The sequence below is a fragment of the Andrena cerasifolii genome, chromosome 10 (genome assembly GCF_050908995.1).
Source record: "Andrena cerasifolii isolate SP2316 chromosome 10, iyAndCera1_principal, whole genome shotgun sequence".
NCBI classification, from domain to species: domain Eukaryota; kingdom Metazoa; phylum Arthropoda; class Insecta; order Hymenoptera; family Andrenidae; genus Andrena; species Andrena cerasifolii.
In genome coordinates, this window is record NC_135127.1 from 7,912,012 (window position 1) to 8,022,931 (window position 110,920).

At 48.3% G+C, this 110,920-nt stretch overlaps 1 protein-coding gene across 2 annotated transcripts; it reads left to right on the forward strand.

The window, feature by feature from the left end:
- The first annotated feature begins 48,903 nt into the window (after window positions 1–48,903).
- Window positions 48,904–91,450, forward strand: LOC143373866 (organic cation transporter protein). Of its 2 annotated transcripts, XM_076821485.1 has the most exons (5): window positions 88,308–88,437; window positions 88,507–88,949; window positions 89,081–89,266; window positions 89,383–89,920; window positions 90,152–91,450. In XM_076821485.1, exons 1-5 carry the CDS (start codon window positions 88,411–88,413, stop codon window positions 90,455–90,457), a joined length of 1,500 nt encoding a protein of 499 aa, XP_076677600.1. In that variant the 5' UTR covers window positions 88,308–88,410; the 3' UTR covers window positions 90,458–91,450. The 2 variants fall into 2 exon arrangements, 1 of the variants encoding a protein (XP_076677600.1); XR_013086550.1 differs by lacking the exons at window positions 88,308–88,437; window positions 88,507–88,949; window positions 89,081–89,266; window positions 89,383–89,920 and adding an exon at window positions 48,904–49,029 and having other exon boundaries at window positions 90,152–90,282.
- Window positions 91,451–110,920: the final 19,470 nt, after the last annotated feature.

Here is a 110,920-nt window from a genome sequence, read left to right on the forward strand (position 1 = left end):
GAATGGTAACACTATAGTACCTATTGAATTTAATTTTTGGTTCTTACCGTGTTTTCTACAAGTTCTCTTGAATTATTTCCACCAACGAGCTGAATGAAACTTCTTCGTTCCACACTCCTTGTTTCTTCCAACAATGTAGCGCGTCATCACTAATCCCCTGATGCTCCTCGTCAACTGATCTGCCGGCAAAAACACCTAGCGCAACAATACCAGTTCCACCTCTTCCGATAAGGACACCTCGGTCTGGAGCCAAGGCTCCGCCGTTCGGCTGGTCAAGCGAGAAAGGAGAAGAACGGAGAAGACGGAGTGGCACGGCGAGGGGCACTGCACACGGGGCCCCGTGTGCGAGGAGGGTGGGGGTCGTCGAGGGCCGCGAGTTCAGAACTGCTAATTATGTAAATTGCCGGTGTTGCAAATTACCCTCACAGTTTGCGTTCATTCTGCACACAATCCACACGGTCCCTGCACACCTCGCGCCGGAATCCATCCACTCGGATACTGTTACTTCCTTCGAGAAAGAGACGGCTGACCAGGGGGGAGGGGGCAGAGGAGGGAAAGGGGACGAGAAGGAGACGGAAACAGAGAGAGGATCCACGGCCCCTCGGGATGGAACGAGATCCTCGCCTCCCGGTACCCCTGCCATGCAGGTCGTCCGTCATAACCGGTACTCAACGACGCCAGAGTACCTGGGTACACTGTTTAGCAGCATGAAAACCATGGCTGATGGATATTTCCATTGCTGTCCAGCCACGATGACACTGGCTCGTTGATGGGGGGCCACTGCTGGGGAATCGATGAGCCGCGACTCGCTGATGACTTGCACGATCGATTCCAAGGCTGTCCGATGGCTAGGTGTTGCGGGATTATTAGATGATCGACTGGCTACGATATACAAAGGAATTGTTGGCTCTGCACCGATTTTACCCGGGCGGTAGAAGGTGGAGGATCCCGCATCTTGTATGATAGCCTTCCACCATCCATTGCAACCAATTCCAGCTATCCACTGTCACCAATATTCTCCGTCTACCTAGCCCAGAGAGCTGTTCGTGTAGACACTTAATAGGTAGCTAATAGAAGACTCCTCTGTAAAGTTTACGAGACGAACGCACACCGACATCCACTCTGCGTCACTAACTCTATTTTGGAAGTCTGCTAGAACTGTTGAGGAACGGTGGAAACCGGTTGGAACCATGAGCCCATTACGGAACTCATCGTGAAGTCGATATGATTGAGTAGACTATACCGTATCATTACCTCCGTTTCGCAGCGTGGAATTCTCGATGCAACGAGACTCGTAGAAACGCGTTTGGCGCCGCTGGCGGCGAGAGAAGTCGCATGCACTCCTGAGAGGATCGATATTGTTTAATAACTCAGTGGCTGCTTCCAAGTGGAACTCGGTACTTTAAAATACGTTTTCTTTGTGGACGCTTTCCATGAATCACGAAAATTTCCCCCCACGAGCTTCAGTAGCCACCAGTTTCTTATTACAAGGGGCTCTTTGTTGCAAGAGGTATAATGAAAATCTTATATCATCTGTCAGGATGATAGCTTATACTGCTCATAGGGTGCCTTGTGATCATGTTTTGAACTTCAAACTGCTCCTAGATATCAAGTGTATATCAATTCATTGCGCCTCTTGCATCAAAGTGCCTCAACTCCCTCTATTCGATATTCAGCTCGTTCCGTCGCCCAAGTACGACGGAAGCCTCTCCTTCATTGTGATTCAAATAAAGCCCGGAGCAACGTTTAGGCACACGAAACTGTGTTCCCTGGCCCGTGAGGGAACGCACGTAAATTAGGGAGGATAAGTGGATGCAGAGGAGAATGAAGAAGTTCGGGCACGCCATGTCTCTGTTCCTCTGCCTTCCTCTTTCAGGCCCAGGAAGGTTCAGGTTCAGGAAGTGCTTGATGCGCGGGTAATTGACGATTCCGCGTCCCTTTGGCCGAAGAAGCGGCTTAATGCCAGCGTCCGCGAGTGTTCCTCTTGACTGGCGAGGTAATCCGAACGGAATCTCTCTCTCTCCCTCTCTCTCCCTATCTCCCTTTTCTCTCCTTCTCTCTCGCGGCCCTAAAAGTGTTACGTGCCGCGTTTTCACGTGCCACGGCCGCTTATTCACCGTGGACGATCGTAATTAGATTGAACGGGGACGAAGCCGCTCCGCGATACCGCTAATGGCCGCTAACGGCGGAACGAGCACGACATCCCGCCTGTAATTCCAATAACTTCAACCCCCCTGGGACGCGAGAAGCACGTTTCGTGCAGAGCCGTCAGAACTGATACATTTGTGACATTCGAATGATTCTTGAATCAAATGATCCTGAATCTCAAGTGGCAAGCGATCGCACTCTTTGCGATGATCTTTCAGATCGATCTCTCGCATTAGCTCGTATCAACTTTGCCCCTTCAAGGCGGACAATGCTTCGATGCTTTCCGTTTTAAAAAATACTGAGTGTCGAGTCGTTCACTCCTCAAACATTCCCTCCACTATCACCGCGCACCTTTGCCAATATCATGGACCATTTGAAGTGCTGCTAAAGCCACTCGCCAGGTGTCGAGCTACCAAAGCCGCGAGTTGAAAAAAATCCGCGAACAAGGGGCCCCCAGTTTAAACACGCGCCCCGATAAAGTGGGCCGCATGCACACGAACAAATCGTTTAATCCGAGAGCCGGTGCCCGATCGAGGTAATGACGGCCATAAACTGCGGCCCACGGAATGGAGAGAGAAAGAGAGAGGAGGGCAAGGTTCTCTCGGACCGGAGCAGAATTGGGCCTGACAGGCGAAATGGGCCCCATGGTCCTGGGCCACGTATACCTGCGCCCTCTCTCTCTGCCGCTTCGTTTCCTTTTTCCTCTGCCTCTCGCTTCGTTTCCCTTTCTCCCGTTCCTCCGCGGACGTGCAACTCGGATGCCACAAGCCTGGGATCCCAGATGGAGAGGATCCGGTTCCAGGAATCGGGCGTGTAAAACATCGGTTAAAGCCGTGCTTTCCGAGCCTGAATCGATGGGAAAACAATGGACCGACAGGTCCTAAAGTGTCTGACAAATGTTCCACGCGTGTTGCGGTATACACGCTCTTGGCCGTTGGTCCTCTATGCCGGGGCTCGCGAATCTCTGATGCTTTCTGGAAAATCCTTGGTCGATCCTGGAACTTCCAAGCTGGAAGAGCTAAGGGCCATTGCCTTCTTCCTTCCACTGATATTGCGTTGTGCGAAAGTGAACCACGAAGCTCTCGTGTAATTAGCGACAGATGTAACGCAGACTTAGCTCGGATCAAGATCGGGCAAATTCCTTGTACCACGGGGTGTACTATGACCACCCCAACAGGGATCGTGGAAGGAAAGAATCTTGCCAGAGGCGGGACACACGATCCACGATCGCCATCGACGCGTTATTTCCGACTGGTCCAGCTAATAAGTCACCGTCTGACTTAGAGCCTGTGTTTGCATTTGAATAACACGCGAGCGGACACGGCCTTTTTCCACGAATATGTGTGCCACGAAATAAATCCACGCGATGGCGAAGGAGAGACGGGTCCCCGGACCACCGCGATCCCTAGCTAACGACGCTCGTAAAGTCCGAATTAAAGTTGGATTAAGCCGATTCACCGATCGATCGATCTTCGTTTTCCCCCCCGTGTCCCTGGACTTTCTCCTTTTTCCAGCCGCGGGCGATCGTAAAACGATTCGCGCCGCTCACGGTCGCTGGAAGCGTTTCCCTCTCGGAGAGGCGGCTTCGATTCCCAAGGATTAAAAGATGACGCGAAGGTGCGAAGACACACCTCGCTGTAATTTCCACGCGTCTACTCGAGAGCCCACGGTCGACGCGTACGCTCCCTTCTTTCGCCGTCGAGGAACCGACTGTCGGCTGGGAAGTGTCTGCTCCGAACGCTGCATTCCCGGCGAGGAGGAGCACCTATCGCTCGCCAATTAAGCCGATAGGCGAGGCGAATTCTAGGCGAGCTGATCTCCCGAGGCCTGATCGCGACTTTTCACGCGGCTCCGCGCTCATCGCGTTTCCAGGAAGCCACCGCCGGGGTAATCAGGATCCTCGGAATCCAGAGGCACGGGGGTCAAGCGATTCGCTCCTCGGTTCCGAGTCACCGTGGAATCGGGTATCGTTCACGGTACGCTGGGCAACGCCGAGGAAGACGTTAAGCAACGATATGATTAGAGGAGGCGAGAAGCTCTCGCGTACAGGGGCAGCGCAGGGCGCAGGGAGACGGATCGATCGGCGAATCTTAAACGCCGTGGAAATCGCGGAGTACTGCAATTTTCCCTGGACGCTTCCTGCGTTGGAGCGCGAGAACGCTCGGATGCAGATTCCCCCATTGCACAGTGGTCTGCAGGGTGGCCAAAATTCAATTTACTAATAATAGTCTTTTTTATTAATAATTTACGATGAATAGTCGAATTATATGATAGAAAATGAATTTTCATTGGAAAAAATCGATATAAAGGTGGTTTTAATTTTCGCTATAAATTTGATTCCGCCATCTTGAATTTTGCATTTTTGGTGTCAGATTCGTTATCAGTGACCTCAAAAACCCTTGATCACCAAGTTTGAGAAAAATTAGAATTTTGGCCGCTAAAAGTAGGTATGCAGACCACTGTGGCGCCTCCTCCCGCGAAATCGCTCGCCAGGTTTATTGATTCACGGGAGGAGAGGAAAAAAATTGAGCACGGCTAAAAGAAGCGTTAACCTCCTCCCTTTCCTCGCACCGTTCAACTCTAGGGGGCTCGAGGAGTAATCCAAGCTATCTGAAACAGTAATCGAGCCCCCGAGGAAGATGCTGCCACTATCGCGGCTTGTTGCCAAAATCAGAGTGCCAGATTGGTGATACACGTGGCCACGGGCATGATCGCCCCGGTCGAGGGCCCGAGCTAGCCCGAAAACACAAATTCGCGTGTCCCCCATCTAATACCATAAATCTGTCATCCGGCCGCGGGGGGAACAAGCTCGTTTGACTCGCGTTCGCGCGCGCCCCCTTTGTCGGTGTGTGGAACGCGACGGAATTCGCAATTTAGGCCTGTTCCCCGGTTCGCTGGAGGAATCAGTCCAATCGGCGGGCCCTCTCCTCCCCTGCTTTGGAACTGCGGTCGAAGAGGCCGAGGAGAGAGAGAGAGAGAGTGAGAGAGAGAGAGACAGAGAGAGAGAGAGAGAGACAGACAGAGAGAGAAAGAGAGAGAGAGAGAGAGAGAGAGAGAGAGAGAGAGAGAGAGAGAGAGAGAGAGAAAGAGAGAGGGAAGGATAACTAAAATAATTCCTCGCGGCCCGTGTACGCATGACTCTCCGCGCGGACAACTCACAAGGTGTTTCGCTCGGAGCCGTGGAAATGTCCGGATACGGGGCCCCGGACCGATCTTACTCCTCGTTTGCCGGGGCCCTCCTCGCCCTCCCTATTCCCTCGGATACACCCCCGACAATATTGTAAACAAAATGGTACCAGTATTTCATTGGTAACCCGACACCCCTTCGTTGAACCCACACGCATCGCCTTCACCCGCCTCCTCGTGTTCCCCTGCCCTCCCAACAATTCTTCTTTTTCGTCGTTGCAGCGCTCCGAGGCCCGCCAGCAGTCCCTCCGCTCCGAGGCTTTTGATTGTCGGTTGCTGGGGTTGATTGCGAGGGGGACGGGGAGTGTTTGAAGGAGGTTCGAGGGAGTCGCAGAGGGATCACCCACGGGTGGGTTCGATGTTTCGGCGTTGGTCAGTTTGTGTTTTAAGGAATTGGGTCCGGGGAGGCTGCTCGCGAGCGTTGGAACTGGTTCCGAGGGGCCCAGTTGCGGCGATATATGGCGGGCTCGAGGACGGGGAGCCTCGTGCAGTTCGGTTCTATGAAGTAGTTCTAATGATCCGAGGGGAACCGAGGGAAACATAGAGATTCTGAATGTCTGCTCGACTATCGTGATAAGTTTGAGGCTTCATCGCCAACTTGACCCTTCATCACCCGCTTATTACGTCTAATCCCCGGTGCCTCGACACACCATTCAATCTCGCCCTCATCGATCATCTCCGTAACGCGAGACGCGGAGTCACGGCAAGCCGAGTACACGAACGCGCACTCGTTCCCGACAGCCCTAATTACCCCCCTTTCCTGGCCGAAGAAAAAAGACACCCCAGCACGAGAGGCCCCTTTAATAACCGCGAGTAACAGCAATAAACCGATCCCGGCTCCCTGAAAGCGTCCAATCCGGCGGACAATCAGTGCCGCGCCGGCCTCGCGTTATTTCCCTTAAAAAGCCATTTCGGAGGGAGACAGGGATAGGCGGTGCACCGAGGGAGAAAGCGGAGAGCGTTGCTCCCGCGGGAACGTTGTGGCAGCACTCGTAGAAATGCAAATCGGAGGGAAATCGACGGTGGAAGAGGTTAGCTGGGCAAACATGTGGTTAGGTGGCCGAGGTTGGCCCAGGTTATGATAGGTTCGCGTGGCTGGGCCACATTAGACAGATCCGCGGATCGAGATCTCGAATCGTAGAAATACCCTTCTCCCTGGATGATACTCGGTTATTAAGCGCGTTACACTCTGATCCACGCTTTCCTTTCCCGTGCTTTCCAGCGTATACACGTACGTAGGTATTCGGCGTCGTTGCAGCGAGGATCCTCGGTGACCCGTTCCGCATCCCGTATCCCTCTGGTGCGCGTCGAGGGATCGTTTTCATCGTATAATTCCGCTGACTCGATTCTACGATTCCTCGAAAATTACAGGACACCTTTGATTCCTGTCCCTTTTCCCGTCGATCGTTTAAGTCACTTCTTCGTACATCTTCTGGGAACAGATTCCTGACGATTCCTAGTTAAACCGGAGGAATGTTGAGATCGAGGTCATAATCCAACGTTCTCGTGTATCTCCGCTCGCCTGGAATAAGTGCAGCAGTTTCGTAGCTTCCGGAGTCGCGGACGATCCCAGCCGAATCCCTCGCGTTCCCCTCGCGGAGAACAATCGCCAGGAGGAATTCCGCGAGTTTCACCGCCGCCCGGAATCGACATTCGTCCGACGGCATTACGGCCCACCGGTTTTCGCGCGCGAACCAGCCAGCCCGAGCGGACCGAGGCGCAATAAAAATACTTGCACCCGGCTGCTGACCGAAGGGCGCCGCAGCTGATGGACTTTTAGCTGACGGTGACGTCTGCGGGTACCGATCATTCCCGCGAATTTACATACACACGGCGTGGCGTGCACTAAAGCCGTTTATGGTCACGCATAAAACGCGAGTTACTGCGAAGCGACGCGGACATAATTGAAAGCTGTATCGTCGGCTAATGGACGCGTAACGAGGCCTCTTTCTAATTGGGTCGGGAACGGTCGACTAGTCTGGGGTGGGAAAATTGTTTTAAACTTTCAGCTGGTGTCCCGAGAAACTGAATGGTTTACTGGGGTTCTTGTCGACGAATACTAATTTAGGTTTGCTTTACAGAATTCTGAAAAGTGTTTCAATTTCTGACACATTTATTCGCGAAACAGGTACTTGAAGGAGCAGTAGAAATGAGATTCAAAACTCGTTTCCGAGAGGTATAATGTAAACCAAATTCCTTGTAGAAAATTTCTATCGCGCAGCAAGTTGATCATTGATTTCCACATTCCAAAGCCAGACTTCTCGGGATTCCAAGCGAACCAATTCCAGTTCCCCGTACGCTTCAGGCCACATACTTTGATACTTGAGAGAGGTTTCCTCGTTTACGGTAGAGTAGCCATTGGCTTGACGTAAATTTCCTGGAAGCCTGGTCAAATTAATTGCTCATAACCCAGATCCACCTCGGACGTAAATCCCCAAGTAAATCCAGTTAATAATCAAAGCTGCCTAATAAAGCTGACCAAGCTATCAATTGTTTCAGGTCCTGGTTGCCATCTCGGGGATACCGAAAGTCTTCTAAACACCGAGCCAATATACCAGCTCCAGTCTTGGCTCTCAACCTCCATATCGGTATGTGCAAACCAAATACAGAAAACAGAAAACGGTAAACCGAGTGCTCTCCGCGGGAGAAATGAGAGCGTATCGAGGCAAGGATCAAAGAGTCCCTCAGCAATGCTGAAGTCCTCCCTCTGCCCACTCTTTCCTCCGCGATCTCGGCATCGCGAGTGTTCTACGTAACCCGAGCTCGGCCATAATTGCCCCGTGCGACTATTCATTAAACTGATTGCACCTTATCCCGCCTGAAACCGCGATCCTCCGTTCCGAATCGTTCCGGTGAAGTTATCGCAGCGGTTTCCACGCAAAATCGGCCGATTCTCGGTCAGCGACCATAATCGATCGTATGCACACGCTAGCCGCGCCTCTCGCGCATCGATTTAATGCCGAACACGGGGGCAGGATTTTTACGGGACACCCATTGATTCAGGGATCGCGTTCGTGTGGATCGGGGGATCGAGAATCCTCGATCCCATCGCCCGAGATGTTATTACCGCGAGCCAGAGAAAATTCCGCTTCTTTTTCTTCCCGAGGCTGGGAGTGCGCGAGCGAAGCTTTTCGCGAGTTCTTTTTTCGTTTATCTTTATTGGAGAACTCGGCGCAAGCTGCTGTCTGCGAAGATAATTTGTAATTCTTCGTCTTCGATATCTCTGTTACTTGGCCGGCGATCGATATCATCGATCACGAAGGAACTATTTAATTCCCACTGAAAAGGGAGCAACGGGACATTAAAACATCCCGATCCACATCAAACTTCACCGTCCGAGTGGAATCGAGCTTTTCTCCAGCGACTTCTGACCGGATACTAAACTAAACGCGCGTCCGATCGCTCGATAATGGACGCGTGGAAGTATTCGACGAGGGTACGTGACCGTGCATACGTATGTATCCGATCGTGTTTTATCGTGAATGCTTGCTCCCAGCCAATACGTCTGGATCGAGCGCGTTATAATCGTAACGACATTGTGGCTATCGTTCTTCTATCGCGAGCTATGGACATCACGGACCGTACTCCGCAATGCCCTATCCACGAAGATCCACGATCTACAAGCGCACCATTGAACTAATCATTCCTTCACCACGATACATGTACACTTGAGGACCTTGCAGAAAGGGCGGTACAGCTCCATTTGTGACAGTTTTTTTTCAGTTACGACGTGTAATATATATAAAAAAATTCTGCAAATTTTGAATCTGCACCCACAACTGTTTTGCCCAGTACGAATGCTCCAGTTTTGAAAAATTCGCCAAAAATAGAAATAAAAACATATCAACTCAATAACTACTACTTATTCTGTGAAAATATGTATTTTTCAATTAGTGACAAGCAATAACTTTATAAACAGTTTTTTTCTAAATTATTCAAAGTTGGTAAAGATGGAGCTGCACTCTTCTTGCTACAAGCTCCACAATTATTCCTTTCAATGCATCATCTTCGAATCTTCTATCAAGCTCTATCAAATTCCATCGAGCACAAGAAATTAATTACATAACAAAAGCACAGAAATCGACCACCACGGATATCCAGCTCTCCAAAATCTCTGCCACTCATTTCAACCAAAGATTTCCAAACAGCCGCGCCAGAAACGTGTGGGTGTATCGCGCGAGCCACGGTCCACAGACCTGTGCACATTTCCACGGACCAGCACACGCTCGCGGTGCTTTCCGTCGGGCATCTACAAGCCGTCCTAGAAGATATACTCGCTACCATTAACATTATTATGTGAGCGTAGCGCTCGTCAGTGGGGATAAGTGAACGCGGTCGGCTTATTAAATTGCCGGTGTAACATTACGATTTACAGGGCAATAAGAGAGTTATCCGACCAGTGGCTCGCGAGCGGGTACACGCGTGTTAAGCGTTGCGTGTCTTGCCGCTATAGGGTGTTCAGCGTGTCGCGACGCTCGGGATCCCCCTCCATCGAGCAATCTTATTTCCATCATTAGGGGCGCGACCATTCGGGTAATGTAACCCGATAGTCGGCGAGCCAGTATCGGCGAATTAATTGCGATTGATGGGGTTGCCCTTCGATAACCAGAGGGTGGTAAGAATGAGCGAAGGGAATAGAGGCGTCCTTCGCTGCGCTGTTTTACTATCTAAAGAGCAGTCACTGCTGGAGGAATAGATAATAGGTAAGAGGACGTGGGACTCGATAAGAGAAGTGCTTCCAAAATGGCGAGAGTGTGCTTCCCTCGTGTGCGAATGCGTCGAGGGATGGAGCGCGAATGGAAACGGGCCCCGTCGAGTCTGTCGGTGGAAAAAAGGGGAATAAAAGGGCGAAGATTCAGTGGTGGGGCCCCTCGAGGTTGCAGTGACTGCGAGGAGCTCGTCTAAAAGGAGTCCTAGGCGGGTTATCGGTCGGCAGAGGCCGAACAACGTAGCAATTATCAGCCATTCCTCGCAAATAGCTGATGGTTAGTGATAATTATCTGCCGAGAACGCCACGCCATTCGGGCAGCATCGCGTACCAACGATCTATATACCGGGTGCCTAGAGCGAAAGCGGATCCTCGTCTCTGCTGGCCCTTCTCCGCTCCCTCCGCTGTTCTCGTCTCACTCGAAATTGGCAGTAACGTTATGATAATTCCTGTTCTTCGACGAGCAGAGGAGGACAGGGTTCAGTTCCGTGGAACTCGGATTGGATGCTGCTCAGCGTTGAAGCTCGAGGGGAGGGTTTCTCGGCGCTTCGGAGCCGTGATTAGGCGTTTGCTTTGGGTGAGAAATACTGGGATTATGTATCGAGTCCGGGGCACTGCGAAGCGTATTGAAATAAAGTGCTCGCCCCCCCCTTTTTCAATGGAATAACGAGCCAGTCGATAAGGCTGACAATAACTTGTGATTTCAAGAGATCAGCAACTGTTGCCAGCGGAAGCGTTAAGCCACTCAGTACGGTGTTTAGAACTTCATTAGAATCCTGAAATTGATGCGATCTTCCCGTCATTACCCCTTACCCTCGGGCCGCAGGATCGTTATGCGCGTGCAGAGGAGCTTCAGGCGTGCAATTTGTAAAAGTCGCAATTTGTATTCTAAAACTCTTCTGAAACGAACGCTCCGCCGTGGTCAATGTACCTATCATACAAAGAGATCGCGACCGGAGCCACTAAAAAATTGCGAAACGGGCACAGCAGCTCACCCAAGGTGGGATCTGCATGGTCGTTGCCGCAGCAACGAATACGCGCCGGGCAACAGTGTGTTAAGTACTGGCATTAGGGTAATAAGCGTGTAAAGGGACCGCCGACGGCCTAGCAGCGTCTTAGTCGAGTTGCACAGAAGTAGACGCTGGCGCACACCCGCTGCGATCTCTTCCTTGTTCGTCCTTGTTTCGCGAGAGCCATCTCACATTTTATAATTCCACCCTCCGAGAACAGTTGATCGTGGATAGGTACACGGAGGAAAGCAGTTTTCCTCTTCCAGACTTCTGTAGCTTTGAACTACTTTCCTAATCCAAAGATCTTGCATTCATCCTCAAATCGAGATCTCCTCTTATTCACCCCTTCTATATTCATCCATATTCATCCTGCATACCCATAACATACCTTGATCATACGCTTCGATTCCCTCCGGATCGCGAGCAGGGCAAAGTACCCGCAGAAATCTTCACAGGGATATCGATAATCATCATGGACAACGTCTCGAGATCCCTGTCGCGACAGATTCGTGTGAACGAAGCTGTATGGCTCCTCGAGGGGGATAGAGGCTCCGCTGAAAGCGCAGATACGATCTGACCGACCAAATTGTTTCGGATTGTTGGTTAATTGGGAGCTCGTTTTGGTCCTGCAGCTCCAGCAGGAGGTGGAGGAACGGAACGCGGAGCCGGGGAACAAGGGGGCAGGGCGGAAAGAGGAAACGCCGGTCTGCAAATGCCTCGCCCACCAACCCCGTGGTGAACCAATAATCGAAGCTCGATATAGCGATGCAACCTCGTGTTATCCAATCGTGGACCACGTTTCCAACGCAATTGACATGCTCCCGCGAGCTCGGCGGATCGAGGGGGCGTTCGGGGGTGGCTGCGAACGCCGTGTGTACGGACCTAACGCTTACACATGGAGGAGGAAAAAAAACGAGCATCGGGGGAGAGGAGCGCAGTGTTCCCTATAAATCTTTCGCAAATACTGTCGTTTTTATCTGCCTGGGGAAAAATATCGTCGGGGATGGGTCTGTGTTTGATCAATTTTTCTCCCTTTTTTTTCGTACTTCGTGTTTGGTAGTGGTTGTCGGTGATTTTTGAATTTATTTCGCGCGAGTTTGGCGTGGGGGGTTGTTGATGACTGGGAATTTTGTTATTTATAAATGAAACAGGGGGGTGGTTTTCTACATCGTGCTGAGGGGGTGAAATGGAACCTACACTTCATCAATATTATCTTATTCTTCTGAAACGCGTCATGGCACCATTAAATCTGGCAACGATACAGAGTGGGGAAATTTCGCGATTTTATGGCCAAAGCTCGTATAGACTCGCAAATGTTTATGTTCATGTGACGTTAGACCGATCGCAAAGAATTAATCCAGATTTTCAAGTTATTAATTGCTAATAGTTGCTAATCTTGTAATTATATGCATTTTTTAAAAACACTCTGTTTGATTGTTTGTATTATGTATGTTTGTTTGTCGTCAGAAGCGATAACCCTTCTGCTATGCCCTGCTGCACTGTTACAGAGGCATGCTCTAACAAAGAAAAAAGTGCATAAATCTAAATAATAAAAAAAAATTATAATTTAGTTTCTCATATATTAGAACGTAAAAGTGCCGAATTTTATATATTAAAAATAAGTTTTGACGTTTTGACCACGAAACTGGATATATTTCTTCAATTGACATTTGTATTAAATTTGTAAAATTAAAAAAAATTTCATTTCTGTAGTTTTGGCCATAAAATCGCAAAATTTCCCCACTGTGCGATACTTTGAAAAAAGATAAATAAAATAAACAAGATTCCTGTCCGCTCGGACTGGACGTGCAAGCGAGCCTGTTCCTTCGAAAAGGAGGCGCACCAGGACTCAGGAGCGTGGTCGGGTCGCGCGAACGGTGCATCGTGCACGCGTGGGAGATAAAGTGCAACGAGGCGAATGCAGGGCACGGGCGTTTGCCGCGGCGATCGGCCACAACCGTTACATTGTAATGAGGGTTTGTCACGCGTCATTGGCCACGGGCTCGCGATGTATTATTTAGCAGCGCCCAGCTGCGCGCCGACTCGCCCGCTGCAATCAATTCCTATATCGGCCTAATTACCATTAATAATGAATCCGCCCAGACGTTATTAATGGATCAATTATCGGTTTATCTAAATCCCGCGGGGTCCCGTTTCCTGCGCCCGTGTCGCCCCTCGATCGTCCTCTCGAGATTTCGTGGATCTCTCGCCGCGCTCTTTTATTCGAGGGGCGGAGGAGGCTAGGACGAACGACAGCGGAGCACGCGAATCCTTTCTTCGAATCGGATCGGACGATTCTATCGCGGGACGACACGAAAATCGTGGAGCTAATTGCCGCTTCCGATAAAATTTAGACACGAAGGGTAGGCAAGGGGTAGTTTCTGCGTCGCCCATAATTGCTCGCGTTTCGCGACGCTTGCTCGCTCCATTTGTAAACGAACATTCATTTTCACGTTAGTGCCATTTAATGGCGCGATCGTATCGCGGTGGACTATAGAGATCGTGGGAATAATTGAGCATTAGATGTCGCAGATTTTAATGAAACTCACGCGAAAGCCAGTCGCTACGGGTATGTTCTCGTGTTTGCACCGAGTGGTTAACATTCTGCTGCTGTTTGTCCCTGTTTCAACGAGTACATATTTATTCTCGTGTCAGCTTCTGTTAATCGTGGCATCTTGCTCTATCGATCGACGTGCAAATCGTGGAAGTTGTGTGGCAATGTCTGATTTCCTTTGAAAACGCTGCTAACTTTGGAATCGCTCTTTCGAAACTCGTTCCTGAAGATTCCCTATCCGCAAATCGTACGTACCTACTGTATCTCCACTGCTATCAGCCCCGGAGTCCAGGAATCCTCTTTCCATGAACCTCGAGCACTTTAGAATCCTCTCGGTGCTAGCTCCCAGCAATTAAGTAGCAAACTGGCCCCGAGATCCGTCTCACAGATCACAGTCACATCCATTTCTGCCTGCCATCGAGTAGCTATCCCCCAGCTTATCATTTACCATCCTGCCCGGCAATCATCTGCCCGTTTACCAGTCGTTCGACTGTCGCTGGCTCGTCATCAACGACGAGATAATTGACCGCGAGCGGTTATTTCATTACTCGGCCTGGAAGCTGGCGCGACAAGCCTGTACGATTAAACAGAAACCAGGATAACGCTGCTGTGACAACATAAATTATCCATCCAACCAACTATCCCCTTGTTTTTTTACACACTCCAGAATCCGCTGCTCTGTTCTCGGACTTCTGTGGCGCTGAAAAATCAGGACGTTATCACGATCATCAGCCTATAGGTATAGATGATCGTCGACGCTTCGTAGATTTGCTCGTTAGCTCGCCAACAGATAGTAGGTGCCTACAAGCTCGAAGAGGGGATGGATAAATGGCGAGCGTGGTACGGGGCAAATGATATCATTATCGGTATTAATACACGGTTCGTTCGTCGCAATTTGTTGCTCCTCGATCTTGATGGGCCGTCAACGACGGTACCGTTCGAGACGTGACACGCAACGCCCGGGATCTTCTTTTTTCCGAAACGTAGCCGCGTGCTGATAGTAGTCGCGGCGGGGCTTGGTGTCTTTGAACTTTCGTCCCGTTAAAATGATCGAGTGGCTAAATAGGTGGCTTCGACTACCGTTAGGGTGGTAGCTTTTGAAGAGATGATTGCTACGATATCTCGGCGCTGTTCTAACAGAGCAGGCTTTCAAGATGCTGCAACACTTTGTCGAACAATTTCTGCGTTGATGTCCGATATGCTCAGCTCCAAAAGTACTCTAACATTGCAGCATCTTGGAAGGTAATAGCGTAATGGTTGATAAGAACCGTAAACACCTATCATCCGACCATTTCCTTTGCTCTGAGTGATGGCGGACGATCGATCCACCGAAGAATCCTGTGGATCGATTACAGAGCCACGGAAACCCTTCGAGTCCTCGGCGAGGAGGCCTCCTGCAATTTTCGCCGCGCGAGCGTAGGTTTCGCGAGGCGCAAAAACACGGCGAGGGTATCCTCGAAGGAGCAGGTTCACGTTCGAGAGAGCGCGTGTTCGCCAGACGCGTGTGCTTGGCTGCGTGCGTGAATGACCGGTGAGCGATCACTTTTCTCTGCCACTCTCTCTTCCCCCCCTCTCTCTCTCTCTCTCTCCCGTTGCTCCTCCACCCACTGGCCCTGACAACATAATCATCGGTTTAACTTGCACTAAAGCACGGTTAAGCGGCCAGCCGCGGCCTGGCCACCTAAAATGTGTGTTTAACAGGCACGGCTCGGTGTCCCGCTTTTTAGAATCCTTTACGTGCCTCGAACTCTCGAGTTACACCGTCATTATCATTATTAAATTAATGACGGTGTCGGGTAACGTTGTTGCCGGGGAAAAGTCGGCAGTGCGAGCTGAGTGGCTGGCGCTCCTCGGGGGATGGAATCGGGGAACCTGTTCGCCAAAGGGTGGTCCGCGTTTCTGCAACGGCGTGATGTGTAAAATAACAGAGATCGAATCTGGATCTCGTGCAGGATAATTTGGAACCAATCTAGATGCAACGTGGACCTAATAACGCTTGATTTATACGTCACTGAGTTGGCCGCGGAATTAACACTTCGATTCTCGTGTGAATACCTAAAACTGAATGACGCTGGGGGGATGAGAAGAAACGAAGATATTCGGTGTACATAGAGGGACTATATACACATAGAGGGTTCGTTGGACGTGAGAGGAATCAATCGGTGGCCAAGGGGCCCAGGGACGTCAGTGAATTACACGACGTTACGAGGAAATTGATAGTCTAATTATGGCCAGGTCGGTCGGTAGCTAAACAACCAATTTGCTGGACGGGCATCCTTTCGATTAGGATTCAGGCCGCGTGGTCAGCGCGTTAATTTCGTCGGGACCTGGGCCGATCCACGGACCGGAGGCTCTTTACACCGCCGATAATGACACCCGGTGCCAAAAATCAACTGTTTAATATTAATGGGCCGATTAGATTAATCAAACTGCGCTGGCCACGGCCTCAGCGTCCACGCGCAGCCTCATAAATAATACAATCGAGAGTGGCAGGGGGTGGGTCCCGGCTGTGCACTGTGTGCACATAAAATTCCACGATACCTTGATATATTTTCATAGAAACCATGGAGAGAGGAATAAATTGATCGCTTGTCGAGAAAGTGTGATCTAAAATTTAGCAATTTTTCTCTAAGATAGTGGAAGATTGTACGAGCAATTCGATTCTAACCCCCTAAGAAATGAGAAATTAAAAATTGAAGATTATAAAAAACGTTACGTTTCCTCTATACTAGCTCCTCGATTCAAGATTGAAGTACTCGTTTCCCAGAGCACTCGCCACCTCTCAGACCGTCGATCCACTTGCCAGCGCGGCTGAAAAATCATTTATCGACGTATGTGCGCGCCAGCAGGAGCATCCAGTTATGATAAGATCGCGGTGGATGCTCCTTTCAGCTGTTGGCGGGGCTCGCGATCACCTCCCCCCGCATTGTTTATAAACGGGTTCTCGCTTCTAATGCTGTCTGCCGCGGAGGGGGTAGCGAGAGAGTGATTCTGTAAGGTGGCAGGGAACACCATCCGCGTATCTCCGCGTATATTTTTCAGCCGGGGTACACGATGGTACGCGCGTAGAACATCCGAGACACTCGTGCACCAGGCGGAGAGGATCCTCGCGGGTACGTGTCTGTGTGCGTGAAGGAGCACTACGGGTATTCCATACGATGCCGGAGGCTTGATAGAGTCGTCATGTGCCTCCGTGTAATCAGGGGCTCTCAGCTGCGTCCAGGTGTATTTCTGGGGCCATCAGCTCCCAGACGGATTTCCTTACCGACCCACAACTCCTTAGAATTACACCAGAACAGCTCCTAATAAATAAGCGATCTTCTAAAGCATTTTCTTCCTACATTTTTACAATCTCCCTTTACTTCTTTGAACATCTTCCTACGAGAAAATGTCCATCACTTATCAAAGTTCAAGCTCGACCCCTAGTGTCCTCAACCCCCGCTCCTTCTTCCCAACTATATCACCACTCGAGCCCCGATTTAATCGCGAATCCAATCAGCCATTTATCAGAACTTCACGAGTATTGAATTATGACGAGCTCGCGAGCATCGCTCCTTCTCGCCTTGTTCCTTGGGTTGCTGTTGCTACGGGGTCACGTTCCACCGACGAAATTCCGAGATCCCCGCGCGGAGAACTTTATTAAAGCTCGATCGGGCCCCGAGATATCGGATTCCGTGAACCGACCGTTCGGCCCCGCTAATACCGTGAAGATGTAACGCGGATAACCTCCGCTTTATTAATTAGCCGCCCTAATCTTCCTGGAACTCGTGTCGCGATAGCGACGGGGACGATGCATCACCAACCACCCCGAGCCGCGATCCCGCCGATTATCGCTCGCCGACGTATTATTCCGCTCGCGTTTTCGCCCGTGGATAATCGCGTGACGCGAGGAACTCAACCGTATGGATGCCTTCTATGGTCGAAGTCGAGGATCGGTGGTGGGTTCTCGGGAAATTTCGGGAAATGACACTTAGGGATAGACGGAAAGTATATTTAGTAGTTCAGGAATCTAATGTTTAATATCTAGCTGAGTGATCGAGTGGACAGTGACTCGAGAGGTCGCTAGTGGATCGTTATAGAGTTATCAGAATTATAAAACCATATTCCTCTCCTCGGTGGGTTTATCCACGATTTATCTTGTAAGCGAGACGTCTATCTGGAGATAAGTTTAAAAGATTGCCTACCCGAGGATACGTTTTAATTATTCATACGGGACACCCGTGGATATATCCTTGCTCGACTTTAGCTCGTCACGTCCATCGATCTCGATCCTCGAGGCGAGCGTCGCGTCGCGCCGTCTCGATTCGAGAAAATCGCTATACTCCGTTCAGAAGTCCCGACAGGGGGAAAAAGGAGCAACTCCCTTGCCCCTGTAATTTATTCGGCATTTCGTAATTTAAATGCCTAACGCGCGCAATTTCAGCGTTCCGTTGCTCCGAAAGAACACGTGTACCCTCGGCTGTTGCAGAGATTTAAAAATCTCCACCAGCACGACGTTCATCAAAACGATTAAAATTGAAGGGATAATTCGGGTTCGCAAAGTGGAGATTCGAGGGGTGTTTCCGTGTTCTCTTTCCCCCTAAATTATATAAATTACAAGCCGAGAATCGTGGTATTTAATACTCAAGGAAGTAATTCTACTTGATAGAACTTCACGAAGCCCAGCTCAAGTCCCTGCGAAATCTCTCCATCGGCCAGGAAAACAAACGAAACCGCGCTGAATGCGAATTTCTCCAAGGCATGGCCTCGACTTAATACATAAATATATCAATCATCAGGCTGGTCTCGAATGGGCCGATCGTGGGCCTTGGTCGTCATTAAAATTCATTTGCCGCCGATTCACGGCCAGCTTCTCTCCCCTCCTTGATTTCCCCCCCGCTAATCGTCGAATCGTGGAGGCTCGTCTAAAGTGGCGGTGCTCGCGCCTCTCCTCGCGGCACAATGGCACCCATAGATGATTAATGACGATCCTGGAACGTTAATGAGGCGATGACTCGGCCGACTTCGTTAACCGTTCCCGAGGGAATCGAAGATTTTCGTGGTCGCCACTGCGCTCCACGCAGCTCTCCTATTTTTCTACCGATCTCGCATCGAGACGCATTGTTCGTCAACTTCTACCAGCGAGCATGGGCGTCGTGCGTTCAAGTATTCGCTCGCTCGCATCATGATCCTCCGCAACAACAGATCACTCGAGCAAGTGAGCACAGTATCAACCCCCTCGGAGGCGACACCGCGCCCTTATCATCCCCCTTTAAACGCTATCATCTGCATACAATGCAGGGAGGAGGCAGGTTCCACGAACGCAATCGTCGTGGAATCTGACGTACACACCGGTGACTCGGCCGTATTCGTGGACAAGCTTCGGGAGGAAGGAGGCTACCAGGCCTCTCCCCGCGGGGGGCAAATTAAGTTGTGATTATCTGTCGATGCGATTTAGCCCCGACGGTGGTGTCCCAAAGATCGTTCCACGGCCCGGGGAACGCTCGTCCGCGAGAATCGGAGAACGATGCACGGGCCCGAAGGGAAAGAGAGCATCGCTGCGAGAGGGAAGGAGTGCGAGCCTTTGGGGAGGAAGAGAGAAAGGGAAGGACGTGTTTCTTCGTCGAGGCAGAAACAAATAGCCATTGTCTGCGCGGAGCCACGGCAGTGCAGAGCCTGAGGAGCATCTATCACCTGCTTATCACGATTATACCACTTGTGCCTTTCCCTTCCAGCCTCCGCCCGCCTCTCTCTCTCCTCCTCCTCCTCCTCTGCTTCTTCTCCAACGTCGTCGTCGTCGTCGTCGTCGTTGTTGTTGCTGTCCTGTTCTCCGTTCCTCCCTCTCCGTTCCACAGGGACACCAGCCTGGTTGCACCGTGCATCGCAGGGTTCCTTAGTTTCTTCCTCTCGAGACCGCGGGAGTGAGACGTTTCCAGCTTGAGCAACCCTTTTTGCTCAATTTTGAACCCTTCCAATGACCCGTCCGGTCGAGCCGGCGAGCGCGGATAAATAATTAGCGGATACGGCCGGAGGTCAGCGGCGACCGCGCCGAGAGATACCCGCTGGCATATTTTATCGGTATTCAGGGGAATATCGTGTGTTGGGTACGGTCTATCAGGTGATCGCGATCGCTTCTTGGGGGATGGATTACCAACGGACCTATCGAATCGAGGAACATTGCACGCTCCGGCAGTGGTGACTTTGAGACGGAACTAAGAGGATTCGAGAACAGTCTCTACATTCCCACCGCAAGTGTCCTCAAGCATTCCTCGATCCGCTGGAATCGCCGCGAAGAAGAACGGAACGCATCTAGCACTCTCCCCGAAGCAATTGAACGGGCAGAAATAAACTAGCCCTCTAATCACAGGCCACTAGCTGCCCATAAAACGATACGAAGAAGCCAGTCGAGCAGCCTCGGTTTTCCACTCGAGACAATCACCTTTCCGCCGCTGTTGCAACCACGGGGCTATCTGACCGTTTCGTCAACGACGACCGCGCCGACTCGACGATCCGGTTCCGACTCCGGCCGGGGATTTAATTTTCCGGGTATCGACGCGCAATTACTCCCCCCTCCTTAACGGGGATAGCATTCACAAATTAGACGTCTCTATCCGGCGAGAGACGCGACGAGCAAGAGTAACCCGATCCTTGGTGGCGGGTTCAGAATCGAGGGTAATCAGACGGGATGTCCTGAAAGAGACGGTGAGGCTGGGGGGAGGGGTAGAACGGGTCCTTCTTCGGGTACATTACCAACTCGAGCTTCGTATAAATATATCCACGAGCCGGGACGATAGCAATCTGCGGCGGGCAGGACCATTTGTTGGCTCGGATTCGTTCGTCCTGGCCTGCCAACCGGACGAGGACCAACCTTCGATCGTCCCGCAACGATGGAAAGGATCACCTGTGCGATCATCCCGCGTCCACGGGGCTCGTCTCGTTCACGGTGACGCGCGGAAAAATCCCGCGGAACAAATGGTATCTGATAAGTGGCCGTCGACTATGAGCGGGTCCGACGCTAGACCAACGTGGCGAGCTGGTTTCCAGGAGCAGTTGGAAACTTTTCGAATGGTCTCACGGGGAAGTCTAGGGTCTCGAAGGGTTTGGTTAGGATTGGAGGAACAAACGAGGACTTTGATATGCCGTGGAAGAGGTTACGAGCCTTTTAACACACCGGATTCCGGGAAGACATCGTGTTGGTTGAACGGTGACCCGGTTAGAATACTCATTTCGCGAAATTGCGCAAGGTTCGCTCCGTCCAAGGTTTCCGCGGCAGAGCGAAACGTCGCTCGGCCGGGCAGCCTCGAAAAACGGCCACGGAACCGTTAAGTTTCCAAAACAAAAGGTAATTTGTTCGCCGGACACGTCCCTAAAGAGACCATAGCCGCAACGGTACCAGCGAGATCTCCCTTCGGGATAGGATCGCATAACGCGGCCCGTCACAGTGGGTCTCTGGGTTCTGGACCATCCGAAACTACTTCGTGGAAACGTATCTCGGCGAAGACATCTAGATCTAGGGAGGGGGCATCGTACCTGTTAAGAATCAAGCTTCACTTTGCTCTTTTCCACGGACTCTCGTGACTTCTATCGAACTGGGGAACACGAACCTCTCCGGTCTCCTATATCCTGGTCCCTTCCACGGCCTCGAGCCTCCAGGAACCCCAGTACCCAGCAATCTACCAAACAAGAAGACAATCAAGCGAACACAGAAACTCGCAGAGAACAAGGAAAACTCGATAGAAGAAAGCAGAGTTCTGATTGCGCAGCCGGCGACCAGCTAAAGGTCGATCCCACTAATCACCCCACGATTTGCATGATTAACTCCTGATTCGACTAACGATCGGTTGCGCGTGTCCTTCGTCCTCGCGATTGACGTATATTCTTGGAAAAAGCTCGCGGTTCCGCAGGATCTGTACAGCTACTGAAGAGGACTGTCCTTGGTAGCGAAGACGATCGTCTCGCTTTGATCGCGACGGTGAGCGTGATAGCGGAGGATCCAGCTCTTCGGAGTACCAGTCATTATTTTTAATAAACGCGACGCGTCCGCGGGGAGGGTTGCGTTCCTGAGCCTTTTCAGCCGCGATCGCTCGACGAGAGGATTACGATGGTACCTGGCCGCGTGCTCAAACGACGCCGATGGAACGACGTCGATAAAACTGCTGAGTTACCGGGTGTGCTCGGTGCGTTCTGTTCCTGCGAGATGATCGAACTCGGCTCTGTCGAAGGATGCACGCGGAGGTCACTTGAAAATTGGAATCACGGTGGCCTAAACGGAATTGTATATCTCACTCTCTGCTCTCGACGGTGATAATAGAGACGTCGAGTCCTGGGGACTAGAAACCTAGTCTATTGGAGTCAGGAATATCAGGAGAGATTGTTTTTACCCTCGTTATTTCGATTTCCGAGTCGCTGTTCGGCTTCCACCGTTGCTCCGCGTGGAAAGTGAGGAAAGAGGACGCAGAAGAGGCGATAACTGCGAGGATCCACGAAGGGTACGGCCCTGAGGAGCCAAGGGGCAAATATATGCTCGGTGTTAAAGCGACGCCTCGCTTCGACGCCCACGTCGTTCCATCCTCCTGTAACGATCGCGACGCCGTGGAAAAACGCCAATAACCACGGCAAGAATAAACTCGTGGCGACATTTGCTCGTCAGGGCCCTTCCACGTAAGTGATCGCTTACGAGCATCACGCTTCAGCGACGATCTTGACGTCTACGACGTCCTGGGAGGATCGTCCTGCGAGCGGACATCCTTGCGCGTGGTCCTGTGAACACTGGTTGGAGATTCCTCGTCGATGCTGAAGAAACTGGCACCTTCTGGGTTAAGGAACTAGGAGGCCCTAGGATCGCAATGGATTCGAGTCTTCGAATTCCTTTTCTGCTCATTTCTCAGCTGATCTCCTACTCTCGCATCACAATTACCCCGAAAACACATCCCTCTTCCCACTGCACCAGCAGCCACCTCTTCTTCAATGATCCCGGTAGGTGATTACCGAGTAATCACGGTGATTATTCATCCTTCCTCTGTTCGACGAAATTGAAGGTAAACTGCGTTAAAGTCCGCTGCGCCTCGCGGAGACGTGGAATTACGATTATTCATTAACAATTACCAGCTTGTTTCTGGAGTAATTGCGGGACCAGTTGGGGTAAAGGGGGAGCGAGGTTGGGGATGGCGTTCGCCCGAAAAGTGGAGGATAAAGGGGAGAATATAAAATACAGGAAGGCCCGGAGCAATTCCTCAGGATACGTCACGCTATAGTAGCAAGTGTTGGAGTAAACGGAATGTTATAATGAGCCGTCTCGCAGCCGCGAAATCATACCCTTTCCTTAAACAAAGTTTCTCTTTCATGCAGATGCTAACCGATCAGAAAATTACGTAACTTTGTCTCGCACCGGAAGCGGTCTCTAAAAGAACGCAGAATAATAACATCGCAGCGTATGCCCGCGGCTTGAACATGTGTCTCTGGAGGAGAACGGTATACGCTTTTAACGGTGGATGTTGCGCATAAAATGTTGGGAAGCGTGGTCCCACGGGTGAGAGAAAGTTCCGGTTGCTTGAGTAAATTAAAAGTAATTAGCTGGGGGACAGTATTGTCAGGGCCACGGAGATTAATATCGCTTAGCAGACATCTTTATGGGGCCTCGAACGATCGAGACTAAGGAAGATGGAATTCTTCGAGTGTAGCAGAAGTAGCAGAAGCTCCTACAGATTTCTTCACCAACCACCAGTACGATCTACGAAGTCACGGAATTCAGCTGTTAATTAAAATTCCCCGCGAGAAATTAGCCAAGCGAGCGCAGCGGCGTCCCCTACTCCAGTTCCAAGGTGGCTACGATCATTCTTCCCTCGCGGATGGACATCGCGCTGCTGGTTTCTTTATCCATGCTTCTGGGATTATCTGGCGTCCTCCATTCCCTCTTCTTAGCACATTATAAAGCGATCGGAGGCGGGCTGGGAGGCAGGTGAAGGAAGGAAGAAAGCGACAACGAGGAGGAGGCCGGGGGGGTTGCGGAAGGGGAGGAAGCTCGGAGCCGAAGGTGGTAAGGTAGCCGAACGAGTCATTAACCAGACGTACCTCTAATGAATTCCGTCTCACCGCGGTGAATCCCTCCCGTTGCAAGAAGTGTTGGCCTTCCTCGGGCTAAGGGACCGGCTAAGGGACTCCTTTCTCGTTAATAAAAGCCAAGATGGCGGCCAGCAGGGGGTCGGTGAGGCAGCGTGGCCCCCCTGCGGCTTTGACGGCTCTATCCCGGTCTTGTTAGGAGGCAACGAAGAGACTCGAATTCCATCCGCCGCCTGCTAAAGGAAGACGCCAACAGCCACGAAACGGCTCCCGTGGCGATGCACCGAGGTGCAGCACGTCACTATCGCGCGCCTAAACACACCTCGTGCATCATTCCACCCGATGCTCCTTTGTTTTCTTCACCCGGCCTCCAGACGGTGCAGCTACGCTCCCTCCGAGGGGACCTCCTTACCATTTTTTCCTTACCCTCTCGTCGAACCGTCGCTTTTCCTATTGTGTACCAATTCTTTCCTCGCTTCGACCCAGTTTCTTCAATTTCCTGGGTTTTCCATGCTTTCCGTGCGCTCCGCTTTGGGCCACGCGTATCGAGTGGAATTTTTGCAATTGGTTTATTCAAGGATGTATTGAGTTCATTATTTATTTTTTCTATTCCTGATGTTTCAAGATTTCACGGTTTACACAGTTTATATATTCATTGGCCCTTCTTCGTTTTAAAGGGTTTCGGAGTCAGTTTGTTCCTTCTGTTTTCCGCTCTTTGCTTCGATACATCATGCTTCTTATTTCTTCACCTTCAACCGAGGAATATTTCACATCTTATTTCTTCTTTTGTACTCGGAGGATATTCTTCAATATGTTTCATAATTTTTCCATTCTCGCTGCACCTTCCCCACCCCGTTAATATTTCACTGACTCCTCGTCCATCTGTTAGTCCCTTCTTCTGACTTCGAGAACAGCTTGATCCTTTCCTCCGTTCTACATTCCACTTCGAACTTCTTCTTCTTCTTCGTTTCAAGAACGCCGGACAGTCCTCCCTTCGCTCCTCGCAGCGCTACTTCGTTTTCTTTCCCGTCCATTAAAGTTAAAGGATACTTCCATTCTTCGTAATTCCCCCAGCGATATTCCCGTGCCCGTTACAAGCTCCCCAGTCCCGGCCGCCCCCAATTCGCAACACGTCGACGAAAGGGGCACTTTCTTTCGTTCGCCAATTAATTTCACCTCCGAATTGAATTATCGTAACCGGCGCGGATGAATTACGCAGAGGAGATCCTTTCCACAGCTGTATTTCTCTCCGCCTCTGGCCAGTGAATATATTTTTTAATCCCGCGCCGGCCGCGAGGGAGCTTATTATAAAAAGACCGGGCAGTCTTAAACGGTTCCCTCATTAACTCCGTTCGAGCCTCGATAAATCATATCGAGGGAACGCGTGCAATCCGGCCCGGTGGAACGGAGAATTAAGAATTCACGCGTGAAATATGCCCGGCCGTTTAAGCCACCTCCGCATGGAGCCTCTATTACTTCCCTTATGATCGATCTTTCGCGTCTCGATTCCGTCCACGATGGAAACCTCGTTATTAAATGTTCGCCAGCAAGGAAACCGAGGAACAAAGAAGACGTTACTCGAGGAACCATTAGATCTTCCTAATATTCTACGGAAAATGACAAGCTCCAAAAGCGAACGGTCGGTTTCCCATACCGCGTAGATCTAGTGGCGGAAAGCGAGTGCACAGAGAAGAGGCGAGAAAAGGCAAGAGGCAGAGGAGGCTGAGTAAGGGGAAAGGAAGTCGAAAGGAAGAAGAGACAACGAAAGGAGGAGGCGTACGGGCGCAAGTAGAAGGAGAAGGTGGAGGAGGTGGAGGTGGAATTGTCGGTGTGGTGGAGGGTTGCTGGGCCCGTGAGGAGGCGGGAGGACACCAGGGTCTCCCTATCGCAGATGAGATCAGATCTCTCTCCTTCTCTTTCGTTCCCTTCTCGAGTCGGGCCCGATCTGGGCCCGATGTTGGTATAGCAAAACACTGTCGGGTGATGAGCGTCATTACCCCCACCAGGAGGAAGTTGGTAGGCCAGGAGGGCCGGTACCGTCGGCCATCTTGGCAAACAGAGATACCGCGGGCCCTCGAGCCTCTGACGACGATGCTGACCAACTGGCCCTGCCGGCACGTCCGTCCGCGAGGATCGCGTGCCGTCCCAACGCGACTCTAACGGCTAATTAATTAGGGGATTACCCTCGATCCTGTCGGCTCCCTCCATCTACCGCTGCTTCTATGCTTCTAACGTTCCGCTGCTGGGGTTTCGCGAGGATTTCCAAGCGAGGAAATTAGCTGCTGGCACTTGTAGCTGGACCTTTGGACCTTGCTTCTTGTGTTTTTACATAGATCTCGCAGGTGTTCCCTTTGGAAGCTTCTAGGCACAGCGCTAGTCACGTCATTGTTTCGTTTTGTTGCAATGGAAAATGAGTATCTGTTGGAAGAATCGTGTAATAGGTTTCCAGGATCGTGAAACGCTGAGAAGTATGATCGTCCCTCACCACGAGCCCTTTTAACACAAACGACCGTCTGTCAGAGTCGAACGTTCCCGCCTGCATGACTGACAGTAATATGACGTTTCCGCATGGCGGCAGGACGTAGCCGGTTTCGCGTGGCTCGCCTGGGTTTAACCGTGAAAACCGCGTTCGTACTTTACTTCTCACTGCACAATCATTTTAAGTGGCCTACGGACACAAAGGACATGTTATCGGTAGACATTGTCAACGCGAAATTATACCGCGTCGACGTCTGTCCGAACAGATAGTGGTTCGTTCAGCGTGAAATATGTGACGAGAACCACCCTTTTCGTGTTTCACCATCTACTTCCACGGTGTATATAATACAAATTAGAATTAAATGAAGGAGCACCGTGGCTATTTCATATAGAATAGACTAATTCCCTCAATTTTCCATAATTGAAAATTTTCGATTCTCCCAAACTTCAGTTCGAAAGCTTCCCAATTCTCTGCACTTCGAGGGATTGAAAGTTTCCCCTGGATACTTTGAGAACCCCGCAATTTCCTGGGACTCGAAATTTTCCTGCATCTAACTTTCCCGTAGTTCGAACCTCTTCCAACTTCTGACACCTCAAACTTCTCTCAATTTCCTGCACCTTACGTCCCAATTCTTCAAACATCAACCCTTTCCTCTTCCCTCTGGACTCTAACATTCCACAATTTTTCCAGTACCTAATTCACGAACGAATATTCTCCACCTCCTTAATCGAAGCCAAACACCCCAGTTTTAATAATAAAATCGGATACACAAACAGGGGTGAAATTCGCCGCGCTCCGTGTGATCAGCGAACAGAGAAATGGCGGCCGTCGAAAGGGCAGCGTAGGCCGTTGGTTCTTTTTTCATTTTCTCCCCGGGGCTCGTTGGCTCGTTCACCACGCCACGGAGTATTTGTTCTGCGGCTCAGATGAGCTCCCCGTGCCCTTTTTCCCGCTCGTCTCCTCTCCCCCTGGGTACTCGGGAGAGAAGCCGCGCCTCGCGCCTCTCGTTGCTTCATTTGTTTATCGGCCCTCTTTATTACCTGCAATTTGGCGCTCGCTCGCGCGAGGGTAATTTCATATTGGTTTTCTGCCCTCCCCCTTCCCTTTCTCGCTCCTCCCTCCACCGCCACCTTCTCCTCTTCTTTTTCCTTCCCCGCCCGTGAAACCAGTTACGAAGGTAATGCCCCGACCCGCGAGTACCACCGTTCGAAAATTATCGAGCCGAGCGTAGAGGATATCGTAATGCGCATTGTCGACGAGGATCGTGGAATGACCCGTCGTGTCCCATGTTTCTATCGACGGCGGTCCTCCCCGTTCCTCGTTGTTCCCGCGCGATCGTTTCTCGGTACTTCCCTCCGTTCCACGGGATATCGATTAACGCCGCGTAATTAAGAACGATCGCCATTACCGTGGCCGCGATCCCAGCCGATGCTCATCAAGGAAATCGTTGATGCAGACCTGAAACGACCGACAGCTTCCTTCGTGCTTCCCATTCCGCTCCGACGCGCTTCCATCCGCCGCGCGAGTGGCCTCTCCTCTCGCGAGCAGCTGCGCTCATCGAGTCCCTTGAAAGATCACGGTTATCTACATCTAAATACGACTTCATTGGGCTGTTTTAATCGTTCGATGGGCAGTCGCTCGTTTTTTCCAATGTCTCGCGCAGCATCGTGGGAATCTCGTAATTAAGGGGACGGGGTTATTACTGTGGATCGTTCGGTGCTAATGGTATTTCGCTCTGAATGACTTCATTCTGTTGGATGGTGGATTGCCGATGATAAGTATTAGGACGCCGGGTGTATTTCCAAGGAATATGATAGTCCCCACTGCTTTTGATTTGAAGTAGGGTAAACCAACCAGTGAATGACCGAATTGTTGAATCTATGGACCTTTGAGATTAATACTTGAATATATTTATGTATAACAACGAAACAACTGTTGAAATTACATTTAAATTTAATTTTCTTGAAATTTCTATAAAATAATTACTTACTCTTATCGTAATTTAAAAAAAGAATTATAAAATGCAAAACGTGTAGAAGCCCAGTAAATGAACGCATTCTTTTAATAAGAATTGTACTTATTAATGTTTGCTTAATACGCTTAACTAAAAATATAGGATATTAAAAGTGCAACTACACTCCATTTATAAACATATAATAATGTTTAAATTTATAATTGACATTTCTTTGCCTAATGGTCATTCACTGGTATGCGGTCAATTACTGGTTGATTTACCCTAACAAATAAAGTGAAATTTGCTACGGTTCTTCGATAAAGTTGCAAGGTTTCTGACTAATATTCCTGAAAGAGTAGGTGTCCTAAACTTATCAATAATAATGTATCCATATGTACGAGTGGCGTCTCCAAAGTAATAAAAAAATGTAAATTTTGTGGAAATACCGATGATTAGATTATATAAAAAGCTAGTCACCCCGTTCTCTCATCTCCTCCTCTAGACACGACTGAACTAGATTTCTGATTTGACAAAGGGTGTGCCCATAAAGGAAGTTGGTACCTCTAAGAATTCAATTTCGATGGGCAACACCTGCCGTCCAGTGTAATTGATCCCATTACAGATTCAATGATCGAGCCACAACGAGATGTAGATCGATCGATCACGGATAAAGGAGGAAGATCGATCACTGGGGTGATTAATCGTCGAAGTGTAGAACAAGCTCGCCCTGTTACTTAAGCGTTCTCTATTAAATCATTAAAAGCATAAAAATAATTTGGCCCCAGAGCTAAACAGAATTCAGAAAACATCCCCTCAGCACCTCCCCCTTCTTCCCACGAACCGTAGCCAACCTCGCGCCGGTCGCAACACCCAAGACCGTCCAATTCCGCGAAGAATCATCGACGAGGGTATCGCGGATCGCCCTGGGGGTAACGCGAATGGAGGCGTCGGTGCCACGGAGGTGGTTCGTGCGTACATACGTATACACACACGTCTGGAGGTGATTTAAAACGCTGAGCAGGGCATCCACGCCCCGCGTGCCCTTTCTCCTCGCGAGGGCCCCAGGGCCGTGGAAAAAAAGGCGCAAAGGGCGGTTGCTTTCAGCACGAAAAATCATTTGTGTGTCTATACGTCCGTGTGCGGCGCTCGTGAACAGGGAGAGGGGGTGGTTGAAAGAGAGAGAGTGAAGCAGAGCCCCGGGTAAATGAAGACGCGAGGCCAGAGGTACTCCAGTGCCCTCCGCGCTCTGCAAAAATAATTATCCGCTCTGGGCGCGGCGTTGTTTGTTAAAACGTCAGAGAGGGTTGTGGGTGGAGCGTCGAGACGCTGCAGAGGGCCTTCAGGATCGCCGGGACTTCCATGTTTGGCGTGCTCGTCCGTTTCCTCGCCACCCGGCGGATATTTGTTTCGCGGCTCTGTGTTGCGAGCCTTGTTTCGAGCCTTGTATCCTCTTTCTGTACCTCCCGCGGCTTGCTGGTGGATCAGTTGAAGAAGGGGAATGTTAAGGGGAGCTCGAGGAAAGTGCTTTCATATGGCAGATGGAAATTTGTGGAATATAGTTCTGAGCTTCATCTGGCTAGAGACATTCCATTGCAAACTCGGACAGATTTCGGAGTAAGTTTTCGTAGATTGCTGAAATTTGAATGTATTGTAGTCTTTAGTGATATTTAAACGTACCTCAAAGGATTTTCCGAAATTTTGAAAAATGTCGATTTTACAGCTGTTTGAAGTTAAGTGCTAACTTTTTTTCAATATATTATAGCTATGGAAGTAGTAAACGGATGGAGATGAGCTTCACGGTGCTTATAGAGAAGACATTGAAGTTTTAAGAAAAAATTATTTCAGTTTTAAGAAAAAATTATTTCAGTTCAAAAAAAAATATTTCAGTTTAAAAAATTTTTTTTTAACCATTTTTGTGCAATTATTTTAAACAAATGCATGTTTTTAACATCGGGCGCGATTTTAAAAATCTGAAAAATGGAGAATATAGTTCTATCTTTCCCTTGATGGACAAATTTTAAAAAATGTGGACATTTTAAAATTGGCCCTGTAAAAATTGCCGAAAGTTGACGCTGCATCGCCCAGCACCGCGGTACTCGCAGCGCCCAAGCGGCTATACCTGATATTCTTATACAGGATTCTCAAAAATGGTAAGTATTTGAAAAACACTGAAGCAGGAAAACTTTTACTGTTTTTTATATCCAACGTAATACGGTATCTCAATTGTTGGTGTTCGCAATATTTTCCTTGAAACGAGGGTGACTTTCAGTTTTTTAAATGGAATACTATATATTTGATTAATCAATATGAAAGCGACTGTCAAGACACATTCAACCATATGGTATACTATGACCTTCAAGGCCACACAAGGTTAGGAATGAAAGAAAGAAACTCAATCTACAAGATAGTTCAATATATTTACTTCGAGTTTCACCTACATCGTCCTCTATCAATCGACTACATCTGTCCAGCACCATAGACCGCTCTGCCTATTAACATTACCATCCCTCTCGTGGGAAAGTCGTCAATATTCGAAACTGACTCCTGTCCATCCGCGGAAACGTTCATTACCCCCTTTAACGCGTCAGTCAATGGAATGTGGCGAAACAGGCCTTCTAATAACCGTAACAACACGTAGCCCAGATGGCGGGAGTGAATGTTTCTCCTGAATGAATGTCCCTCGGAGGGACATTTTCGCATCAACCGTCTGTCGCGGCGCGACACGCTCTCGGCCCCTCGTCGATTCCTTGGAGCAGGATAGGGCAGCCGAACTGTCGCGAGGGGTGTCTCTTTAAGGGGTTTAAGGGTGGGCGGGCAAGTGATAATCTGCAGGTGACCGCAACAGTCGTTCCCCTGATGACCCAGGCTTGCTACAATAGCTGGGTTAAAAGCCGACTGCGGGTGGGGAGCGGGGCCCCGGGACGTTGAAATCCGCAAGTTTGTAAACGTGTTCTCCAGCATGGCCACACTCGGCAAATCCCGAAATTATCCATTTAACTTCGTCGACCGATTATCTGGTATTTTTCCCTCTGTTGTCCCGCGGAGAAGGGTGGTGGCCGAAGATTCTCTAGCCGACGTAGAAGTCAGCCAGGTAATTTTTACGTTCCGCCGCCTAATCCCAGGGCTAAGTTCTAATACAGTTAGAGTAATCCTCCGCAACTGTGCCTCTCGGAGCTCGGGGCCTCGAGGCGTGGATCGGGCAACGGGGCTGATCCAGCGCGTTTGCCTTTCGTCGGTGACGTTTTAAACCAGTAAAATAAGCGGAGGAGATCGGTGACTGAGGGTGGCTGGGCGTCGTACCCACCGTCGGGAACAGGGGATTTTTAGCTTTGTGTGGATGCCTCTTTGAAACTAGGAGCTTGAAAACGAGGGTGGTTAGTTTAGGGAAGAAGATTAGCAGCGAGAGTCGTAGATGGAAATTGCAGCTTTGCGTTTGAGAGGTGTTTGCCAGGGTTGGCCCTTCAATATCGTAATCCTTAGCAATTCTACTTGTAATGAAGCATATTGATATTCCACCTACTAATATTCAAGTTTCGAGACTAAACCTTCCCCCAGCCCTGAGGAAAGGAAAGAAGTCCGCCACCGCAGGCTTCCATTCGAAGCGTAATCCATAACATTAACGACGATCCACAGTGACGCGCCTCGTGACCACCAAAATCCCCCGTTTAAACGCGGCTTATTCCCCCCATAAATATTTTTTATCGTCCATCCGGTTGGCGGAGCTCGTAGCATTATCGGTGGGATAACGCGATGGATCGCGCGCCTCGAGCCCCCCGAGCGCGCGATTCCGATCCGCGGAATGCTCGCAGTAAAATTTGTCGCGCGAATCTGCCCGGCCATAAATCGGCGGTAATGTAGCACGAGCGGGGGCCTCGCGGCGAACAGGGCCGTGGCGAAAATCGGGCCCTTCCGATCTCCGGGCCCGGCGTAAAAGCCTTCGATCCTACAAGCTGCGCGCCTAGAACCTCTTTTACAAACTCGCCTCATCTATAACGCGCATCCTTCGTGCGTGGCATTGCTAGATGAATCGGTAAGCTGGTATCTCAAATAGTCCACGTGAAGTAGAAGCTCCTTACTCAGGAATCATCTATCTGTACTTGGCATCTTGATCGCCACGAATCTTGCGATCCTCCATGTTGTTCCAGTCACTCTTCGATTACCAATCAACGTGGATGTTGGAAATAGTAGAACACAAGACCCCTAGGGATGTCAGGAAAGGTGTTCCAGGGCAGAGACCGAGTATCCTTTCCTCTTTGCCTCGAAATAAATTCTCTAAACTGACGTTAAAGCGAATACACCGGTCGTTTAAGCCGCGCTTCGGATATCGCTGTTAACGATGCTCGATCCTCCGGATCGGACGTAGCCACGTGAAAGCTAGGCTGGGGACTCGTGTATATGCGCCTCTAACGCTACACGTTGCCCGGTGCAACGATGCACCATGATTACAAGCGAGTCGGTGCTTACGTTGGTAATATTAATGTCTCGAAGGGATCCTTTACAACCTCATACCCATCAGTCGCACGCACCATCGCTCCCTAACCAAGTTAAATAATACCTGGACGTGGCTGGGCAGTGGCTCTCATGCCGGATATCCATCTCGATAAATACACGCCTTTGCTTACAAAGTAAGTCGAGACGGTGGATAATTGCGTTTGCTGGAAAATTGCGAGTCCCTGGAAACGGCGATAATTCCTCGAAGGATCGATGATGGCGTTCCAAGAAGAGGAGGGTTATGAGCGCGGATAACAGTAGAAGAACCGATAGGAAAGATTATCACCCCGGGATCGTGTTGAAATCTCCCTCCTCTTGTCTAGAAATTCTATGTATCCCTACTCTTTTTCCCCAGTGGACCATGAAAGATGTGAAGCATCAACGATTTCGTGTTAATTAGACGGGGTATCGCGCGTCGTCCCCCGGAGTTAAAAAATCGGGACGATTAATTATGAGATACCAAGATCACAGAGATCTAGAAGCTGGAGGATCGGGGACTGGCGGAGCTCGCTGCTTCAGGATGGTGGACATCGGGAATCCGAGGGAAACTGGAATACTGGATGCAGCAGGTGCACATTGGACATAATTTCGGGGATATGAGCACCTTTCGACCGCGAGGGGGAACCAAGGCCCCATGAATCACACCCTCGTTAACCTACACTCCTCCATTCCTCTCTGTTCGCGCGCTCTCTTGCTTCATCTTATCATCCGCCACCTTCGAACCGTCGGCCAGACGCCTCCTGACGATACACCCCTCTCTCTCTGCTCTCTCTCCACCTCCTGGCATCCTCTCTGTCCCCCTTGCACCCCTTCGTCATCTCTTCTCCTCATATTCGAGCCTCCCCCTTCTCCCCTCGACTGGCGTCCCTTTCTGTCTGCGCGGACGTTTGTCTTCTTGTTGGGCGCTGCGCGGCTGGAGAAGCTGCCCTCGGGGGTCGCGACCCCGCAACACCTTATTATTTTAATTAATAACGCGCCTCGCATTTGCAACAATTCGGGGTACGCGACTTGGGGGCCTGCACGCTGGCGAGGCAGGGATTTTGGAAAACGGGAGATGGACCGTTTTGGTAACTTGAAATCTTTTGTCAAAAGTGGACGTGGTTACATTAAATTTAATTAAATGTGTCCAGTTTTTGGAGGTGAACTCCTGTGCTGGAGGATGTCGTCCTACACAACAGTCTGATGTACCAAAATCCTCCAGAATGACGATTCACCTTGATACCACGATTTCTGTTATATATGAGTGACGCGGACGTTGGCTCCAGAATCGATTATCATAAATAGCGTGCTGGACCGTGTATCTTTGTACGTAGGTGCGTGACACGCGAGATCGAGCGGTAATTTATGGAATCGAAATCGCTGACCCCTCGACGCGGACCTTTCAAGGCTCGTACACTACGGCGCACTCCTCCTTCCCTCTTTATCCTCATTCTTTCCGTCGGTTTCTCCGCGTATTCCTCGATAGCCTTCGTCCCTTCCCTCCTTCGCTCCCTCCGCTCCCCCTCTCTCCCTCCCTTGGCCAATTAAACTATGATTTACAGCGACCGTTTAGGCGAGCATTTAGCGGTCGTAAAAGTCCCTGGCTACCGATAATTAGCGGGGCATTAAACTCATTAGGGTCCGATACGCGGGCGCAATATGCTAATTAATTAACGGTGGAGCAGCTCGTCAAAGGAATCGTCGCTTGGAAAACCCGTCTGAATAAATCGGACCAGACCTTGAAATTTGTTATGGTCCCTAAACGGGCCAATTTCCTTGCGTCCACCTTCGACTCTCTTCTTGTTTACTCGTACACGACTACTACATATTCCCCTGTAAGGGAGACCGGGGCTAAAAGTTCCGGAGGTAAGTTGTTCCGACGGCTCTATCTTCAAAATAAAAAGAGCGTTGTACTTTGAATTATTTTTTCCGTGTGAGTTGATCACGCCACTCTGTCGCCCACTTTAATAGCGTCCGCGACAGCGAATTGTGTGGTTGTAAGCAAGGACCTATTAGTCGCGTACCAGATAAGTAAAAAATTTTCTATCATTACTTTTTGGTCTATTTCAATTATTTAACGTCGATATTATAGATTGAATCGTTCTTATGGATCAAATGACATTTAAGAACATGGTGTAATAGTGTTTATCGTTTGAATACATGTATAAGCAGAATAGTCTTTAAAATTGCTACATGTGTCGGTAGGGGCTAGTTGTTACCGTGACTTGGGGCAAATAGGTCTGTGAAGATAGCACCGCCAAAATCGATTTTTTAAAAAAACTCAACGGCATTCATTTGTTCATCGTATGCCCATGTTTGCCCATAAAAAAATTCGTTTGCCCACCCACCAGAATTTAAATAAAAAATAAAAACCTCGAAAAGAAGGGTACAGGTGAAGCGATCGCGTTAAAGTTCGATTTTTCTAGAAAATATTATCAAAATCGTTCTTTCAACAATGCAGTCCGTTAGTTTAGATGTAGAAGAGATTTGCCCATGCATTAATTTCGTATGCCCACCCTCCAGAATCGAATTATTAATAAAGATAGCCAAGAAGTGCGGTACCCGTTGAAGCGATCGCGTTAAAGTTCGATTTTTATGGAAAATATTATCAAAACCGTTCTTTCAACGATGCAGTCCGTTAGTTTAGACGTAGAAGAGATTTGCCCATGCATTAATTTCGTATGCCCACCCTCCAGAATCGAATTATTAATAAAGATAGTCAAGAAGTGCGGTACCCGTTGAAGCGATCGCGTTAAAGTTCGATTTTTCTGGAAAATATTATCGAAATCGTTCTTTCAACGACGCAGTCCGTTAGTTTAGATATAGAAGAGATTTGCCCATGCATTAATTTCGTATCCCCACCCTCCAGAATCGAATTATTAATAAAGATTGTCAAGAAGTGCGGTACCCGTTGAAGCGATCGCGTTAAAGTTCGATTTTTCTGGAAAATATTATCGAAATCGTTCTTTCAACGACGCAGTCCGTTAGTTTAGATATAGAAGAGATTTGCCCATGCATTAATTTCGTATGCCCACCCTCCAGAATTGAATTATTAATAAAGATAGCCAAGAAGTGCGGTGCCCGTTGAACCGAATACCTTTCTGTTCGTTTTTTTCCGAATGAATTATCAAAATCGATTGTTCTTACCGTAAAGGTTAAAGGTGTTTGGTGACGTGTTCTCCAAGAAATGTTGCACACACTTCTTTCTCACTTTATTCGAACGACACTTCAAAAATTATTCACAGAAAAAGATACAACCTCACTTGTATATATGGTATGAGGTACTATCCACCATTTTGAATTATCTTTTGCCCACGAGTGACGTCACGTTTGACCGTTATTTTTGCTTCACTATGACTCGTGGCTTCATATAGAGCAGGCCGTGTCTATAGGTATATATGGTCTAAGTGCATTTTTCACTAATTACCGCAATGATATCGCACAACGGAAAATAATATAATCTCACAGTTACTTCACGAACCGTAAATGAATGCACGATCTTGCAAAAGTTGTGTCCGAACTCTGTAGACCGACTGACTTTCGTGCGTCGTTGGGAGGAATTCGAGACTATCGCAGATATCTGTTTACGTTTCGACAGTGGCACTCGGCGCTGCGTGTCGTGATCGAACGTGCCGAAACGTAAACAGATGTCTGCGATACTCTCGATTCTTTCCAACGACGCATGAAAGTCAGTCGATCTACAGAGTTCGGACACAACTCTTCCAAGATGGTGCATTCATTTACGGTTTGTGAAGTAACTGTGAGATTATATTATTTTCCGTTGTGCGATATCATTGCGGTAATTAGTGAAAAATGACTAGAAAACCACTGTGATGTTATTCTGCACTTAGACCATATATACCTATAGACACGGCCTGGTCTATATGAAGCCACGAGTCATAGTGAAGCAAAAATAACGGTCAAACGTGACGTCACTCGTGGGCAAAAGATAATTCAAAATGGTGGATAGTACCTCATGCCATATATACAAGTCAGGTTATATCTTTTTCTGTGAATAATTTTTGAAGTGTCGTTCGAATAAAGTGAGAAAGAAGTGTGTGCAACATTTCTTGGAGAACACGTCACCAAACACCTTTAACCTTTACGGTAAGAACAATCGATTTTGATAATTCATTCGGAAAAAAACGAACAGAAAGGTATTCGGTTCAACGGGCACCACACTTCTTGGCTATCTTTATTAATAATTTAATTCTGGAGGGTGGGCATACGAAATTAATGCATGGGCAAATCTCTTCTATATCTAAACTAACGGACTGCGTCGTTGAAAGAACGATTTCGATAATATTTTCCAGAAAAATCGAACTTTAACGCGATCGCTTCAACGGGTACCGCACTTCTTGACTATCTTTATTAATAATTCGATTCTGGAGGGTGGGCATACGAAATTAATGCATGGGCAAATCTCTTCTACGTCTAAACTAACGGACTGCATCGTTGAAAGAACGATTTTGATAATATTTTCCAGAAAAATCGAACTTTAACGCGATCGTTTCAACGGGTACCGCACTTCTGGGCTATCTTCATTAATAATTCGATTCTGAAGGGTGGGCATACGAAATTAATGCATGGGCAAATCTCTTCTACATCTAAACTAACGGACTGCATTGTTGAAAGAACAATTTTGATAATATTTTCCAGAAAAATCGAACTTTAACGCGATCGCTTCATCTATACCCATTTTTTCGTGGTTTTTATTATTCATTTAAATTCTGGAGGGTGGGCAAATGAAATCTGAGAGTGAGCAAACGTGGCCAGGTCGGGTACATTCGTATCCTTCTATTATAAAATTGAAATTGCATTCATGATGGGTGATGAAGACAAATTTTTTATTTTGTTCATAACTTTTTTTTGGAGGGTGGGCAAAAAAAAATTTTTTATGGGCAAACGTGGGCAAACGAATGCCGTTGAGTTTTTTCAAAAATTCGAATTTGGGGGTGCTATCTTCACAGACCTGCCGCAAATGTATAAATTGTTTCCGCTGTGCTTTAAGATGCGAACATATGAATGAAAGGCGGAAAGGGACACGACTTCGATCGAAGTTATGCGCAAAGATAAATAAAAACTGTCGCTTTTGGTTTTCTTTTAAAGATAATACATTTTTGTTGGTCCGAACCTTCATAAATAACCATTATTAATAAAATTCTGCTTTATTTCATTAGAAAATGAAATATTTCATTAAAAGGCAACTCTTATATCATAGTAACAACTTACCCCAATGCGATAACAACTTGCCCCATATAGGGGTAAGAAGTTCCGCTTCGATCAGCCACAATTAAATTACTTTCTATGGGAAACCTATTACAATATATTAAACACAAGCTTAAAATCAGAAGATATAATAAATTTAACAAGAAATTAGTCAATAGTGAAGAGAATAACTACATTATTTTCCAGTCATTTTTTATGTTTTATCGAAATCGGAACTTTTAGCCCCGGCCTCCCCTATTTTTGATATCGAACTTGGCGAAAGAGTGAGAAAGCTTCGTTTGAAGTTTAAAGTACGGGGGATTAGGGGCTTGGATAATAATCTTCAAAATTCAAAAGTCCAATTTTAAAGGAATCTCGAAGCACAGGTTCCTTTAGAAACATAGAAGCCTTAAGAAAAGATTGGAAATGAATTTTCTTTGCTTAAATTCTTCTGGGACCAATGTTTTTCCATTATGGCCCCTTGGCAGAGGCTTGGTTGCGTCCTTCGGGAAAAGAATCAATCGTTTCCGCGGGGTTCATTACCATTTCCCTAGCAGCGGATGTTCACCACGGAGGATAGAATTTAGTTAAGGAGTTATGCCTAGTCAGCTTTCGAAAAATAACGCGATTTTCAAGAATTTTTTGTGGAATATCTACTGTATATTTTATTACAACTATTCGCTTATTTTAGAAGTGCATATATGCAGTAACTCTCAGTAATTTTGCTATAGAAAAACATTAAAAAATGAACGAATAACAGCCATTCTCGCGAAAGCTGTGTTGATATCGGTGAGCAAGATATTTCGGAAAACACTGTATCAATTGGCCTAAACTTTTACAGACTTCTTTTATATACCAAAGACTAGTAGATCAACGAAGGATTTTTTATTTTATCAAACCTCTTTGTCAAAAACCAACTTTTTGAAAAACCTTCGTTCATCTACTGAATTCAACCATGTATTAACAGAAAGTTTTTGAATTTTTAATTTTAGCTGACCCGCTCAGAGAAAACTTGCTCACCGCACAGCGCCTTTATTAAAACAGCTTCCGCGAGAATGGCTGTTATTCTTTGATTTCTTAATGTTTTTCTACAACAAAATTACTGAGAGTTGCTACATACATGTACTTTTAAAATAAGCTAATAGTTGTAAAAAAATATACAGCAGAGAATCCACAAGAAATTCCCGAAAATCGCGTTCTTTTTCGAAAGCTGACTAGGCATAACCCCTTAAAGGTTCTGCCACTTAAGGGGATTAAGGAGGCCGCGAAGGAAATCCATTTGTCCGTCGATGACGAGGCTGGCCGTGGCTCGTTACGATCCGCCCGGTTTTCGGGGCAGCCGATTGAAAAGTCACTGGCTGACTAATGGACGCGGGCTAATTGCCAACAAAGGCGAATCAATCTATGTCCGTGAAGGGCTCTAGTTGAGTCGTCGCCTTCGTAGACGATGCGATGAGCGTTAAACGGTGCGCGAGTGCTGACAGGTACACGAGCAGTGGCGTAGACCGGGTGCGCTTTCACGAGCATCGTCATCCTGCATGCGAGCTATCATAAGTAGAATGACAGTCAGGGGTCTGGAGCAATTGTGACGAAATTGGGTCAACAGGAAAAGCTGCGAAGGATGCTAAGAAACAATCGCTACTCTTAATCCCTTCAACATCACCACAAACCTTTATGAAGAACCTAGCAATCGAAGTCCCACCACCGTTTCCTCTTACTCCGAGCGCAAGACCCCAGAGGTCCTCAGGAACTGTTTACCAGGAAAAAGAAGAAGAAGGGGCCAAGAAGAATGGACTAAACGCATCGTCGGTATGCCTTTAGCACCGTAATTACTTGGGCTTCCATTTTCGAGTTTCGGGAAACCGTCGATTACGCCGTTGCGCACACGCGAAGGTGAAACGCCATGGAGCGGGGTTGAGAGGAGCAGAGGCGCACCGAAGAGGGACGAGGAGGCGAAGGACTCGAAGGAGGATGAAGAAGGGAGGAAAGTGGGTGAAGGAAGGGACGAACGAGACGTCGAACGGACGAGGAAGAATTGCGCGTGGCTGGGACGGGGTTCGAGGGGGGGATCAGGGGTACGGGGGATGAGTTCACTTTTTGCTGGACTCTAATTAGAGGCCAATTATATCGAGCAGGCGTTTGCCTCCACACAATGAGCCGAGGCGCGTTTAGTATCGATGCAGCCAGCCGATTAACTCCTATTTGTTGCGCGTTTTGTTCCCGCCCGGGGCTTTTCGACTCGGCCGCTGAATAAATACCGGGTCTTAAGGGGCGTGCACACCGGAAGGATCGACGATTTTTCAATTTCGTGCACCCTCGCGGGAATATTCTCTCCATACCGAGGGGAACGATTTGATTCCTTTCGGCATACCGGAGATGTTTAGAATATTAAGTGGTGCGAGTAAACGTTTGTAGTGTCCAGTTTCATTCGCTCTTCTGTTTCAGAGAAGATGTACCTAGGACGTTGTTATTTGCTTACGAATTTCACATCATTTTAAGGGATTTTTAGGGTGGGTGTTTGTTGTATTCAATGGTAATTTGAATCATTGACTCGTACCACTTATCTTTGGGGGTTCATTACTTATAATTGTATTAATCGTGTTATAACACGCAGAAGCAGAACCTCCTTCTTGTAAATTTAACTGAGTGAAGCTCAATTGAGATTTAGTAAATCGATTCACAGCCCTGCAGGGCGATAATTAGAAACTAGGACCATACAGATTCATTAACCTACTTTTGTGTGCAATTTCTGCGACACGAGTAAGAGTTTGGAAATCAATCCTCCACTGTTATCCCTTGATTTCTTGTTTACAAAAGGGCTGCCGAGGATACATTCCGCGGCCGAAGAAGACGGGGAAACGGAAATACGGAGGAGGAAAGAAGAAAAAGGCGCTAAGGAATCTCGTGGGGGCCCGTTAATCGGGCAACCTGCTCATTGAGCCAATTATAAGAACGTGGACAAATTTCGAGCGACTAATCAGCTTACGGGTATTATAATGGCCGCTGGTAGCCGTAGGGGTCTGCGTGGGATCTGATAGAGATCCCTCTTATTTATTATTGTACACCCGGTGCATTCGTGACAGGGATTCGTGCATCGCGCAGCCACGTGGGTGCATTCCTGCTTGCCCTGCTCCTCTCGGTGCATCACACCTCTCTGGTCACTGGATGACCACCACTCTTCTTCCAATAAAAGTCACTAGCCAGGGACCATTCCAATATCATAGAATTAATATTCTATTCCCATGCAAAGACTGCCTCTTCGAGACGTGACTTCCTCTTGTCAGGCATCTCCCGAGAAATAAAATATCGTAGTATTCTGTGTAATTTTCTTCTTTACTACAGTAATCGTTCAGGCACGTGACTTGTACACATTCGTGGCTCCAGGCTTTCCCAATCGGCTAGTCGCAACTGATCCAATCGATGTTGTCCAACGCAAAGCGACGTTTTCCTTTTGGAGGAAGCGTCAACTTCCTTCGGAGGAAGCGGAGGGTCTCTGGACATAGAGGATCCGGCACTGGCCGTATCATCGCGCTGAGGGTTTATACTTTATACTCCCGTGCATCCCACTCGCTCGATAGCTCGGGCTGCCTCCGTGTATAATACAGATTTCATATGCTAATTCCGTGATTAACAATGCCCGGGACGGAGCGTTTCATCATCCCGCGCTACCAGCGACGTCTTAATACCACGGATTTACATGCTAATTCGCCGAACGACGCGTTCCTCCCTCGCTCCCCTCTGCCCCCTCCGTTTCTTAAGCGCGCAGCATCCCCCTTTGGGCCGTGGACAATTTCTCCGCGTCGAATAATCCTCGCGCACGGACGTCGAAATTCATCCACTATCCCTCGTCGCCTCGGTATCGATGCGATTTCGTGGGCTTTCCGCGAGTGACTGAACGATCAGAATCATCTACCAGCAACGTCTGTCAGCTAGTAACTCTCGTTTCCAGAAGTAATCACAACCTTTCCACTCCCTTAATCGACGGAACTTGTAGGGAAGATTTTAAGGTAAGCAATCCTTTAATGATAATTTTGACGAAGCAACGATCTTGCAAATGAAGGAACACTCGACGCGCTCAGAAAATTGACAATTCTTATTGCATCGCAAATAAGGGTCCAGGATCAGATGGAATCCGCTCTGATCTCGCGAGAGGACTCGCGCGTCATGCTGAGCGAGCCTGATCACACCTCGACGCCATGGGACGTCGAAGCCCTTTTATTCAATTACCAGACACGGCTGGACGAATTCGATTTTCATCGTTCCCTGCACCGTTTACGGACATCCGCGAGCCTCACCAGTGGAATTTATTGGTATCATTTAATTTTAGGGGGAAGATCGTTAATTAGCCGGGTATGCGCAACGAGGCCCCTCGTGAACGGTCTCCTGTTTTAGCAGGTAACGGTGGAGGAATGTTCGGTGCTTGGGTGTCTTTTTTATTTAAATACGCGTTTCGTGGTACTAATTGTAGCAGCAATCACTTGTCTCTACAGTCTCTACAGAGTTCAATTATTCAACCCACTCCTATGACTCCAAGGAAACAAAGCTCAGCTTCCACTATCTCTCAAGTTACCCATGGACCCATTAAAACCCATTAGGAATCAAAGCTAATGCGTCAAACTCAACGTGAATCGAGCACTGTCCCAATAAGTCAAGTGGATTGCTCACACTTGGCCAGAGTCGGGGGGGGAACCGCCGGGAGTTGGGCTTCGAGGGGAATTTGCGAGCGAAAGTGTTAAAGAAGACGATCATCCGTATAAATCAAATCCGTGGCGGGGTGACCAGGTCGCTGGGGGACTGGGGAGTGGAAGAAGGTGGACCTTGCTCAGGGTTAAGCGTGTCGCTGGCGCAGTATGATGCCGATCCTATCTGAAGCGGCTAATATAGTTGTCGTGAATATCTTAAGGTCGAGCGTGCATTCCATGGGGTTTCTGTTCGGGGCTCGCCACGGGGCGCCCATTCGATCTGGCGAAAGCATCTGCTAATTCGGAATCATGGGAGTTTGATTGGGCTTCCCTTCCAATAAGGAGTATCCTCCTTGTCTTTGCTCCCCTGCCAGCACGGGCTCGCGTGAAACTTTCGGCTGATTGTGAATTGCGGGCGGGGCAGCGTTTCGAATTCGAGTAAGATTTCGGGATTGGGGTTCGCGTCACTTCTACACGGTAACAACTTTGTTAGACACTCGTGATTCTTCTAGCAGCAGGAACAGTTTAACAGAAATATTGCCAATTTTTATATCCCCCGAGCACTATACGTTTACATTTCTTTTTATTTGACTGGAAGGGGCGTTAAGGGTGAAATTGACTCGCGCAGCTGTGTACGGTGATTAGGATTCATCAGATGGTTATCGAAGGTAATCCGTGCGGAGGCCTTCGAATGAAACGACGCCGTGGGCCAGTCGTTTAGGGACTCGGGAATAAATTGGAATGCTTCATTTCGTGTTACAGTTACTTTACGCGCCGCGTCGAAGCGTTATGTTCGACTGACAAGGGCCAATAAGAGATACGGCTAGTCCCCGGCGTTATTTCACCCGTAAAAAATAACGAGATTCCAACGAGTCACCCGATACCTTTCTCGCGTTTCTCCGCGAAGCCTCCATGAATAAATTATCAAAACACTTTATCGCTACGATTATGCGCCATTACGACTGATTTCCCCCTTACTCCTCTCCTCCACCGTGGACGTTACCATTACATCATTACATCTATTTTCGTAATCGCCCCGATATCGTTCCAGAAACAAGGAAAAAAAATAACCGTACGTCCTCTTACGAAATGGTCGTCGTAAATTGCTGGATATCATGTTACGATAGTAGCCCGAGAAAATTTCTTCGATCGTTGGCCCCTGCTGGACAACAGTTGAAGGCTCGACTGTGAGGAGCAAGCAATTGGAAGTTTTAACTCGTTATTCTTGCTTCAGCAAAAATGTCCCTGAATTTCTAAAATTCTAAACGTGCGAGAATTCCTATTTTCTCTCTCCTAGATTTCCTATATCTGCATACCTACACGCTTCCTTCCGTTCCCCTGCCAAATCGAAACGCTAGTCCACCCACGCGATTCACAATTAGGGAAAAGCTATCAGAGTATCTCCGTATCTAAGCGTGCTTATCTTCTAATTAATAGCTCATTACGAGTCCCTTACGTGTACAGGATGTAAGATTATCGTCTGTCATTGTGCCATGACATGGTTTCCTGTCATCTCCAGCAGGAAACGAGGCGAGGCTCTCTTATCTGCCCGAGATGGACTGTATACAGACTCGTGTATTATTTCCCCGGTATCTACATTACCCTACCGAAGGAATTCCATTCGCTCCTCCGTCCCCCTAATCCAACTCCCTCGAATTGAAGCTCCAATCACGCCTAGGAATCAGTCTTCTCATTAGCTTGAAGAAACCCGAGCCCAATTGGGACGAGACGCGCGTCACAACTCGCCCACTGGCTCCTTTGATATTCACAGGAGGGCGAAACGGCCAAGCCCTCGAATTCGATCGTGTCGAAATGAAATCGTCTCGATGGCGGACGATCGGTACCACGTAGTATACGTGGTAGCTTCGCCTGGGACCGTGGGCCGTCGAGTTATAGACTCGTCGACGACCACCGTTCCCCTGTAATGTGACATCATGGGCATCAACGATTCAAAAGCGTCCCCGTCATAACCATTTACCGTTGACACCGTCTGCATCGTTCAACCGTTGTCAGGACGCCGGTTGCATCGGCAATCGCGGAAGCCCCTGGCGAACAGACACAGAGTGGGCACGGTCCGTTCAGAAGCCGGAAGTGAGCGTGGTCGGCGCATCAGCAGCGGCTGGCCCCCGTCATATTACCCCGCGTAGCTGATCGATCGGCCATTTTCCAGCCAGATTCCCGCCGATAATTCGGTGGATACGCGTCACGCGCGAAGGAAGTCGCGCTGGAACGCGTGAGAATCGATCCGGGCGGAATACTAATCGCCACTGCTTCCATCGAGCACAAGTAGAATGGCCCTAGACATTAGTCTCGCCCCATGTCCTGCCTGCGAAGGAGTTTGGGTGAAATTGACGGCGCGACGCCTCGTTTAACATTCCTCACGAATTACCGCCCATAACGATGCAACGATTGAGGGACATTCGTGCCCGGGGTTGCAAAAGGGACCTCTCGAGCCGCGCGGGCAGCGTTGAATTTTCGGCGGAGCCCGCGCGATAATTCTCGCGTGGACCAAGCAGAAAATGGTCGCTCTTGACCGACACGAGCACGGAAATTCCAGCGAGAGGGGCGATAAAAGTTTTCGGCCCTAGGAACTGGCTCGGCCATGAGGACGACGGCGACGGCCGTGTTCCGTCCTCGGCGCGGCGAAGAGATCGGCCGCGAAGATTCGAGCCGGTCTCCCTCGACAGACATTTCTCGCATTTCGTGGCGAGCCGACACGTGTTTGCCCGACACGGTTTTATTGGGATTCGCAAAATTTCTGCGATCGGTCCGGCCCCGGCGAAAAATCCGATCCCCGCGCGGATACCGAGTTGGCCAACGGCCACGATTTCTATTAGGTTGTTGCAAATGAAATGGCCGTTTCTGAGTTTTTAATTTGAACTTTTACTTGACAAACCTAATACGTATTTCATCAATCGAAATAGTCACCATCGACCTCAATACGCTTCTCCCAGCGCGAAATAACTGCACCAATGCCTTTCTGAAAGAAATCCAGAGTACGAGAGGCAATAAATTCAGCGAATGCAGTTTTTACATCCATTTCTTCTCGAAACACTTTTCCAATCAAAAAGCTATCTAGGTGCTTGAAAAAAAATTTTTCTCGTCACAAGTAATTAGTCTTTGTAATATGCCTTCATTATTATGACGAGAAAACAAAGAAGAACTGATCTCCAAGCAGCGGATTTTGTTGTTTTCAGTAAGTTCATGTGGGACTCATTTGTCCAGCTTTTTTTACTTTACATGGCCTGTAGATGTCGGGAAACAGTTGAATATTCGTTCTCACTGCGATTTCCCAAACAGTTAGGCGTAAATCCTCTTCAACCATGTCTTTCAAAATAGTGTTTTCGATAACTGTTGGCTTATGGCGGCGAGGCATATTTTCGAGGTCTGTATCACCAGAACGAAATTTTTCGAACCAACGCCTAGTGGTCCGATCACTTGCAGTACCATTGCCGAAAGCAGTATTTATATTCCGCGTTGCCTCAGCCGTACTGTGACCAAGTTTGAACTCATACAACTAAATTATTCGAATTTCCTTATTTTCCATGATCAGTTAAAACGGTTTTTAATTACGTATACTGCACAACGTAACAGAAATTATACACGCCAAATCACGCGTGAGACATGTACTTTTCAAACGATACAAATACAACACCATCTGCACGGAAAGAGCTAAGCTACAAATCCGAGAAGTTTAAATTGCAGAAAACGGCCGTTTCATTCGCAACAACCTAATACAACACTGGGACTGCCTGATTAATGTTCCAGCTTTCTTCTGACGAGAGGCACAGCTGTCCTGGAAGATCGCCATAGTTTACCAACCCCCAGAGGCGATACGTCGCTCGGAAGTGGATGCAATAAACGGCCTAGGCAATAAACGTCGCGAAAATGTCAACGACGGTCCGTTAAAAGAATCTCTAACCGCGCAATCGCTTACGTCGCCTCGCGTGCTCTGCTGGACAGGCGATCGCGGACGGCAGTCGCGGATGAACGCGGTATAATCGGTGCCGATCGATCGACGGGCCGGTGGTAAGAACACGCGGGACATCGAAACGACGGTTTTACCACGAAAGAACGGTGACTTATCCGATGGATGATTAATCATGGAACAATGGACGGCGCGAACGGAAGGCTGGCTGGTCTTCGTGCCCCTTCGCCACCGGCTAACGTCGCCGTCTACCTGGAAGCCTGCCAATTAATCACGAATCGTGTGCACGCCCTGTGTACCTAACTCGGGGACCGAGTTAGGACCACCATAAACAAAACGCGCGAATGGACGAGCTGCCCGAGGCTGGGCCGCCTTGAAATATTGTCCGTGTGTGACTGACATTCGTGACCAGGCTGGGTAGGAAGTCTGCCTTTGGGCGTTGGACCGTGGATCCTTGTGTATCGGACTTTCGGGATGTCGCGTGACGTTCTCGACGTCATCTTCCGTCTCTCTGGGGGCGAACGTTCGAAGGGGTCGGGAATATTTAGCGATCGGCGATTTCGGAGAGGCGTCACACCCCGAAGTCGCTTAAAGGACAGGAGGACGAGCCGGATCGATGATAAATGAATAATTCTCGAACGATGGTATCGTTAATTACACGTACCGCCAGCAACAATGGTGTGATTGTCTCGACCGATACACGGTACCACCCCCCCGACCCCCCTTTTTCCACCCTCCTCTGACGGCACCCATCGATCTGGCCTTCTCCCATCGACCCGCTGCACCGAGCCGCGGAACCTTCGAAACCGTCCCCCGGTCCCCCGTTCACCGGCCTTACGGTGCGTGTAGGTGCCATTATGGTCGCGTCCGTGAGGAAGGTGGGCGCCAAACTTTTAAATCGACGCCTCCGCAATCAAATTACAGACCGGGACACGACGATGCCCATGCATTATTTATGGCCGATGCCGCGTGCCTCGTGAGCGCACGCGGACGCACGCACGCACACGCACGGCCGCGCACACACAGAGCGGCAGAAGATACCCTGGACATTCGGGGGAGCGAGGCGTCCACGGGTTACAGGCGTTGATAATTCGATGACATTATGGTAATACTAACGAGATTCCTTTATCCAGTTTATGCAGATTCGACGGGGGCAGGTTTTAATCAGCGTGGAGAGTCTGTGCCGGGATCGCTGTGGAACCCGGAAATTAATTTTTCGCGCTCCGCGTTTGGAGAGTGGTATCGGGGACAGCGTTGGGCCTCGGGGGCCCGCTGTGGTTTTACGGTGGGCGCTGAAGGTGAACGATTTTCGTGCGGGACCATGTTCTCGAGTCAAACGCAAATGGTAGCAGAGTTTGTCTAGCAAGTTCATCGATTACCCCTTTGAAGTTATTCTATAGTTTCTCCCCAAGACTCTTTCTACGCCTTTTATCAAAGATTCTGCGTTTAATCGTGGAAAGAATATTCTTAGCAGGTGAGAATCGTAGGGTTGAGAAAACGCGCGGATTTTCGATTGGTCAATAACTCTTGGTGGATGTGAGACATCACGTAGCGGTGGTTAAGCGTGTTTAACCATTATCGGCGTCCGTTGCATGACAGGAATATTCCCTGTTGCCACCCATGTAGCGAAAGCGGGCGAGGGGGAGTCACCCTGCATCGTCCACCCTCGCCGAAGATTGGCAATATGCGCGGAATCGCTTGTACGCCGCGTGTGACGCATATTTACGGTGCAAGGTGCAGCTTATTAAGCTGCCTCCACAGCGGACTGCCGGCAGCCAGGTAAATTTTCATGCCGAGCTCCACTACCCTTTGGTGGAATAAATTTCCAGATATAATCGGCGAAACAAATGGGCACTTGTTAGGAATATCGTGCTCTGTAATTGAAACGGACTGTTAACTGACTCGAAGAATATCCAGGGAGAATTGCATTCGCATAAACGTGCAAATGAAATATTGCTTGCTATCCATCATATTTTATTTCAACATTATAATAATACTCTCCTCTCTAATTTCGTCCAATTACAAAGTAAATACATCATCGAGAAGCTAATGAAAACTTTCATTGCCCCACGAGAAAATTCTTCCCCGAGTTCAAAATAAACTTAACATTCCACGAGCGCAATTAAAACGAACGCATAAAAAACGATATTCCCAAGCGTACACGACGGGGCATGTAATTCGTTACAAAAATTAATTATTTGCAGGCCGAAGTAGCGCGTTATCGTAATTGTTTAGTAACGAAGTTGGTGAGACGGTACGTGTTCGTTTCACGGTGTATTAATATTCATTTATGCAGCTGTTAACGCGAGTCTAATTGGTGGTACCGGGCTGGAGGAAATGAAATTTCACGTAAACATTTGAACGTAGGATCGAGGCTTCCCATCGCCTTTTTTTTTCAATGTCCTACACTCGGCTCGCTGCTCGAAATTCTACAGCGTTCCTACCTGACTCGCGGCTGATTGTTTCTGTCCTTACAGGTAGGCCGCTTTATCGAGCATTTAGTATATCGCGAGCCTTTATACGTAACGGATCGGTAGCGGTTGCCCGGTGATAAGTGGTTGCCGCTATTTTGGAGAAGCTGGGATGGCTGATTCTTTGACTCTGGGTATCGAGGCGACTTCCTTCTTCCTTTCTGGACGCTGTTGCCGATGAGTGTACTGCAGGGTGAGTTCTTTCTCTTATTATTTATTGGTAATGTTATTTGATGATGTAATCGCCGAAGAATTGCGACCTTAGGCGAGCATTAGTATTCTTAGCGTCTCTGAGTTGATCGTAAAGAATTCTTGGAAGTTAATTTCAGATCTTGGAAGCCAGTTTGTATTTTATATATTGTAACTGATATAGTAGCTTTAGTGAAAAGAGAATAGATTTCGCTATTCTTGAATTTTCTCTCATTATCTGTTGTATATGAATAAGTGATAAGGTGTAAGAATTTTAATTATCAGTATATCGTTAAGTCGAATGGAAAGGATTTATTAGAAATAAATAAAGTGGGTGCAGGATTAGGGAAAAAGGTCTGCGAAAGGATAGTATTTCTTTAGACCTTTGGTAATGTTTAATAAAGTATACGAGGCTACGAGTTAAGGGTTAAATATCAATTTCCATTCACTTCTCGCGCACATGTCTTCTTTCTCGCCATAAACGTTGCGTGATCGTTTGAAATCATATCTAAAACGTGAAAGAGGCGTGTGTGACCCTGTTCAGGGATGCCAGCACGCGTCCACGTCGTCATAATCGATTCCTCGAACGTCTCGCTGGCAGGGCGAAGTCGTTAATGACGATGCCAAAAAATGCCAACGACCACCCTCGAGTCTCTTGCCAATTCTCGTTGCGTTTTGACGAACGTTTCTGTTTAGTTTACCTCGTTAAAGTGGGGATACATTAGTGGGTGTAGAGACGTGATCGAGGGATCGATGAATTACCCCCCTCCTTAGGTACCATTTTCTCAAAATTATTCGTCGAAACACGTATCGAATTGTTTGCCGAATTGAATCCGGCAAGAGTTAAATGAGAAACTTGTGTCTGAAGAAAGTTTTAAGCAATTAGATGGCACGAAAACAATTCTGCGATGCTCCCTAATCGAGAGAAACGAAAGGAGTCTTCACAAACAGGACTCTTGTTTTTGGTCCGTGTCCTTTTCCTCGAATTCGCACGAATTCCTCGCACGTCTTGCGGACGAGCTGGCATCCACATTCAGGGATTCTCCGTGCAACCAGGAAAGATACTAGAGATAATGACGAAAAAATTACATGGAGATTTTGGCCAAGAAACACGCCACATAATCCTCCATTAAAACATATCATTATGTACTTCAAACGACTTGCTCCATCATAAACGTTTACCCCCTTCAATTTCCAATTATAATTCAATTAAAAACATCCGCGATCCATCAATCAAAACTCGCGAATATCCCACGACAAATGGAGCTGACTTTCCAAACCCCGGTCCACTTTCATCTTTCACCAAGAATCCCAAAGAAAACCACAATCATTTCAAAGATCCAGAAATCCATGTCTACCTCTTCCACGAATTCCACAAAGGTGCGTGGCAGCCGCGCGGACATTTCGGAAATCAGAAAATTAGATCTGCTTCCAAGGAAGGGCGTCAAGGACCAGGATGGGTACAGAGAGCGTGGAAAGAAGAAAACGCATCCTGGAGCCTCTTAACTTTGCTCTGTAGTCAAAACCGTGGCTCGGCTCGGCCGCATTGTCGCGGTTAACGAGATTATCGTGGCCATTCAGGCTGACCGTCGGCCCGTTAGGGAAAAAATAAATATTTGGAGGGGCCATTGTTGCGTGCTCTCGTGCGAGCCGCAGATGCGAAATAACCGAGGAAAGCTGCGCGCGAGGGAGGAGGCGGGCACGGACAAAGGGGGCAGAGTGGAACGAGATTCCGCGGTTTCTCTCTCTCTGTTGGTCCCCTCAATGGGGCGGATTGAAACGTCAAGCTTGTCATTGTTGGTTAATGTTGGTTTTACGAGCTGTGCACGGTGACTTTAGAGAGAAGGGCCCCGGAAGCCGCGCGCGGAAGCGTTCTCACGTGGATGACGCGAGAAATCTACGCTTTCGAGATTCTAGTATCTTCTGAGTTGCGAGTGACGCACAGTAGTTTGATCTTGAGAGTTTATGTTCCCCTTTGCTCCACGCTTCATTACCTTTTCCACTGTTTTCTATTTAATAAAGGGCACCGAGTTCTGCTTGTTTACCAGAGGAATGAGATTTGCTAATTTTCTGTACCCTTCGAAGCCTTCGCTGACCCCCTTTAAGTAGCGGCACCCCTAGTGCCCCTTTAGAAACAGAAGAAAAGGAGGAACGCTGCAATATATAACAACTCATCAACTTCTTCATCACACTTTAATCATACAAAGTTCAGTGGAGATCCGTTCCTCGGAGTAAAAAGAAGTTTTAGGAGGAAAGGGGACGACGTTTAGGTTTGACGTGGGATCGGCAAGCATCCGTCCGTGGCTGGTGGTCCTTGCTCCTGCACCACCTCTAATCTAATCCGACAGCTCACTGATACAACGAACCATCGGATTAACTGGCGTTTTGTACAGGTTAGCCTACCGATTTTCGGTCCTCCTCGGCGTCCCCGAGCCTCCACCATATCTTATCTCGTTCCTTCTACCTCGAGGTTTGCTTTTAACGACGACTTTGTAAGCTGCCGTTAACAGTGCCTCCGCGCGACGAGTGTAGCTCGGTTATCTGGCTGCTTATACAGCTTGACGCGTGACTTACGACGTCGAGATTAGCTCGAAACTAATTAACGTCTCGATTTCCAATTGGTGTACAGTTAATTGATGGCTTGGCTGAAATATTTGTTGCTTAAATTAGGGGTATTATAGGAGATCTCTTTCAATTCCTTCGATTTCTTTCGAACCATAGAAAATAGATTTCTCTAAAATGTTTGGAAACGAAATATTGGCAGAATTTTTAAGAATTAAGAATTTGATGGCGCTCGATTGTTGGGAATCCCTGAAGTTTAGATTCGAAAAAAGGGCTCGAGTAACGCGAAGGAAGTTTGAGCGATGTTCTACATGATTTTCGAGAACGTGCGTAAAGGTGGAAGGCGAGAGATTCATATTCAGAAGTGGTCACCGCTGAAGTATGTAAACAAGAGGCGATCAACGTGATCGCCATCGACAATCGATCGATCGATGAATCGATTTGCCTCCGTGGAGAGAAATCGCCTTCGCGGAACGATAAAACACAAACGATTACTCGATCGCAAGATTAGCGCGACCTCCCCCCGCGATGCCTCCTTCTCCCTCTCCTTATTCCCCTTCGCCCTCCTCTCTCCGCCACAGCGCCTCTGTTCGACGGTGATTTTACACGTTCGTTGACCCATCGGGAACGTAAAAACCTGTAAAAGGAAATTATGGATCGTGTCGAGGCGTCTTAATATTTTCGAATGCGATCCGTAAAAGGCTGTAGGTACGTCTCATTCGCGGTTTCACTTTAGTCTTCCCAGGATATAGAAAGGAAGTTTTCAGCGTCAGTGTTTTTCCCGTGGAAGTTATTTACGAGAGAGTGTCTTACCTTAAATCATCTTCAAATGATCTGGAATTCGAGCAGATCTGTTTAGAATAGCGCGAAGGGAATCGTTTAAGGGGGCGCGCCGCGTTAAGATCGCCTTAGGGGGTGTCTTACTCGAGCACCCTCGAATTCTTCGTCCCTTTGTCCGAAATTCACGATTATCCTCGGCCAGTGGATTTCTCCGAGTTTCCTCGAACCTCGATCCCCTTTCGGCAGAGGACTTTTTAAGCTCTCGACTTTTACGGGCTCGTGGGCACGTTTCGAAAAACCGTCGGTCCGTGCTCGATCGGAGGCGTGCTCCGGAGAAGCATTTTCGGATCCGTGGATGCGTAACAAATAAACAGAAAGAGTGGAAATACTTTTATGGATCGCTTTTATGGCGGGGGGCCATTTCTGAGGCAGCGTTGCGTTTGTCGCGCCACGGTTTGTCGGAAGGAGAGAAATATGCGGCTGGCCGGGCGGGTAATGTTTCTGTGCAGCAGCGTGGAAATCAACCCTTCCGATAACAGAATGTTTTGGGGCCCTTCGAGATAGCGCATAACGCGTGACGTTATAAAAATTGAGGAACTCTGTACGTGACATTAGAACTTAGTCACTTTGGAGCACACACAGTTCAATTCATTGGAATTTGGACGATTGAATTTATGGTCGGACCAAAGTAGCAATGGCAATGAAAAGGAACCAGCAACTGAGAGCAAACCTCCCGCTTTATTCAACTTTCAGATGGATCGAAGGTCTTGAATGGTAGAAATGACGAATGAAAGTGGAGCCAAGGGCACGATCGGTCTAGAATCGATCACGTCCCCAATTCCCTGCGTGCCCACGACCACGCAGGGTTCCGAGTGGAAGGCGGGGGGCAATAAGGGAGATGCTTATCGAAAACCAAGGGCTTTGTGTTAAAGAGCCTAATTCCCAAATGAGTTATTACCTATAAAACCTCGCGGCCTTTAAGTGGACGGTAATATTACCGCGGTAATAAACGGCCATTTATGACCGCCCCTCCACCCCCTGGTTCCGTGTTGGCCACGGAAGCGATGTAAATAAACCCCCGTGGGCTCTCCTTTCTTTCCACGAAGCTCTCGCTATTAAAGTTTACGATTCTGCCGCCGCCACAGCGCCGTGCTTAATTAATTAGGTTCAACAATGTGGACCACGTCCAAACTCCCTGCCTCCACCACCCACCTACCGCCGCATGCATCCTCTACACTCTACGGCGATGCCTTTGAACTGTTTCAAGTCGATTTCAAGTTAGATTCTGCTTTAGATTTTCTATACGTTCAGCGATCTTCGCACTGTAACAGCCATTGTCTCGACAAAGAGAATTGTCTATTCGGTGCAGTTTGATAGTAGACCCTCTGGGGGTTAATCTAGAGTATAATATACTGATTAAGACTCATCTGAATTTTAATACCGTCGACTTAAGTGCAACGAAAGTGCTGGCTGCAGCGAAAAAACAGCACTCTTTACGGCAAAGAGATATGCAATTTTAGGGAAGGGGGGAGAAGGGGGTACACGGTAACGGTGAGAAGATTTTATGCGCGAAACGAAGAGTGACCACCTAATTGCGAGGCGAGGAGACGCGAAACGGACGTAAAGTGACGCTTCCAGCGTGCCCCCTTTTTGCTTTATCGCTCTCTTTAATTCGCACTCTCTTACACCTTTGGCCCCCCCTACCCGTATCTCCCCCTCGCCGGCCTATAAAGGCTCCACCGCGCAAACGAGCCATAATAAATATGGTGGCATTTCGGAAACCGTCCCGCTTTTAATGAGCCTCTTTAGCCCGTTATTAAATTATAAATTATGACAATCTTATCTGCCATTTAATGAACCGGACGTTTTACGCTGCCCGTTAATATCTCACCGACACCTAAGGGTCCGCGGGTCCCCACCCCTTCCATCCAATCCAGAACTGGTCCCTTTGAAACGAAATCCTGGCACCGTGCAGCCGAAATTTTCATGTCCCAGCCACCTTCTTTAAATCGTCGAGACTTTGGCCCAACGTTCTTCTTTTATCATCATAAAACTGTAAGTGAGGAACAGTTAGCTTTTGGGATTGCACATATTATGGATCTTCTTTAAAAAAAAGGCACAATGGAGTGTCGAAGCTTTAGCAGACCCCTTTGGGTTTCTCTTTCAAACATCCAGCACCTCTTTAAATATCAAGCGTGCCTTAGATTCCACGCGTGCCTTGGATTTCCAGCGTTTCTCACCACCTTCCTTTAGAGTAGGATGATTTCATACAGAACGATAAGCCTCTTGCCCCGTATCGATCCTACACTTGTCGAAGGATGTACAGGGACCCGCCGAATTCCTGCCCGGGGATCCGTGGAACGTAAAACGGGTTTGTTATTGGTCCGGGGACCAGAGACGCAGCCGTTTCCACCGATACGAATCTGTGCCGCGAGATAATCCGATCTCTTCCCACGTGGCGCCCCGCGGTGTGGACGTGGCTTTATTAGCCGTCAATTGTTTGTTCAACATTCCCCAAAAACCCCCGTAAACGTTGGCCGGGCTGATTTACTGCCCTCTTCGAGGGGCCTCTTCTTGGCCAGAGAGCAGAGGATCCTTTGAGAAACCAGCCAGGACCTGCGGAGGCGGTTTCACCTTTAGCAAGTCGGAGGGGCGCAATCCTCGAGCGCGAATTCCTCTCGGTTTACCTGCTCGCCCGCAAGCTCCTCTCTTTGACGATCCACTCAACACCTGGAGCAGAATTATCGAAGTACAAATGGCTCTTTAATTCGTAATAAATATATTACAGCACTTCTTCGTCAACAATTTTTCCTGCTTTTCTTTTCTGATTAATATATCCAAGGTCCTAATAGATAATTACTGCGCGATCACGAATCCAGATTAGTCTTGGCCACGAAACAAAGAGAAGGGTGGGGTATAAAAAAAGATTTCTCGACGTCCAGGGACAATAAATCTCCGCCGAAACGTCGGAACTCGATCGTGACCCCCTCGACTCCAGCGTGGAGCGTGCGTGTAACTATAATAAGCCACCGAGAGGCCCATTAGTTGGATTATTAAATTTCTCGGTGGTGACGAGGGGAGTGGGTGGAGGAGGCAGCGAGCAGGTTTCGCGTTTAGGCAGCCATTAGCCCGAGATTTACGCCAAGCCGTAACTCATCGTACTCATTTGTTCCTCTGCTATTCACTCCGCCTGTCTCTCTCCAGCGCTGCTTGTTTGGACCCTGTCGAGGAGGCCAGTTCCGTGGGCCTCTTTCTCTCGGGCCCCTCTTCGGGGCCGTTTCGACGGTTCGACAGGACCCCATTCGCTGTCGCCTCGCGATTGGTCGATCCTTCGTTCCCGCGTGTGCATCCTGTCGCTTTTTCCTTTCCACGAAGAAAAGCTTTTCCCCTTCCTGTGGCTGTTAGCCAATTTCGTGGAAAATTCTACAGACATCTCACTTGTCCCCCTTTATTTCAAACAGAAATCCGATGCAAGACACTATTCAACATTAATAATTTTGGAATTCCTGAATTTTCTGCATCCCCAAGTCTTTCAAAGTCACTTTAATTTTGTGAAAAATTTGCATACATCCTTTCGAACTTTGGAATCAACGTTCGTTAAAGGAACGGTTCCTACAATTTTCAGGAGATCTGGATAATATTCACGAGGAATGTTCCCCGAGTAAAAATTTATTGAATTAAGGAGCGCCAATTTGTATCTCGCGCAGACTTGTCGATGCCCCGAGACGGGCCCGACACGCGAAAGGTGTCCAGGACGGAGCAGAGAGGTTTGAGAGCAGGTGCCGGGCAATAAAGTGACCGGAAAGGCTGAGCCCGCTCCGGAAAACGTAAAGGAACGAGGTGGCCGGCTATTTCGGGTGTGACGTTACGGGATGATTTGTAGGTTTCTTCGTTCTGCCTCGCGGAATCCTCGTTATACTCGCAACAAGGAGGCAAAACCTTGCTCGCTCTCGCCCGACACCCAAATCGAACCGTTTAACGTCGTGTTTTATGGCTGACGAGGAGAGGACCAGAAGTAGAAAGCTGCTTTTTAGCATAATGCCGAGGGGAAAGAAGGGAAAAATAGAGAAGATCGAAGAGCGAGGAAGGAGGAATACACGAGACAGAGAGAAAACTTCAAACACACCACGTTATACAATTAAACTAATTGAAACTCGCCGAAGAACGTCTCTGGACGAGGCAGACGAATCGTACCACCAGGAATCAGGAGGATGAATTCCCTCCTCCCTTCGACAGGAATCATGCAAATGCGGGGCCTCGTTGTTTCGAAAATGGGCGAGCGAGCGTGGCGAAGAAGAGTAACGTGACCGTAAAGGGCCGCCCTTAAACGCACGAAAATCGCGAGAATGATCGGTCGGAATGATCGAGCAGCGGGATTTTAAGAGGGCCCAGTTCTTTGCGCGCCCCTATTGCCGGGAAGAAAGAGGAGAAGAAGCGAAGTACGGTGTATATACTTTGGTCCACAGAAGGAAGAAGCCTGCAAAAAGGAGGAGGCCCGTAGGGGACACGGAGAGGCCCTGGACGTTATTGCGAGTTATGACGGAAAGAAAGAGAGCGGGCCTGCCGTTTTTGGCTAATACACGGTCATCGGAAGGAGCGCAGTCCAGTTCCTCAGTCGCGGATGGCGCGCCGTTTATATTCGAATAATTGAATAAAACAGACGCTTCGTTCCGGTGTCATTCTTCCCTTTTCACGCGTCCCTGGACAATTACCTCCAAAACGTGTCCGAGGATCCCTGCTGCACATAAAGAGGCAGGTCCCGCGGGCACACGCGTGTCTGGGTGCAATTTTTTTTATGGCACCGGGCAGAAGCCGACTGGCATCGCGTATTCCGACAATCGGTTTGATTAGCACACTTGAGAAACATTATTCTTTACGCAGGTAACAGCAAAGCAGGTACTTTTGCGTTTTCGTAAATATCCCCAGCTGTTTGGCGCTGGAAAAGTTCACGACTTTTTTACGGCGGGTCTACTATAGAGCCGTTTCGGAAGAGGATTATCATCGAAGGCCCTCCAGCTCTTGACCGAGTCATCATTCAAGGGACGCGCGATCGGAAATTCAAAAAAAAAGGGGCTGCGCGTCGCGGCGCACGTGGGAGTTGGGCAAACTGCACGTAACAGCGTGTTTACGAAGGCGTGCGCGAATGAAATCAGCCAGTGAGAAAATATCACCGAAAGTATCGGCTTAATGGCCTCCGCCATTATTCTTATTTATTGCCGCGGCGAGTCCCGCGCACTGGGCATAAATAATCTTAGGTAATTGCCGGAGAGAAGCTGCGGAGTTCCCTCGAACCGTTTCTTGCGGCTGCCCCGCTAATGAACGCCGTCGAATAAAGTTATTCTTGTCGAATATGCCGGACGATGGCAGGCTTCGACGGCCGAGGACTCGCCGAGCCCGTTCAATTCGCATCCGAGAAATCTCTGATAGAGGGAATTCATCGAAGGCTGGATATAATTCACGCCGAAGCTACTTGAAGCACCAAATCTCCATGCCCCCTCTGGCCGAACCTCGTAGCCGCGGCACGTCCCTCTCGAGTAAAAAAATATAACCATCAAACCTTCTGATGGCCCGCTATCATGAAAAAGGCGACGGGGTTGAAAGGACTGTTTCATCGTCCACTTAAGTAACGTTTTCGTGGACGTTACTCAACGGTGCTCCATTAATCCCGCAATTTATACACTCTGGCGGTGCCTTGCGAAATACGTCGTTACGTCGATGACGCAAGATATCATTACCGGCTGTTTATCTGCTCTAAAATGACGCTGAAATTTCGCCGGATGGCGCGAGGAAGAGGAGCAACAGGATGGCAAGGCGAACGAGGCGAAGGAGAGGAGGAGGAGGAGGAAGAAGAAAAAGAAGAAGCGGAGCAAGGGAGATTTTTAACATGGACGAATGCTGGAACCGGCCGGATGATGATTTGTAAGCACGTCGGAGGGTTGTTTATGGCGGCCTAGGCAATTGTTTAACTTAATTGCACGCTGTTACGTCGGCACAGTTAGCCTCCCCATATAATAGAACGCCTTGAAGAGGGGGAGGGGGGAGCAGGGGGAGACAGGGGGGCGTAACGAGTCGAGAGGATAGAGTTATTACCTGTCCGAGACTTTTAGAGCTCCTCTTGGCACGCCCTTCCAATGTAGCCGTTATTAGTAATGCGGACTATTAGGATTTTTCGTTGGCGTTGCCCTGACGCGCTTACTTTCTCTCATTTCGTCCGATCACCACGTGTAATTTGTTCCTCGCGATGTCGATGGACGGACAGTTACGACTGGGTGTCTGTCGATCGTTAAAAGTAGCTCTCCGCTGGAAGACTTTCAGGAACTTGGTTTCACGAAGAAGAGATCTTTGATTGTGATAGAGTTGCGGTAAAGTGTGAGTAGATGCATCGGAATGTCCCCCTCTGTTCCCAGAATCTCTGGTTTCTCAGTCTCCTCGATTACTCAATGCACCAAGTCCGTCAGATTTTATTTCTTCCCAGCTCTTCAAATTTCCAATGTGTCCCCCCTTGCTCAATGTCCACTGTCCATGTTGAACAGATTCGCGATTCCATTCGCCGATTCGCCGTCCAGTGCCGCCATGTATCACCGCACGGCGGGCGACGACACAGAAACTCGAATTTAATAAAGTTCCCTCGGATCCTGGAGCCCCTGCTCCTGGCAAGGAGCACAAAGGGACCGGGCCAGCCGTCCTTTATCGTGGAATTTTCTGCCCAATAAAGTACACAGGGGCGTGGAAGCGTACGTAACCGATGGCGGAACGACGCGTTTGAGGATCGTTTTCAACCCCCCCTTCCGTGGAACCAGCGTCGTGTTCTCCCGTGGACACCGATTTTTCTATGGGCTTTATGACGTGCACAGTTTCACGGCTTTTCCAGGATCCTCGTGCAACTGGGCGAGTAAGTAAATCCACCGTTCTCCGGCTGCAATACAAACTTCACGATCGTGAGTCACTCAACTCCCTCTATCGACATTCCAGCTACCAACCCCTAAAATGTCCTTTCAATATCTCTCTGTACGCGCTAATTCAATCACGATCTTTATAAACCAATAGAAAACAGAGTCCAATTTTCTTATTAAGAATAATACCAGGAACTAAAGAAACAATTAGAAAATTCATCGTCCTGGATCTTTTCACAATACATACGAGACATTAGTATAGCCGCTTGGCCGCTGCGAGTACCGCACGGCCCGACCAGTCGAGCCGGTGCTGGGCGACGCAGCGTCAACTTTCGGCAATTTTTACAGGGCCAATTTTAAAATGTCCATATTTTTGAAAATTTGTCCATCAAGGGGAGGGATAGAACTATATTCTCCTTTTTCAGATTTTTAAAATCGCAGCCGATGTTAACAACCTGCATTTGTTTAAAATAATTGCACAAAAATGGTTAAAAAAAATTTTTTTTTAACTGAAATAATTTTTTCTTAAAACTTCAATGTCTTCTCTATAATCACCGTGAAGCTCATCTCCATCCGTTTACTACTTCCATACCTATAATATATTGAAAAAAAAGTTAGCACTTAACTTCAAAAACAACTGTAAAATCGACATTTTTCAAAATTTCGGAAAATCCGTTGAGGTACGTTTAAATATCACTAAAGACTACAATACATTAAAATTTCAGCAATCTACGAAAACTTACACCGAAATCTGTCCGAGTTCGCATGGAATGTCCCATACACAAAATCACTGGTACCATTCCCCCCACGTCTGCAGCTTAAATAGAATCTCTCAACACGGGAAGCATCCATTTCAGCCCCTCGTCCTCGAAAGGACGTCGAAACCGACACCGCGCCTCGGTTCTCGGAGTCGTAGACATTTTCCAAATGAATTGGTCCGGCGTGACGTCTCAATCCGCGAACAGAATCGTTGGCGACCGGGAACGAAGGGAGAAAAGGAGGCGAATATTAGATACTCGTGAGGGGTCCATAGAAAATTTGCCTGCATTCAGGCAGGGGTATATAGCCGCAGGTGGCGTTTCTCCTCGTTTCACGCGGCCAAAGAGCGTAAGAAATATTTCCGTCCACCCTGCTCCAGGGTAGGGAGGAAGACGGGAGGAGGAGGTGAACCTGCGAATTTCCACGCGATCCTGCTCATTGTCGGGAACAGGCGTCCTGGGGGAGGTGGACAGAGGGGGGTTATTCTTGGTGGCTTTGTGCCGTGGCGTGTCTCGAGTGTGGATTTCAGGGTGCCCCATTGTCGGCCGTTAAGGACCTCTTTTACGAGGCCTGAAAAGGAGAGAAGGACTCGTGCTGCCGGGGACCCCGAATTGTCCGAGTCAATCTTTGCCTCGTTAGGCGCTTATTTTCGCACTTATTTACACGCCCTCGACAAAAGGGCACCCGTGGACCTGCGCGCGCGCGATCCTTCAGAGGTCCCTTTCTCGAAACGGAAAAACGACGCCCCCTTAACTTGAAGAAAGATGTCCACGGATATCTCTTTGTGAGGAAGACGATCTCGTCGAGTGATTCCGTTTCTGGAAGACAAATTCCACGAATAGCGCGGAACGGAGAAACTGCACCTTGGTTCTGCCATCTGTGAGGTGTTTTCGAAGGATTTTTCTGGAAACGAAGCTTTGAACGAAGATTGCTCGAAAAATTACATATCAGTAGAATTAATTAGTGTCTGAAACACTTTTCTATTCAGCAAGCAATTTACTCAAGTCGTCAAGCGAGGTGTCTTGCCTTGTACATTACATAGTAAATTCAAACAAAAAGATTTCTCCCATTGCTTTTTCGAGCAAACAGGTATCGCAGTCCTGGAGAGTTTAGCCTCGTCCTCTTCTTCTTGTTCCACGAGGATGAAGTCCCACCTAATTTTGCCATCAGTCATCCAGCCGGTTCCAGGAAGTCAGGACGGGACTGCTGACGTTGGCGCACGAATCTCATCAGAGTTAGTGCCGGTTTAACGTCGAGACAATGCTAGGCCGTTTTCACCCTTGATCCCATGGGGTGTGCCTAGCCTCTTCACGGTCTTCTTCCATGGTCCTTTCCCTCCTGGCGAGGTGTGAAGCGTGACAGTGGCCTATGAAATTAGACGTTCCTCTGAGCATTGCCCCCAGTTGAGTCCTGGTCGCTATTTCCTCTTCCTTTAACTTATAACTCAAGAACGAAGGGAACATGCTTGATCAAGTCACTTTATTCTCTTTGTCCTTTTATAAACTTCTAATTTCGTATCTTTATCAATTCATATAGTATTCCTCGTCTATACCTTCCTCCACGATTCTTCTGTCACGCACGACTTTACGTCTCGCCAAGGGTCATTGTCATCCACGATTTCCCCCATCCGATGGACTCTCTCCAATTTAAAATACATTACTTGCACACCTAATAGCGCAATTCTGAGCCGTGAATATCTGACAACCATGCAGATCTAACTTACATATTTGCAACTCCCTGAAAATCGATAGCAATACAGACTAATGGGATAATAGACGCATGAATACTTCAGACATCACCGCTAACTACCGGCACATATGGATTATTCACAACTCCTTTTTATTATTACCCCGCGAATACCTGGAACACTCGAGTTAAATGGCCATCGCGAATCCCTCCCGAAGTTATCGTAGAGTTAATACCATTTTATTCACTGCTATCCGTCAAAGTGACCTCAACCTTTCCTTTATTCGTGGATGTCTGGAACCCGACAAGTTCGAGTGTTCCGACAGTAACCACCTGGTGCAACGTGCATCCGAAACGAGCCTCGTAAACCGTCCGCTCTGCCCAGATATACATATAAACGCGCGGAATGAGACAGAACCCTCGATTTGAATAACGATCGAGAAACGTCCCCGTGAACGAGGCTCCTGAGGGACGTTTACGTCTGCCCTGCCCGGCCCCGATCAAAAGATATTACCGATCCCCTTTATCGCGCGACCTAACGGCGTGAAATACGGCCGAGATCGATTAAGATTCCTTTCTTCCTCGCTTTCCATGGACGCGGTTCATCGGGACATCGCTTGACGGAAATCGTTCCGCGCATCTGCCGCGAACTTGGCGCGCACTTCCGGCGAATTTGCCCCCTCTAAATTCTACGTCGCAGCTTGGAGTCGTTTAACAGCTCGGCCGTAGGTGTATTAATTAGCGGAGTGTTAATCGGCGATGAGCCGTGGCCCAGATGAGAGCTCGCCCTCGAATCTGTGGAAGGGAAAAGGGACTGGTCCTGCGCAGCCTCGTAACGGTAGTGAGGAACCAGTTGGAGAAAGGGGAAAAGGGAGAAGGCAGAACTGGCGGGGCCGGGCGAACGTGCTAATATACGTACGGACCATAAACAATCATCATAAATATTTCGGTCGACACATTAGCCGGCTCGTCTGCCAACACTGGGGCCCACCTTTCGCAATCCCTTCGTCCTTAATCACGCGAGCGGGCGAGGAGGGGGACCGGGGAGGAAAGGGCCTGCTGGCTCCCGTGGCATCCCCGATCCCGCGCTCCTTTTTCTTCTAATTAAGATAATAATAACGGCTCATTAATTTGCCACCCTCTGCCATGCAGCGCGCACGGCTTTCTTTATCTGCGAGCAGGATTCTTGGCTGGCCGATTGTTTATTCCTCTTTTATCCTCCTCCATTTGGGCCCCTGCCTCGCTCCTCAACGGGCGATAATTTGATTCATGACGTGGATTTTGCTTGCTGGGATGAGGGATCGTCGGGCGCCCGGTGGAAAATTGAATGCCGGGGTTACGTGTATAAAAATTCTTGAAACTGTACCCCTCGAGTTTATAATTCTTCTATCGAATACCTCTGAATTCTTAAAAACCTCGCCGGTGAACACCTTTTCGTAGAAGCCAAGTGGAAGCATCATTACGAATCGTTTGTTTCGCGAATACGCCGAATAGTCTTTAACGATTATACTTTGCAGTGGCATGAAAGTGGGCGACGGACAGGCGTGCTGCATAGGTAACGAAGAGCCGTCAGGCTCGCTCGCCGCGATCAATATCTCTCTAGGATAATAAAAGATCGCTAAATCAAATCGTCGTCCGGGCCGACTTGGCCGAGCCAACGAGGGAGAGGTTACTTTGTTACTTTACCGTGGAAACGCAGTAAATTTCGTCCCATAAAACCGGCGGTTTTAGTGGCTACAAATTTGACCGGTGGCCGTGCGCGCTCGCGCTGCCTGCAGCCTTTAATCCTTCTGCTGCCCGTTGCCTCCTGGAAAGGATATCCACCGGCCCCGCTACCTTTAATGAGCTACGAACTTTTGAATTATGCACCTCCGCTCGTACCCGCGCGCATTCATAACGCGCGCGCGAGCTCGCGCCTGCACAGGGCTGAATTTCTTCTTAGCTACACGCATACGTGCAAATAGGAGAAGGACAATAGTACTTGCTTCTTCCTTGTACTCCACCGCAGTCCCCTTGATAGCTCTCTAAATTAATTATTCTTATTTCGACCGAGGATTAACTTGCACTCTTCCTGTATTAGACTATGAGAATTCAGTGGCGAAGATCAGAGGAGGGTTAGTCAAGGAAGGAGAGGTTAATTAAAGCAGCATCCTATTTGTGGAAGCGGACCGTTCGCCGGGCGAATATAGATAGGAGGAATCAATTTCGGCGTCGCTGGTACTTGGGTCAGTTATTTACAATAGAAAGCAATTCCACTGGCTGGCCAGAGGGCACGCGGCAATGAAGCCAGCCAGAACTAACAAGGTAACCTAACCCCAGGGACTCCGAGGAGACGAAACCGCAACGGGGACCACGAGGAAGGAGCTGAAGAGGAGAACCGAAATGGCCGACACATAACTCGCATCCATTTCAATATCATTAGCGCCCTGGCTCCTCGTGCCTTTTCTCCTCTGTCTTTTTTTACGTGGCCACGTCGATGGGCCTTCGAAGTGACTGATGCTAAAGATTCTCCCTTCGTTGGAGATACCTAATTCGATTTTCCCAGAAACGCTGAAGGATTTCACCGATGGAGATGTTTTCAAAGGAAGAATTACCATTGTTGACAGAACTGCGAATTCGTAACTTGCTTCCTCTATCCCTCGCAACGACCGGCAATCTCCGCGGTGACAAACAACCCCCGCGGTCACCAGAAATTACCAACACCCTGCCACCTCGTGAATCACGACCGCAGGGAGCAAAGGTACCATAGGAGAGAGAAGAATAGGGAATATTCCAGTGCAGGAATGGTGTTCGCGTAATCGTAGCGCGGGAATAATTCGCGTCATTATAAGAGCATTAACCCACCCCCTCCGCTCGCGAAGCTTCCAGCCTTCTGCTCGTGATTTATGCGCAACTTCCGCGAATTATCGAACCAAATGGCAACGCGACGCGAGCATCGAAAATCACGGGACGATTAAGTGAAGATTACAGTCGAGGAGCGTCGTTTCTCCGCAGCTTGCCACGGTTTCAGAAAATTTCGTTTCAACGCTGCAATCGATCGCCTGGAAAAGATCGCGAATTCTCGCTCGCGCGAAAGACGCTGAAGCGTTAATGATTTTTCACTTCTCTGACCTCCCATATCTCAGAAACTAATTGTCACCTCAACTTGAAAATTTAGTGTGATTGATGTCTCGTCATAAGCTATTTGGCACAAAATTCAATTCCAAAAAGAGGTTGTTTCTTGGGTCACTCTTTCGATCGCGCCTCGGGTAATTAGGCTAACACGAATCGCGTAAAACCGATGAGTGGTTACGTAATTACGGGGCCATACGAGGGTTCTCGTCTTTTCTGATAATTGATTTCGCGCACCTGTTGAAGTGGATTGCTCTCCTTTGGGGCTGGAATGTGTCGCAATAAGGCATTACTCATGGAAATGATGTGCTTTTAACGGGAACCTTCAAGATCTTAAGAAAGTCAGTTGAAAAACCAAGGTCCCGTTCAAGCAAAAGATTCTACAACCTAAACCTAGATCATCCGGCACCCCCAGCATCCACTGCCCCCAACTCCAGAACTTTCAATCTCTCATGGTGAGTCGTGCCGCTTAAACGCCGGTAACTCCGAAATAATCGGCAATATTTAACGGCATTTAATTCCCCCCGAAGCTACCCGTGACAACGTAATAATCCTGTTGCGACCAAGATCGTGGGGAGGCAGGGCGTCTTCGTGAAGAGGGCCAAGGGGGGCCTAGGCCTGCGGAGGACGCTCGTTCCTCGGCGGACCGTAAAATTCCGTGGGCACCGGCGCGGCCGTCCCTCTACGCGGATACGCTCGAAATCCCCGCGGAGCGACCATTCGTCATGCTTAAGTATACTAATGCAAGCATAACGTATTAATAAACCGGGCGGCCGGGGCCCGGCGCGGCGTCATAAATTGCAGGAGGCGCGGGGCCCGCGTCGGACAGGGGCCGCGTATGCATCGCGCATATATCCACATACTTATGCTAATGATAGCCGAGAAGAGAAAGGTGTAAGCCTTTTTCCCACCTGCCGCCCCCCTACGGTGTCGGGTACGCTCGAGAGCTTCGTCCTCCGCCCCCGCCCCTTTGATCCGCGCGACCCCTATGGTCTCTGCTCCTTCTGCCCTCCGAGATCTCTTCACGAGAGGACGCGTCCTCCTCTGGCTCCCTTTTCCAGCGACGAGCAGGCGTTTACCTTTGGACACGATCGCGATCTGTTCTGGAAGCCTTAATTACCCGGAGCCCACCTTTCCGTGGACGCGCTAATGAACTGATAGATCGAGACTGGATCCTTGGACGATGCGGTCGGAGGTGTGAATCGACAGGGGGTTGTGGATGCTTTTGTTACGCGGAGAAGTTAATTTTAGTGGCTCGGAGGTAATGGAAGGCTGGTCGTCCGGAGACTTCCTCCTTCCTCCTCTTTATTAAGGGGTGTCACTCAGGTGAAAATGAACTACCAGTTATTTTACAGATAAAAATTTGAAAATATGTATTTCCATATTATTTTTTACGCTGTAGTGAATTATGTAAGAGTTAATACAGTGACAATTTTTTTCAAAATTTAAAAAAAAAAATGAAAAAATTATTCGATTTTAAAATCCATACCCTTATATCTGTAGTATTGTATACAAAGACTGTAAAAAAAAATTCAGCTCGAAAACTTCATTTCTGTCCGAGTTATAAAGTTTTTTGTTTTGGCGCAGTAACTAAACGCTCCTGCTCCGTACGTTGGACCTTCTTCTTCTTCGTACAATGCCTGTTCCCTTCGTGATTGTGCAGTTCGTATCATTTTTCTTGCACGTTTTAGTTACTACGCCAAAACTTTATAACTCGGACAGAAATGAAGTTTTCGAGCTGAATTTTTTTTTGCAGTCTTTGTATACAACACTACAGAGATAAGGATATGAATTTTACAATAGAATAAATTTTCGATTTTTTTTTTTAAATTTTGAAAAAAACTGTCACTGTATTAACACTTACATAATTCATATCAGCGTAAAAAATAATATGGAAATACATATTTTCAAATTTTTATCTGTAAAATAACTGGTAGTTCATTTTCACCTGAGTGACCCCCCTTAATCAGCGAAATGCACGCGCATACGTGGCTGTCACTCGGCTGAGAAATTCTGTATGAATGGTGGGCTGGCGAAATCGATGGCACAGTACTGTGGAGAGAGAAGGCACCACGGGGCAGTACAGAAGTGATAATTTCGTGATTGAATATATCGAAGGGGCCCCATGCTGGGTCGAACTCGTCCGAGGCGTCCCGGGCCCCGTAAGCCGGTATGGGTTTACACGTATAATCGAGAGGCAGCGAGCCCGGGCCGGTGGTGGTAAAGCATACATACATTATAACACCATTAAAATACCCGGAGCGAAACACCCTGCGACTTGAACCCCTATTTTACGTCCCCGGTATATCGTGCCAACGTGCTGCACGTCGTTAATGGTTTCTCCGCTTTCTACCTTCTTATACCCGTGTCTTCTTCCTTCACCCCGGCCTCCCCTGGCGCAGAAGAATCCAGGGCAACACCCGTAGGAGAATCGTTACGGGGACTTAATTTATCGGGATCCGTGTTGGAATCGCGGTTTGGGCTCTCCCACGGAGTAGCTTTGGGTATTAGAACGTCGGTAGATTAACTTGTTACGCGAGCGGACACCCCGGGGCCTACTGTGTATTAAAACTCGAGGAACGTCCAGGTAATGGTAGATACTTGGGAATCGGTATCTAGATCGCGATCGCTTTTCACTCTCCCGAAAGAGAGACGGGAAATTTACGTTCCACGGTGGACTTAAGTAGTGAAACCATAGACGGTCAGCCAAGAAAATGGAGCCGATGGGGCGCGTGGCTCGCCCTCCCCTTCGTCCGTCCACTTCCTCGCGCCGAGGCGTCATTAGAATCCTCTTAGAGCGCAATCTCTCACGCGGTATCGCCCGCTGCGCGTGGATTCTCTCATATCGTGTACGAGGTGATAAGTATCGCCGCGATACATCACCTAAACAAACAGCTTATATGCCGACTTGGTCGGGCGGGGGTGAGAAGCCCCGTCGTCCCCGTCCGTCCTGGGACGTGGACGGGAAGGGCACATACGTGGCGGGAGACGGAGGGGGGCAGAAAGATGGGAACGGCGCGAAAGGGTGAGGCGGGAGGTGGTTGTAGAGGCTGGCATTTGTTGGCTTGTGGCAAGAGAGACATCCATCGTTGCCGCGGGGGGTCCATGAAGTAATTGTCTGCCAGACACCGTCCAATCCCAAGCCAGCTCGACTCTAGATTAACGTCGAACCAAATTCTGACCAGTGGCTCTCATTAAGGCCTCCCACCCTCTCTGTGCATTTTACTGGCAACGTGGAATCGGTGGAGGAATGAAGTGATAAGGATCACTGCTTTCGGGGCCATTTATTAGCCTTGAGCTTTTGAAAGATGGGCCACAGGCGGGTGTTTAAGAAGTTCCCTCTGGTTTCCAAGAAAGGGGAATTCATACCTTGGTAATGAATTAAGTGCAAACATGGGAGCAGGGGTGTAATTTGCCACGAAGTTAAGTATAACGTGTGGTAAGAAAAAGTTGCGGCAAATATTCGCAAGATTGTTGAATCCAGTAGACCCTCTTGCTGCTTCGTTCAGGTCGTGATTAAATTTCGTCATGACTTTCTTGAAACACTTTCCATAAATGATCACCATGAAATTTACATACTTAAGCCTCCCACCTTCGATCTTTCATTAAGGTCTCTTTAATCACAACCCCCCCCTGCCTTAATTCGCACAAATTGAAGCACCCGGTTCGTAAGATACCTTAAGCAGCTCGGCCAATAAATACGTAATTAACAACAACGACCTTATTAACCGTAATTATCCTCCGAAACAAGTCCTCGTCGAGAGTCACGTTCCTGAATTAACCGTATACCGAATTCGAGCCGATTTTCTCCGCTGTCCATCCGCCCTCTTCAAGAAAATATCGCGTCAGTGGTGCTCAGCTGGCCAATTAAGCCAATCTTTTCACATTCCCTTTTCATTTCACACAATACACCCCGTCAAAAACGACCGTACTAATCCCACTTGAGAAAGACTGGACTTCCAATGCGCCCCAGTCTAGAAGAAGTAAAAAAATCGTTGCATATCTACAGAAAAAGGAACAGACTCGTCCCAACGACTGGGCCCAAGTTCGAGACGCCTTAAATTCTCGAAATAATCCTCGAAGCGACACGAGGCAGCGGGATAATGTCCTCCGGGTCTGAACTCGTGGTTACAGAGGGTTCCGGTGCAGATCTGCATCCCAAAGCAAGAAAGTATCGGCTGAGAACCGATGAGGCACGTCGTGGCGAAGGGTACGCGATTTAATGCGGACAAATAATATTGTAAGGTCCTGCTAACACCGCGGAATATTACCATAAGACATGCATCCGAGGTCCGCCAGCTTCCACGGCCGAAGGGGGGTGCGGATATGTTTATGCGCTTGCGTATTCGCGCGTGTGCACGCGCAGTTTATGGGCGTCTGCGTGCGTGCAGATTCTGCGGGGACTTTTTGGCTGTACGTGGCAGTAGTGGCCATTTCGAGGCCCCTGATTTGTATAAAATAGAATGAATGAGTTGGAAGAAAGGGGTCTTAGAGACCTGAATAAACTCCTTCGCATACTTTCACTGGACATCGTTCCATCACCAACAGATGCTTCTGTAGCAACTGTGTTACTTCTTATCGGTGATTTTTGCTTTGAAGCATATGAATAGAAAGGTTCTTCTTAATTGCCGCCTAAGAGCATCCCCTTGGGAATTCACCTTGAAAAATCTGAACCTGGAGGATCAGTGGATCCCTGTTTTTCCTTTCGATTCCCAAGAGACATGGACTTCCAAGCCACCATATTCGCGAAAACTGCATCTCCATGATCCCATCTGTTCCCCGAGTGTTCCAGGACCCCGACTCGCTGGGCGGGCATCCTTTTGCGGGCAGTTTTAATTCCCCAGGAAATTGGCTTAGCCGAAAGCTGGTAATCCAATTTCTTAGTAACAATTAGGAGCTGATCCGTGGACTTTCCAGGAGGTACCGTTCTAAGCCGTGCTCGCACGAGCCGACACCTGGGATTATGCAGCAGGTAATCTCTGCTTATTGTCTCTGTGGTCGGTGTCGATTGATTTACGATTTACGAGGCTGTCTAGGGGTGCACGCCCGTTTTCTGCCTCTCGCCGCGTGACGAGAATCACGCTCGTTAACGATCGATCATCGGTTTACGGCTTCGGGATGTCAACGGCCTGGTGATAGCCGCTCCGAGGCTGAAGACCTCTGAGAGGCATTTAAAGATACCTCGTGTGTAAATTACTGTTTTGAAACACTGTAAGTGGAGGAGGGATCTGGACCAGCGGATGGTTCAATTAATCTTAGATAATTTACTAATCGGGGGAGCTACAGCGACGATGGTGGACGGAGAGGATGATTAAGTTAGCGCCGGTTTCATTGTATTAACCGTCGTCGGTTCGATTCTAAACCGGTTGCGGGCGTACGGAACGGCATCGCCGTGGCAGCACGGCTAATTGAACCGGTCGGGGATTAGTTAGCGCGTACGCGCCACCTCTAAATATTTTGGCATTAACGGGGAATAAATCAGCGGCGACCCCGGCCACGAATAAATCGTGGAATTAGCCGGGCATTAGGCGGCGGCTCGTTGCTCGTTTCGCGTGTCTCCGCGCCAGCCACCGGGGAAACAGGACTTCTCGACGATTAGGCACCATAATTCACCGCGATAACTCGATTGGATTTCATAATTCACCCGGGGAAGCCTCGGCTGCTGGACAATCCTAGCCAGCTGGGAGGCGATTCCAACTTGCTGGCCACTGTTCCGTTAGCAAATGGCAAGATGCCTGCGCACTCTGGCTCCCCTTCTGTGAGAATCATGTTGTTCCTTCGACTATGTGATCGGGACCACCGAGTGGGCTTCCTTAAAGAGGAGACAAACCTCCTCGCAGTGCTTAATTAACTCGCGAACACTTATGAGTTTGATACTTACTCTCCGAACTAGTCGCCCATTTTTCGCAGTTATTACTCCAGTCCGGAATAGATACTTGTTATATCCGAGATTGCAGTAGTCTAGAATGCAAATGCCCTTAGAATTCGTCGGAAACACGCGAGCCAGAGCTAATTCCTGGTCCCCAGAGCCGGTCGGTTTGTCGGAAAGCGGGGGAATCGTGGCTCATTGGACACGTACACGTGCGATTCCATCGGGTTAACTGTTAACCGGCAGTAAACCCGATTCACGATCGGCTTCACATGGCGGTCATGCAGCTGGTGAGGATCGCGCATGCGGCTGAATACGAATGGCCGCATTGTTCGTGCGCCAAATCGCTTTAATGGAGTCTTATTATAGCCACCTTCTCTCCCCGGGCTCGATAACAGAATCGATGGTGATCCACGGGGAGAACCACACCCGGGGTTACTGCCACGCCGATCCTTCCAAGCATAACTTCTGCTACCACCTTCCGACTGGCCACTCGCGTGCTCTCAACATTCACGATCGTTCCAGTCATTCACGGGGGTCGATAGAGTCAGGGAGATATCGTGTCGTTTATTCCTCTCGATACCCCTGCCCCATTTTCAGTAATCGAACCGAAAGATTATTTCAAATGGGTGGAGTTATGAAAATTGCAGTATTCAGTGTACAATTTCTATAACACTTTCTCTTCCCATCGATCAGTCAATTGTCTCCTACCGGTTCCCCTTTCCCTCAGTTGTGCTTCCTAAGTGGATGGTCGATCGATTACAGGAGCAGAACTCTACCTGCGTTTATAGGGAACAGGAGTCACCGAGCTCCCAGATACAGACGTCAAGCGATTGTCCCACGAAGTATGATTAATTCGACGACGGAATAATTGCCGTCGGAGAAGGATCGAGGCGATAGTCGGGGAAAGATAAACCGGGGGCGGCCTTTTCTCCATCGAAGCGAAAGAACCGGCGTCCCTCGTCACCGCGTCCTCGTCAGGGCATCGATTTATCATCGACCGATCTAGTAATTAATTTTAAACGCAATATAATTGGCTGCTCGTAATTTAGCCGATGCCCCCCTCGCGACCCCCTCCGTCCACCAGGATGATTAGGGCAATACGCTCTCGAAAGCTTCTTAATTGACTCGTCGTCCCTCGCCTCTCCTTCCCTCGTCGCAGCATTTTAACTTTCTGCTCCTGTAGCCACGCTCGTCGACTCTGCTTGGGAAACCGCCTCGTCCTTCTATGGTTAATGAATAATTAACGGCGAACGTTGAAAAACATGGGTTATGTCCAGTATTACTTTTTAATTAAATATTATCACATTTGTTAACATAAGCATTTTGTGCATACATTTTACGGCTTCGCCAGAGGTTTCTGAACTTATGTTTTAAGTCTCATAACGATCCGTTATTATTTACTCGAGTTATCGCAATTTATGTTTAAAGAAATAATGATTTTGGACGATGAAAAATTTTTTGTTTATAATTTTTTGCTCGAATAGTAATGATTGGATAAAAAAACTGCAAATAGAAAAAATGTGTGTCGTGACGACCTTTACAACACTATATTTTTTAAAATTCAGTTTAACAAATTTAATTTTCCAATCTTTTTTAGCTTTTGGACAAAATTTTTCCCCATTTTCTAGCGCTAGTCCCCTTATTGATCCGACCCTTCAATTAAGAGCCACGATAGCGTTCTCCCTTTACTCTCACATTGGTCGAGAAGTCCTCGGGACCTTCGAAACGGGAAGGAAGAAGATTGAGGGAGGAGGCTGTCAGTAGACGCATAAATTTCTTTTGATCAAAGTACATTTTAATTTCTAAGAAAGGATACACCTGGTGACGTACAAGCTTTATTGCTTAAATTACAGAATTGGAGTATGTAAACGCGCCCTTGTAGAAACATTTGCAGCGTCACCTACTTAAAGTGCCATTTCTTCGTGCCCCTCGAGTGAAGCAACGCGATCTACCCTTCCTCCTTAGTTCTGCCACCGGATCCATCGAACGAATCAATCGATCAAATTCCTTCAGCAGCGGAGCATAAATCACCGAGCAGTGCGCGCATAGTTTCCGCGCGGAAAAAGCCCCGGGATTCCACGGGGGACGCCCGGTCCTCGTGTCGTCGTCGCGCGTTATTCTTTACGACGCCTTTAAGGACATTCCACGCCAGCGCTGGCTCGTCCCCGTACCTTTCTACTTCGCGGCCTGGCAAAACACCAGGCCAGGTTCCCGGAGATTGATACATTTTTAATGGCAGGACAGGGACGAGCTATGGAATCCTCGCGGACAGGACAGGGGGATGCGCAAAAGGGAAAAATGGAGGATCCGGCGGGGTCCGAAAGTCGGTGCCAACCGTTCGCCAGGACCAAAGCAGCTCCACGACTGCTCTGTTTCGCGTGGAATTCCTCCCTGCAGCGCAGTTTTTTGCGATCCCAGGGACGCGGTGAGAATCTAGAGGAACATCCACAGCGACACCAGCGTTCGGAACCGCTTCTTGCTCCGCGCTAACTCAGGGATCGTCTTCTAGGATCGCGTGAATGGTTCCCTTGTCGCCACTGAATCAATCGACGCAGAGTAAAATCCTAGGGTTACTGTAATTTAGTAATTTAATTTAAACACCAAATGCGGGGACATTCCTTCCTTCCAAATTCTGATCCTTTTTTTAACACCGCTCTTGTTGAATCTTTGAACCAGTCTTCGCAAATTAGGAGGCTGGATCTACAAAGTGTTACTAACTAAAGGCGCAGGTAGGCATCAGTACAAATCGAACTCGTGCAAGAAGTCGAGTCGGTGACGAAAGTGGCAAGATGTTGTACGTGCCATCGCCAGCTAGAGGGAAGGAAAGGTACCCAGTCCCCTCGAAATTCTTGCCTCCTGGACGAGTCAGAGCAGCCGAGTAAATTCGCCGTCGAATTTTACGTTTGGCCCCCGACGCGATGGCCGAATATGGCCAGGGCAGGAGGGTGGCAGGGGCAGGGAGTGGCCCTTGGAAAGAGGCAGGAACATCACTAAAGTGTCAGCGGCATCACAATTCGCGAGGAGCAAAAGAGCGCTTGTTAGCGGTCCCCGAGCCGGCAAAAAAGGCAGCAGGGGCCCTCCGAGGCAAATAAAAGTCCCTTCCACGGCCCCCCTGCACGCGTCTCTCGCGCTGGAGGGGGCGAGGGGGCCCTACGGGGTACACGGAGGCCCGAAAAGTCCGCCGCGAGACAAAGCCGCCGCGCGTTCCTCCTCCATTTCCAAATAGTTCGAGCAGAGTGTCGCATTTGTCCCGGATCGCCTTCGATTCATCAAAACTACGGAATTTTTTCCACCGACCGATCGTACCCTCTCCCCTAGGTTGTCTTCTAGCGCGAAATGGTCGAAGGTCCTTTTTTAAAGGGCACTTGGAGATCCATTGTTGCTTCTCATCAATTTAATCAGCTGAACTGTTTAATCGCGCAGGGTTGTTGAGTTGCAAATTGTGCAAACACCCTCTCGAAAGTGTTGCTCCGGCTACGCCACTGAGATTTCGCGAGGACACCCCGCGAGAATTTCCATGCGAGCCCAGGAACGAGTTCACGGGGGATAGAGGGCCAAAATGCGCGCGCGGTAACAAAAGCCACTCACCCCCTTCAGAATTCTTCCGATCCCGTCCACTTCCTCCCCACGACGTTTCTTCACGTCCCTACCGACGTCGCGGCGCGATCGCTCTTTGGCCGAAAGCCGACAGCTTCTCCCCTCCGCGATGTTTCGATACAAATTACATGAAGAGGGACACGAACGGACCCAGGCATCTCCTTGGATCCCGTCGATCCACGGAGAGGAGACCGCGAAACGGGACATGGAAGACTGATGTTATCACGAGCCCTTGCGAGCCAGCCTTTTTGCCCTTTTCTACCTTGGTACGCGACCCTCCTTCATTTCTTACCCTCTCCACAATCCCTTCGCGCTGTTTTACGATTTTTCGACGATCCGCCAACTCTACACGCCTTATCCTATCGTCCGCGGTTCCCATTCCGGGAGACGGACGCTGAGCTGTAAACTATAAAGTCACTATTTCAAGTTTCTCGGTTTGTGTTTGGTAGTAGGTTTCCACGGCGGCCAGCTCGAGTGCAGGCTGCATGTATTCTCAGCTCCATTTGGCCTCTGTTCTAGCGGAACTACATACTCGAAGGTGCAATAAAATTATACGTCATAATTAAATTCGAAATTCCTCAGGCGTAGGACTATAAATCTGGATTGGTCGTTGGTTGGCGAACTCGCGGCCATGCTCCTTCGATTGTTCGGAGCGAGCCACTCTAATTACACGGCACGTATCTCGGACTGTAACTTATCGTCAATTACGATCGCATTTGTATCGACGACCGCGGGCGATAGGAACCTTACGCACACATCGACTGTCGCGAAAGTTCTAGTCGAAAGGATTCGAAACGATACTCTCAAACTCCCGGGTGTCTCAAGAATTTCATAGTCTCCAAAACTGTCAGGCCTCTCAGAAATTCAATACTCTCTGAAACTCTCAAGCGTCTCAGAAATTTTATACTCGCTGAAATTCTCAGACCTCTCAGAAATTTCATAGTCTCTGGGACTTGCAGATTCGCGAGCTCGTTCTACAACGCATCCTATCGCACTTGCGATTATCCACGACGGCCACTCATAATCATTAACAGCGTGGAATTAGCTATCGCGACCTAGCAGGCCACCGATTCCTGTGTCGACCCAGGGAGAAGGGTCGGAAACGATAGAGAGATAGAGCTGGTCGACGGCGAAGGTGCGCAGAGGCTCGTAATCCCCATCACTGGTAGTTTTGCGCGGCTTTATGGTGTTTCTTGCGCCTGCTGGTATATATCGCCGCTAACAAGCGTCACTAATGCGCAACCAGCTTCACCGTTTCCAACCCTGCTAACCTCGTGCCCGGCCACCTGTCTCCACGTGGCTATTCAGTGAATCGCTTCATCTCAACACGGAGGCACGAGACCATACAGTTGATGACGTTTCACTTTCAGACATCATCCTCTGCCAAAGTCTCAAACTTTCAATTCCCTCCTGTCTAAAAACCCCAGGGAACCACCAATTATATGCGCTCCATCTTCGAGAATGCTACATACTCGAAGAGCTTCCTCACCTTGAGGAAAAAGAAGAAGCTTCAGCATTTCCAAAAATAAAACTAGATATCGGCGCGAGGGGCTTGAAAGCCCGAGCAAATTGGACGAGCGACCTAATCATGGATCAGCCGCGGCAAAAGGCGTCGTCGATTCCGTCGGTCTGATCGGCTTGTACAAGGAACAAGACCGGTGCGTGTCGCGCGCTCGTTAGCAGCGTTCGAACCGCGCGCGCTGGAATACGCGCGGGCCCTATGTCCCCTCCCCCCTGCTGGTTAACGAGCGATCCGCCCTTCCACCATTGGACACCGGCGATCCCCGTCTAATCTCGATCGTTACGACGTTAAACGCGCGAAACCGACGACCTCTCCGCCGCTAGTCGGAAACGTATATCTCGAAGCAGCCCCAAGCAAATTGCCATCCTTCTATTGCCCGTATTTGTGTGCCTGACCACCCCCTCCCGGGCCCTCTCTGCGGCGATCGGCGAGCCTCTTTCGTTCGGAATGCGTCTTGTCGCCGGTCTTCTTGCCAGCTGGCCGCGGTTTCGTTCCTTCCCCGCATGTAATGTGGTCCGGAAAGGAAGAGGCGATTCCATGTGGGGGATCGAGGCATGTGCCCCTATTGGAGATGGGATTCGTTGAGGATTCTCAGGGGTTGTATCCGAGGGTGATGACCAGCGTATCTTCGAGCGAACGTGGTTGTATTTCTAATTTCAGTGGAGGCATATCACGCTGTTAGAAATTTGTGTTATACTTTCGTGGCAAATGGACACTTAGTAACCCCACTGATGGACGACACTGTCATCGAAATTCTCCGATACAGAGTCGGCGCACAGTGGGGAAATTTCGCGATTTTATGGCCAAAACCACAAAAATAAATTTTTCAATTCGACAAAATAAATGCAAATGTGAATTGAAGAACTAATATGAGTATCTAATGCCACCAATTTTACTGTTAAATGTCTTAATACAAAGCTCGTATAGACTCGCAAATGTTTATGTTCATGTGAGGTTAGACCGATCGCAAAGAATTAATCCAGATTTTCAAGTTGTTTCAAACACTTATATTCTGTTATCCAAAGATCTGAAAATAATTTCAAGGCGTGAATTCAATTCCTGGTAGTGCGTAAGATATCTTTTTGTCCTGAAAATAATTATGTTTCTGTTTTTAATACGTAATTTATACAATTTTTAAAGTAGTGTTTTAGAAATAACCTTTTCATATAAGAATCAATTTTCAATACATAAAATAGTTATCAATTCCATAATATCCTGCAATGATTTTCATTCCTATTTTACGTTGGACTATTTTCATTCTATAAATGCAATTATTAATTGCTAATAGTTGCTAATCTTGTAATTATATGCATTTTTTTAAAACACGATCCAGTGTGTCTTGTCTAATCTTTTTTAAACGATTTTATTCAGCTTCGATCCTCTGTTTGATTGTTTGTATTATGTATGTTTATTTGTCGTCACAAGCGATAACCCTTCTGCTATTCCCTGCTGCACTGTTACAGAGGCATGCTCTAACAAAGAAAAAAGTGCGTAAATGTAAATAATAAAGAAATCTTTATCATTCGTAATTTTTGTAAGTGCTGTTTTTCGGATAATTTAATTTCTCATATATTAGAACGTAAAAGTGGGGAATATTATATATTAAAAATAAGTTTTCAGGTTTTGACCACGAAAATGGATATAGTTCGTCAATTGACATTTGTAATAAATTTGTAAAATTCAAAAATTTCATTTCCGTAATTTCGGCCATAAAATCGCAAGATTTCCCCACTGTGGCGGCGTGGCGATCGGCCGAAGAAGCGGAGGGAACTTTTCTTGCGTGTCTCGTTCTTCCGCTCCGACCTGAGAACCATTCAGAAGAGGAACACCTGTGCAAGGTTCGTACGCATTCCGCCGTTTCTTAGGTGTAGCTCGTACGAGTGTGTGATGTCATTCCCGGCACGATCGCGCGAACGAATTCGCAAAACCAACGAAAACAGCCGGTAAAAATGTTGACGATGCTGTTTGCCGGCCTACGCTCCCTCGAGGTGTCTGCATTCTTCTTTCTCTGTTTGCTAATTCCTCGGCCTTAGAATCCCTGCTTCTTCCCGCGGCGCGGTTCTTCTTCGTTCATAATATCATTCACTTGCTTGCACACTTTCTTCTGCATCAGACTTTTCTGTTTATCCAGTGGAGATTACGAAAACGCTTTCCACCCCTTCTTCAAATCAACCTTTGATACCATATTCCGAGGTTTGTCGCATTTTCCCGCCATTTATCGTCCGTGCTCTTTTTCCTCCTCTATCAGAGCCCCGGCTGCCCTTGCACTGCCCCCCCCCTCCCTCCTCTGGCCCCGGTCGAAGGGACTGGTCCCACGATGCAGGGGCCACCTTCGATCCAGCGTCGGAAGAAGCGTGTCATCCCTCAACGTCAATCCAGCCGCGGCGGAGCACGCAAAACGAAGCGACGAAACGATTTGAATGCGTCCCGAGCGCGCGGCATTCCGAAAAGTCCCCGCTGGTTTTGTCCTTATACCTCCTTGCCCACCCCCTCGGGGGCCTACCTGCGACGTGTCACCTGCCGCGGGCCTTTGGGCACGTCGTTTTTGCGACACGCGCGAAACGAGATAATTAGGAGACCTCTGAGGGAAGATTTCGTTAGGACGCGTTCTGCGCCCGGGATTCCACGAGACGCTTTTTTTTTTAAATTGCCGGCCAGAGGTTCGAAAACGATTGATGTGTTGATCAGGGGGGTTGATTTCGGCTACCTTCGACGGGGGCTCGCGTCGCAGAAAAAGAGTCCCCGTGGTTCAAGGTTCAAGTATCGATGACAGGCAATAATTTGAAACTCCTTACTTTTATACCGTTTGGAGCGGAGCTTTCCCCAGCTCCCTCGAGGGAGCAGCATGCGCGAGGATCGCGGAAAAGGATCAAAGGATTCCCAAGGAATCCCTTTCCCAGCGAAGGAGGTCGAAGACAAATGCCGTACGAATCGCGGACGTTAAAGAGCCGATGTAAACGTGGGCTATTACCGGAATAGCCATCGTGCGGCATTCCTTCGGGAATCTTTGGCCTCTTCGCCACTTCCCTTCCACCCTCCGTTCTCTTTTCCGTCCTTTAACACTGCTGAATCGTGCTGGTACCCACGGAAATTCCGACCTTTGCATATCAAGGCGCCGCCACCGTTTAGTCTGCCATTATCCTCGAGAAACGCGACCAATTCGTTTCGGGCACCCCTTTAACCCTTTGAAAACTTCCCCTTGCAGTTTGTTCCGAGTTATTCTTCTGGAGGATCCCCCTGGTAAGCTTTGGTACTAAATAGATGTCTATTCCGCTCTGTCAATGAGTAGCTTTTAAACTCCCAACGGACTCTATGAGTTTTAATCTTCGTTTTCCATTTTTTTAGGCCATCTAAATTGTGTATACTCTTTAAATCAGAATGAAATTCGAGGCATAAACCAACTGATTTGAAAATCTCGCCTTAGGCTTCTCTTCTGTCCGTTCTCTCTCCTACCCCATTCTTCGAGCCTCCGCAAAAACCGTCGCGCTTAAAGTCCCATAAAGAAGGGAGAGAGCCGAGGGAGTATTGGACTTCGCGATCCTGCCGGGACTTTGGCGAGTTTTTGCCAGCCAACGGATGAGAATTATCGTGATCTAGTTGAACGCTGGACTCGGGTAAAGAGGGATGAAGGAGGGAGATACGTCGCTGGTAGGCTACGCGAGTCCTCGGAGGGAGAGGAATTGATGAAAGAGCGCGACTTATGCATACCGTGTAAGTGACGCGCATGAATAATTCATTCTAATAAAATAATGCAGCCTGCGAGGCGCTCTGACCGAGCAAAAACTCTCCCGGATCGTCGATCGCGGTTCCCCTCGACGGCGGCCATTGGATTCGCACCAATTTCCCCTTTTGCTACGCCATTCGTCCGAAAGCTGGGCACCGAACGGGCAAATCATTTGGAAATCAAAGATTCTAGAGAACAGATAGGGAAACGATGCAGTTCCTACGTGACTTTTGCGGCTGACGAAAGATAATTTTCTTCGAAAACAGACCTTCCGCTTCTCCGTCCAACAGAGACCTAGATCCAATGCAGATTTTTGCTGAATGATATTCTAACTGGTGACATGGACAATGTAGGATACTTTCAACCGTGACACCATTTCCTGGCGTCGTTTTTCAACGCGTTCTAGATTCTAAACAGGAGAATGATGCTCTGAATGCTACGTATTCCGTCGACATCCAGTCACCCCGAACAGCACGGCTTGACAAATAGAATTTTATAGTCGGCTCTGCTGTATTTATTACAGCGGCGAAAAATACGAGCCTCGAAACGGGAATGCGTTTTCCAGCGTGTAGATTTATGGTTCCATTGAGTTCGTCCCTGTTCTTTCGTTTCCATGCAATTAGATGGAAAAATCGGGCCGATCTAGTCCGCGTCTAGGAGTAAATAGACAGGCGAGCGTAATAATAAACGCTCGAATCAATCGAGCACCCGACGCATGACTGAACAGTTCCTGAAAATTATAATACACGTGGAAGAAATAAATCAGCGTCGTCTATTGATCAATTCCCCTTCGGGCGAGCAGAAATTCAGTCCTCGAAGATTCTCGGCGGAAAAACATTCTCCCCAGACCGACGAACGGCGGGGAAGAAAATTATCGGAAAGTTTCTATTCTATTTGGAGCATCCCCGACGGAAATGGGGGTGAGTTGGCGGCGAACCTCTTCGGGGGTGGAACATTGGAGCGGTCGGAAGGTTCCAGGCGGAAAAGCTCGGCGAAGATACAGGATCCCATTTTCCGGGCTCGATCCGCCGTAAAGATTTTTATCCTCCCGCCTCGCAGCGCCTCTAGAAAATAGAATTGTTGTCGGTGAATCGGAAATTGCAGGCCGAGCTTCCAGCACCGCCATTTCCAAGGTCAAACGAGCGACTCCTTTTATGGAGACTTTCCCAACGGGTTATTTTAATTAGTATCGTCGAGTGGAAATGGCTGGACGCGTGAAAAGTCCCTCTAGAGCTTACCTTTGTATTTATTTCTTGCGGAAAATCGCTGGGGTTTATCGCTACTCATTCTCTCCCCCTCAGAAAGATTTCGAAACGTTGTAAAAACTCCCACGCTTCTACTATTTACATTATCGCTAATATTCTCTCAGCCGCAGTAGAACCAAACCCCACGTATGTACTCACAATCAGAAATCTACCCGCGCAGTTTAAATAAAAACAGCGCCGTTCACGATTGTAGAGGAAATTGATTTTTTTTCCCGCCCGAGTTCACCGCGAAGGAGCAGAGAAGGGCTGGCTGCGAGGGAGTAGGTGGAGAGAAAAAAAGAAAGCGAGGAAAAAAGCGGATAAGCCATCCCATTTCCCGGACTCGATTCGCCATAAAGATTTTTACCCTGGCCGAGCGGGGAAATAGAATCGTCGCCTGTTTCGAGGACGCTTTCAATTCCCGCGACAGGACGAGAGGAAGCGGCGAGCAGAGTGGCCGATGCTCCTTCGCCTGAAAAAGGATCGAACCGCAGGATGTCCGCTTGGGGACACATTCAATCGTTTGGTGGCAAACGCTTTCAAGATGGCGAGTGCCGCACGGAGGCCCTCTAATCGATAGATCGCGGGCAGCGGGGCCAGATTTATGGATTCCCGGGGACGTCCTACCGCGAAATTGTGTTGTTTATCGAGTATCCTGGTTACAGGACCTCCAGGACCTTCGAGAGAATCGAGGAGCACCTTTGCTTACACCTACGTCGCTTTCACCCTTGGAGAATGTGTGGCGATAGACAATATATGCCTCGAATTCTTTTCATTTCATCGAATCCTAACGAAATTGGTAGTCTTAGGATAGGTACATCCGAGAATAAGAAATTGAGTGGTCCTTTTCATTCTGATTAACTGCTGACTCTTAAAGAATGCTGGTGACAGTAGTCGACAGGTAGCACATCCCTGAGAACTCGATCCCTCGAAGGGGGATGGGAAGAGGAATCGATGAGTTCCCCTTTTTTCTCCCAGGTCAACGGGTGGCTCTCCCCGTTTCTTTACATATGGCGCTTAGTACAGGCTATAACCATCGATAATCGGCCAATAGGAACGAGTCCAGGACGGATCCTCGCTATCGTCGAACCCCATAGATTCGTAGGCAGCATGACAAATAACTCTCACAATGGGCCATCGTTTCCAACCCGTGTCTACCCCCTCTCGCCCATCCTTCTCGATCCACAGTCGAGTTTTCAGCCCTTCCAGCCACCCCCCTCGTGTTATACACGACCAGATCGGTTCCGGCAATTTTACATTCACGTCAGAGCGCCGCTGATTTATTATAATGTTTGCTGCTCGCTTTACCCACCCCCAGCCCCCCCTCCACTTTTCCCCTCCGTTTCGCCTCTCTGTCTGTTTCTTCTCCTCTGGCGCTTCTTCGTTCCCTCTGCCTTCGGTTTCTCGTTTATTTTTAATTCCACCCTGGGGAGGGCCGCGGTTGGAAATTCTTTCAGGGGCTGGCAAGGTGTGAAACTCGAAAATACGGTTTACAGAATACGGTTTACAATTGGAAAGTGTTCTGAATGATTAGCCAGAGTGAACTCGACTCGCTTTCTATTCCATTTTGCTTTGTTCGGCATAATTAATTCTGTCTCCGATTCGAATTCATTTGTCGGTGGATCGAATTGGTTCGACAAACCTACCCGGGCAAAATAATTCGTCCGGTCCCCGTTTCGCGAGCCAGCGGAGTGGAGAAAAAAAAACAGAGCTGAGCCGAAAATGGAGGGTGGAAAAAAATAGGCTGCGCCGTTTTAATGACCGAATCCCAATCGGGGATCGAGCGATCCAGTTTCGATTTCGACGCGTGCAATATCGATTCGATATCGCGGCTGCCGCGACGAATATCCGCCAATATCCAATCGGCTTGTTTGGTTTCAGTTCCGTCGGCTCTCTCTTTTGTTTGTTATTTCGCGCGTGCCAAATTAAAATCCACCCCCCGCCCACTCGTTTCGCGTTCCCCTATTTTTCACCTCTTTTTTTCATTTTCCACGTGATATCGTCGCGTGGTGGGAAAAGGGAACGCGACGGCTCGATTTCTGGCTGGTTTGTTTTTTCAAATCGTTCGTTGCTGGAAACAATTCCCCCGTTTCTTGAATTTAAAAATCGGCAGCGAGAAATTTTTATATCAATTTCATGCCTCTTCTGTGTCTTCGAATACCAGCTGGAAACGATTGTAAAGACAAAAAGAAAGAAGCGATCGAGTCGCACGCCACATTTCTCACAGCCTCCCGGCTGATTTACATGGAATCCCAATAAACGCCAAGAATTCCCAGCTGATTTAATTAGCGGCCGCGCGAATATCCATACGAATGGCGCGAAAACGTATGTCGAACGGCGACAGGGTCGACTTTCATCGTCTCGAATTGATGGCAGTTTAGGCGGGCATAATGGAAACGAAACCTCCCGTCCTTCCTCCTCCCGCTTCTCCGCCTCTCTGCTTGCATTCTTCTCTCGCTGGAATTATGGTATATTTATCACTGTTCCGCTGGTGGGAAGACAAGGCCGCCAATTAGCCGACGCCAATCATCGCCTTAAATCACGGCCTCGTCCGCGAAAGGTTGCTGGGATTAACCCGACATTACGTCGAATTAAGTCGTGCCTTGTTGTTTCAGAGCCTCGAACTATAAATTGGGAATTGACTGACTCCACTGCTTCTTCGTCACTTTCTCTTGTCCCCTGAATACTCTTGGAGTATTCAAAATTCACGGTACGTGCTTCAGGAATCTTAGATTTTAGTTAGATGAATTTGACTACAGGCAGAACTTTTATATACTCGGCAAAATAGGTGGAAGTAGTTTGAAAACGATCCATTTCTTGATATTTTGCTTCTTTAACCAGGGAGCAAAGTTCACGGGGTAATATACTTGGCGCAGTTGCATAGAAGTGCAACGTTGCACCCTCGGGGGGGCTGTGGGAACGCGGCTTGAAGACTTCATTATTTTTGAGGGGAGAAGTGCCCTTTCTCGTTAGGGGATTCCTTGCCCAGGGCGACGCGGAGCCGTCTTGTTAAAATTCTCCCAACTGCATATAACCCGGACAACGCAGACCCCTCTCTTCTTTCCCTTCTTCTACCACCCCTCTCGTGTCTTCCATCTCCTCTTCCCGCGAACTCCGCGAACACCTTCTTGTTTCCTGTACTTGAAGACAGCGAGGCTGACGCTTCAATTTCGCGTGGAAAATATGGGTGGTGGAAGTAGGCATAGGGTGGAAGCACTAGTAGTCGACCACTTAAAGCTAAACTCGAATGAAAAGTTCTAAAAAAAAATAAACAATCAATGTTATAAAATATATAAAATGTATTGAAGTAAATCAAATGTATTTAATGTATCACTAAAAATGTTGTGTTAGTGTAATTGTTCGGGAAAAATAAATAATTAGCGTTAAAAATAAAGTGTCCGAATGCTTTAATAATCGACCGCTTAACTCTAAAAGTCGACCGGTCCGGTAGCTAGTACAAATCACTTTAAAAATATTTTTTTTTACCTATGAAGAGCGCAAATTGTCGTATTTTAACTTTAGAAATTCAAAATATCGACTCCTAGAGAGGGGTCGACTACTAGTGCTTTCACCCTAGATTGGAATTTGTTTTTTTAAGAATGCAGCTATTCCTTGGAACATGGTGTTCGAAAGTCGGAGCATCGGAGTAGTGGAATCCAGTGTTATAATACAGTTGCAGGAGAAATGGTATAGAATTCTTCTGCACAGGGTTTCGCGATTGTAGGGATCAGGAGATCGAGCAAGGCACTTAATAAAATCCCAATTTAGGGGCGATCGTCCCGCTGCACGATAATCGTTCCCGTTTCCCCGAGGGGTTTCGCAGAGGGTAGCTAACCCCTGGTAACGCCGCTCCGATTGGCCCGCCGTTTAGGGGATGATTCCAGGCACGATACCGTCGCCGGTTGGCCGGATTTAATTAATCGATCGCACGCATTACCAGTCGACAAATGGTGGCACGGCTGGTTAGGATGCTCGCAGTTAATGTCGGTGGTCGTTCGTCAGCAAGAATAAACAAGTTCCGCTCCGAAGATAAATTCGAGCTCGCGCTTCGACCCTGAATTTCAGGATTTCCAATGAGCCTGTATCATATACCAAGTCGTCTCTGTTCCTGCAAGCTTCTACCACAAATTCTACGATAAACCGTATTATGATATTACAGATGCCGCGTTTAACTCTTCAAAAGTGGAATAAAAGTCTCATCGAACGGTAAAGAATAATCTATCTTTAAATGCTCGATTGATTTACTAAAACTTACTAAATATTCGATCGAATAATTACTCTGAAAAATCGACTACCATATCGAATGTTTTACATCTCTCAGACGCATTAGATTGTTAAAGGGGGTAGCTTACGAATCCCGACATGTGCTTCGCCATTTTGGCACAAGTCCGAAGCAACGAAAATGTCCTGAAACTACAACTTCCCCGACATCCCCGTATGCAAAGATGCCCGAGGAAAAAGAATTCTTGCAACGATCCACGAGGGTCGCCATCGCGGGCAGCTCGCTCCCCAGCATCCGGGAGGAGGACCACGAGGGTGTGGAGGGTGTGGAATGCGAGGGTGGCTGGATGGTTTCATAAGTTATCGATTGAAAGGGAGCCGGGTGGTGGGAAGAGTGTCAGTTTCCATGGTGACCGATCCTGCGCCCTGCAACTTGGACGTTTACCTTAATGCCCGGGAATTACGGGACGTGATTTTCACCCTGTCCCCCGCCCCTCCACTCTCCCCCTCTCTCTCTCTCTCTCTCCCTTTCTGCTTCGTCGAGGACGGTTTAGGCGATAATGTAATTTTATCTGCAACCCAGCCACCCCTCCCTCCTCCTTTACAGCCCGTTCACGATCTTCCAGAGGCGCCTCCGCTCTCTTTCCACCCCTCTCCCCGTCGTTTCACTCCCCCTCCCCCCTCGATCGACAGGAATAACGTTTCCTTCGGCAAACAACCGTTAGTTCATTGGCCGACGGCGTGGAATTAATTGGATTCCCGGGAAATTAATTGCGGCAAAAGCCACACCCGGCTTGGAAATTGTCGCGGTTGCCGTCGGTGGGCTTTCATCCCCCGAAACCTTGAAGCTTCTGCATGGGAAAGAATGGTAATTAACGCTTGCCTAGGGGTGGAACGAGTCTTGGATGACTTTGATCCTTTTACAAAATTTCTGAGGATTCTGTACTTGATGGAGGGTTAATTCTTAGATCTGGATTATGGTTTTTGAATTATTGAATAGAACATTTTTCGGGGGAGATTTGGATTCTAGCAGCGAGGGAAAGCTGTTAAGAAAGCTTCGTCGAGAAAATTCCGATCGCAGGGATTGTTAGGTTTCCGTGGATCGTTGCCACGGGCACGGCTCACCCCTAACTACGCCGGTGGAGCGGCAAGCCACCCCCTCGGGGGCTGTGCCAACACAAGCCCGCATTAGCTAACTGCGCCCTGATTCGTCGCCGGATCGATCCGAAAAACGAGGAAACTTAACGCGAATTACGTCACCGAGGGCAGAGTTAATTCTGGCAAAATGAAGCGAAAATCGTGGTCGATCGGCGACGAAAAGTCAACTAATTTGAAGAAAGGGAACGGCCGGGGGAGGGGAATATTACCAACCGCGGGGATATTAATTATCGTTTATCAATTCACACACTTTCTATAATCGAGTAACTTCTTTTTTATTGATTTCACAAGAAACAAAATTCCACTTTAGTTTAACAATATCTCCATAAAAAAACTTCAAAAAAGTAAAAAAAATTACGCCAAGTACATGAAATCAAATAAATCACAAAAGAAGAAAAATCTTATTGCAGCCGTGAGGAGATATTAATGAAATAAGTTTCAGGTTAGGTTGGAATTGCCGTGCGACGAGTAAATGATAGTGGTAGCGACAGTCGACATATACAGGGTGTCTTTCATGTACTTGTATATCAGGTAGCATCAGCTTGTAAATACATCACAAAAAGTTGGTGTTGATCACTCGAATTGCCCTAAAATCGCGTACAAATTACATCTCGGCGAGGCACAGGGAGAGGAGGCTATCCCCGAGGAGAAAAAACGTTAAATTACGACCATTTGTATTCTCCGGAGGAATCCACCCCCTAGTGGCCCTTGGAAAAGGCGGGGTCTCTATCCCTCGAGAGGGAGAGTGATACCGTTACCATGGAGTTATGTAAATCGTCGGATTACTCGTCCCTGCAAATTGGAAATCGGCCCTTGTGGAGGGTAGCGATGGCTCCAAAGCCCTGCGAACCAAGAACCATGATAGTCAGAATTCCTCTAAAATTTCAGACTGGAAACACAATAAAAATACCTACCGCATAATTAAAATTATCAGAGCAATAATCGCATCTTGACACAATAAGCGCAGAGTTTCTAAGCGGAATATCTTTCAAAACCTTGGAAGAACCTTCCCTCCGTGTTGGACGCGAAGAAAAGCGAAAAATCGTTGGTAAACTCGCAAGGGGAGGTATAGGGTGGCCATAGTCGAGAGAGGAGGGCCAACCCGAGGTCTAGCTATGGAGCGAAATGGGGTGACGCGGGGGCAAGGTGTCACCATCCCCCGTGGCGTAACGAGGAGCGTGAAACAGGCGCAGAATCGCGTCGGATCGTCCCAGGGGTCGCGTTACACGCATTAGCTAAACGGCGCCTCTGATTGGCTCCCTTCTACCACCCTGGCTCCCGTCATCAACCCCCGTTTCCCCTCTAAGGTCAAACCGTTGGGGTGGAACCAGGGGCGCCGAGCCAAGTTCAGAAAACGATCTTTTCATCCCTGGCAAGCTGGGAGTCTCTGTCCTCTAGACTTACTTGCAGGAGGGTGGAAAGGGGTGGTTTCGCTGCACACTGTGCCAACTGGGGGTTGAAAACCTGTGTCGTCTTCTTCGCCTTCAGATTAGCTGAAAATTTTTTATTTATCTTGGCACGTCTTTTGGAACGTCTCCAAGGGATGTTAAAGGTGTGTTTCAAATTTCTCAATACACGCTCCGTGTAATAATTCTCGTTCCTATTCGATGTTCGATTCTAGGCAACTTCGTATCACACGAATGCTAGTTGTAGGTTATCCAGTTGGCCTCTTGCAATATCGTTTGAAACAAGGAATACGTTAAGCTCGCGATGGCAGCGTCTCAGCTTCTCACGTGCCAGGCTTCGGCGAACGACGCTGTGACCCTCGACGACATATTGATCTTTTTGGGCAAGTATAGCGAGCGCTCGCCTCTGCGATGCCTCAGTTTCCCGAACCAATACGCTCTACCAACCTCGAACTCGATTATCCCTACCGATCACTCTTATATCCACCGTTGCCCCGCATACTTAGGCGAGTTCGGCTGGTACCAGAAGTACCTTTTCATGCTGCTGATGGTCTTCTGCTTGTTCCTGACCTTCGTCTACTTCACGCAAACCTTCCTCACCGTGCTGCCCATGGAGTACTGGTGCAAGCTGCCGGAGGTGAAAGGGGTGGCGGGCGACAAAGTAAAGGAGATTATGATCCCCAGCTCGACGCTGCTCCCTTACGAGGGACACAACCTACCTTACTCGAGATGCTGGATATACGATTTAAAGCCGGAGCAGGCCATCGCCGCGGGTAAACCAGACCCAAGCTGGCCGGTAAAAAAGTGCAGCAGCTGGGAGTACAAGCTGAGCGGAGCCGACGTGCCCTACATGTCCGTCGCTGCTCAAGAGAATTGGGTAGATATCCACTAGTAGCTCCCCAGAAACCTCCTCCTCGGAGCCGATCCTAAGTATTCCGCTACCCAGGTCTGCGACAACGCGTACAAAGCCACCTTCGCTCAGAGCATCTTCTTCGTGGGCTCGATCTTCGGGGGTCTATTCTTCGGATGGATGGCTGACAAGTACGGAAGAGTGCCGGTGCTAATCGGAACGAACATGGTGGGCTTCGTCGGAGGCATGAGCACGATATTCGCCAGCCAGTTTTGGCAGTTCCTCGCCTGCAGGTTCGTCGTCGGCCTGGCCTACGACAACACCTACGTCATGGCCTATATACTCGTCCTCGAGTACATCGGCCCACAATGGCGCACGTTCGCAGCGCACATGTCCTACGGGCTATTCTACACCCTCGGCGCCCTCAGTTTACCTTGGATGGCCTACGGGATCGGGGATTGGAAGAAATTCACCCTAGCGACGTCTCTTCCACTGGCCATTGCCATTCTCGCCCCCTTCTTCATTCCCGAAAGTGTCAGGTGTTCTATCTGTATAGATAATAAATTTGTGGTAATAGTAGATGGTAAATTTTGTCCGTAAGATTGCAGAAGAGGGAATAGTCGATCCTCTTGGTGGAGCGATTGGGTATATGCGGGTTTCTTAACGAAAGGTGGCTGGTCAGCAAGGGAGAGCTGGAAAGGGCCGTGAAGATCATCAGTAGTATCGAGAAGATAAACAAAAAGGAGGTGCCTCAGGATATATACGAGGATTTCCTCGACAACAGCTTGCAAACTGCTGGCACCCTAAGTGCCGAGCGACACTCGTTCGTGGATCTCTTCAGGACGAGACGTCTGAGGTACCTTTACTCCGCGAGTCTTCGTGATTGGCTTCAGCTGTGTTTGAAACAACAGTCAATTCTTCGCGAAATTCCCTTTAACGTTCCAACCCACCCACGTTCGTGATCCTCCGTAGAAACCTCACGATATTGCTGATGGTGGCTTGGGGCGTGATCCGTATGTCCTACGACGGCCACATCAGGTGCCTGGATACCTTCGGCATGGACATTTTCACCACCTTCACGATTGCCTCTGCGACAGAGTTGCCGGCGGATATGTTCGTCAACTACACCTTAGACACCTGGGGACGAAGGTGGACACTGTTCGGCTCCGTGTTCCTCTCCGGACTGTTCAGTCTAGGCGCGGCCAGCGCCCCCGTTGGTTTTAGATATGCCTCGTTCGCGATCGTCGGCCGTTTGTTCATCAACATCGCCTCGAACATCGCGATCCAATACGTCGCGGAACTGCTGCCCACGGTCGTTCGCGGCGAGGGGTTGGCTTTCGTACACATTATCGGATACGTCACGTCCATCTTCAGCCCCTTCATCGCGTTCTCCAACAGGATCATGTACAATCTGCCGATGATCATCCTTGGAGTCGCGTGCGTTGGCGGTGGCATCCTCTGCCTCTTTCTACCGGAAACGCTGATGCAGCACTTGCCGCAGACTATGCTGGTATATCGAATTCAAATCAAATTTACCCTCATTCGTGGGAATTGCGGTGATTCCTGGGAATACTTTAGAATCTAAACGGTTCGGACCGTTATTCTTCAATTGAGATTCCATTTCTCTTCGCTTTGAGAGTCCCAGGCTACAGACTTTGGACCATCGAACTCGATTCTCAGCGTTACCAAATTTATTCTGAATTCTATCAGCACTCGCAAACTCCAACTCTTTCTCTTCTAGGAAGGAGAACTGTTCGGGGTCGAGCAGTCGTTCTGGGATAACCCGTTCATGAAGAAGAGGAAGCCTCTGGAGTCCAGAGGACACCACCTGCACGCGAAACGTCCTGCCTCCAGGCCAGGGATGCTGCGCAGCAGCATGATTTCTGGCATCTTGAGCAACGCGAGAAGACGGTCCACCATACAGGAGAGAGTTAGCATGATGATGCAGAATGGTGCATCAAGCTCCGCGCCGAGGAATACCACGCCGTTAGAGTATCTCCAAAGAGCCAGGCAGGAACACAGCGGCGATGGAAACGTTGCGACTTAAGAGGATGAGTGAATTAATTGTATTACAGTCGTAGAATTTCATTAATATAGAGGGATATTTAATTTAGAATATTCGTAAGTTAAAAGGGATGGGAATCCAAGGGATAACGTGATAAGACTGGGGGAAACTTTTCTGCAAATTGTGTATTTTATTCTGTGTATTTTCGTTCTGATTGTTTTCAGTAGAATTATTGGGGAATTGTTGTACAGAATTTAAGAAGAGAATCCTTTCTCTTCTTTCTTCAAATAAGCGAATACAGTTGTTCCAATTTTTTTAAACTTAGTGCTGAGATATTTCTCAGATGTTATCAATTAATAACAATTAAATACAAAAGAGGCAGGGGCCCAGACAGACGTTTAGTTAATTGCCGGGATTAGCGACAACAGAGACTCGACATGTGGCCTCATTTAGCACCGACACGTTCCCGAACTCGAATTTCGTTTCCCTTTCTCTGAAAACACATAAATCCAGGCGGCGCGGCCTTTTCTTCTTATTTCAGAGACGTTCGCTCGCCGTGGGTGGTTGACTAAAAAAAGAACTACAGATACACTCGCGTTACATTGCAAATTTCCAAGCCCTGCCAATTCCTAACAACTTTTCACCACTTAACTTGGAATTCCCAAATAATCTACATTTACTCTGAAAAATACCTTCAGGCTGCATAATATATTTTCACCCTCCACTTTAGCATTTCCATACTATTTTAATTTTGCATCCAACTTCAAAGATCTGTCATCTATTTTACTTGCACAGTTATTAAGAAACTCCAAAGACAATAAAACTGGAACGAGCTGTCCTTTTCGAAAGCCGCCTCCTCGATTTTCCTAAAGGAAATCCGAGACAAACTCATGGCTCGTCACTCGACACGCCTAATGGGTCCATAATGACCAGCCGACGTGTACATGCCTGCCAGGCACACCCAAATTCGTCACCCACGCAGAAAATTTGGAATTTTGTCCACGCTACTTTCCGTTCGCATACAAAACAGGCCACTTCGCCCACACAAAGAAATATCTTCAATTATCACCACACAATTCCTCCACTCCGCGCAAGAGCGGAATTTTATCAATCCTATAAATCATGGCACGATTGCAGAAGAAATCATTGCACACGAAAATCCCGAAGAAAATCGCAGGATGGAGGCGCAATTCTCCAAACCATCGCCACCAATTGCACCCCCACGATGTTTCAACCCCTCCGTCGGGTTCTCCGCGTTCCTGAAGGACCGAGGAAGAGGAGAGTCATAACCTAAGGCCCGAGTAAAGCGGGGCTTTCCGTATTTCAGGGAGGAACGGCCCCGCGTTGACAGCGAGAACGAGCGTGGCTCGTAAATGCGAGATTGCCTGGCCGCTTTACGAGCTTTCTATCGCGTTTTCGGGATTATTTGAGAAAATGGAATCCTCGGCGAGGCTGCCCGCCCGCGAGGGCGGAGGAACGAAATGCAAACCAGCTGGAAAATCGTAAAAGGCGAAAATGTAACGAAACGTAATCGTCGGCCGACGAAGGGGGCGTTGCAGCTTCGGGGAAAGCTCCGTGAGGGTGAGAACGGGGGATGGGATGGAAAACGAGATACCGCCGGCATACGTCGGGCGTTTTATTGCGCTCGCGGTCTCTCGAAGAAAGTCTTTCTCTGTCTCGTAAAAGGGCCACGGTTGTAAAAGTTTTCCAGGCGCTCGTCTCCTGGTGTATACTTTGTCGTTATCGCGCCCCACGGTTTCGCCCTTTCCCTCTGTCGCCCTTCGCTCGCACCTAATGAGCCGTGGGCGAGGAGAATCGAGGATTTCTCTTTCTCCTTTTCGGTTACATTGCTTCTGAAAGTTGAGGATACGGCAAGCGTGGAAACCCGAAGAACGTAAAGAACTTTGTGTCACTTAAGGGGTTATACCTAATCAGGTGGCCGAAAAGAGGCGAACATTTGTGATTTTTTTTTGAAGAAGCGGAAGCGTATATTTTTACAAAACTTTTTGCGCTTAAAAGAGCAACATCATAAAATCACAAACATTCGCCTCTTTTCGGCCGCCTGACTAGGTACAACCCCTTAAATTTCAATTCCCCGCGTCCTCCCCCAAATCCAAAAGCAAAAGAACCTCGGGAGCCTCTCGCCATCGCGCTTCTCATCATATCGAAAAGCCCCGGCGCACTTTCCGTCGCCATTCCCTCTGTGCACCGGAAACTGTGCACGCTTCCGCCATTTTGGCGAACGGCGGCCGAGTAGGAGACGTAAGAGGCAGTAAATTCCGTGGCCGATGTTTTGCCGTAATCTAGGAGTTTCGAGGTCGATCCAGCCTGCTAGTTTTTCTACGAGCGTGGTAGAGGCGGCGGAAAGAAGCAGCGTGGCAACAAGAAAGGCAAGAAGCGCGGGACAACGGGGGGAAAGTGGAGCCGGGGCGAAGAAAGGGCGAATCTCGCGAGAGGATCGGGGAGAATGGTGGAACGAGGCGAGGAAATTGCGAAAATCTTTGGAGAGGCAGTTTCGCTGGGCGGAGTGGCCTGCTAAACAAACAGTAGTTGGCGGAGCAATCACGTAGGAAGCGGTGGGTCGTTGGAGGCGTCCGCGTCCGCGGCGAGGAAGATGATCGCTGACGCTGGCCGCGAGGTGAAAATTGCCGGTTTGCCGTTGCACCGGCTCCGAACGTTTCACGATGCATCTCCGGGATGGTAGCCATGGCCTCCTCGGAGGGAATGCCGGCAGCACCGTTCGCTTTTATCGGCGCAAATTGCCCGGAAAGTCGGCCTGTCCGCGCGTGTGCCCGCCACTTGCGGCGCGTTTTTACAATCGGCCGCGCAGTCACTTCTGGATGGTTTGTTTGCACAGGGCCAGGGATGTGAAAGGGTTTTACGAGTGGAGGGACCGAGAGGCTTCTCGCGTAGGAAGTAAATTTTAGGAAGGTGTTTCGAAGATTTCGTTGGCAAGCTGAAGAGCAATGTACAGTGCCTGTATATTGGAGCATGGAAGACTGATCTGACGGCGAGGTCTTCTATTCTTAGACCGCTCGTTTGACATTTTATCAGAGATGCAAAGGTATTGGACGTTAGAATTCAATTTCAGGCCATTATTCTTGGTCGGCCGGTGGCGTAATTTGAAAACTGTGGGTAAAAGCTCGAATTAAAAGGAGTCGGAACGATAGCGGGCCACTCGTAGAAGCGATTTATGCGAGCGCATAAACGTCGACAATGCTCGCGTTCCCTATTAAAATCGATACCCGTGTCGGGGCTGCTTTACGGCCGTGCCGTAAACATTAATTAAAATAAGAAAAGCCGACGGCGCTTTTAATTTTTTGGGTCGTAATGTGGGTCGAGCCGACGATAGGTCATCGTAACACGTTCCGGGGTTAGAGGGCGCGATTCTTTTCACGCAACTGATCGATCCAGCTCGCGAACTTTATTTCTACTCGAAGTTTCAAGATTTTCGAATCCCAATACGTGGAACACTGACGTTTCCTGAGTTTATTCACTTGGCTGTGTGAAATTTCGAAATTTTAGAGCTTAGAGAGCAAAATTTCCAAATTCCTGTGCTTGGAATGAAAAATATTCAAAGTTCTAAGCTTAGAATGGATAATTTCCAAATTCCTGAGCATCCTGAAGTTGAAAATTTTCAAATTCTTCCGCTTAAAGTTGATAAATGCCAACCTCCTCGGGTTAAAACTAAAAATTGTACACCCTCCATACTTAGAACACCAATCTCCGCGAGTTTCTAATAATAAACCTCCAAACCTTCGAGATTCCTAAATTCGGAGCGTCTTCGAAAAGTTTCCATGGTCGACGCGATAAACAGTGTTCGTTTAATCTCGAGGCTCCGTAACCGCGATAAATTCCGTCTGGCCGCGGATGTCCCCGCTAATTTCGTAGACCGAGCTGACCCTCCGCCATCCAGCCCGTAGATTCCGTGGCGCGGATGGCTGCCATAAAATCGGGCCAATTACAGAGATACGCGAAAACATCGTCAATTACGGCAATTAGCTCGTTGGCGGAATTGCATCGTGTCACGGCCGTTGCTGGCACTAGCGTAAAGCGCCGCGATACACGCATCTTATTTTAATCACAGGCTGCTGCTCTCTCGCTCGCGTAGCCGTTGTTCATAAAATCCTTATCGTGTTTCTCGACGCCTCGTTCTTTTCTGCCGGCGATAAAGTAATTGCAATCGTTTCTACCTGAATGTACTCTGGCTCAATGAAGCGCAATTACAATGAAACTTATCGATATTAAAAAAAAACAGCCCCCTATAAGGTGTTGATAACAAACAGCAACCAAAATCTTGAAGTAATGTACTCGAATTAAGTTTCTCGCTTCCTCTGTCCAAGATTAACGGAAAACTTGCAGAAGCTACGGCGCTCCGGCGAATCTACAAGTACTCCCCAGTACACCCTCGCGCCGATATATCCCCAGATAACAGAGGGGGTGACAAGAATAACAGCGCCATCCGAGGAAAGAGTCCCACCGCACGTAGTACATTACGCATTGTGTGCTTACAGTTTATAGGGTGATGCGCGGCTGCTGTACGGGTCGGAGGACGATCATCCCCCGGCAGTTAACTCAAATTGCATTATGGGAGGGCTGGTGGCGTTCTGGGGCCGATTGCGGGGTGGGCTCGAGCGAACCCGACGGTCTGGGGACGTCGTAACCCTCTGTGCTATACAAACACCACGTATTTGCGCGCCTTCCTTCTCATCGATCACGATCCGGAAGATAAACGCGCGACGATCACCAGCGATGATACAAATTTCTAGCATCGAATCGGTGATACGGTAATTCTCTAATTTTTTTCGAATTTCATCTCTAATGCGAACGATATTCCCCCGTCGAATCAAGATTCCTAAAGTCCTCCTCGCCTCGTTGATCTCCCGATTGCATCTGCACGCGTGCAAGCTCACCCACGAACAAGAGGCGTGTTTGCGCGAGGCGTACGCGCGTAATGGAGCATCCCCAACCTGGATCAAGACTATTTGTTTAATAGGGATTATATTGTGTCGTCCAGCGGGGGAGACAGGCCGCCGGAATTGAAATCAAACGACACGTGACGCCCTTCGCCAAGCGATGGCCTCTTTGTCCTTTCGTAGTCTGCATCCAGCGATCTTGTTACTGGGGTTGCGTGATCAATGGATCTACATATGTATATACCTTCCATCGACCCCAAGGCTATCGAATGAATCGGGAATTCTAATTGTCACGGGATATTAATCTCCAGCACTGAATTAGGAGGGTTTAGAGAACTTCCCATAAATTCCATCCCTCTAGGGTAAATCACTCATAAATAATTTTACTTTACTCTTTGTTAATTTTCCATGAATAATTATCTGAGTGGTCCCTGCCAACGACGAAAACCATTTCTCCCTGCACCTCGGGAGAGGTAGTCACATGTCATGACTTCAGTTTTCAACCCGATTTACAGTAAATATTGTCTTAAAGCAAATATCGACCAGTTTTTTTCCGAATCAGCATAAAATTCTGAACATATAGGTTTATTCTGATAAAATAAGTAATATCAATATTAGTTTTAATAGCCATTTTATATTAGCTCCACCGCGTCTCCCGGATTTACCCTACTCTTTAATCTGAAAATTCTTTGCTGGACAGAATGGTTTCCCTTTCTCATGGGGAACTACACTTTTTTATCCACTTTATCGTTATTACTCCGCCGGACACCGTTCCCTCTGTCGAAGCAAATGATCACAGCGCTTAATATCCATCCTCGTTCGCCCTCCTCGTCGGCGAGTCCGCGGAATCGCGCGAAATTACACGTTCCGAGGACGCGTAATCGATAAAATCGAAAGGATAGCGGGACGTGCACGGCCCGAGGTACACGCACACGCGAGACCGCAGCTCTGTCACGTTCGGTCATTGCGAAATTCCGCCTGCAAACGAGAACAACACTCCTCGGGAGACTATCTCGGTTTTCGGTAACGATCTCCGGCTGAAGCAAAACGCCCCTCGGCTTTCACGCGACGCGGGCGACTTTAATTAGGCATTTGAGTGGTCGGAACGGCTAATAAATTAATTAAACGACGGCGTCCCGCCGGCCGTGATCCGGAACGAGTGATAATCGAATAATCGCCGCGCCCGCAACGTTTCGTCGCAATTACATCAGCTGCCCTAGGCCTGATAGCGTCTTCAGCGTCTTCTTTACCGTCTTCATTACTCGGATCCGCCGCGCCGCCCCGACGCCCCCTTTTTCCTCCAACAACATTGGCTCTTCACTTCTCCAAGCACTCGGAACTCTCGATCTGATAAAGGGGTCGTAACTTCTATTAAGAGACTTTATTTTCTATCATTAATACATACTTCCCATCGCAGTCTTCGGGAATATTCGAGAGTTTAAAATTTCTGGAAAACCAGAGCTTCCATCCTCGTTTCTGAAAAAAAATCTGCTTCCAAATATACCCAGGGGAACGTAAAACCGTGGCGAGGGTTCAGTAAATCACGGATCGCCTAACGAGACGTTCGATCGACGTGTCTTAATTAAAGTTGGCGAACAGGGCGCGCGTGACTGCTCGTTTCCCGAATTTCCACGGTGATCCGTCACCCCAGTCGCATGGAAATCGAGCACCTTCGGGGACAAGTCGAGGGGTCACGGGCGACGGGTAAAAAATGGAAGGAGCGTTGGAGGATCGAGGGGGAGGTAGGAGGAAGTTTCCGCGGGCCAGAGGGAAGATCAATTCCAGGCAATATGTGGAACGATTTCTCTCCGTTGGTGGATATCCGTCGCGCGGAGGGCGAAGTAAACGAGAATCCACGGTGGCAAACGGCAGCCCCGGCTCGCCTTTCCCGTGTATCCTTTATTCCTAGCAGCGATTTATTCTCTGTCATCTCCTGGAGCTCGGCTCACAAGAGGAGAGGGGAAGGAGGAAGTCGCGAGACAGGGGGCCATCTTCTCGTTCGAAAGAAGGTTTTATTGGGCTTTTTATGGGGCGAATAAACGGGCACGTTACGCGGATTTGCATGGGACTCGTTCTACGACAGCCGCGCCACTTTCATCCCCCGTTCCTGCGGCTTCCTGGGGAGGAGCGCGAAATGAATAGGTGGGCGATGACACGCAGGGATAGTCGAAAGAAAGCTTTGGTCCCTAAGCAAGATCCTAGGAACAGCTTTAAGCTTAATTAATTATCATTCCACTGCCTTCCGAGGGGGTAGTTGTTCGCAAGATGGCCGCGAACGTAAAGCTGCCAGAAGCCAGCCGAATAATCCTCTGGTCCGCCGTTGACACAGTAAACAGCGTCTCGGTGTTGGGAAAATATTATTCCAAGAAGGGTCGCAACCCTCGCCGGGGCTCGTGAAAGCGATACACCGTTTTGTGCCGCGGCCAGGTGGCGAGTTTTGCAGATAAAATTAAAGCCAATAAAGAAAATATCGCCGGCTAAGTACAAGGAACGCGACAATGAGCGACGGGGAGTGGGGTAATCGGTAATAATGGCGAATAATGGAAAGATAACAGAGGTCTGCGGCGTGGCAAAAAAAGTCTGACTAACCCTTCTGAAATCTAAAAATACTGTTCAAGCTGCAGCGTTTCTTGGAAACCTACGGGACATAAATTCATTCGAGACAGAGGATCTAAATGCAAGTTTCAATTCTTCGTCCTTCCAGCTGCATCTCGAGTCCTTGGAAATATTCGTGGACTATTCGAAAAGCTGCAGGCGGCACGCGTTTTCCCCTAATTCGAAGCAGATTTTCGGGGACATAAATTCGAGGCTCGTTACACCCGCTACACCCTTTACCCCCGTCCCTTATCTGCCGCCTTATTTCCACCGAAAACCACGATCGAGTTTTACCGCCTCCTCTCCGCGCATCTGGCGCGATCTCTTCTTTCCTTTCGGCAGCCGCCTCGCCCCGAGGAGAACCAGATAGGGACCACGGCTTTTATCTCGGAACACGCCCGTTGTCGAAGCATTTAATGTTACCGGGGGACCTTTGATTCCCTCCGAACGCGGAAAACACGGCTGCGACGAAATACCGCCTCGTGGAACACCGTGTTCCCCGGTTCCTCGGGCAATTAACCTCCACGTAGATGTAGCCCCCCTATCTGGCGATATTCGCGGCGTTGGAAACTTTATTGCGTCCCTTGGAAGCTTGGCAAGCAGACCTTCGCTTGGAAGAACCGCAAAGAGGCAACGTAGGTGTGGCAGTAAACAAGAGAAAATAATAAAGATCGCAAAGGTAACGATAATTAAAAAAACGGTAGTTGAGGAGAAGCTGTAAGAAGAGAACTAAGAGAAAGGAAATTAAAGCGAGTGGAATCGAAGGGAAGACCAGTTTCCTCTTGTATTCGTGGAAACGTTCCAAGGAAGAAGAGAGAGGAGCTTTCCTTCGTCTCTGTTCCCTTGTTCCTCCCGCTCGACGCTCAAGGCGCGTTAACGATACCATCTCCAGGCGCTCTTCGACAAATTCATAAAGTACAGTTCATAAAACGTACCCTTAAGATAGACGAGAAGGAGGAGTATGCAGGGGAGGTGACTCGTAAGTTGAGCGTAAACGGGCGTTGCGTTAAGTTGAGCGGATAAAATGATGGCTCGTGCGAACGGAGGCAGATGCATCCACGTCGAACGACCTAAGTGCAACTCTTGGCACTTCATACCGCAGCCCCACCGCCATCCGGTGAACACGGTCCTCGAGCCATCGATGCGACCGCGGGAACCCGTTCCCGAAAGCTGTCAGCCATAAAAACCCTCCGCTGATGATCGGTTTAAGAAGCTTCGTCATACTGGAAACGCTTTTTTTAGACTCCCTTTGGGAATGGAGCGCAGCACGTCGAAAGTGGTGTCTGCCATATTCGAAGAACTTGTGGACGTTAGAGAAATTGATTGCTTTCTCTTTCTCTTAAAAGTGCTGGCAATTATTAGGTCGACGCGGAAGGTTGGAATAAAAATACTTTTTGCTTTTTAACTATTTTATTTCTTTGAGTTTCTCTGACATTTCTCGAGTTGTGAGCCAGCGTTAGCGATTGCTATTGTATTCCCAGTAGGTACAGCCAAAGCAACTTTTACGATCTAATTCACCGCTGTAGTTAAAATAAGACAGAGTAGAAAGCGGATTGGAAGTGGTGTCGAATCCTCGCGCGCAGAGAACAGTGCAGAATTTCCTAATGGCACAAAGAAGCGGAATTAATTAGCATTTGCGCGCCGGTGGAGAGGGCACAGTATAATATTCGTCAATGGCACTCTCTGCCCCCGGGGTCCAAACATCTAGACGCCCCCTCCATCTCGCTCTCTCTCCCTCTCTGTCTCGAGGGGAGGGAGAAGGAGAGACAGCGAGGGATGTGTTAAAGCGTATTCTAATGCGTGAATGCGTGCGTGCTAGGCCGCGTGAGCGTGTGCACGATGGTTTAACAAGGGTCTGACAGGCTCGTTGCCGTTGTTATTTATCGGTTATGTCGGCGCATCTCCCATCTCGATGAGAGAGAGAGAGGGGAAGATGGACAGAGAAGGTCTTCCTCTGTCTCCTTTCATCTGCCAGCACTTTCCTCTCGCTCTTGGAAGAAGCTTCCCTTAGCGCTCTCTCTTCATTCCTCTTCGCGCGTGTAGACACCTCTGTGGCCCTGGTTTGGACACCAGTAGCGTAGACAGTGCACTGGGAAATAGTTTACAAATAACAACATACAACTGACTCTTCTAGCCACGTCGTAGCCCCTTCAAACCTTTTTGCATCTCATTTCCCTTGAAATCGAGTGGCTTCCTACATTCCAAAGGGGGTGCTCCCTAACTAGTACTCAAGAGAGCCACTTCAGATGTCGCTACTGAAGAAACTTTGCTTATTATCTCATCACGATACTCTAGTTCTTCATCTTCATCATCTAGTAAGACAATGGAGCCCATATTTGAACTCTATCCTCCCCCAGGATCCCTCCATTTACGCTTCTAAGAATCTTTGAACCGGAAGATCATTATTATCAACTGAACCATCAACATTATTACTCGAATGCCACACCACCACTACCATTCGTTACACCTTCCCCCAATCAAATACACTAAAAAATCCAGCAATCTAATTCTCAATTCGTACAACATTGTACGAGGGGTAGCTTATAGGTTATGCTTCTAGGCAAGAAGATCGCTGTTGCTCCCACCCGGTGATGCCTCGTCGCTACGCCAATGCCGAGGACGTGGCTTATGGAGATGGCGATGCAGGACTCGCGCGTTCCCCTGTGGTTTATACCACTTGGCCCTGGCGGGGCGAGGGGGTGGACTGTTAGGCGCTAGCACGTGTTAAAAACATAACCACTTACTTGGATGGGCTACACGGTTTATTTATCGCGCGTTGCCACCCCCGCACAATCCGCCCGGGGTAATTCGCCTCGGACGGATCGACCACGGACCTCGGCGAGGTTCTCTCCGCCGGCGTCGAGTGATTCCGACGCCGCGCGACGACGGAATTACGCGGCACACTTAACCCACCGGCTCCAAAAATAATTAAAACGTCCCTGTGACACGTTGAGAGCTGCCTTCGTCGAGGTACGTTTAATCGCCGGCATTAGCGTGTCGATATCTTAATGCCGGCGCCGAACAGCTCTTCCTCCGAGAACTTTGCATTAACAGATGCTTCTGCTGTGCCAGTAGGTATACTGGCACCTTCCTTTCTCTCCTAAAACACAGCGCGAACGCTTCGGTGTATCATTGCTATCGCTATATTCTTCGTCTTCCATTTAGTAAACCCAATGGAAGCATAGAGTAAAGGTAGGTAAAAGTTCGCACTATGCGAATTTCATTGTTTGAGTTCTGGCAGTGGCCAATGGTGATTGACAATCAATTGTCAATCAAGGTAGAGTCACCAGTGTCGAATTGTGTAGCTGTGCTTCGTTTTGTTATCGTACAATGCGGTAAGTACTGAATTCGTATATAAGTTGTGACAGGTAAATTTACATGAAGTCTCTGCCTATCGAATAATAAGGGATAATAGTCATTTCTCACAAAATGATATGTGCTATCAGTGTAATACCAAGGATTTTAGGGAAGTCTAAACTTTAAGTGCGCACTCTTGCCCCACAATACTCTACAGTTCCACCTAAACCACTAAATCTCCGGCGATGCTACCAGAGAGAGGGCCAAGGGACTCTGGCACCCCCCAAAGAAGGGGCTTTACAAAAAGGAAAGGGAACTGGATTTTATCTCTAAAGAAATTTTTATAATCCCCTAAAAAATTTTACTGAATTCGCATTAAAAATATTTTTATATCTTCAACTCGGCTCCCCTCAAGATGAAATTCCGAGTGCGCTGCTGTATGCTACCCTTAGTAATTCACAATCTCCCCTTATGTTCTACGAAGGTTTCACAAAACAGATTTCAAAGAACTCTTCTCCACCCCCCACGTTCCTCCTGCATTGCTCGCAAAATGTCAGCCTGGGGTTTCCAAAAAAGTGTAGAAAACCTGGAAATACAATGGGAGTAGAGGCCGCGATGAGGGAGTTCGCATAAACGAGCCAGATTCCCGAGAAATCAGAGTTAACATCAGCGAGGACAGATTTATCAGGGCGTCGCGGCTCCCGAGGGAGGCGTCGCGGTGCTCGTTGACTGAGCACCCCCGTGGGCACGGGGCTCGCCCTCATACATGCGAATCGGGAAAATTCAGCTCGCGGAGATCGGCCTGGCGGACACGCTTGTAACAACAGCCATCAGCCGCGGAATGAGGGCGTCGCGCGGGGACAGGCGAGCTCTCGTTACGCTTTTAATCGTTTCATCAACTTGTTGTTATCGCCGCGAAACGTCCGGCCATTTTGCCGCCGATTGGACCGACCCGCCTGGCCTCTGTTTTCTCCCTGGCGGATTTTCGCTGCGATTTGCGCGGAATTGCCGCTGAAACGAGCTGTCCGCTTCGTGCTTCCAAACGCTGGATATTTCTGAATTCATTTGCTTTCTTTCTTGCGGCGGGAATAGAGGACTTTGAGAATAAAATTAATACTAAGAATTTATTCGTTACAGAATTTATCGACAAAGTCTCGGGGAAATATTCTTCACCCTGAGGCACGATTTTTTTTATGACTTCGGAAGCTTCAAAATGGCGCGCACCTTGATGAAGCATCCCCTAAAACGGGAAGAGGAGGAAAGAGAGAAGGTGAAACACGGTGGAACCGTGCTCGCACCAGATTCACGTGGATATAGGGTTACACCGCGAGGATTCACCAGCGTGGTCGCGGTTTAATAATCAATTTCGATGGAGCCGCGGTACAGCGGCAGGGACGATTTAACGAGGGCATAAATCGTGGAAAGCAGCCCCTTTTCCCGGGAAAAAGATCGCCCAGGTCCCCGTCGACATTCGATCTGTTTTCGAATCGGACGGTTGGCGCGCGGAGGTAGTCGCTCGTAAAGATACCTGGACGCGCGAACCTAACCCCGGCTGTGTAGATTCTATCTGCTAGAATTATGTCTTTATTAGGCGGAATCTCTGTCCCGATGACCATAACGGTGCCCCGCGTGTCCGCAGGTGTCTCGGAGGGGGTTGGAGGACCGGCGGGGGAGAAACGGTACGCTGGTTTTCTGTTTCGTAGTTCGCAGCGGATCGCGATCGTCGTTAGTCACCGCGCGCCACGCCGAGATCTAGCAACGATCCGGGCGAGATCGGTAGCTGGCCGTAAATCTGTCGAGCTTTTTTCGCGGGGCACCGTTAGCTTTTCGTGCCCCCTCCGAACGGGACACTGGACGAGAGTCGGAGGCACCGGGTCCTCGGTGGAGAGAAAGGCGAAGCGCGAAGGGTGTGGGAGCAGATCAGTGGCTGGATAACGGGGTGAAATTAGGCGAGCGTCGGGGAGAGAGTACTGTTATGCCCGGGGATCGTTTGCGTGGAACTGCATGGGCTTGATCGTATCGCGGAGAAATGTGTTTTCTTTCTGGTGGCAACTCAGTTCTTGGATCTCGAGGTGCTGGGCCCCCGCTGCGGATTTTGAGTAATTGGGGGTGTGTTCTTTTGCTCCGCAGAGGTGGAGGGGATTATTTTAGCTTATGGAGAAGGGAAAGTTAAATTGGTAAGGGGATTATTTGTAGGTAGGTATATACATTCAGCGAGAGTTGTTTGAAATTCTATTTGGAGAGGGATACCTAATTAGATTGTATCAATTCTCGAATTACGCTTAGAAATGTGGTTACTTCTCGGTATAAAGATATACATAGTCCATTGGTACTCTTTCTGGTCGCAGCTACAGGCACCCGAACAACCGTTTAGCCGCCGAGACGCCACACCACATTTTCCCGTTACGAAAATATTGATGGCTAAGCAATTTTAATGCCCCCCCTAATTGCTGTAATTACTCGGTTTACCGTCGTTATTCCTCTTGTTTGCTGCTAAGAGTTTTTAATCCGACGCGATACCGACAGCCATCGCGATGCATAATTACGTGCAATTTCGAGCTCGTCCCCTCTTCTAGTTAATTACTAACGACCGCTGGCATAAGGAATATTACGCGAATCTTAATCGTATGCAAATTGCGGGAAATTCTACCGGCTCTCTAGGCGCACACAATTTCCTTTCATCGTCGACTTCTTCTCCGTTACCCTTTTTGTAATTGATTCCTGATCCTTGTCACCTAATTCAAGGACACCTTTTTCTAACCACGAAATAACCTGTATGTCGAGAAACTTGCAGATAGCACGTACTATCATGTAATCATAGTAGCAGCATCCTATAATAACGCTACAAGCATTCGTGCAATTGAAGCTTGACGTAACACGACTCCCTATTTTCAAGCAACTGAGGTTAACCATCTTTGCGATTCAAAATCACCAATGTCTTTCAACTTTCCCTCAATAAAAAAATAATAACCGACTGTTCCAGTCGCTTTGTCACTGTTCCGAGTAAATAATAAATCAGACACCGCGCATGCCAAGTAGTAAGGAGCCTCGTTAGTCAGCCCCTTCAGTGGCCGAGCAAAGGGGGATGAAGAATGCCTGTCGCCCAGCAATTATAAATAATTCTCTGTACCGAGGACCGCTTTCCCGGCGCGAGTTTCCAGTCGATCGCTCTTTGGAAGCAGGTCGGGCGGAAAAACCGACCGGGTTCGACGTTTCCACCGAACCGTCGGCGAACATACGGACGCGCTGGTTTCCCGCGGTGATGCTTGACAAACGATGCCCCATAATGTCCCGTATAACAGGGCACCATTGACTCCGCTAGCATTGTCGCGGGGGACGTCGTGGAGCAGCGAGCACCGGGAGGTCCGTGCCCCGGCCACTTACTTATTTCCCCCCCCATTGTTCTCGCGCCGAGCTACCCCCTCCGTCCCGGTCTTCACGCTCGCCGGTTCACGGAGGAAGCCGGTGCCACGCTCCCTCTTCCCTCGCGTACACGCTAGACGATTTAACCTGAGAGGTCTCTCTCGGTCGTAACGAGACCCCGTGGCCGCTGAACGCTTCGTTACGCGAAATCTGGGCAAATTCGGCGGTTGGACTGAAGGGACCGGAGGTCTGGGAACCCCCGCGGATTGGGGGAGGGTGGAGGTACCCGGAATGTCGTTCCTGTCTTCGGTGGTGGTGAGTTTGAGTGTTCAGATGGGTTTAAGGGGATGGTGGATGAGTGGTTCTTTAGTGGAAGTTTGCGTGGGGAAGTTTTGCGGTGGTTAGCTGAGTGGGTGTGGCTGTGGATAGAAAAATTTGGTGGTTGATATCTAAGGGTACTGTGGAGGAGATTCTTGTCTTCAGCGATGACGAGCCTGAGTGATCTAATGGGTTTAAGGGGTCATTCTACTTTGATCGGCCGAAAGACGATTTATAAAGATTTTTTCCCCCATAAATACAACATATAATGAAATAAATATTTTTTTTAATTTATTAAGCTACCGAGATTTTTCTCGGGGAACATTTCTTTCTAATCAGCGCCATTTTCTTATTCCTCAACAAAAATTGTTAATTCAGCTACGAGCGATAGCCACGCTCATACAGATTAAGAATCTTTTCGAATTTTTTATTTCAGATAATCCTGAGCCGGGAAATCACCTGCGCCGCAAACATACCTCTTTTTTGTAGGTATCATATTGACGCTATAATAAAACATATGAAACAAAATAAAAACAATCTTTTTAATTTTTGTTGTATAATATAAGAGTAGCTTAATAAATTCCAAACATATTTATTTCATTACATGTTGTATTTATTGAGAAAAAAATCTTTAAATAAAGCTTCATTTTTGGGCCGATCGAAGTAGAATGACCTCTTAAGGGAATGGTGGATGAACTAGTTGGTAATTCTTCATGGGGGATTATTGGGGTGGTTGGTTAAGTGGACGTAGCTTTATTTGGAGATAAAAAAGTAGTGGTCGCTATTCGAGTGTCCATCTTACTGCATATGCTCTGTGTGATATTAATTCTCCCTTGAAAGACTTTTGAAAACATGCACCTCTATTTTCACCACTGCTGTATTGATAAGAATCATCTGCTGCGAGAGAAGAAGTGTTATTGCCTATAAAATCTTCTACCTTCCCGTTCCCTATCCTTCTAAATTTCCACAAAAAAAGGAAACCAGAAAGATGAGCCAGGAGCTCAACGGAATGTTGGAACTGGAAATCAGTTAAGGGGATAATAAGGAAGAAATGGATGATCGCCGGTACTGATAAGGTGAGTTAGGGGCTACGCCACTGGCTGGAAGGCAATCGAATCGCCATTAGTACCCGGTGGCATTAAACGAGCGTGTTCTCGAAGCAGGTAGCCATCTTCCACGAAAATTAACTACTCGCGGCGGTTCGATTCGAAATTCATTAATTTGCTCGGGACGCGAGAGCACACACGCCGCGCGCCAGCAGGATGATCACCCGCGGTGCTCCGCTCGCTATTAATGCGCGGCTCGCCTCCTTTCCAAATCGAATTACACGTCGATGGAATTAGCTTCCGTCAACGAGCCGCGTCCTCGCTCTTTATTAAACGAGCGAGCTAGACCTTGCACCTGCCTGCCCACTTTCCTCCCCGATCTTCCATCCACATCCAAAATCGAATCGCGAGTCTTCGGTGCTACGATCTTGCCACGCGATCGCGATATTTTCGGGGAAGCTCCAGCGGAGAAGATGGCGAGATTCGAGAACGATTACGGAAGGTGGAAGGGTGTTGGCACGGGAAGGGACAGTTACGTCGCGATGTTCCTTAATGGAGGAGCGGATAAGATCACCCCGAGCATTACGCTCGTCCATGGATAATAAATCGGAAGGAAACGTTGATAAGGCATTCGAAATCGAAGCGAGGGTACTGCGTATGTAGGGTGACCGTACCTAATATCGCCTAGCAAAAGTTAAATCGCTGTCAATTGAATGATAATTGATATTTTTGCATGCAATTCGTTTCAAAGTGAAGAGAAATTATTCGTCTTTCATGTAGCATAAGTTAGAATCGTTGAAACCTACAAAATTTTAATTAGGAATTAGAAAAACTTAACGCATGCAAAAATTGGATTCTGAAAAAAGTGTACCTAATGTCGACTACTCAAGAAATATTGATTAATTCATTGATTATTTCTAGTTAGGTATTCTTGCATTCACTGAATTATTAGACTTACCTTCTCCGAATGTGGTGTAAAATTGTGGCAGCCCAATCAATTTTTACACTATTCAGATTCACTAAAATACTTCCCTTCCTGTAATTGTTGATCACATGACGCTGCAATTACAGTATGTCTTGCTACATATGATTAGGTACTAACTCAGTGCATTACCGATAAATTTCAGAGCTTACTTTGCGAGATACAACGAGTGGCGATATTAGGAACATGGGCGATATTAAGTACGGTTACCCTATAACACCCTTCCAAAAGAACATTAAATATTAATGGACCCAACTGATTAATCAATAATTCGTGACCCGGTTCTCCCACAAAAATCAAACACCCCGTGCCAGTAAATCCCACTCCTATCAAGCCGCGATAATATTATGCAGAGAGTAGTCTATTACTAAACAATCTAAACCTAACACTTCTTAACGCCCTTTCAAAGAAACATTAGATAATGGCCCCAGCTGATTAACCACTGACCAGAGACAACCAATAATTCTCGATGTGGCCTGATTCTCCCAAAGCCCCCCCCCCCACAAAAAGCAAACACCCCCCGGTCCCAGCGGAGCGCCACCCCTATCAAGCCCCGATAATGTTATTCAGAAACCGGTCTATTCCCTCGCTAATCGAAATCACGAGCGCCATTAAATCGTGGCCGTAGCCGCGCCCTTTAATCGTCGCCTGACAACGTTACGGGCCCGATTTGTCATCCACGAAATTGAGTCGCATCTGCACGGGTCCCGGGCACGTCCGTGGCCGTTCTGCCTCCGAGCACAAAACGGAACCCACCCGCCTCTGTGCCTGGGTGAACGGCGCGCCACGCACACCTACGCCAGCCGCTGGCTACACTGCTACGCCGCTACACCACGTCCGAGAGGACAATATAATGGCAGCCAGCGAATATATACGGGCACGGACCATTAATATATGGCCACGGGGGCCATTGTTGCGAATTAGGTACCATTGACCGACCTATTGTCGATGACAACGGGGGAGCCAACCTCCACGCTCCGACAACTGCGTTTTCATAAACTTCGACGGATGATCCTTGAGTCCTCCTCGCCCCCCGACCCTCGCTCGTTGCTGGTCGATTAATTTTCGTACTCTTGCGCCCTTCAGCGAAGCGCTACCCTCGGGGCTTCGGACGGACATCGGTGGACAGACATACAGGTAATATGCGTGTACTGTTTAAAGAGTAGGTGGTGATTAAAGAATTGTAATTGGCAATGGCACGCCCAGAAAGGGAGCCAAGGGGCCCAAGAAGGGGCTTTGGAAAAATAAAAGGTAACTGGATTTTATTCTTTAAAGAAATTTGTATTATATTGTATTATTGAATTTGCATTAAAAATATTTTTAACTCTTCGACTCGGCTCACTCTAAGATTAAATCCTGAGAGCGCCACTGGTAATTAATTCGTGTGTAGGGAAGTGAAAAAGTAAGCGTTAAAACACGCCAACACCAGTCTCAGGCAATTCCTCGCATTTTAGTTTACTTTTGCGCCGCTACGAGCCGCTAGCATTTGTGCGTCCATGGTTCGATCAAATTTTCAAATAGCTTTTCAGAGCAATAACTAAACAATATTATCGCTAAAAACGGCTGCATGCTCACCAGAGGAGCCTCTAGAAGAGACCCACGACCTCGGATGTGAATAAACAAATGAATAAACAATTTGTTCTTTCCGTGGTCTCGCCTGTGACCTGCTTTACCGACGAATTAGACTTGTGAAAAATGAAAGAAGTTATTACTTTTCCAGCAATAGTTTATGTACTTGTAAAGTTTCATCTTAATGTACAGACCACTGACTATTATCCGCTAATTAAAGTTATTTCTAGTGTAACCATTTACATATTAACTGTTCGTCGACATGGATAGAACGAATCAATGAATTCTATCTTTTACAATTTATTCCTGCACTTTTACATCTCAGTCATCGTGTATAATATAATCGTTGTAATGATTTCGATTATAATTAATGAGTTAATTAACATTTCGTGGACAGGGTTACAAGCTCCCGCAATCTTCAGCGAAAACACACTTTATTCCAGAAGTTATGGATCTCCTGGAAATAATAAATATTCTTTCACAGTTGGATCTGATAATATAGTCTTGCAACGACGTTCAGCAATCACTGGTATAAATATTATTTATGAATCGCCAAATAGTTACTAATAAAAAAGCGTTTTATACAATTCATAATACCGACTGCGATCCCTACATTATCCACAAGAAGTTCCCGAGTGTGCTGTTTGGACCAGGAAATTCGCTCGAGTTAATAGGAATACATGATACTAAAGGAGGTGGCACGGCTGAGCTGAGCGAGAGAGAGAACACTAGCGCGTGCGACAAGGAGGGAGATACGTGATGCGTGCGAGAGAGAGCGCTAGTGTGCGCGACAAGGAGGGAGATAGAAATATTACGCAGTCACTGGAAATTCACTAATTTCTCATTTTCTGCGAATATTTTATGAACTTTTAGAGTCGCCTCTCAAAGAATAGACCCTTGGCTACTTTCCTATGTGATCGTTGCGCAGATTTTGATTACAATTAATTAGTTATTAACGGTTCTTTGAGAAGATGACGAGAACAATGGCGCCGTCCTATGTAGGCACTCAAGCTTCGTCGATTGTTGGTGCATTTTCTAGATGTAATTTATCAACTTTTGCAGTTTCATCTTACAGTATGGACCCTTGGCTACTTTCCTACGTGATAGTTGTAATGATTCCGATTACAATTAAGCAGCTATGAAGAGTTTTTGGACAGAGATACAAGTCTCTCGCCGCGGTTAGTGAATGCATACTTTGTTTAAACATTTTCGATCTTTTCAAAATGATTTATACATTTGTACAGCTGGATTTGAGACTATAGTGTTGTGACAACGTTCAGTAATCACTCGTATGCGTTTTATTTACGAATCGATGCATAGTTACTAATAAAAATGCCTTTTATATAGGTTAGATTACCCACCGCGATCCCTACATTATCCACAAGAAGTTCCCGAGTGTGCTGTTTGGACCAGGAAATTCGCCGAGTTAATAGGAATACATGATACTAAAAGAGGTGGCACGGCTGAGCTGAGCGAGAGAGAAAGGAATAGTGCGCGACAAGGAGGGCAACAGGTGGCGTGCGCGAGAGAGAGCGCTAGTGTGCGCGACAAGGAGGGAGATAGAAATATTACGCAGTCACTGGAAATTCACTAATTTCTCATTTCCTGCGAATATTTTATGAACTTTTAGAGTCGCGTCTCAAAGAATAGACCCTTGGCTACTTTCCTATGTGATCGTTGCGCAGATTTTGATTACAATTAATTAGTTATTAACGGTTCTTTGAGACGATGACGAGAACAATGGCGCCGTCCTATGTAGGCACTCAAGCTTCGTCGATTGTTGGTGCATTTTCTAGATGTAATTTATCAACTTTTGCAGTTTCATCTTACAGTATGGACCCTTGGCTACTTTCCTACGTGATAGTTGTAATGATTCCGATTACAATTAAGCAGCTATGAAGAGTTTTTGGACAGAGATACAAGTCTCTCGCCGCGGTTAGTGAATGCATACTTTGTTTAAAGATTTTCGATCTTTTCAAAATGATTTATACATTTGTACAGCTGGATTTGAGACTATAGTGTTGTGACAACGTTCAGTAATCACTCGTATGCGTTTTATTTACGAATCGATGCATAGTTACTAATAAAAATGCCTTTTATATAGGTTAGATTACCCACCGGGATCCCTACATTATCCACAAGAAGTTCCCGAGTGTGCTGTTTGGACCAGGAAATTCGCCGAGTTAATAGGAATACATGATACTAAAAGAGGTGGCACGGCCTGAGCTGAGCGAGAGAGAAAGGAATAGTGCGCGACAAGGAGGGCAACAGGTGGCGTGCGCGAGAGAGAAAGGAATAGTGTGCGACAAGGAGGGAGATAGAAATATTACGCAGTCACTGGAAATTCACTAATTTCTTATTTCCTGCGAATATTTTATGAACTTTTAGAGTCGCGTCTCAAAGAATAGACCCTTGGCTA

What these genes read in the sequence shown, in the direction of transcription:
- LOC143373866 (XM_076821485.1), top strand. Translation starts at nt 88,411, where the DNA reads ATGTCCGTCGCTGCTCAAGAGAATTGG. An exon ending in TCGCTGCTCAAGAGAATTGG is followed by an intron (nt 88,438 to 88,506) that starts GTAGATATCCAC and finishes TCCGCTACCCAG; the next exon opens with GTCTGCGACAACGCGTACAA. An exon ending in TTCATTCCCGAAAGTGTCAG is followed by an intron (nt 88,950 to 89,080) that starts GTGTTCTATCTG and finishes TCTTAACGAAAG; the next exon opens with GTGGCTGGTCAGCAAGGGAG.